Here is a 144,179-nt window from a genome sequence, read left to right on the forward strand (position 1 = left end):
TTGAAAGACTTGTTTTGTATTTGAACTTCGGTCACCAAGAGCACAATGTATTATTACCCTTTAAACAAAAGACCAACCCTAGAAACATGACCAGTAAACACCGACAAATATGGGTCTACATGTGTGTCAACCTTACGGTTCTGCCCTTTAGTGTTTTTCAAGATTAGAAATCTTGAAATTGAAAGAAAAATGTAAAAGCCCTTCAAGGCTGGCCAGAACTCCTCCCTTAGCCTTTCATGTCATTTTCCCCTGCTACTGCCCTTTACAAGATTAAATCTCTTTCTAAGGCCAAGACAGTAATAATCATATAGTCATTTAGTGTGCGTTCTTATTGTTAATACAGTTTCTGGTAAATGTAGGGGACACACATCATGAAGCATGTGATGTCACTGCCAGTATATGCACATATGTGTTTATAAGTTCCCATATTCATATCATGTGACTGGCACGTCTATTTCTTTGAGGTTATCCACAAATGTTAGGGCCTCCGTTTGTTTCTGTGCACTTATATAGGTTTCTGTTGGTGTGTAACTGTGTCAGTCTGTGCGGTATGCTTGTGTCTCTTTTCTGCAGTAGATTCTTGTCCCTTCTAGAAATGTGGTTAAGATGTCTGATTCCGGATACTGGGCCATTTCAGTCCAAGTTTGTGCTTAAGTAATAAACTTTTTAAACTCCTCTGAGACAGCGTGATGGGATTAAAAAAAACTAAAGAAGAGGTACAAATATTTTTTTTATTTAATTTTTCTCTTTCTGTATGTATTCTGGGAAATGAGGACGGTTGATGTGGTTTGTGATCTGTCATGATGTATAATTGTCATAGTCCTGCCTGTTCATTTTTAAACGCCATATTAGTAACCAGACTAAAATGACAATTTAGACATTTTTAGTTGTCGTCAAATTAGATTAGACAAAAAAAGACATTCTGAGTTTCCCCTTGAAATAGAGCAATATTTAAGCCACATTTTACTGTTCAAGCTAATGATGTAAACTGGTTTTACCCCTGTTTATTGAAAGCTAGTGCATTGGATGTACCTGTTTATGAGACATATGCAGAGACTTTGTAAAGTCGATAGAGATGATATAAGCTGAAAGCGAGCATGAAATTGCATTCCTGAAGCTTCATGCATGTGTCAAACCCTGCTTACCCTGTCTGAGCAGCTGGCCAGCTTGCTTGCGAAAGAGGTGCTGCCGAAACCCCCTTTTGTTTTTCTGGCTTTCCCCTTCTTTTTAGTGGGGCACATTAAAACTGTGTATGGCCTTTCTGTGGTCACACAATGTTTGAATTTCCTCCTCTCCTCTCACTGTCCTTTTTCTGCCATCACTTCAAGGAGCCGCCAAATTAGACGTCTGAAGTCAAAGCACTAATCATACTAAAGGTCCACTTTCATTGGGTCAATTGGAAGAGCAGCATAGTTGTTTTTTCTCCAGACAGTTACGGGAAATGTGGATTCATACAGCAACAGGACTGGACTTAATGTCAGGACAAAGTGACAAGTATGATTATGGCTCCTGTCTCAGACATCCAATGTTTACAATAATGAAATTATCAGCAAAGTCTATAATGATGAAAATGATTCATACTGATATCCTTGTTGTTTTGCTAGGTGCACAAAAAAGAATGTCTTTCTTAAGGGCATACTACAAAAAAGCAAATGAGCTGGGTATTCTTACTGTACCCCTTTGTGATTCCTAACACAAACTGTGACACATTATTGTATGGCCAACGTAAAACAATTTTTTTTTGCAATACGGGACCGTATTTTTTAATGCCTTAATTTGATAGGACAGAGGATAGAGAAGGACATTTGGGAGAGACAGAGTCTGGTGAGGAATGGAGCAGGAAAGGAATTGCAGGTCGTACTTGAACCTGGGCCACCCACTTTCAGGTCTACAGCCTCCATACATGGAGCACAACCTAACTGCAAGGCCAGCCAGTGCCCAAGCACATAATTTTACTGGTAATTCCCAATAAATAAGAAAAACACCGGCTTTTTTGGACCTTGTCTGATGGATGATTTACTGGTAAATCTTCATACTCTGGTTTATGAATTAGGTCTTTTAAAATAGCACTAAACTTTCCCAAACATGGTTTTTACAATGTGCAAAAGCCTACCACACCCATGGATAAATCACATTCAGCCAAAAATACAAAAAACATACAACATGTCAATTAGCCAAAGCAATCCCAGGCCTCTGTGATTTAGATGGCGTGAAAACAAACCCATAACATTATATGAAGCTTTGCATGTCAGACAAGAAAAACCCAACAGATTTATTGAAGTTGCAAATGTCTTTAAGCATATGAAATGTGACAGATGGATTCAGCAGGCAGTGTTTCAGCATATACTGTGTGTGTGTGTGTGTGTGTGTGTGTGTGTGTGTGTGTGTGTGTGTGTGTGTGTGTGTGTGTGTGTGTGTGTGTGTGTGTGTTTGGCTGTGACAGGGGAGTTTCCAGACTCCACAGACCCTGATGAATGGGTCACTCTGTGTGTGCGTGTGTGTGTGTGTATGTGTGAGAGAGAGAGTTTGTCAGTGTAACAGCAACATTTGCACACTTTTTCTCATCAATGCAAAATATTCTCCGCCTCAAAATACTGATCCTTTCTCTCATCACACCACCGCAGAACAAACACACACAAACACCTCTACGGGATGTTACACTCTCACTATATCCACTCGCACTTCTTGTGCACTGTGTGATTCACCAGTTTGTTTTTTCACCTGCCAGATGTCCCTGCTCCTATTATACCATGGACCATTGTGAAACCAGGACATCACCAACCATTCATTTGCCTCATTTGGTGACTCACACCCACCTACAAGTGGCAATCTGCTCAGCCTGCAGACACGCGCCCATGACTAAACATCAGCAGGGTTCCAAGCTACTGTGGCTACCCAGATTTACTGTCAAAGACTGGCACAGGCCCTTAAAGCCCAGTCAAATATGATGTATTGGGGCTAAATATTACCACAGTGTGTTCTGCCCTATGTGACTGTCATTGTTCTAAATGTGGACCATGAATCTGTCTTTGATCCTTTCTCTAATGACCAAAGCCAGGGTCAGTTGTTGCATTGGAGGACTTCATTTGTTTCAGTGGTGTGGCCAGAGTTCATTAATCTACTCCAGTTCAAAACATGAAAGTGGTCAGTGAACCATATCTTTTACTTTTTAAGGGTTTAATTGCAACATTAGGGCATTGCTTTATTCCCTTAATAATGAAAACAGTCAAAGATTTATTTTGGTTGCAGTAATAGCAAATTCAATTACTCTTAAAGCTCCCAAAATACAAGACTATAGAGAAAGACACAGAGTATAATATAAATGAAATGAGTAAGGACTCGGAGACAAAGACTTGAAAGTCTTAAAGTACTGTTGTCAGGGGTCTTAATGTTTAAACAAAAAAAAAGTTTCTAAATGACGTGATGTTAAAATAGTTGATCACTCAACTTCATAGCCATGACCACTTTTCTTAAAGACTGGATGGATGGCAAAATTATATGTTAATTGGACCAAAAACAAGTCAGAAACTGAAAGTTTCGATAATAAAATTGCTCAGATTTTCTGCCCAAACTGTTGGTTCTAGAAAACTATATAATTACTTTAAACCCAAGATAACTGCAACACTTTGCACTTAATCTTTGGAAGCTATCGAGTTGGCTGACAAGATTGGTTTATTCTGTCAAGCTGGCACAAATTGAAATCCCTCAGTGTTGTTAGTGCAATTGAGGTTAGAATGAAATGAAATATCAAATCATGATATATAATATGTCATCGAATACCATGCGGGTACACAACATGGACAGCCTTCATTATCAATAAATCCCAGAGTGTTATGTCTGTATCTGACTAAAATAAGCCATAAGTCAGTAAATTAGATGTTATGTTCTCTGTGTTGTTCTCCGATGTGTGGACGCGGCTTCGACCGTGCGTACATTTTTTTATATATATATATTTTATTTTCAAGTCCGCCTGTCTGGTAAACTAAGCACGCTTCATAATTACATAAAGCCATTCATGTGTTGTATTACGACGTTATGTACAAGAGGTAACCGTGCTCAGGTCCAGTTAGTCCTGGAGCAGTGTGAGTGCAGGCCAGCGGGGGAATGAGGAGGGGGATACAATAGTGCTTAAGCACGTTAGCAGTGCACCCTAAAATCGTAATTTAACCTTGGACAAATTAAAACAGGACTCCAGAAACAATTCACACTGACTATGAAATAACATACCCGACAAATAGTAGGAATTACTGCTTATGTTAGAAAGAAGGCATATCTAGCTAGTTAACTAGCAACTTCGAGATACCTATGGACTCATATGGAGTTTTAAAAAGATGTGAGCTTGAGAGGTTTTCCCCAAATGTTAAACATTGTAAAGAGACATAACGCTTACAGGGTTACATAAAGAACACAATATGTTTTTGAAAAATGAAATTGATAACTATTTATCAAAGTTTGAATGCTCTTTACTGCTATAACATCTTGTCCCCAGCAAAACAAAATAAACATAAATTAAACAGAGAAATGTGTACAAAGTCACTAATGTGATTTGAATTTATACTTCCTTATTCCAAAAGTGAAATAAGTTTAAATTTTAAAACTCAATGTTTGACTTTAGGCTTTTCTCCGATGGGTTTTATCCTTCTGTCTTGTCGTTCAATCTGTCCTGTTTATCTTCTTTATTGTTGGAGCTTAGTTCTGTTTGTCCCTGAGCATCCCAGTCACATCTTTAGTGACCTTTCTGCTCTGCTTTGGTGACGTACTGTTTTCTTGCTAACGGTCCCTTTCTCCCAGACAGCCTCACTGTAGTGTTGCCAGCGCTCTGTCTGCTCCTCTCATCAGAACCAGTGAGACCAGAACACAGTGGCTCTCTGTCCTCCTGCTCTGTTTATTTCTCTAACAGGACAGTGACAGATTTAGCCCCTCAGACAAAAAGAGAGGGAGAAGCCGACTGGCAGGGAAGATGAAAAAATATGTTTGACAGGAAAAAAGTAGGGAGATGGTAAAACGATAGAGAAAAAAAGCTGAAGCATAAAAGCTCCTTCGGCTTTATTTTTTTTATTTTCAGTGAAGCATTATGGTCTTTTGTCGACACAAATCATCAAAATAACTGTTATTATAATTATAATATATAATATATAATAACTGCAAGTGTCTGCGTTGTTTGAGCCATAGTGCTGATATCACTAGGTCTCAGAGTCTTTACAAATTGTGATTAAAAATAATTCTACGGGGAAATGACAGAATAAAAAGATAGTGCAGTCTAGAATAAAAATATATAATGTGTTAAATGCAGGACCTGGAAACAAGTTATCTCAATCAGCTTTTGCCTAAAGTGATTAAGTCCACCATAAACACATTTTCAGTAAGACCTGGAACCGTTTTTACTATAGCACAAAACAGAGTTTAGTCCACACTCTTCTCAGTGGTTTGTAGCGGAGTAAAAACAACACGACTTTTAAACTGGAAGTTTATGTTCGGCCTGTAGGTAATACATCGGACCATATTCAATTCTGAGGAGAGCTGCTGCATCCAAATAAAACCTGTTTCAATAGATATGGGATAACAAGCAAGAACGTCTGTGCAAGGTGGTGTCAAAGAGTTATGTCAAAATCCGTAAATGCAATAGTGTGAACTGACAGGCTAAAAGTCTTATAATAGTTTATATTCATTGCATGGTATTTGGCAGAATTTGTTCTTGAAGTATATCACCTTTTAGACACAATGAAGTCAAGATTCAGACATGGGACTCAAATTGCATTTATTGGCCCGCTTGTGACTTGAGACTTGACTTGGACTGAAGATATCAGACTCACATCTGGTGAGTGAGAGGCAACAACCCACAGGTGACCCCATGGCAAACAATACACTTGCAGCTGCTATCGTGCAGGTGCAGTGTGTCACATGTTTTGGCTTCAACAACTTCATGCAAAGCTTTAACAAAAGGTTAAAGGGATGAAAATAAAAGATAATGGATCAACCACTTCAAGGTTTATCAGGCACCTGAAATCGAACCCAGATAGGTCAGTCAAGGCAGCATACATGCTTAGCAGCTGCATTAGCTATCTAATGTTGGCTTGCTACTAACTTAAGCTTTTTTGAAAGGTTAGATGTTAAATGAAGTATAGATTTTTTTTTTAAAACTGAGTGTTTGCATGCAAGTGCTGGATACACTTCGCTATGACTATAAAATACATCCATCCACCATCTGCTGTCTAATGTCGTAAAACAGAGAGAAATGGTGTTATTTGTCAATGTTGGCTAGAGGAATGTTTGGTGTTCAGGGTTTATTGTTAGAGGCTAGAGGGATTTGTTCATTTACAGTATATAAACTGTCATTAGTTTGGGACCCAGTGTAATTATACAGTACAGTCGTATTCTAGCTCTTACCGTTATTATTATTATACCTCAGGATCTGAAGGTCTCTACCTCTTTCCTATGTTTTTTATTTTAATTCATTATAACCATAAGAGACTTGACTTGGACTTGCCCTTCAAAGACCAAACCTGAGACAATCTCTGTCAACTGCTCACAAAAATCAGACTAGGGTGTATGTTCAGCACACAATTTGACAGTGTGATAACTTGATACTGACAGAGATTCTGTTGAAAAGATGATGTCCATGCCTCTATAAGAGTTTGATCAAATTGATTCAAAATCTGATGGCTAGTGGTTAGGATGGTCGTAGAAGATGACTGACAAAACAATCTGATTAAATCACACTAAAATGCACTAAATGAGCTGGGTTATTAAAGCGTTCAACTTCAAAATGAAACTGTTTGTTTTTAGTTTCAAATTATTGAGGACTCGAGGGTGAGGCAACAAATTTCAATTCAATTCAAATTTTTCTCAAACAAACTAGAATAATCATAGTTTGGGAGCAGAATATTAGTATGAAGGACATTCATTTAATCAGATAAAGAAAAGGAAGTTGAATTAGGGGATCAATAAAATATTAATTACGCAGTAAAAATACAAATTCAAAGTGTACTGTACAAGACAGGTGTGTCAGATAGATGACAATTTAAATCTGATCTCTAAAAATATCTGAAAAACATTTTTGTCATTGAATCGAGCTGACTCATTGCCCTCTGTCTTTATCTTTAACATAAAAAAATATCATCAAGGGTCATCACATCAACAAGATACCTCTAGTGTTACAAGCCAGGTGTGTAACGGTTGTAATAATTAACCGTAAATTTCATCTTGACAAAGATACATATTTTTTAACATGTTCAAATCGGTCGGGCCTCAGCTTTCTCGCTAGACCGATTCCTTCTGGTGCTGAGAACTGTCAGCACAGCATGTGACGAAGATTTATGGACAGAAATCACATTACCACATGTTGAGGTGAAACGTAGCTCAAGATGTTTAGGCGTAAAACAGCACACGCCTTTGCACAAAATGTGACACATCCACACAAGAATATGTCTTTAAACTTATAACACACAGCCTTTATCCAATGCAATCGATCTCCAATATAACACAGTTTATGAGCAGCTAATGCACTGTTCTGGATTTCCACTTGAAATGAGTGCCAGAACAATAAGGAAAGCTAGTCACCGATGTGCTGCTTGTGATAATATTATCAGGGATGTATTCTAGTGGTCAATAGATCAGCATCTTAAAAAGACTGCAGTAAAATCTGAAACCAAGAGGCGACAGGACAAATGAACATTTATATGACCGCTCCAATGTTCCATAAAGTCACTCATCCATCCCAATACCCTTTTCTTCTTTCCTGTCTTGCCCCTCCCTTCCTGCTCTTTGCAGTATCATATGTTCCACCAAAGGCCCTGGGGAGAGAGACTATACGCAAACCTTCATCTGTAAGTGACATGTTGTCATCACTTTTTCGGGTGGAGGGACGTGAAGGAATGAAGGACAGAAAGATGGAGAGAGTAACAGTGAGAATCAAGCCAAATGCTGTCACGGATGTCACCTCTATTTAGGAGTGGCTTAAATATGCAGATACAAGGAATGGTATGTTTTGTGGGAAGCTGATCTCAGGCTGGCTCGGGCTGCAGGATTTTCAATTCCTAACTGATGTAAATATTGTATTGGATTACACCTAAAAGGAGAACCTTCACAGATATTCTGTTTTCTTGTCTCAGACTTCTCTCACTGCAGGATGTTTAAATGTTTTGTATATATGTCAGGGTCGGGATGTACAATCTCTGTCAGTCTTATGAAAACTCTCACTGATCTCAAAGGTAGGCTGGTAAAAATAAAACCTGCTGAGTGAGTAATGATTTTCAGTGAGAAAAAATAAGCAGGAACAAGTCTGGATGGGGAAATGTTTGTTTTTCATTCAGAACTGGAGTTGGAGAAGGAGTCTTGTTGTCATTAGTAGTATCAAGGCTAACGATAGCCTGGAGTGCTCACACTCTGTGGTTTCGTCTCCCGGTAGACTCATCTCTCATCCTTCTTAGAAAGTACTGTGGTAACCATTAACATCCTCACATCTCAGAGAAACCTGGGCCAAACAAACAAGGTCCCAAATCAAATTTCTCCTCAAATCTTCTGGAAATGTAAATCTGGTATAATACACTCAAAACTCCTGTAGTCTTAGCCCACCCAACGGGTGTCTCTTTTCTTAGAATGTATAGCTCATAGCTTGATAAATTCTATACATGTATATGATTTGTAACTGGAACTGTACCCACAGGAAAGAAATCCCCATTTTACGTGTCTCACTAGATGAGCGTTTCAACAAATTAGGATTACATTTTGGTGGTTTTAGGTGCCGTTGGGTGGGTGCTTCAGGCTCTGGAAATTTGCGGTCACACAACTTGACATTTTGACATTCTGAAAGCAAGGATGTGCACAAGTCAGTCCAGGAATCTGAAATGTGAGCCAGAAGGCTGATGGAAAGAAGACAGCAAAGAACGGAGATGAGCTGAGCACATCACGATAATTACCCGAGCTGCCTGTGATGACCTACCAAGCCTCATGAAACCTCTGGAGTAGATTCACCACCATGATCCTGAGCCAGAAGAGAGGAATGAAAGCACAACACCCTCGGCTGAAGCTCTGATGAAGACAGCTCATGGTGGCACATTAGCCAGCTGAAGCAGTCTGTAGTGTAGTGGGAACAAGAGGAAAACTATTACAGTATTCATAGTCAAACCATAAATATTCAACATGACAGTTTTGTAATTTCTCCAAAAACAATGTGAAGCCAACTTTAGCTCAACAAACTCATCACAGGCCCAGCAGGCCTTCAACCCCTGGATTTATCATCACACACGTTGCCATTTTCATCTGGCTCAAGTGATAATCGCATATGGGCTTTCCATTTCTCTATGTTCTCTCTCTTTCTCTTATGCTGTACATTAAAAGTAATTCATAATTTAAAGTTATAAATATTCACATACTTAAGATATATTCTTTAGTAACATTGGGATACTTAAATGAACTTCATCATGCAAGTGTGTGATTAAAAAATGTGACCAGCCTTGATTTGTAACACTTTGTAGAAACTATTATAGATTCATGCATATTGATAATTAACAGATATTAAAATGAGATTAAAAAAAATCTTTGAAGTCATAAGTAGTGTTCACAGAGGAAGCAAGAAAGACAGAGGCTGACAGGTGAGACACTGCAAGGCTAATGAAAAAGTTACCTGCTTATTTAGGCTAATAAGTGATTCATAAATCCTTCAAGAACCTCGGAGAAAGCAGCTGAAGAGAGAGAAGCAGAAATACTCACATGAGAATGAGAGATGGTCGTGTAACGTGGTGGAGGTTTTCTTCAATAAACAGCATGGTTTACAGTAAATGTTTTGCCTTGAACATAACATTTTGATTATCGATCGATTATAGTTTGTTAAAGAAAATAGCCTCAATCGCAGGTCAGGCCTTGAAGAACTCTGAAATCGGTGGTGCAGCTTAGTGATAATATCTTTTTTTCAAATGTGACATTGGGGTGAGGCAAAGTTTAAATTACAATCATTTATAGCTCATTTACACAAAAGTATTGCGGCTCAAAAAAGTCCTATAAATGAGCTGATAAAGTACAACACGACACAGTGATGATTTCCACACACACACCAACATGAAAGTTGTTTGTGGCAGCTAGCAAACGTTTTTCACCTGCTTGTCAGAGGCAAGCCAAACTCAAAACAACTTTCCTTAAGGTCGGGGAACACTTTGGTCATGATCAAATCCGACACACTTCAACTAAAAGAAGTACACAGTATTTTTCACAGTAGAGCAAAACTTCTAAGCATGAGTTTGGCACTGAACCGATGTCAGAGTGGAAGGTGAATACAGACTTATACTTTCCATCCCACTATTTAATTGGTAAACTACAGCTGTTGGTTGTGCCTGCTTCACATAATCCCTCAGTGGTCGGGGATAGTTTATTTTTTCGGACTTTTGGTGAAGAAGCTGGCATTTGAATTTTTAGTCAGCCGACAAATTTAATTAAATTTCAGGAGACAAGTCAAAGTAAACATACAGCAGTTATCAAGGCATGGAAACAGAGGGAACGAGACAGAAAAATACACAATCAATTAGTTGATGCTTGTTACATTCATTACATGACGCCAGCATAAAAATATTTACTTTTATTGGTTTTGTCAAGCAGTTAATGTACCGCCACATGTTCAAAGCATGCTGTTATTTTGCTGCAAATTTTAAAGGTTGATTGCAGATGTAAAACATTTGTAGAGCAAAAAAAAAAAACAATAGAGGTGCAGTTGTATTAGTTTTATATTATTATGCCTTCAAATTCACACAGAGTTTGTACACATGGATTCCTGCCTGAGTGCATCTACTGTGAATAAATGTTTCTTGGCTTGTACTTCCGCAAAGCGTTAAGTGCATACTCACATAAATGAGTGTTTGTGAATGGATTCTGACACATGGGTCAACTTAATGCTTATTTATGCTGTTCTTCTCTCCGCAGTCAAGAAAGTGTTTCCCTTCTCACCAGAAAGGAATTCAATGAAAAATAAGGATATAAGCAGAGGACAGAAAAATAAAGTTAAAGGAAGGATGTGCAACATTTTACACATAAATACAGAAGAAATCAGGTATATCCTGTGTAAATGTCTCTGAGTCATGACTGTCTACAATGAGTGAGAAGCAAGAGTCCCACCAGCTGTGTTGTTATCCAACCGTGTTTATATCATGTTTCAGTCAAGGACTAGAGAGAAGAAGAATAACATAGGCTACTCACTGCTTATTTGGATGTCATGTAAGTGTCTTTAGATCAGAGTCATTCTGTGTCAATGTATGTGCAATATGAAGCTATGAGTTAACCAATGTGTGCTGACATTAGCCTGCTAACACAACGGTTCAGGCCTAAGGCAATTGTAGCTCGACCAAAGGACAATTTTGTCGCTTAATTGTGCTAAATTATGGGGTGTTCTAATTCGTAACTCCTTCGTGCTAACGCGAGTGGAGAGGGGTTAGAGGTGTGTCGCTGGAGGAGAGCGGAGGCTTCAGAATGGCGGCGGTGTCGCCAAACAGCAGTTTGTCTTAGTTTAATGCTGGTGCTCAAGGGCGACATCTACTGGATCAAAAAGTCTTCCTTTAAGATAAAGTTTCATTTTGAAAAAACAAAAAGGGGACTAATGTAAAGGAAGATTTATGCTATCTCATTATAAAATAAAAATGCTGTGTGTAGCTCTCTGTCATTCAGAGATAGAAGAACCTTTTAACATCTTTTGGCAATCTTGGAGTTCACATATTTCCTATTTAAATCAAAAAGGTGTCAGAGAAGAGGTGTAAATAAGGACAGGGAATGGGTCACGTGACATTTAACACAACAATGAAAACCCTGTTTTTAAAACTACTTTTACGGTCATATGTCAGAAGGAAATGAGATTGACCAATGTCAGATATTTTGGGGCCCATGCCGTTTTCAGTCACGTATGTAACATGAACAGAGTGCTTAACGACATCATTTCCTTTAATAATTCTCAATCAGAATCGATTCGTTTCAGCCACACACAATCAAGAATTTGCCTCTCCACCCTTCCCCTTGTCATGGTTTAACAAATAAACCTTTCGTAGGTCTTACAGGGTGAATGTGAGACCAAAGAGCAGAGTGGGTCTTTCTTGTAAACTGTCACAGACATGGACCCATATTTCAAGCTGCCTTTAAAACCACACATGCCGGTTTAAACCCATATATCATGATCTCAGCCCACACATCATGTTAAAAACTGTGAAACAGCCGGCTGCTTTTCCCTCGCAAGCGGAGATGGTTGCTTTTCATGCAGCAAACTGAGCCATCAGTGCAGGCGTTAAAAATGTATGCATTCTCTTGTTTTCAAAACAAAAAAGGCAAATAGATTGTACTAGATTTTGTAACTTTGAATCCAAATAGAGAAATCCATACTTGAAACACACAACCACACACACACACAGTTCAGAACACAAATGCATGACTAGCCGTGCCTAAAGCAACACTAGTGGCTCCAACCTCAGCCTTCAAAAGACGCTCCAGCCTTCTGTTGTCATTCCATAAGTCATCCACCACAAATTAAATTTTCTGTGTCAGTGATTTATGCCGTGAAGAAAAAAAGACATAAAAAAAAAGATCTCTGTTTGAGTCCAAGGACTTCTTGTAGTCTCCTCTGGAAGTTTTATTGTTTCATTCTGAGAAATCACAGAACAGCAGAAGTCATTGAACTTCCAGGGATGTATTTGTAAATTCCTGTAATCTTGAGATCTTGTATTTGGGGAAGAAAAAAACTACGTTATGGAAAATAATGTTTTCTTAACTTGCTTCAGTCTTTTAATTTATGACAATTGTGAGATTACTTCATGGCTGGGTCACATCAGGACAAGAGAGATTCATTCATTAGAATAAGGGGAAACATAATAATGAGTAATGCAGTTTTATAATGAGAGTCCATTTTTTGTATATCTCTTTATGACAGACAAGGTTCAATTCAGTTCAAAATTGTGATGCTGTGTCAGGCTCAGAAAAGGACACAATTTGAACTTGATGTGAAGATCTACTCAACATTTGGATTCGTACTGAATGCATTTTACATCGATTGTTGAGAATCATACTGGTTAGTTTATGACTCAAAATCATACTCAACATTTATCATACTTCAATCCAGTTGAAATGCAGAAATGTCCAAACTCACTCAAACAGATTCAAAGTTCCTTTCTTCAACTGTCTTCTATTATTTGGTCATCAGGGCCACTCGACTTTTGGACAACCTGCCTGGGAGATTAGATATGCAGAATCAATGATCTCTTTGTCTTTTCCAGCACTTCTTAAAAGCTCACTTTTATGTAATGTCACCTATTTTTTAGGTAATCACTCTTTTCCTTTATTCGTTTTACTGCTTTAAATCTATTTATCTGTTCCAATTCTATCCTTTATTGCTTTCATTTATGCTTTTATTCTGTTGTTTTTTCATAGATTGGTTTCATTAACTACTTATACATGCCTGTTTTATTACTTTTATCCCTTTTCCTTTTTTTCTGTTTGCACTTTCCAAGCCTTGTAACCAATGTAAATAATGTATTTAGTTTAGCATTTAACTTTGTGCATAATGTCATTGCTTTCTTTCAATTTTCTCCAACATTGTTCTTGTACGCGTTTAAACCTCAAAGAAAAATCTTCTGCTTTTTACCGCTCTTCAGTTATTTTCGCAGCTTTGGTCACTTGTTCCTTTTCATCCATTCAAATAATTAAAACAGGCCTAGGAAACAGATGGTATGGTATGATGTGTTTTAGGTTAGATTACCCGACATTATATCTATTTTCTCTCATTAAAAGACTGCTTACACGGTAATGGTCCAATAACAACAATGATAGTTTTGATCACAATCTTACAGATATATATATATATATATATATATATATATATATTTATCTCCAAGCTCTTTGAAAACTGAACTTAACAGATTCACTTTTCAAGGTAGTACCGAAGGGTAAATTTGATGTGCAGACAGGACTTCAGCGTTTACAGAGATAAATACAACACATTATATAAAAACAATTCAATTTTTGTTGTTCAAACAGTGTGATGTTACTATGAGGGAAAGATATGACGTCCACTTTCACCGCTGCTTTTACAGACTCTTTTTTAGACTCAAAAACAAAAAGGTGAGCCGAGGTCTCCTTGCAGTTTGTTAGTGAGAAGTGGTTTTGTATGTGTGTGTGTGTGTGTGTGTGTGTGTGTGTGTGTGCGTGTGTGTGTGTGTGTGTGTGTGTGTGTGCATGTGTGTGTGTGTGTGTGTGTGTGTGTGTGTGTGTGTGTGTGCATGTGTGCTTGTCAGACAAAACCATGTTGAAAGCAGTCATTCAGTCATCCTTCAAACACTCAGTGTGAGACAAACAGGCTGTGCTGCCAAGACACTGATGTAGAAGACCGGGAAGCTCTTAAACTGCAACAAAAACCACTTTCACAGAGTGTACGAGTGAGCGAGGGGAACTCTCTGAAAGACTGCCTTTCCTCAGTGACACTAGAGTGCCTGGACGGTTTTCCATTAAGTTATTATTCTATTAAACTGCTCACTACTTTGGCTGTGTTTAACTGTTAAAAAACAAACAAAATAACCACAAAATTGAATCAAATAACCAAAAGAACCATCACAATGAATAGGTATTCCCCACAGTAAACAATACCTCTACTTGAGCACAAAACATTTTGACAAGGGTACAAAATTTGCAAAGCTTTAAAATCTGTAGAAGAAAACATTGTCTTAAAGTATATAAAGTGTTGATTTATTAGATAGCCCAGAAGTTGCTTAGGACATGCTCACACAAGACCATCTGACAGGAAGAAGGCAAAGTTTGTTCTTTTAATCTTCTTATCCAACAACCGACAAAGTGATTAGCTTAAAATCTGTCTGTGTCTCTGGCAGCCTGCTTTGTCTGATGTGCACATAAGAGCACTAAATATTAAGTAAACATCAGAGAATAGTATCCCCTATAGGTCACACAATGTCTGCATTTATGCTTTAGGGTTTATATAAAACGATAAATTAGCCATTTGCACCAAATGATAACAGTTATAAAAGTATATATACCACATTACAAATGCAGAAACATTTGGTATATATAATTGACACCTTTCTGTGTTCGATATTGGCATAAATCACAGGGTTGAAATAAGTCTGGTTCCTTGAAATGAGGTCAGACATGTCAGTAAACACATGCCTAATAAACATTATCGAGTCAAGGATCTAATTGCTTTAGCTTGTCTGAACATTAGAGTATTAAATGAGTCGAGGAAACCATTAAGTATAATGGGAAGTGTGCTCAACTTTTGTTGATCCCGCAGTTGTTAGGTGTCCTTCTACAGAGGTATTTCCAAACTTGAAGGTGTAGTTCAGACACACGCAAGAATTTAGGCTTAAGTCAATCATGGACAGCAGGAAGGATGTTTAATATTTAAATGGAACCACAGGTCTGGATGAGGTATACTACAAAAACAGTGTGACATCCAAATCTGTAAGGGCGAGTCGTGAGAAATGCTGAGGACTCTAGGTGGTTTTCTCAACACCCATCTGACTCATATTATTCAATATTCCCTGCTACTTGCACACAGCAATTTGCGGCTTACAGCTCCCTATCTAATCCAGCATTTCATCGAGAGTGAGATAAAGGCGTTTGCAAAACTGGTCTTTACTTGAAATAGTGTCTGAAATGCTGACAGGTTACAATAACCGGGGGTTTGAAATCTGAGTGGGATCAGAACTTTGATTAAAAGAGTTTTAAATATCTTATGAGGATAAATGTGGTAGTAGCTGTGTGTGCTGGTAGTATCGGGCAGTGTTGCCACACTGTTGTCAAGGAGGAGAAAATCACCGGATGCTTTTCGTATGTTACTGGAATACGGTCTTAGCTTTGGCCGTGCCTTCACTTTACACTTACAATAATTATTTGTTGAATTATTAGCATAATTAGTTTTAGAAGCACACACTTGCTGTCTTGACAACACAGTACGAGATGTTTGTCATAATATAAAATATCCACCAATAGGTTGTTTTAAAGCTTTTGTGGTAAGGCTGGTGAAAACAAAGCCAGTCATGTCCATGCCAGGTCTCAAAGCCTAAATGACGTTGGTTTCAAGTATGATTCAGTACTGCACGTGCTCTCTCACTTCTCCATAGTAAGAGTTCATCTCCCACTATGAGCGTCTAGTCTCCAGTGATTATCTGAGTGTCTACCTGGACGTCTGCCTGCCTTCCGGTCTGATTACAACAGAGCATTATTAATCTGTCTAAAAGTAACCTATTCTCTTAGATTAATACAAAGGATTTTTAAAGGATGTTGCTTTTGATCTCCAAAATTTACTTAGTCCATTCATAGGGTTCAGGGAAGCTGATCTTACTTCCTCTGGGGACTTTCACCGGGAAGCTGCATCTCAATGCAAATAAGCGTCGATCAGGCTTCACATCAGTATGGCACGCAACAATGGTTTTAACAACCCTCTCACACATTTGCAGGCATACATGCTGAGGCAATTAGTCAACAGTTACTGCTTTTTGTAGGTTCAAGACTAAGAGCATGCAACCAAACAATAAAAAGGGTTAAAATAGCAAGAGTCGACATCTTGTTTCTGGAATTCATTTATTGAAGTGTTTGGTAAAGACATTAGATGCACTATCTACAATTTTCTCTTGACAGGACAATGCACAGGTATGGTAACACAACTGCTCTTTTTATATTCTTCAAGTTAAATATTTTGTACAGAGGGGGTAGCTTTGTGTTCAGTAACAAGGTTTGATCAAGTGTCACAGAGGAAATAAAGACAGTCAGATGGATGTAAACACATGGTTAAGCCAGCCAAGCTTGCTTTGTGGTTGTGACAGATTGTAGCTAACCCAATAAGCTTTCAGATACAAGTTTATTATTAGAAAACAAATTCAAAATAATCTCTTCTCAATACATTATCCACAGAGAAACTACATTTTCCCCTGTTCTTTTGAGTGGCTAGTCCACATTTTACTACTGTGACAAAGTTGCTGACTTCTGATGTACTGTGGTAGGTATTTTTGGCAGAATCACATAAATTTCATAACATTTGCACAATCTGGAATTCGAACATTTTTTAATGATTACACTGATTTGTCACTAGTTTTCAACCATGTGTCACACACTGTCAATGATAAACAGTTGGGATTGGTATTTCTGCTTAAAAAAAACTTTGGTTAGGCTAGGATTAGGTTAGAGCAACACAATTTAACTGTTTATTTTAAGGGTTTGGAAAAATCAAGAGTCATGGTAAAAACAAAAAAAGGCAATCCTTTTCCTTAAATGTAAAACTTTTCAAAGTGAAACATCCTCGAAGAGTTGGCTAAGGAACAAAAGTCAGCAGGGTATTAGGCAGATGCAAACAGCCATCCATCACCCAAACCACAACACCATGACTCTGTCTACGTCAAACAAATGGCTGATTTTGTTGAAGAAACATGATCTTTTTTAGCCATTCCAGAAATGTAGGTTCAACATACTTGTTTTTTAAGCTATTGTCTCTTACAATATCAGCAGAACAGGCAATCAATAGAGGACATGAAAGCCTGGACCAACATACTTTATGTTTAAATGTGTCAATATAGATTAGTGTCAAAGGGAAACTTAATAATAATAACAATAACTGAATTTATATAGCACCTTTAAAAACACTGGTTTACAAAGTGCTTTGACAACCAGCAAAGGCAAAAACAAGAGCAAACCAAGCCATACCAAACACAGAAGAACATAAACAACAGCAAGAATATAACGAATGCAAAATAAGAGCCATAAGAGCAGTTAAGGGAAAAGAAACAGTAATACAAGATAAAAGCATAAATATAAAGACAGTAAGAATTAAAAGACGATTAAAATTGTTCAACCAGTAAGAAAAGACATTAAGAAGAGGACATCACATAAAAGCAAGTCTCTAAAACTACGTTTTAAGAAGGATATTAAAAGAACTAATGGAATCTGCGAGTCTAATCTCCTCAGGGAGGTCGTTCCAAAGTTGAGGGGTCTGACGGAAAAGGCCCGGTCACCTTTAGTTTTATGTCTCGACTTTTGAACGACCAGGAGGTCCCCACCTGAGGATCTAAGACTGCGGGCTGGCTCATATGGTGTTAGCAGCTCTGTTATATAGCTTGGAGCCAGCCCCATCCGTGCTTTAAAAGTAATAAGTAAAATCTTAAAATCAATTCTAAAACTTACAGGAAGCCAATGTAATGAAGCTAAAATTAGAGTGATGTGATGTCGTCTGTTACAACCAGTAAGAAGCCTAGCTTCTGCATTTTGGACTAGCTGGAGGCGAGACAGTGATTTATTAGTGATTCCAGAAAAGAGGGAGTTACAGTAGTCAAGTCGAGATGATCTTTTCAAGGTCCAGTTGAGTTGAGTATTGTTTTAATATTGGAGATCGTGCGTAGATGGTAGAAGCATGATTGTACAACTGTTTTTATGTGGGATTTGAAGGTGAGATTGCAATCAAATGTTATTCCTAGATTTCTGGCAGTGGGGCTGCTCTTTGAAATATGAGTGGAGTTTGGCGGGCTGAATACAATGATTTCGGATGTAGAATTGTTTAGTTGGAGAAAGTTTTGTGCCATCCAGCAGTTGATATCATTTAGACAGTTTCTGACAGCAGCTAGGCTACTAGGGTCCTCTGGTGTCAAAGGAATGTATATCTGTGTGTCGTCTGCATAGCAGTGAAAGGAGACTTTGTGGCATTCAATTGTTTGGCCAAGTGGCAGCATATAAATGGAGAATAAAATGGGACCTAAAACCGAACCTTGCAGAACACCACAGGTAATGTTAGAGGTAAAGGAGGAGCAGGTGATTATGGTGACCGCAAAGGTTCTTTCTAAAAGATAAAAGTAAAACCAGCTGAGTGCAGCATCCTTTATGCCAACCCAGTTTTTGAGACGATCAATTAAAATTGTGTGATCAACCGTATCAAAAGCTGCACTAAGATCTAAAAGAATTAAAATTGTGCCCTCCCCTCTACCTGCTGCTTAAAGAAGGTCATTAGTTACCTTGAGGAGGGCCGTCTCTGTGCTGTGACATGCTCTAAAACCGGATTGCAATTTCTCAAAGAGGTCATTTTCAGTCATTAAAGATAAACGTTGTGTTGAAACCACCTTTTCTAAAACTTAAGACCTCTGCAACCAAACAAGCCTGTATTTCCTGGTCAAAAAGCCTCGATTTTGGAGTCAATGTGAACAGCCCCATGCAGAAGGGCAGATGGGCAGAGTCCTTCAGAAGAAGAGAAGCTGGAGGTCAACCTGGTGGAAGGGAATATCTTTTGAGGTCACAAGGTCTATTAGGAGGTCTATGCTGAGCAGAAGGCAAAAGGCTTTGATACAGGATTGGGTGCTTGGAGCTGGAAGCTGGTACACTGGCAAGTGAGCTTGTGGATCTATTAACCTAACCTGTTTTAGGATGAGTGGCAGGTAAGCAGGTAGGCATGAAAGATAAAGTTCCTAAAAACAGGTGGGAGAATATCTTGACATGAAGAGTAGGACCCTCAGCAGCTCAGGAGGGAAATGAGGTTTGATTTCAGCAATGCAGTGCTGATTGGAGGAGGAGAGTCTGAAAAGCAAGTCAAGTCTGAGGCCATGTGCTGAACAGAATATAACGGCTTAATAATTCCCAGGCAAGTTAGATAGTGTCTGGAAAGGAGGGACAGCAAAACAAACCCTGAAAGTGAGTTGTTTATGGATCAACTTTGTGCAACAGGCTAAAGTACTTTGGCTGGTTGTCATCAGTGTTTGTTGCGTGCCTCACAGCTTTCCAGAGAAAGGGCATTAACTTCCACAGAAGTGACTTGTCCAATTTATGACAAAAACACTAAGCAGTAAATGTATGTGGTTGAAAGCAGAGGTTAGGTAGGTTACATTTTATATGCTGAAGTTGCTGTTGACTGATTTGTCACTGACACATATGTTGGTATTTTATACAACTTGTACTCTTTAAAACACAAATGGTACTTACAGTGTTGTAAATGGGCTTTTAAGCAGCTGAGAAGGGCTGTGGTGCGGTTACCACTATGGAGTCAACCCTCAATCCACAAGTGTGAATCACATTCTTAATTAGAGAACACAATCCGAACCACATGTAAACAATTAGCCTTCAGGAGAGCATTGAGTGTGTGTGTGTGTGTGTGTGTGTGTGTGTGTGTGTGTGTGTGTGTGTGTGTGTGTGTGTATATTTGAGGTTTAGACAAAGTACAGTGGAAATGCCTCACTTTTCCAAAATTCAACTGAAACATGACACCAGACTGGGGTTGTGGTGGCAGCAGGCATTTGCAAGGTAATCCAGACATCCCTCTCCCTAGCCCTGTTTCCAGGTATTCCTGGAGGATCCTGAGGCGATCTCGAACCAGATGAAATGGATAATCTCTCCAGTGTGTCCTGGTTCTACCCTAAGGTCTCTAACCTGTTTGATGTGCCTGGAAAACTTTCATAGGAAGGTGACCAGGAGATATCCTGGTACCTCAAATGGCTCATTTCAGTACAGGTTATTGGCTATACTATAAAATATTTCATTATGTCTGAGCTTCTTATCCTCTATTTATAACATGTGAAGCCAACCTGAGTGAAAGGGATGAGTTAACCTATTTTAGCCGAGAAGATACCACTCAATAAATGCCATTTTAATTATTATTACCAGATAAGGTCGTGGCCTTTATCAGGCAATCTGCATTACAGTGTTTAATTTTCATTATGTAGGACTTTAAGATAGATAAAGGCATTTGTTTTCAAAGACTGAGAAGAACAACATCATCTGCACACAAACAAACAGAGGAACTGCTTACAGATCATTTTGTTGTCAGACACAGCGGAAACAACTGCATTTCTATTTACAGTGAATAAGATAGGTCCCATAATGCATCGCTGCACTTTTCAATGTAATTCCCAACCAGTACCACTTTCCAAGGTCCATGAGGAAAAAGTTACATGATGCCCTCTACAAATGTTTTAGATCTATCTATGCATAGAAAGGCAGAATTTTGGGGCGCTGGTGGTGCAGTGGTTGGTGCGCGCCCCCCATGTATGGAGGCTATAGTCTTCCAAGCAGGCGGCCCAGGTTCGAATCCAGCCTGTGGCTCCTTTCCCGCCTGTCTGCTCTGCTCTCTCTCCCTGATTTCCAACTATCCACTGTCCTATCTCTCAATTAAAGGCCCAAAAAGCCCAAAAATAAATCTTAAAAAAAAAGAAATGAAGAAAGGCAGAATGTTTTGTTGTTTGTTGTTTTAATCAACAATTCAGTCAAGTTCAGTTAAGTGCAACAACTGATATTTGTTATGATGTTTGTTGAACCATACAGACACAATTTAGACAATAATGCTGATAGAGGATGCCAAAATCTGCATTTGGATTAGTGCAGAGATTTGATGGGATTTTATTAAGACAAATTTTACCTGAAAAATGTGGACTCAAATATAACTCTTAATGAAGGCTAATGTTGCTAATAAAATAGACAGCTGTTTGCCACCAATGGGTTCAAGGCCTAGATTATTGTTAAATTTAACTGCAGCCTTTCTTTCTCCACTTCTTCTTTCTTAAGGCTCAGACAAACAATGAATTGGAAGAATGGCTATGCCCCTCAGTGTTAGCCAACAAGTCATTTTCTCTTTAAAATCCTAGCAACATAAACACATGCTGTTAGTTTTAGTTTAAGTTTTTTCTTATTAAAAAAAAAAGACACAAACAGTAGTAGATGCAAAAAACTGATTTATGTGTAAGCTATGGTTTGAAATGTTCATACAGAGACTGCCTAAAGAGCAAACATCAACAACAGAAGTTGACCCAATACTGGGTGTTATTAACAGGTTTTTTCCACACTTATTACAAACATTGTAACCAGCCAACAATACAGGCAACAAATCATAGAACTCCTTTCCTTACATTGGCTGCTTTTAAAGTGGTGACTGGCTAAATCCGTCCCTCAGGGAGCAATAGACAGGGCCTGATTAAGATGAATCTTGAATCAATATCTTTCGATCAGTCCCTCCCTGTACATCAATGAGCAGATCACACTAAGACCCTGATGATTTGTCTCATTGATGAAGGGCTTAAGACATCCCAGCTCTTGAATAAGGAATGCCTATTAGTGCCAAGACATGTGGCTCTGACTACACTCTCATTCTATTTTCTTATGCCTCATTGTTAGCTCTGTCTCGTGTCTTTTTTTTGTATTCATCCCTAAATTCTTCTCATTTGCTCACCCTATTTGTGTCTTTCTTTGCATCTTTTTCCTGGATCCGGGGCACACACCCTCCTTTCCGTCCTCACTGTCCTTCCAAGCCCATAAAACCGTCTCATCCCTGTATGTTTGCACCACATTTAGACAAACTACAGGCTGCAAAGACGCAAGAATGTGTGTACATGCATAGTGCATCGACCCTTTTGTGTCTCACATGTTTGTTGGCATGTCTATGTGTGCATGAACATAATTAACATCTGTGTGTGTACATGTGTACCTTTCCCTAAACGGTTAGTGGTCTGAAGGGTGGGAGGAAGAACAAAAGACAAGAGGAGTGGAAAAGAGAGGAAACAATTAGGTGGAAAGATTGCTACTCCCTTGTTGTTGTGAAAATATCCCAGCAGCTCCTGACACAGGTATGTCTAAAATTACACAGTTTATCTGTTGTCCAAAATCTTCCATGCATTGTATTTCTCTCCAGATTGGCTCTGTTTGTGTCTGCACACTGGGATAAGGAAACTCCTCCCTGCAGGTTAATATCCAATCACTATGCGCTAAAGTTGGGGGAAGCTGAAAAGACTGATGTCAGATTTTACATATTCCTTTTACATGGCGAGTGGTGAGGAGAGGCAGCATTATGAGGAAACACCGCCGTCTTTTAAATCAGTGTTGTGGGGACATTTTGGTTTCAGCATTGATTATGATGACAAGGAAGTGAAAATGGTAAACAGCAAAATGACTGTTTATAGTGTCGCCTACTCAAATAGAAACAATTACAGAGTTTGTCCAACTTTAAAGCAACAGACTACAGCAGGCTATCATGCAGCCACCAGCTGATCCCTGTATGATGGTCGAGGTGAAAGTGAACGGAGAACACATGAAGTATTTTAAAATATTCCTATTTCTACAGCGAGACTACATGGCAATACTTAAAATGCCAGGAATGTGTACAAATGGAAACAATAAAGAAATAGTTTTAGAATAAAACAGTTTTTTACCCCATTGCTGTTCCTTTATATTACCTAAAACTCCTAAGAATAGAATACCAAAGAAACACTTTAATGGCCCGAGCCGTCACAACCGATGAACCGAACACAAAACAAAAAAAACGGTGTATGTATTGCATGGGCTGAATGTATTGTTGCATCCCTAATATAAAACACAACAAACTATAATAAATCTGCACGCACATAAAGAGAGCTCATGCTATTAAAAGAGAATGTTATGGATCAGAAATGTAAAAGTTCTCTTCAGTTTTTTACAATGCATTCTTAAACATAATGAATATAAATATGTAAATTATACATTGTATTTGTTCTTTACTGCTATTCTCCCATTCATTTCTCAATTCTGTATCAAAATTGAGATAAAAACTGTACAGAACTATTTCAAATACCAAGGGGCGAGATAAACAGGAATGCAGTAATCTGTTAAGTGTTGTTTGACATCATAACAAGTAACTGATAACATTCTATAAACAAGTGTGTGTGTGTGTGTGTGTGTGTGTGTGTGTGTGTGTGTGTGTGTGTGTGTGTGTGTGTGTGTGTGTGTGTGTGTGTGGGTGTGTGACTGAGAGAGAGCATTGAAGCTTATGTTCTATAAACACTAGCACAGCTCTGTTCTCACTCTCTCTGAAGCAAGTTTGCGTATTAGAGCTACATCAAACTTCTGTCTTTTATAGTAAAGACTGTGTGTGGATGTCTATTGGGACTTTACATCTTGGAAATCATAAATCCAGATCTCCTTCAGTGGTCAGTGGTGTTTGGAAGATGATGGGACTTTTGGAACTTTTTGTGCTAGCAGCTGCATTCAACTACGTCTTTGCCTCTACAGAAGTTTGCACCAATGCTCTCCTACCAGGAGCTAAAGGTAGAGTATGTGAGTGTTTGTTCAAAGTTCACTGTAAAGTACCTAAACATGATAATGATAGCAAAAGATGATTGAAGATGTTCTATTTTAAGAGGACTTCACATATACATTCCTACTCTTTGGTTTAGCTTCATTATCATAATCTGCACAATTGTTTGCTCACACTGTTGGAGATAAAGCATGTGAAGTTTATGACCTCACCGATAATGTAAATGAGTTTAACCAAAAAACTCCTCATGATGTAAATGTTGAGACCCTCATTTGTGTCCAATAAAAAAAAGTCTGAGTGGAAAATTCAGAGGGAACACCCTTAATAAGCTTCAGGCTTTACAGAGCTGATGATAAAGGCACCAAGCATGAAATGTCCTGTAGTTTATTATCCTGCAGTCTGCTACCCCATAGTGTTTTGGAGGGAATGCCTCCCTGTGTGTGTTTTCCATTTTATGACATCCAGTAGCTCGCTCCCCTGCTGATTCAGACAGACAGAACTAATAAAAAACACTGTTAAGCTAAGCACCTTTTTCAGCTCCATACTGACAAACACAGCATTCACTTCAGATTGAAATACAGTAAGAGAGATCATTCTTCTTTGTTAGCCATTTAGTTGTATGTAAGCGTCAATCCAACTGACTTTTTCTTAAACTACAGACTGAATGAAATGAAGCACTGGCATGGTTAGAGCAAAAAGGCAGCAGTGACATCATATACGCTCGATAGGATATGAGTGGACATTTTGTCAATGCTCTACTGAATTTCTTATTCTACTAAGAAAGTCCCGTAGTGAGAGTGTGTATTTACACAGCTGCCTCTAAACTGAACTGATTATTTGTACAAGACTCATCCCAGATACAAGTGACCACCGAGTCTGTCTCTGAGTGTGTTTTTTCTCATGTCTGCGTGTTCGAGTGGGTGAAGGACGTGCATTTTTCAATGTTCCTCATCCTTAAAAAAATAAAAACGATCCATTGTTCTAATGTATTTAAACTTTCCCAACATGTTTTATGGCATTTACTGGTACTTTGACATCACCATTTTAAAGTTATTTTCCAGTATTTCGTTTTTTTATTGAGAAGGAAAAATGTGGGACTGGTAAAGTCACCAGAAACACCATTTTCTTCAAACACACAGTTTACTGTAGATGATATTTACCGTAGATATCTCCTGTTGACCTCCCTCCTTTATCTTTCTAGTAAGCCATGTTAATCATTTTACTGTTTGTGGTTTCAGTTCAGAAATGTTAATACTGTTATGCAGGCAGAAACATGTTACACTGCAGTGATTTAGGTTACTTGAAAATGTCATCCTAGTCTGAAAAATAAAAGAAATCACTTTTCCTAATACTCCTCCAGGCTAAATGAGGGGGCTTATTACAATCCTTCATTTCAAAGAACAGTACTTTAAAAGACATGAAGTACTGTTGGCATAAAAGGGGGAAATTATAGCTCTCAGAGACACTCTGAAGACTCTCAAGATTTCTTGCCAAGAGCTCTACTGCAGCGGATCCTTAAAAGATCTAGGGCTATAGAAAATACAATCAGTTTGAATTGGCTTAACGAACATTAACTGAGCATATGAAAAGTGAAATGACAGTGTCAGAACAGAACCGTGCATAAAACTTGTCACATGCTGTAAAATGCATATCATTTTGTATTTAATCAAGTTATCTGTAATACTCGTCTTCGCTGACTTTTCTTTTTTCATCCAGGAGACCAAGGTGAGATTGGAGAGGAGGGAGATCAAGGAAAACTGGGGAAGAATGGACCACCAGGACTTCCAGGTATCTAGCGCCCATCAACTCTGTCATATAAAGAGTCTTTAGAAGGATAAAGGAAGTTGGCTGGCTAGTTACTTAGTCCTCTAGCTACAGTGTAAGGACTGAACGGGAAGAAACAATACAGAACATGTACAGTAGACTCTACCAAATTCACTATATTCCATGTAAGGTTTTGGTACTGACTGCCTTGTACTGAGCTCGTTAAGTTTGAAGTGCAGATTAATTATTGCTTTGTATTTCTTTCTTTATTGGGGGGGGGGGGGGGGGGGCTTTTGTTGTGCTTTTATTATTTTACATGTCTAACTGCTGTTTTCTATATGTGCAAAAATTCCATTGACAATACCGTATCGGTCAAGACACTTAACAGTTTAAAATAGATTCTGTGTTGGAAATATGTATTAATAAAAGTCTTAACAGGTGCTTTATTTACATAATGATAACCGCCCCTCTGTATTTATTACCATGGGTGTGTAACATGGCTGAAGAAAACTCAAACTAATACTGTAGGTGGACTGGCCTACCTTAATATGTTTTCACACAAACATAAATATAATTGTGATTTCACCCTCTGTATGTCATTGACAATGCTGCTGTAAACCTCACAACCAATCATGTCTTAGTCTGTGCTTTGAGCTTTCACATGGACTGCATGACTTTGCTCTGGCAAACTTTTTTCAGACAGACAGAGCTGCACTGCTGTGTGTAGAGGAAGCAGACGTGTAAATTGCTGCTGAGGAACGCAGTGGTGTCCCGCTTCACCATGATGTGTGTCCCAACTGGGCCGACTAGCAGGCCAACCAACCAGCCATATCACACACACTGACACCAAAAAACACACACACACACACACACACACACACACACACACAAGCCATATTTGCACGCAAGATGTGAAATATATAGAAAAGCAGATGTAGACAGACATAAGAACCCACAGTACGTTATTGTACATACACGCACACTCTGGACCCTGGCTGCCCTCTTGCTTTCCGCAAGTGTTTATTTTATTCACACAGAGGTCGTCTCACTCACACGGACACACACTCTTCTCTCATCACACTGTGTGAAAGACAAATGCCAAGACAACTTGAGTCCTTTCCAACAGCGTACAGAAGAGGAAGTGTATATATATTTGACCCTTTCTCAACTTTTCAACTTTGCAGATATTTTTCGGCAGTATAGCGCACCCAGTCATTATGGTTTCTCTGTGTATGCTTACTGTAGGAATGAACGCAGGTTCCTATGATTACTCTGTAAGCATGTCAACAGCTCAGTGGATGACGCATGTATTCCCTGTCTTAATTTAAGCCTTTTACAGGAAACACTTGGTTAATTTTGGAACATTAAAAGGGAATACATGACTGTGAATTCTCCGGAGGGCAACAAACTGTTGCTCCAGGCTTATTGACGTCAACAAACAGTCTCTTAAAAGGGTTGGAGTTCCATTTTTGTTAATTGGGCTTTCCACTCAACTTCAGTGTTACACAAAGAAGAGTTGAGTGTTGTTTACACTCCTTAATTTATTGGTGAACCTGTTGCAATGAACCATACCGCAAATGGAAATTCTGACTCCTTGTAACCAAACCCTTTTTTTTTCTCCGTCCAGAAAGTTTTAAAGCAGAAAAAAATGGTATTCTTATATGCTAATTCTATTAGTCAACAAGTTGCCAGGACTGATCAGATCTAAGGTCTGCTAAGTGCTGTTATACCTTTATTTTCAAATTGCTTAGACTCAAAAACATCTCGTCTGTTAAAGCCAGTAAGAACGTTTTTTACAATAGCTTAGGGTGTTGTGAAAGTGCCTTACTGTGGTCTGTTAGATTAGAATGAAAAATGTGGCCTTCACCCCTTTTATCCTCCAGCAGCTGGAGAATCCAGACGTTAAACCAGTTGGAGGGGTCGGCTATTATAAAGAACAACTGCAGTGATAGGAGGGACTGTTATCTTGACGTCTGGAAAGACAGTTTAACTGGCGAGCTTAAGTGCAGCAAAAACAAGATTAATCTACTTTTATAGACATAGAAGGAGTAACAAGGTAGAGACAGATTCAAGTCTTCACATCGCACAAGCAATCGTTATTGCTGATCACAATCAGTGCTGAGTTCAGTATTGTCAAAATATTAACTTTGACATGACTCTTCTGAGGCATTCATGCTGAAAATTACTGAGAAATTTCACAGACCATTCTGAAACTGTGAAATTTCCCATAATCCAGAGCAGTACAGAGTCTAGCAGACCTCACACAATCCATAAGACCCCACACCTTTTCGCCAGCACTTCTCACAAATCATCAAGTCAAAAATACACATGAGAAAGTGGGAAATAGAAGGGACTAGCTGGCTGTGTGTGTGTATGTAAGTGTGTGTGTGTGTGTGTGTGTGTGTGTGTGTGTGTGTGTGTGTGTGGCAAATCCCTCTAACAGCAATAGGCCTCTCTAGTGCGTCACTTAGTATTTGAAACGCCATCAATTTCCAGTTGAATAGTTTCCTGAGGAAATACTCATTCATGTGCTGGCTGAAAGCCTCAGACTGCTCTGTAGTTTTCCCATACTCTCTCTCACTCACTCTCACACACACACACACACACACACACACACACACACGCATGCGTGCACACACTCTCACTCCCTCTGATATTCTCTGTCCTCCAAACACTCTTTCCAAAACACTCAAGTTTATGCAAAGGAAAATAATTCACAACTTATATTTTGATGACAACAATCAGAAGAGAAATAATAACAAACACAAGAAGCTTAAAAAAATAAAAGAAATTCACACAAAACCTGCTCTGTGAAGCAGAACAGGTCAATCTTGAATCTTTGAACCAAAACTACATCAGTGCCTGCAAAAAAATCAGCATGTGTTCCTTTAATCTATCCACTGGCATAATAATAACAATAACAGCATCGATTTCTGATCCAAACTATGCGATGACTGTAGGAAAACAACCTCAGGGCTTGCAGAGATGATCTCTAACAAGACAGGAGCTTGCAATTACATTGATTCGGCTTGAGAAGACCAGAAATAATCTGGGAACAAATGGTAAATGATGGAGGCCCTGAAAGATGGAGATAGTTGTATGAATGACAGAATGCATGCCTGATTTTACAGTTACATGTGCCACATTCATGTCAAATTGAGTTTGAGGTTCTGGAAAATGTCGCCTGTTGTCTCTGTGTTTATAACGTACACTGGTTTGGATTTGGACGGTATACCCTAAAACTGAGATGATGATTTGTTCTTTGTCGTTTCTCAAATACCTTCAGTCATCGATATCCTCTCCTCAGTCCTCATCCTTCTCCTCCTTTGTCTTTCTTTCTCTTGTCCCAAGGAGTGCCAGGAGAAACTGGGCTTAAAGGAGAGGTGGGCCATGCAGGGAAGACGGGGCCTGAGGGAGACAAAGGTAGAACACAGGAACCACGCTTTAATATTTCAATCATTAGTTCAATAGAAAGTTTGAAACAATGATCTGGCTTATCTCTCCATCACAAATCTCAGCTCTTCTATAATGACACTTAAGCACAATTAGTCTATGCTTGTCATAAGAAATGTGCTATCTAATAAACGTGACTTTTAAATGCAGCTAGTTTGATACAACAGCGTAAAAAATAGGCCTTTTCAGTGTCATTGCTTATTCCAACACACTGCACAGTACTCAAATGAATTAGCTTGACATTTCAATTTTCTGTGTCTCTTAAAAGAAAATCTCCAATATGAGAGAAATTGACAAACTGTATTACTCTGAAGTCTCCCACTTCGACCGTATCACTGAGCAATGAAACATTAAAACTCATCAATAACAATAACAAATTTGCAATGTAGCTTTTTTGCTTCTACAGGACCATAATGTCTTTATAAGTGCCTGAAAGGAGAAATATGGTTTCCTGAGCTCCTCCTTAGCATGGGGAACAGCGCCATTACCACAGACAGAAAATATTTGAATAAGAAGAGTGGACATTTCTACCAGAATCAGGAATCCTAATTAGTCCCAAGGCTATATAAGCCAATTTCAGTTACTCTGAAAAAAGAGCGAGTGTTTTTGCCGTTTCCTTTATTTTTAAAGTTATCACATCCAAAGATCCAAAGATCGAGGAATCACAATAATCAGGTTGATGTCATGCAGTTGCTGTATTTGTATTTTTATGAGCAGTTATGCTCCCCCTGCCCTTTTTTCAGCATTCATTTTTTTTTTAGTATTCATTATATTTAATGCACTTCCAGGAAAGTGGCTGTGCATCAGCCATCTTAGGCAACCGAGTGAGGTCATGGCTTTGGATTCTCCTTGATCCTGAGCGCCAGCAGCTCATAAAACACCTGGAGAGAAAAAAAAACATGCAATTTTATTGCAATGTTGGCTTTAGCAGGATCACAAACAACCACGACTAACTTACTGTTTCATATGATTTGCTTGTGCTACGAGCTCGCTCACAAAAAAAGCTCTTTCCATCCTAAGTAAGCAATTGGTCGTAGTTCAAGACATATTGAAGACTGTTATGATGCATGAGGAGAATGCTTTCTGTCTGCTTTAAGTCTATGCAGATGCTTACCCAGTATCAAAATATTATGTGAAGATAATATACTAAGCTCAGAACAGAAAGAGCAAAAGCTTTTGACTTTAAAGTCATGTGAAATTGGGGCGCTGGTGGCTCAGTGGTTAGTGCGCGCGCCCCATCCTCCAAGCGGGTGGCCCAGGTTTGAAACCAGCCTGTGGCTCCTTTCTCGCATGTAGTTAGCTACTCTCTCTCCCTGATTTCCAGCTCTATCCACTGTCCTGTCTCTCCATTAAAGGCATAAAAAGCCCCCCAAAAAATCAAAATCATGTGAAATTTGTGAATTAAAATGAAAAAAACAACTGCAGTGAGGCTGTATGAGGCAGACTGTACCATAGGCACAAAACATGTAAAGTGCATATCTGATAGCATTTTATTTTAATACTCCACAGAGCCTCTATACTGGAAACAGGATAACACAAGTGAAACATGAACATTTCACTTGTTCATTACAGTTTGAACGTTTCAGTCAACACATACTGTTACTGTGTATTCTGAGTCTGACTCATAACAAACAGTTAGACTGGTCAGAGTGGACAGGTACAAGACGTCACTTCTCTGGCTCTTCCTCACAAAACAACAGCCTGTTGTGATGTTTGTACTGCAGCCCACTTCCCCAAAAGTTGCAACTGTCAGTTCTATTTACGTCGAAAGCATTGGATATCATTAAATATTTATGGTCTGGATTACATTTAGACACAATGAATACAATTTAAATCAACTTTTTCCATATTCAAATAAATATTGAGGTCTATTTGAAAAATCTTTTCTTGGTGAAATTTGTTGAATTGACTTAAGGAAATCTAAACCTGTGTGCAGCCATATTGAAAATATCAAATGTATAATGCAGCCATCTAGTGGTAATACACTATAACTACATAACAAAACCACGATCATAATAAATAACTGCAAGTTCAATTATTTTTGGATTAATTAACTGTGAAACCGATTTCATATTTAAAGAGAATAAAAATCCCTACCATCAAAATTGTATGATGTTTTTTTTACAGCAGATTTGTATTGCAGGTGACAAGGGTGACTTGGGTTTGGAAGGGCCCTGTGGTTTCAAGGGGAAACCAGGTGAGTAAGTTTAATCCTAACTGACAAGGTTTTATTTATTAAAGTCCTGTAGGACAGTAACCCCTGTTCTGCTTCTTTCAGTATTAAACGATGAGGTTACAAAAAATGTACATTTAAAATACACAGACAGTATAGAGGTACAGTATTTTCCTGAAATTTCAACAGTCATTCTTCTAAATGGATCTGAGCTGGTTGAGCAAAGAATTGTCATTTCAGTTATTTTAATAAAGAAAACAAACATCTGTCTGTGGCTGGTTTCACTAAAATGACGAGACATGTTTGGTTATGCTCCCTCCTGCAGAAATACAGCCAAGCAGCCCAAAATACTACTCAGCTGTCAGAGAGTATTAGACATGATGCTTGTCTTTGTTTTGGCTCCAGCACACCAGAGCTGAACTCAAACGACATTCAAGTGCTAAATATCACCCTTTTCAAGTGTGTATTACTTTGACACTTTGAAGATACAGTTCTCAAACTAAATGAAAGTGCACACTCTGCCCTCCATCAATCTGATCAATTCTATCATTTGCCAAATAGAGGCTGACCAAAGGTAGCACTGGGGCAAAAGTGCTGACTAGAAAAAAAATGACTCTGTTCTGATTATATATCTATAAAATGTCTCAAGTTTATTGCATACAATCTGTCCATTGAATCAAATTGACTTGAATACACCCAGGCTATTGTGAAGGAGGTCTTTGTTCTGCAGCAGCAGAGGAGTGATTATAATTCTATTAAAGTATATGGTATGGATGGTCACAGTCATAGCTCAGGAAGCTGAATCTTTCTTAAAAAATCATGTCCCCACTTTTTTGTATGATTCATCTTTCTTAATCCATCAGGTACAACATGCGACTGTGGCAGGTACAGAAAGGTGGTTGGCCAACTGGATGTCAGCATAGGCAAGCTGAGGAATGCTGTCAAGTTTGTGAAGAATGGTGAGTCATTTATCGCATATTATACAAAGCAGTATGAATTTGTTCACCAGAGGATTAAAAAAAAAACATCCTCCTCTTTTATTTACCCCATGACATTGTTGTTTGTTTTATTGTAAATAAAATGTGTAAATATGTTTGCAAAGCATTTCCAGGTTTGTGTGTCAAGGGTTATGCTCAAGATAAATGTAAAAAACAAACAAACTTGTATTTTAGGCCTTTTTTTATGTAATTGATGAATGGTTCATGAACATTTTCAAAAAAATCAAAAAAGTTTGCTGACTTTTCATCTGATTTTAGGTCTGAACAAGTGGTCTGTCATCAGCAGATAGGCTGACATTTAAAATAAATGTTTTCTGTTCATAATGCCATCTGCCCTGACTTTCTATAGTGATTTAAAAGGTTATATGGTGTTGGGTACATGACCACAAACAATACTTGTCCAAACAAAACTTTAATTATATTGCCTTTTTGTTATTTGATGGAAAAAAGGTTAATAACCCAATTGCAACCTTTGACCCCTGTCCTATGCAGTGATCATGGGGCTGAGAGAAACAGAAGAGAGATACTACCTGCTGGTGAAGGAGGCCAAGAAGTTCAGAGATGCTTCAATGAACTGTAAGCTACGAGGAGGCGCCCTGGGAATGCCAAAAACCAACAACACCAACCGCCTCATGGCAGACTATGTCAGTCAGGCCGGACTGACAAGAGTTTATATTGGAGTACAGGCCCAAAGCGTGGACACAGTAAGTGGTCCCCCTCTGACACCCAATATCACAGGTCACATTTTTTAATAACTTTTGAATATCTTTAACAGTTAATCCTGTTTTGTTAACATCAGGGTGGAACTAGTGCTTATGTATATGCAGATACCAGCCCTCTGCAAGGTTTTGCAGCTTGGAGCCAAGAGGTGGAATTAAATTCAAAATTATCTCCCAGCACAAACTCAAGCTGCGTGGAGCTGCTCAGTACGGGAACGTGGGGTCATGTGGAGTGTGAAGCAACCCTGTTCTTCATCTGTGAGTTCCCAAAGAGCAGCAGAAGAGGAGGAGGAGGAGGAGGAGGGGCATCTGTCTCTGTATCATTTTAAGTTGATGTAACACTTAGACTTGCATGCAAGGATCACATGTATGCTTTGATATTTTCTTGTTTATGTTGGAATGGAAAATGTATGCAATTAAAAAATCACCCGGAATTAAATATAAACTGTGCCTGCATAATCATAAACTGTTGCTTTGTTATTTAGGTTAACTATTTAGGTAAATTATCACAGCTTGCGGTGAACAAAATTGGATGGAACTACTTCATTCCAAAGTAACCCCTCCTCTTCAGTTGGATATTATCAACACAGGCTGATGACATGATGTCAAAGTCACATTTAACCAATTATCTCATTTCAGTTAAAAGGCTGTGGGGGGGGGGGGGGGGGGTCCAAAATCTCAACATTAACAAGTTCAAACCAAAATATTATCCTCCCCTGAGCATCACCTTTCATGGATGAAGTGTTAGCTGTGTTATCTATGTATTAGCCAGTATTTTTACCATTTCTTTAAATAAATAGCCTAAATCATTTTGGAAACTACAGATGTAAAAGAGTGGAAACTGGTGAAACATGTTTTTCACTATGACTGCCTACAGTAATAACAGAAATGTTTTTGTTTTTTTCCTAAACAAAAAAAAGAAAGATTAACGCAAATGTGGGAAGTAAAACTGGTTTTGTGAGTTCAACACTGGGAGTTTTTTAAAGTTCAGCAAAGGCTATTACAGGAGGTAAAATATTGCTTTCTAGGCAATAGGGAGGCCGGGGGCTGGATTGTTTGCAAATGATTTTGGTCGCAACACAAATATTAAATCCTTCTAGTACAACAAATCGAGACTCTGTGCTTGTATATAACTGAAATATAAGTAACCTACAATGAAAGCACCAGGGGTCTCATCTGTAACCGATGCATAGACTGTGAATAACAGGGTTCTTTTTACCGTCTATTGCGCTGCTCTGTCACAGACTGCAGACACACGCTGACACACATACAGCGAACTTTCCCCTCTTCCAGTGCTGCTAATCATTAAGTAAATCACACCATCATCCTCCTTTCCCTTTCCGTTTCATAGCGCGACCATGGGTGCACACTTGAGAGCTCTATTCTTTCTTGACTACATTTCTATCAGCCTACTTCATGGTGCGCTACACATGCGCTCAACTGTGTTCCGTTTGTGTGCCAAACAGAGGCGGCTCATCTCCGCACAGTAAATAGGCGGACTTGGCGCGCAATACTGGTCACATGACTTGAGTGATCGAATGAAATGTTTGTGTAGTGACTATGTAATGTCCAAATTTCTTATCTTGCCTTTAGTCACTTGCATAGGTGTATGGAAAGTGCTTGACGCATAAAAAATAAACAAATGTCCAAAATTAAAGTACTTTCTGATGTTCCAGTTTATTGTCACATATGAAGCAGAGACAACCCGTGATGATGATATGATGAGTTGTTATTTCCGAGATTATACTGTTGTCGTTCTTGTGTTATGTTAAATAGCCTACTTGCGTTATCCTGTGTTACGTTCTGTTCTGGTAAGAACCGTATGTTCCCACCACCTATGCCCCCGTTTCCTGTTCACCTGTGACATATAAACACTCAACCAACCACCTGACCAATTAACCCAAATGATCAATTATCACCACGTAGTGTTCAAATTGAGTACATAAATAAACATATAAACTAAAGCCATAGAAATAAAACGCATAAATACACACACACACTAAATTGGCTCCTACAATTTGTCTTCACTGTATCTCCACAGATACGTTTCTGTGATGTTAATTAAAATGTTGATTAAAATGCTTAAATTATTGATGTCAAGGCTACGTGGGTATAGAAAGTTAAAATCCTTTCATTGATAAGAAAATGTGTTTTTGTTTTAAAAGTTATGTCATAACGCCCAGTGGGAGAGGATTCTGGTTTAAAAGGTGACTACTTGATACTTTCAAGCAGTCTAGTTCTGGTTACAGAGAAGGTAACATCTGTTGGAGAGGGTTTTGTTTTTTTGTTTTTTTAAGCTCAAGTTTTGTTTGTCTGCTCATGTGGATTGAAGATAGTATTGAAGATTGTACAATAAAAGATGTATCAACAAATTTCTCCTTTACACAAAAAAAAAGGCATACAGTTGTTAAGTATACACGATACTGCAAATGTAGAATAATCTGCATAATAAACAGTTTGTTCACAGAAATACATGATGTGAAAATGTGTTTGAATACTTCTCTTATGCTTATCTTTTCTTTCTCGAAGATCTGCTTTCCAGTAAGAACAACTCCCACCCAAGAGGTCATTTACCCCTAACCCTACATGCCTTTATATGTATTTGCAGTATCAGCAAATAACAGATCTCAATAAGAACTATCAAATGCAACATCTGAAAGCTCTCTGTAGACTGGAAGGGTGAACAACTGAGAGATGTCTGTGACATTTGATAGCAAATCAGAGGAGATCGGAGGAGCTACTACTCGTCATTTGATGACTATTGAGGATGGATCAAGGAATGGAAGGAGAGCTCGATGTTTAGGTAGGAATACATCTTTACACTTTTTAGATACATGACATGCTACATTATACAGTTATAGAGATGGTAGCTGACACTGTTGCTATTTTAAATCATATTATGTGCGTAATGACGTGCAGATAAAAGGAGATGGGGGGACTCTTAAAAGAAAATGTATGCATTTGCAATGCTTTTTGTAGTTTGATTGCCTCATTGGCTTATCTGTTCTTCAGGGTGGTGGATTGGAGCTGCTGCAGTGTGTGTAGCACTTCTTCTGCTGGCTGTGACCTTGGTGGCCCATAGTGAGTAGACTATTTTTCTGAGCATACCAACACAGAACATCCGTTGTTTATCTAATCACAATTATCAGAGTTCAGTGTGATCTGTAAGAGCTTTCAGAACCATATAACTTGTAAAACTCAGTTTCAACTGTTCAAAATCCTCAGCCCTTAACATCCTTTTGTAACAGTAAGTAAATGTTTAACTCCATTTAGAGTTACACAACAACCAGGCCCCTCAGATCCTCTAACATGGGCCTCCTAGCTGTACCTCACTCTCACTATAAACTTTGAGGTGACCGAGCCTTTGCGGTCAAGGCCCCTCGCTTGTGGAACAGCCTTCCTCCCTCAGTCAGGTCTGCCCCCTATGTGGAATCTTTTAAGTCCCGCCTCAAAACACACCTCTACACGTTGGCCTTTGAGTCCTAGTTAGGTTGCTTATACTTCTTTCAAATGTACTTATTTCAAATGTCTTCTAATATTATTGTCTAATTATATTGTTAGTAGTCTGTGTGCATGTGTGTAGGCAAACATTTATGTGTGAGTTTTGTCTTGTTATTTTTATTTTTGTTTTTTAATCTGTATTGCTTTTGTTTCATGTACAGCACTTTGGTCAGCTGTTGCTGTTTTTAAATGTGCTTTATAAATAAATGTGATTGATTGATTGATTTAGGAGTGCTTCCTTGAAAATATGTGTGGTTTTTCATTGATCCAAACGTATTATTATTTTTTGCAGATATCAGTCTTTTGGACACCAAGTATGAAAAAATGATTTATAACCTGACAAAAGACAGGGACGCTCTAGGAGATGAGCGAGAAGCTCTGAAAGATGAACAAGATCAATTGAAGACTAACTCCAGGAACCTGACTGAAGAAAGAGATGCTCTGAGAGGTGAGCGAGACCTATTCAAGGTTCTATCCAGCAACCTGACTAAAGACAGAGACGCTTTGAGAAATGATCAAGACGCACTGCAAGATAAAATAGATGAACTCAAGACTTACTCCAGCAACCTAAGAAAAGACAGAGACACTTTGAGAGATGAACAAAACCTTCTTAAGGTCCTTTCCCGTAACCTTACTGAAGACATAGATGCTCTGAGAGATGAGCGAGATGCTCTGACAGGTGAACGTGGTACTCTGAAAGATGAGCGAGACCAGCTAGAGATTGTATCCCAAAGCCTGACTAAAGAGAGAAATACTCTGAGAGATGAGCGGAACTCTTTAAGAAATGAGCGAGACCAACTGAAGATTCAATACAGTAACCTGATGAAAAAGATGGAGGCTCTTCAGAGCCAATACAACACTCTGGCTGCAGGGCACAATAATCTTCAAGCGGAGATCAACAGGCTCAAAGGTAAGTAATTAACTTTAGCAAGAAACAGAAAATTGTTAATCTAATTTATATTTGATTCAATACTGTAGAAGGAAATTTGAAATGGTGCTGAAATAAAGGTACATTATCAAATACTAATGTAGTTGGTTGGATGGATTGTAAAATTCTTCAAGAATAATTGAACTACAATACTTTTGAAGATAGAATTGTAATCATAAATATTCTGCACAATTGTTCAGAAATCTTTCAACCAAGTGCAAACTGATTGCCTCCTAGGGAATGGTATCGTTCACTGGGAACAATTCAATTATTGTTTTGAAGACTAAAAACTAGATGACTGCAGACTCATTAGCATGTATCAGCATCTCTAAAGAATCGTCTTTGGTCTTGGGATGATCTGGGGAGTCAGGCATGTCCTCGAAGGACTGGCAATCCCTTGAACCTCTTTTCCAGTGGTTGTAATAAACAAAACTTAAAAATGGAAATCAGTTTCAAAACTTTAAGCTCCCAAAACTCACTGATGTATTTGTATTTTTCTCCAGCAAAAACTTGCCCCAGAGGATGGACCATGTTCAACAACAAGTGCTATTTTTACTCTCCCAGTGGACATGGAAAAACCTGGGAAAACAGCCAACAAGACTGTCAACAGAGAGGAGGGCACCTGGCGATGCCGAAAACAACGACTGAGCTGGATTTTGTCAGCAGAGGTAATATGTATACCTGGATCGGCCTGTCGGACAAGTTGCAAGAAGACAGGTGGAGGTGGGTGGATGGGTCTGAACTGAAGGATTGGAGTTTCTGGAAACAAGGGGAGCCCAACAATGCTAATAATAATGAGGACTGTGTTGAGGTTGCACAAAATGAGGCGAAATGGAATGATGCAGCTTGCAGCACTGAATTTGGATGGGTGTGTGAGGCTTAAGGTCCAGTGTGCAGCAGAGGCCCACTCCTCCTGTTGTTGAATATACTACTTTAAAATAAAACATGACAATAGTTTTTACCATTCTTCATCTTATCCTGCTTTTACCAATAATCATTAGTTCGAAGCCTTGCGTTTTGTACACACAGTTGTATCTTTTATATGTTTTTTCCCCCAACTGATTCTAAAATATACAATAAAAGCTTGAATAAATGGATAATGGATCACTAAGTTCTTTTTTTGTTTTACGATTTAATGACTTAAATATTGCAGACTTAGATAGAAGTCCGCAATATTTAATATATTTGATAGAAGAAGAGACTAGATTTATTTCTGGTACAATGTAATTCCAAAGAATAAACATGCCAAGTGTTTTTCAAGTACAGACAACAAGTAACAGAAATAAGGGTCTTTTACAGATTACATTGATTCTAACTGCCAGTCACACTAAACTATACTGAGACCCTTTCAGGGGTTATAACACCTATGAATCTCATATTTAAAGCCTGAGCTAAACATTAACTATGGCATATCATCACGAACTGCTCTTTAAGATATAAAAAGAATAAACTGTAGCACCTAACAATTGAATTAAGAAAAGCTGTTTGCCCAAGAATACCCCCAACATTTGATGTTTCTTTTCTTTTAGTGCAAATGTGTCAAATGTTGCCAAGTCGAAGACAATAATGGGCAGGTTAAAGCAAACATTAATATCAGTTTTGACTTGAATTTAAAACTGTTCGCTATAAACTGAAGGACATTACTATCTAAAAAAGTGTAAAAAAATATATATTTGAAAAACAAAATATATACATAGGTATAGCATTTATTGTGAAAATGTTTAATGTTTCACTGATTTATGTTTCACAAATGTTCTAAAACAAATTTGATCTACTTCAATTCAATGTAGTTGACTATTTAATATTCTAGTTGTCCTCATATGCCTGAAGGTTTAAATGAAGTTGACTTCATGGAAAGGGGCCAGATTCATCATCATAACCTTAACTGTGAAAATAAATCCTGATTCAAAATGGTTTCACTGAGTTACATGAAACAAATCGCATTGGTATAAAACTTTTGACAACATGTGAAGAAAAATTTGTGTTGTTTTTTTTTTTTAAATTCAAACTGCAACTTCTTTTAGAAATAATATATTTAAATATTAAAGTATGGAAGTAAATAAAGATTACCACTTTAGGGTGGTGTGGTTATGAAACCTTTCTAAGGAAAACAACGTGATTAAATAAAATCACGAGTGTATCAGATGATATGGCAAGTGGACAGAAAGTGAAACTAAATGTAAGCAGGTTAACGGCATCTGAATTGCTAAATAAGCTTTTCTGTTCTGGGGAAAGTGCAGTAGACATTGATAATTCTGATTGGGGTTACTATGGGTTGGCTGGACTCTATATCGCAGGTGATGATGATTTTTTAATGATTTGTGATTAAGCAAGCTATAACAAATTCATACAAAAAAACAAGACACAAACAATATGATGTAAAAAATATAATATAAAAACACTATAGCTTACAGACATTTAATGCAAAGTCCTAACAATGTTTAGGGCTTACATAAAGTAACCATGGAATAACGACTTGTATTTTGTTAGAGGAACAGAGGTTGTTCCCCTATTCCTCTGACGAATCCTTCCTGTTTCATTGCCGTTGCTGTGTCTTGTCTGTGCATGTCGAGTCAGGGCTGAGTGGCTCTTTATTTCTAGGAAAGTGGAATTCATACTTTCATCACAAAACTCAAACATTGTGCAATCCCCTCATTTAAACATTAATATACTTCTCATAATATATCGCTGTATCAAATATCTGTTGTAAACATAAATTGGAATTGGATTAGGCCAACCTAACCTGCTTGATTTCAAGCAAACAGCTTTTCACCTTGCTCCCTCTGGCTGTTGCCGCCTTAATCCAGAGCTTCCCCTTCTCTTTCTTTCTGGTATCCATTTAAAGATTTTTTTTTTCTACCTTTATTGAAGAGATAGAACAGTGGATAGAGTTTGAAATCAGGGGGAGAGAGAGCGGGGAACGACATGCTGGAAAGGACCCACAGGTCGGACCTGAACCTGGGCTGCCCGCCCGGTGGACCATGGCCTCCGTCCATGGGGCGCCACCAACCACTAAGCCACCAGTGCCCCCCTGCTATCTGTTTAGTAGTCACCAGTCAAAAGAGGAGTTTGTTTGGGTAAGATCTGTGTTTAGCACCACCAAGTTGCATTGACCTTCAACCATATTATTCATAATATTGGGGTTTTTTCATCTTTTTGTATCTACTGTACTGTACTGTTTAATATGTTGGTCTTTTCTTTTTCTTTACACAATATATCTATTGAAAAAAATATATATATTGCATGTTAACCTGTCCGAAAGAGGAGGCCTCCTCTTCTGCATGGAGAGTTTTCTATGCTGTATGAATCATTAAGAGCCGTCAGGGATATTTTGGACCGTTTTGGCTAAATAAATACAAATGGCTTGACTTCAGCACTTATACACTTGCTCACATCCTGTTATTGTTCACAGGACGTAAAAGCAGAGAGTTTTGCTGACTGTCCAGTAACTTAGACTGTGTATGGCACCATCCGTAAAGACTCACAGTACTTTTTTTCTAAAACACAAGTGAAATAATGGAAGAAGAAGTGAGGTGACATGAGGTCCAAGACAGAGAAAAAAAAATGACTTGAATTGGAGAACAAAACCCTTAAGTTTTTTATACATAAAAAAGAAATATCAAATTCATATTTGTTTTTATTTTATAAGACAGGGCGTAGGGCTGCAGGGTGGTGCAGTGGATAGAGCTGTTGTATCTGGCAAAAATGTTCCTTGGCCAGAAAGGGCATGTTGTCTGCACGATGTGTGGCTACCTCTCCCACTCCAGAACCATGCTTGTGAGTTTAATTGTCCATGAGTGGCATTGTTTCTCTATATGTCAGCCTTCTTGAGATTAAATGGTGTTCCTTACCTCTCGCTCAATGACAGCTGGGATCTGCTCCAGTCCCCCCTCCCCTGAACTTGACAAGCAGTTACGGTTAGTGATGGATTGACAAACTAACAAACAAACAGTGCAGAAAGGTGTAAATGTAATACTTCAAAGGAAGAAAAGAGCAGAACATTAGGTGATGGTAAGGTTGAATTAATAATATAGGAGGTGAGACCAGATCAAATGAAGAGAGAATAATGAGGGAGGCAAGAAAAAATGCTTCATTTGATCAAATACATCAAATCTGTGCAAGCATTGCTGGTGGACAGAAAGAAAGAAACTAATTCATAGGTTCAAACTCATAACTACTTTTGACTAATAAGGAGCATAAGTCTTTAAAGAAAAATTATGATGATTTGAAAATATCTGCAAATTTGGCATCTTAAATGATATGCAGAAAAGTTTGCAGAAATGCAGAATATCAAAATGGATTTAAAATCTTTCCATAATCTTTAACATCCCCAAATCTTATGTCAAAAGATTTCAGAGATCTGCTTTACAATAAGAAAGACTCCACCCCAACATGTTGTTTTTCCCAACTCATACATGCCCGAACATGAATTTGCAGTCTCAGCAAATTACTGCTCTCAATAAAAACAGTCTTGTGCAACATTTGAAAACTCTTTTAGAGTGAGAGTGGAAGAGTGGAAGACACTCACCAAGATTCTGAAAGATGTCATTTGGAGGAGATTCTCGGTATCTGATGACAATCGATGATGGGGAAAAAAATGAGAGATCTCTAAGTGTAGGTAAGAATATAAACGTCAACAAATTGATTACATTTATTATTTTCCAGCAATAGAAGCTGTAGCTATGAAAATGCTATATACCATGCCATGCAGATAGAAAAAAAGAAAGGGGACTTAATATTGTTTTTTAAACCTTTCAGATCAAGTACACATTTCTATTGTTTGTTGTTCTCATTACATAATTTGCCTTTTAGTGTGGCGGATTGGAGCTGCTGTGGTGTGTCTGGTGCTTCTTCTGCTCACCGTAATCTTGGTGGCTCACAGTAGGTGAAAAACTTTTTCAGCAATAAGAATAAAAACAGCAAAATGCTTCATTGTTAATCTGTAAGAGCTTTCAGAGTAATATCAGTCCTTAAACTCCCAAAAGTCTGATATATCACTCTAATATATTTTGCAACAGTCAATCTCTTAAAAAAGCACTCATTGTAGGAGCTGCATATTGATAATTCTCGTGATTTTTTTAATGATTGTAAATTATTTCCGTTGCAGATACCAGTGCTATTAACGGCTGGGATGCCAAGTATGAAGACCTGATCTATAATCTGACAAAAGACAGGGGCACTAGAGACAAGCAAGACAAGATTGAGTCCAGTAGCCTGACTCAAACGAGGGACATTGCTAGCGGTGAGCAAGATGCTTTAAGAAATGAACGTGAAGCTCTGAAAGAGGAGCGAGGAGCCCTAACAAGTGAAAGAAATCAACTACAGAACTACTCCCGCAGCTTGACTAAAGACAGAGATGCTCTGAAAGATGAGCGAGAAGCTCTGAAAGAGGAACGAGGCCAACTGAAGATTTACTCCAGCAACATGACCACAGAGAGAGATGATCTAAGGGATGAGCGCAAAGCTCTGAGAGATGAGCGAGCTGCTCTGAAAAATGAGCGAGATCAATTTAAGATTCAATCCAGCAACCTGACTGAATACAAAGGTTTTCTCAAAGAAGAGCAAGGTGCCATAAAAGATGAGAGAGATGCTCTGACAATTGAGCGTGCTGCTTTGAAAGTTGAGAGAAACGATCTGAAGGTTCTAATCTTCAACCTGACTAAAGACAGAGATACTCTGATAGATGAGCGAGACGCTTTTAGAATTGAGCGAGACCAGCTGAAGATTAATTCCAGTAAGCTGAACAAAGAGCTGGGGATCCTGCAGGGCAAATACAACACTGTGGCTCAAAGGCGAGATATGCTTCAAGACGACCTCAACAGGCTCAAACTCAACCAAACAGGTATGAAATCTACTTTAACAACCACAGAGTAGGATCTAGGGTTGCCCCCCTTGAAATGTGATTGGCCACCCTTGGAGCCACCCAAAAACTTAAACTATGATTGACTTTTTTGCAATTGTCAGAGGTAGATCTAAACTTTAAATCAAGTCATGAGTATGAGTGAGTTCCTCAGATTGATTGACCTGTAGGACAGGGAGGTTATATTTACTTACTACTACAATGTGCCCGCCTTCCTCTTTAGCAATGCTAAGTTATGAGGCTTGATTATTGATGAGTCTGACAGGTCTAAAGAATCTTCTACTGTTTACTGTTGAATGTTTGACAGAAGTGCATACCTCTGTGGGGCTTTAAGGTTTTTTTTGCTTAACAGTAACACTTGAATACTTTCAATGACTTTAAGTTCCCCGCATGATAGAGAAGTTATGAGTGTTAAACACAGTACAGCTTCATATTGGGCTTTCTAAAAACAATATCTGTTATTTTAACACCACTGGGAAGTAATAAAAACGCAATACTCTGCATAAAGTTGGAAACATATATGTCACCCCTTATAAGTGTCAACATTAAACCAAAGCAACCAAAATGGCTTATATTACAGTGTTTATTTCCATCTAGTCCTAATCCTAGACATGAATCTTAACAACAGTTTTCAGGTTCATATTTCAGATCTTTTTAAAACATCTCAGCTACACCATTTAAAACTGACTCATTCGGTTCAAGAGTGTGTACATGCCTATCTTTGGCTGGTTTTCATTTCAATACATCAGAATTTTCATTTCTTGCAACTAAGGCAGAATCAAAATGAGAAGTCTGCTTTTGTAAAAAAATTTGTTTCAAAGCTTTTTTGACTGATATAAGATCAGGCGTTTATTGGCAGCATGTGCAAGAGGTGTGGCCTCGCCTTTTACCGTTTACCATTTTGACTTGTTGTAATTAACATTAAATAATGATGGACAACATTTTTTAACCTGTATTTAAGATTCCAACTAACTTATTTTTAAACTATATTTTTCTCTAGCTTCTTGTTTCCCTGGATGGAAACTTCATAACAACAAGTGCTACTACTACTCTCCTAAAGGAAAGACTGACACCTGGGAAAAGAGCAGAGCAGACTGTCTAGCGAGAGGAGGGGACCTGGCAATGCCAAAAACAGAATCTGAGCTCGTTTTTGTCAGCAGAGGTAATAGCTACTCCTGGATTGGTTTGTCAGATAACTTGCAAGAAGGCGTGTGGCAGTGGGTGGATGGGACTGACCTGGAAGGTCCGGGATCCTGGAAAGAAGGGGAGCCGAATGATGCTGGAAATGAGGATTGTGTGGAGCTTTCCCGTGATGAGGTGAAATGGAATGATGCACCTTGTAGGAATGCATTTTCATGGACATGTGAGTCCTTAGGTCAAGGGGGTAGCAATTGAAAAATGTCTATAAGTCCCCCTCATCCTGTTATATATCCTACAGTCCCTTTTGTAATATAACAAGCCTTTTTTTATTTTTTTAAGATTTCATGGTTATTATAGAGGTGATATTTCTCATTTTCTCTTTAATTTCTACGGTTTTGTCAGGTTATCATGGAGGTGATATTTCTCTTTTTTTTTCTTTTTTAAAGTTTTATTAGAGCTGATAGATGCGCTTAGTACTAAGCTGTATTCTTATTTTCAATCTTATTCTTGTAACTATTTCTTGTACTTATTGCTTGATATTTTACTTACATTCCTATTTTATTAATATTTTGATTGTATATAACTATATTTCTACCGCTATGTTGTGTTTTAGTGCAATTGTAATGACTGTATCTTTCTTCCACTGTTTATAAAATAAACAATAAACATGTATAAAAGAATGATGGAGTGCCTAGTTTTAAACGCCACATTTACAGTATTGAAAATTGAAGAAAAGTGAAGTCAAGAAGGTGTTATAGGTTCTTCTCTACGCGTATCCTTATAGGGCCTTTTTTCTTCATGATTAAAAGAAATGCTCTGTAAACGATTTACAGTAGCAATGCTGGATTTCATAAACAAAATTATTTCATTATGTGATATGATACATGTTCTTATACAATTAACATTAGTTCTAACCTCCAGCTACTAAACTGAACCAGTTTAGTAGCTGGAGTGCCCTTCAAGAGGTTAAAAAAACATTGTTTCACATAATCCAAGCCCTAGCTAAACATTAATGGCTAACATAACAAACTGCTCTTAAAAACGTAACAACACAGGCTTTTACCATTTGATTCAAAGAACTGGGTTTGCAAAAGGTCACTCCTTAACCATGGATGTTTCACTTCTCATTTTTAGTGCAAATATGTTTGATGTTGCTGAGTGTGTGGAAATCAGTACTCCTCTCTCCTCAACTGTGAAAGTAACACTTAAACCAATATTTACTTTTCAAACTACTTGGCATTTGCACTGGGATGGAGAAGTAGTGCACACACCACTGATTCTTAGCTTCCCATGTCTTTTCTTACAGTGATATCCTTTGGGGTCTGGACATTCACTCCAGTTTTATACTCACCCCTCTCAGTAATCAGGGCTGCTTTTCAAACTATGCTCTTTAACAGACTGACAGAATGATACGCTGCCTTTAGTTGTTGGAAATACTTAAAGTACAAGGTTGGGGCGGCTGGGCATACCACAATAATTGATTGTAGGCTTATCAAGAAATGACAGTTAGGGTGTGGTGAGACTAAAGGCCGTTCACATCCAGAAGAGTAAAGGAGTAACCTGTCAATGGTGTTGCATCATTGTAAACACACCTTGAAGCCCTTTATGAAATACTCAATATTCTCACATGTAATGCAGACTACAGGTTTACTTTACTAGATAATGATTCTGTTATAACTATTAATCTATATATATAATATAAAAGCTATATCGTATAAATTATGTTCGGACTGAATATACGAAATGCATTTGGTTGTTCATTTTATGGAAGATGAGTATTCACTAGCATCCCTCTGTATTTTATTTGACTTGTTGAATATATAAAAAATGTCTTAGATATCCCCATTTTATTGTCTTAAACTTGTTGCTCTCTATTTTTCACAGACTAAATTGTGTTCTATTTGCAAGTAGGCTACTAATCTTTAAGGAAACACAGTCTTAACATGATGGTTATTGGGCTACATCTTCATCAAATGAAATCAACCGTCAAAGCCATTTTAAGTCCAAGAAATGATTTCCCACGCACATATAGGCCTAAGGGTTTACAAAACTGGATATCTGGCATGGGGAGCTTCCGTGATGTCCTTGAATGCACCACACGTTTCCAGGGAGTGGCGCGTACACCTGTCCAACCTGTTTGAGGGATATTAGACTCCCGAGGAATTCCATTCCTCCCCCCCGCTGCTCCCGTCCTTTGTTTACCGGCGTCTCTCGAAGGGTGAGAGGCAGAGGAGAGAGGGGGAGACACAGACGAGAGAGGGGGATATAGAGATGTCGGAACCAGCCACTAATCCCGCTGCCACCTCGTTCCCAGCACCAAATATTTCTCTACCTTTGGGACTGGACGTGCTGAGAACTTATTCTGGATTCCTTGTATGCTTAGAAATAGTAAGTGTTGTTTATCAGAAGGTTAATAATGACGTTTGATGTTTATGTATTGATGAATCCGTGTAGCCTACTATGTGGCTTTTTGGAACAGAAATTGCAGAGTAAATGTTACTGTGTTAATAATTGATGGACTCTCAGTTGAGTGAGACTTTAAACCATCCCTGATGCTCAGTTTCACAGTTGCAAACACGCTGATCGCCACTGAGATTGCCTGAGGCTGGGTATAGTCTTTACGCTTGACAGGCAAATAAAGGGCAAATATGGCCTCAAGCAACGTGGTGTCTCGATTATACACCTGTTGTTTAGATGCAAGGCCTGTAAAATATCAAACATGTATTATGAGCTTGTTATCCTCTCATAATATTGTGTTATAAGTTACAAGTACTAGCCTTCTTTCTCTCGACGTCTTTACAAACTCACTCTTAGTTTAGGATTATTTGCTTACTTATCTGTGGACTATTTGCAGGTGATGGCCTTTTTGTCTCTAACTAGGCCTTCACATAAAATAACCATTTACATGCAGAGTTATTGTCTTAAGCTATGTCCAATGTAGAAGCTTTTCCCCAGTCTTGTTATTGGCCTTTCTGTCAATATCCTCATTGGTCTATAAACACGTGATGTCAGTGGTGTTACCTTAATGCATTCCTTGTCTTTAATCTTCCATTTCAGCTTTTATTTCTTGGGTTGGGTTCACACCGAACTCAACAGTATGTTATCCTTATGGCCTTGCAATGACAAAAAAAAGGTGCAGGACACATGGACAACTCTGGAGATTTAGCAATAAGCTGCTTAAAGCCTGAGAAAAAAAATAATTTGAGAAACCGAGAGCTTTATAAGCAACTTTTGAATGATGCAAATATATGACACAGTTGAGGATACATCAATCAGATATGTTTGCTGGTGATATGATAGTGTCTTTGTCAAAGTCTGCATAAAAGTCACTGACTCTTAACACCGCATCCATTTCCAGTTACTCTACTGATCAAATATTAAATAGAGTTGCACTCAGTGATGCTAACCTTTTGAATTTAGCAAATTAAAAGCTCTGGTATCAGATAAGAAATGTTGCCAGCAGAGTTTAGGTTTTATACATATAGGTTCTAAGAGTAAAAAAAAATCCCCTTGCTAATGTAAATATGTAGAATTGTTGCAAACTATTGAATGCTTTCAAGCCTGTAATTATACAAATCTGACCACGGACACACAATAAATTATTAAATGGATTAAAGGAGTTTCATGATGCTGAGTTTAATTTCAGCATAATAAAAAGGACCAACAGGGACCCCGTGCACAAGCAACCCAGGTCCTCGGGTGCCGATAGGTTGCAGGAACATAAGTAAAAAAAAACAAAAAAAAAAAAACGTTGCACATTGAAAACTATTCAACTGTCACTTTATTGAGAGCGAACAATGCATTACACCTGTAGCTTCCTCGGGTTCACCCAGCATTCATTTCAGCATATCAAATTAAATAACAGCTTGTATATATCTCCAGATATTTGGTGGTCTGGTATGGATCCTGGTGGCCTCCTCCAACGTGCCCGTGCCCTTGCTGCAGGGCTGGGTGATGTTTGTCTCCGTCACCTCCTTCTTCCTCTCCTCCGCTTACCTCACACTCCTTGTCACTGGCTTGGCGGATCGCATCAACACTGACTGGAACTTTTTGGTATGTTCTACTGTAGATAAATGCGGATCATATCACTCGTGCCCATCTGTATATCTGTCTATCTTTCTATTCATTCTTTCATTCTTCCATTTCTCTGTTGAGCTGACTACTTCACAGCTGTCTACAAACATAACAAGCTGTATAAAGAGAAGTATCTTTCGAAAAATCAGCCTCATAGTGCTTCTAGAGGTCTGTAAGGTTATACTTAAAAGATGTTTGGGGGTGGGGTTTAGATTTATTAGAAGCGTGGGATGACCAATATTTACAGTCTACGGGTATGACATGCAGCAAACAGCAGAGGTCAGATTAGAACCCATGGCCGCTGGGACAAGGACTATAGCCTCTATACATGGGGAATGTGACATAACCGCTATGCTATCTGCACCACAACATAAGATGTTTGATAATGTTCTCATGAAAATAACAGATGTTGCTGGGTGCCTGAATAGTCCAAAATGGTTCAGTAACATGTGTAAACTTCATGCTCGAACTATTTAAGTTGTAAGTCGGTTGACTCATTTATACCAAAACACATTCACATGATAGAGAAATCTAATATCATGGCTGGAATTGCTTTCTCTTTGGATGTTTGAACATATTGCATTTTTTTTCTTTTAATGATGAGAAGTAAATGTTCTTTTTGCCAATGGGATTTCTGGAAATGTAACATAATATAAAAACTAGTGATAGAGTCGACTTACGTAATTCCACTATAAGGGACAAACATTAACTCGTGACATTACCCACAAAAACATTCCACTTCTCCAAGTATGGAAACACATTTGAGGGTATTGTGTCATTATCTGACTCAGTGGTATGTGTGAAATCTTAGATTTCTTACATAATGCATCACTTCTTTAATCCAACATTTAAAAACTTTTTATAAAACCCATAAGAAGAGCATGTCACTGTAGTTTACTGAAAAGCATGTTAAATATTATATCTTATCTGCATTTGTAAATCCATATGTTGATCTGGGGTTTGATTTGAAACCGTTGGTGACTAAAGTGCTCTTTAGAGAACAAAGGCAACAAAGTGAGGCAGGTTATTTATTCATTCACCATCTTGTACAGTCGCACAAAGCTTTATGCCAATTATAGAAAGATAATGCTCAGATGAAACTCAATCGTTTTAGCAATGTAATCTTAACCATAATGTGTACAGGCAAAGTCTATTACAGTGTTCTGACTGACAGGTAGTCAGTGTAGACCACAGGTAAGGACATGTAGGTGACCGTGAAATACAGAAAGTACTGTTAGAAGATAGCTTTAAACACTTTCCATAACACAAGCTTCAGAAATGTGTTATCACACAGCAGGTTTATCTTCACTTCTTCAGGTACTGCCTTTTGTCGACTCAAACCAAAAGTTCCTCACATGAGCTTTAATGCAAAAAAAACAAAAGTTTTTCCTTGTCCTTGTCTTATACCTTGGAAGTTATGATAGCTGGTATGTTCGGTTCATTGACTAACTGAGCTGACTAAGATGAAAATTAATCAATGATGAAAGTTAGTGTTAGCTGAAATGTAAAATGGCTTTTTCTGTAACTTCTGCACAGTACAGTATTTAGCTTAATGCATTATGGATGAAGATGCCACATATTAGCACTGTTGTTGAGGTCATTTGTAGGGGTGGGAGTCACAGGGTAACCAACCATACCATACCCATGCAATATGTCATATGTGGCCCAAGACATTGATAATATCCCGATACAGCAAATTTGTGATCATCTATATTTTGTAAGATAATCATATAATGATTTATGTCCATATCTGATTAGCTGAAGGCCATAAAATGCCCACAAAAAGGTCAAGTGGAGGATTAATGTATTAATTCAATGCAATCTGAAGTCACTTTCACCCCTTATCTCATGGGTGTCTGACATTAGCCCACTGTCTTCTTCGTCTTTGTCCAATTTACTTCAGTTCACTTTAGGCTCATGCATGTCAAAACCACCACTTTGAGGGATTTAAAGTGGTGACGCAATGATTCAAAGTTGCAGTGAAATCTGTTTAGAGCGACTTTATTTGAAGTAATAAAAAAATTCAATATTTGGCAGCAGGGATTCCATAAATCTATCACGAGTCAGGATGGCGATATATTGCTGTAACAGTATTTCTTCCCACCCATAGTAATTTGTATCTTAGTGAAAATCAACAACTGTTGCGTTGTTTTCATGTAAATACATCAAATAAATTGATGCGAACCTACATGTTGTTTTATATAACATGAAATAACTGTTAAAGACATTCTCTCACAATGAACTATGATCAACAGAAGTTCAATAAAAGAAAAAGTGCGACCCTGTTCCATGTTCTTGTGTTGTGCTGTGTCTTTGTTTTGAACTGTTAAAGTCTGGGCTCTCAGACAGGGCCGTCTTGCCTCAGCCTCTTGATTCTGCTCCCAGGAGTAGCCAGGCTTGGTGGGTTGTTTGTGTCCAGCCGAACAATGAATGACATGTATGATGAGCTCACACCAATGTGCAACAAAGGCCTGCCTGTAGTCCGGCCAGGCTCACACAGTCGACAACACAAACTCTCATTAACCTTCTTCACTATCAAAGACGCACTCTCTCTCTCTCTCTCTCTCTCTCTGTGTTTCTTAAATCCTTCTATCTTTCTTTGCTTTCATTCTTTCTATAATGAATTCATTAATATTACATGTTTCCACTCATCTACTTTTTTTCTGTTTAATTCTTTTATTTGTCATGTTTGTTGCTTCAACCATTTTATACTATACAATTGTTGTAAAATGTTGATGTTTTGACAGCCTGCCTCTCTTACCAGTACACTTTGTTTAGTGTTGTGTAAACTGGAAGTTGTTCTGCAGGTTTACAGGGGGAAAAAAACACGTTTTAACTTTGTTAATGTCTGCACTTGTTTGCCTGTTCACTAAGCAGCCATAGTCTCTTGAACTTGTATTTGTCTTTTGTAATGCTTTCTTTCTGTATTTTCTCAGGACGTGTTTTACCATTTTTTGGCTCTGCTTTTCTACTTTGCTGCCTTTGTGTTGGAGGCAGCAACTACAGCAGCTAATCGAGGAGCTCACATCATCCAAGTGAACGGCACTGGAAAAGTCATGTGTACAGCCAGCACACAGGGCACGATATTCACAGTCCTGAGTGAACACCAATACAGTATGAATGTAGCAGCCACGGTGAGTGCTGAAGATTTCAGTAAAGCAATTTCAGCATAAATCACTCACAGTACAATGTGAATGAAGATAAGCTCATTGTTTGTTCACTTTGGAGAGAAGTAGGTAAAAGTGTCATAAAGATAAAACTAAGAAATGCATTCTGCACTATTTGATGACATGAAAGAGTGTCAATGTAGTCAGAGGCAATTCTAAAGTCTGTTGGGGCCCTAGTCAAAAATCAATTCAGCAGGGCAACGAGAGTGAGTGCTGTCAGATGGGGCCCCCATAGGGAGGTTTCCTACTGTCATTCCAAATTTTGCACATATTGGGCCGCTGCCTTGCCTGTTGACAAGCAGCACCTCTGCATGTAGTCTTGAATAATCAGAAAGCTGTAAACAGTTAAGTAAGGTCTTATTTTGATTAAAGTGAAATACACCCTAACTAATGTGCCGTCAACAATTTTAAAACGAAAACAACATCAGTAAGACACATCTTCTGTGCCTGGTTTTTGTGCTCTGTACATTATATCTGTGAAAGAAGAGTTCAGTTTGAAAGAGATTCTCAGCGGTCTCTCTGTCAGCTCTCGAGTCAAATGACAGGACTTTTTTTGTATCAATGTAGGGGCGATAAAAACAATATAAAAATGTATGAATAAACATCGTGATACTTTTCTGTATTCTTTTTTGGGGGAACAGCCCGATTGGTGGTTTATCTGACTCAGTTTTTCTCTTCTTCTTTTCTCTCCTTTTCATGCTCCAGATATTTGCGTTCGCGGTGACACTATTCTATGGCTGCAGTTTGGCGATGGGTTTCAAGAGATGGAGGATGTAACCAAGAAAACCAGCACACACTAGCTCCTGTAACTGCAGTATAACATGTATAAAACCATCAGCCTCACCATCCAGAGCTCCGTAAAGACCACTGCTCTTTAGTTCAGTGGGAAATGATAGATGACAACATTTCAGGTCCAATCATGGCCTTTGAAGATGTTTTGATAACAGGGTATATAACTAAACTTTAACTATAGGTGTATCTAACTCCAGATACGCTATCCTTTACCCCAAAGAAAAGTCTTTGTGGAAGGAGAAAAGTTATAATAAGGCCATACAGGGTACTTTTGAAAGATGTATGCAACAGTTACAGTTTTGTTAAGGCAGGTTTGCTGATCATAAAAAACTTGCCCAATTTCTTGAGTAACATCCTCATTGGAGGGAATATTTCCCATTTCCAAAACCACAAAAACATCCCTACTGGCATGCTACTAATGAGAAACATGTTGATGGTGCAATGTTTTTACTGTCCTCTGGTTACCTTTGTGCCAAAGAGCTGTAAACTCACTCTGCATTTAACATGTCTGCTGTAACTTTTTTAATGTGGTCATTCTATAAAATGTGGATCTAGTGCTTGAATGTTTAGAGTTTGCGATTTTTGCTGTTGAGCACTTTTTTGTCCGATTTTCTCTGTGTATCACAACATTTTAACATTTTAGCTCTTAGTCCTCATCCGGTTCTAATAACTGAGACTGTTTGAAGGTGCACTATGTAGTTTTGGAAGAGAAATGTGAAAGTTGGAGAAATGTACAGATTCTGTGTTGTGTTCATAATTCGATACACAAACTGTCCTCAGAGGAAAATTTGGTCCCTGGAACACTGTTTGAAGATAAGATGCTATGCGAGAAGTTGTGGTGGGGGGTCTGAAACAGTGAAACCGTAATTCTCTTGGTAGCTTCTTAGCTCCAAACAGTGACCCAGGGACCCATTTTACCTTTGAATAAAGTTTGTGTATTTAGTTCAGAAAATATAGTATGGAATTGTTTCACTTCTCCAACTTTCAAATTTCACTACCAAATCTACATAGTGCACCTTTAAACGTTCTGAGTAGTCCATATGGTTAACTAATGTGACTATTTGATAAATATAAAATTTTATGATTTACCCAATATCTTGCTTGAACACATCGGTCGCTCTGAGTTCTAAATGCTAAACTTTAAAAACAGATTCAATGAAAAAGAATGTTGTATTTTGTTACTTTATTTCTCATGTGAGACATGATTAATTATTCATATTTACTGTATTTAACTTTTTATGCACTATGCCAATGAAGTGATATTAATTAAAAATAGTTTGAATGTATGATTTAGAAACCTGCTGCTTTGATGTAATTAATGTAGCCTATATTAGAACTACAGAAATAAAAGTTTTGAAGAATAACATCATGTCTGCATCATTGAACAACGTACTGTAATCAGCTGTCTTTTCTCATGCTACCACTATGTGTCGCCAAAGTAAAGTAAAAAAAAAAAGAAATGTTTTAACATCTACAGCAAATATTCAATTTTACTTTACACACACTACTACGACTTCACATTTCCTGGTGTACAGTAATATAGTTTAAAGCATAGGAATATTTTATTGTTGGAAAGTCTAAAATGATATTATGACTTTCTTTAAACATGGATTGGTTCAAGGAAAAGTTGACCTGAAATCATAAATTCCCAAATGCACTAAAGATGTGTTTTATAGGAATGGATACATTGATGTAAGTTTTTACTTCTGTAATTGCATGACAAACTTAATATGAAATTGCTGTTTTACATTTGAACTTCCTACTGGGATTTTGTGTTGTAACTTTTTATGTCTACCACTAGATGCCACCAGTAACCAACAACAACTCAACTTTTCCACATTGAGCCATTGATATCAAAACTTTGGCATCAACAAAATATGCTTTAAATTGTTGTGCTTGTATAATTCACTCTACACACTCACAAGGCAAAAACATACTCAGAATGTTTTAATATTTCAACGTGTAGGGTACTTATAAAAACAATATCTAATATTATTAACTATTATCTATTGTGTTTAAGTGCAGTTTGAACGATAATCAGGATGTTACCATCACCTTAAAACTGGAATAGTTTTCAGTTAATTTCCTTATTTTAAAACTAAAAATGATAAATCATCTCACCTAATTTTAGAAACCTTGTGTAAAAAAAAAATATGGCCTCTTCTTAAGTTTGGGTAGTCAGTCCTACTTTTCCCTATTACTACACCCATGTAGGTAATGTGACCACATAAAAGTAATCGAAAGACTTTTGCATTCACTGTTCACCTTTTTGCATGTCCCATTAAAACAGAGTCAAGTAGAACAGAATAATACATACCGGAAGTAGAATTTCACACGAAACATTGTGTTTTAAATCATATGAAATAAATCTATATGTATAAACACACGTGTTGCTCACTACAGTCAAGTGTTGCTTTTTATTTACAGTAATCTCAAAACCATTCTTTGTGGACGAGTTTAAAACTTTAAAAAAAAGATTTGTTTTGAAAAAACTATGAACCGGAAGTGCGTGTTGTCTTGATTGAGGCGGGCTTGTCGGATGTTTCTCTTGTAGGTTTTTCTTGCCCTCAGTCAGTGTTGAGAAAGCAGCGAGAGCAACTGCGAGTGTTGGTGTTTACCTGACAGGATACATACACATTTTTCCTGCCTGAACGCCGTGGATTATATCCAGTTTCGACTATTAATCTGCAAAAGGTTGTCTTCAGGGTCCAGCCATGGGTATGAGCGGGACGGCGTGGAGAGGAGAGGGGGATTTAAATTTCTCTTTCGTCCCAAACAGCCTCTTTTGATTTGAAGTAAACGGTGCACCGCAGCAGGATCCAGCTGTGCTTCCTTTCGCGTTTGGCTCAGACTAAAGCAGTTCTTCGTCGATTCCAGAGCAGAAAACACTACACTTGAAAGTTTTTTTCGTTTTTTTTTTTGGACGGAGTTTTTTGGGCTTTCTTAGAGAGCGGAGGTGACCTGAAAGCGGCTCACGGAGTCGGCACTGCCCGCTGGAGTCTCCTGAAAATGGAGGCTGTCGAGAAGGAATGCAGCGCACTCGGAGGACTCTTCCAAACTCTTATCGGAGACATGAAAGTAAGACAAATTAACTTTACAAAACATTATGTATTATCAGAAAGACATTTGACTAGGCAGAAAAACTAACTTTCCCTTCTAGACAACTTCCAAAAGACTAATGATAAACAGTTTGTATTTAATGGTCCGACTCCTGTTTAGGTTTTTTACTGTCGATATCAACATTGAGCATAATAAATATATAAAAACAATAACTTTTAGGCTAGATATAATGAAGTAATTTAAGATTTTCTGAATTTTCTGTATAATAAGCAACGTTACTTTGGTTTGGGGGTAGCTATAGCCAAGTGCAATATTGTTTATATTGTTTATAGGTGCTTTAAATTACACATATATTTTTTTTTATCCCTGCACGGGTTATTTACATTTCTTGTATAAATCTATTTGTAATTGCACAGTTTAAGTTTGTTTCATCTAGGGCTATTCTTTAAATCTTTTTTCAGGTTAATATATATGTATGGGAGGGGGGGTCGGATTTGTGGTTTAATTTGTAACAAATGTTTCATGTCATGTGTGTCTTTGTAACCTGCTACTGGATGCTTTGAATTTCCCTCGGGATCAATAAAGTATCTATCTATCTATCTATTCTTTTCTATTGGAAAAATACATCAAGGTCTATATATTCATTTGTACAAGTTAAGTGAGTGGTCGTTTAATGTGGACTAAATAGGGCTAGTTAGTCTAAAAACGTGTCTTATTTTAGAGTTATTTTTACATCTTGGATGGGACAATTAGGAGATTTCTCAGCTGTTGTACTTGGCTGGAGGAATGTAGAGAATGTAGCTGTCAGGGTAGAAAATTACCCTCAGCGTCTGAAGGATTTGACATGTGTAGGTCAAATGACCGGCCATCGGGTCTACTGGAGTCAGATAGTTTGTTATGAATACTGCTCAGACATTCAACACTCCTCAGGGCCCCTTGTCTCACTTCATTGGGTAGTTCCCCCTGTCTCTGTGTGTATATGATTTGTCTTAGCATATAGGCTATATGGGAAGTTCACATCCCTACAGGAGCATGTTCTTTTACAGTGCCGCAGATAAGGCTGTGTACCCTACAAATGAGTGTAGTTGAAACTTAGCAAGTGTAGAAGCTTGATCCGTCAACAAGAGGAGTAATATTTGATAGGAATAATGCAACAACCAAAAAGGGGGGAAAAAGCCATCCATGTTGTGCTGTAGTGTTTGATTTTTAAATATAAGCAGGCAGAGCTGCTGGTGGTGACCTCTTAAAAGAAACTTGATTTTAAGAGACCTGTAGAGAAAGAAATGATTTAAAGGAACCAAAGTGGTGTAAGGGAGATTGGGCGACAGGGAGGGAAAAGAGAGGTCCTTTAGGGTTGACTTGATTGTTGGGTGTAATGTTTGACAGTATACCATGACATTCCTCAGACCCCTGACAGTAGAAGCACATCGGTGACAAACATATGCTCAAGCTATATGTTACTCAGCAGTGCACTTTTTTTTTTTTTTAAATGGCATCAATAAAGTATTATCCTTTCCTATACCTCGTATGTGATAAAAGTGTGGTTTTGTGAACTAAATGAATGTTTTCTGTATGAATTGGGATTCCTAAATGCTTCTGGGTTGAACAAATACAACCAGGCACTATGTAATGTCTTACAACCATCATGTTATCTTCCTCTCTTTGATGCAAAATGCCACTTGTTCTCTGTGTTAGAGCTATGATAAAAGCCCCTTTAACTATTTTCAGCCAAGGACCTGAATTAGGTAAATTTAGAGTCCCATCGGGAGCCAGGCTCATTATACCATAGTACTAGTGCGCTAGAGGCCTGCGACCCATTTTCTAACCTAACACAAGCAGGATATGAGTATCTGCTCTCCCATTAACAGGTAACAAATAACTTTAAAAAGTTGAACACAATTGTGTTAACAAAGCACACTGTTTGAAAAAAGTGATGTACAGTATTATTCCTGTTCATTGCATTAAGTTTAAAGGCTCATAGAGCAAATATCGTCTTGTATTTTCCCTTCCAAGTTTATGGAAAAACATGTGTTATGTTGTGACATAACTGAGTGACATGCATGGGAAAGCTTTGGCCTGAGTTCTTTTTAGCCCTGCAGGTGAGGCGGGGCACCAGGTGGCCTCATGATGGCTTAACAGTTGGGTAATCGTGAGAATAGTGAAATCTGTTCTGAAAATGAATCATTCATGTTTGTCTCTCTCTCTTTTTTTATGCACAGAGCAGCTACCCTATCTGGGAGGACTTTACCACCAAGGCTGGCAAACTGCAGTCACAGCTCAGGTGAGAACCTGTTGGTGCACACACAACAGATTTTATTCATATTTTTTCTGTTTTAACATTTCCTTTTAAAGTACATTATTTCATGGCACCCTCTTCTTTTGCAATGATTTGATGGCATCCAACTGGACATTTGGCCTCACAATCTGTTTTGTGTGGTCAACTCAAATTTTACTCATGTTTTCATTTTGTAAAAATGTGTGTAAAAACCTGTGCTAAATTTCTACATTTTAAATGTACACACCAAAATACATATCCCCCCACTGATCATGTACTTTATTTTGGCCTTTACATAGTCAGTGACTATTCCCTTGACCACATGTCCTCAGACTGACAAGCAATGACAGTTTACACAAAAGCCTAATCTTCTGACAATACTGTCTGGGTTTCATTATGTGTACTTTACTCTCATTGAGTGATCTTTAAGCCTGATTTAATTTTTACGTCTAATGCTGTAAATTTACACACCTCCTGCCAAAAGTCTTCTGCTGACAATGGATGCCAATCCCAGCCACCTCTCCTAGTTGGTTTTAAGTGGACACGTGTCAGAAGACAAACAGCCCATGACAGCTGAAATAAAAGCTCATTGTCCAGCAAGTACTGTAAATATGGATGTCCTGTGGTCTAAATTATTCTTTGATTAACTTAGCATGGCAGTTCTCTAGCCATTTAAGTGTCCACGTGTCCTGGGACAGAATCATACTGACAGTTTTATAAAGGCTCAGGGACTTAACAATACTTCCCAGGGGCCAATCAGTGTCCCATTTGTCCATTTTCTCAGTATTAAGGCTAAATAATGGTGATATGTTATTCAAGTGTCTCCATCATTCAGAGGTTAAATATGTGACCCTGCCATGTTAACACTCCGGGGAGTATTGGTGGCCGTCTTGCTAATGACTGGAGGTTTGGCACTGGAGATCTCTGTGTCTGGATTATGGGGCAAAGAACAGATCTACGTATATAAATATACAAGTGAACAAATAGTGAACTTCAGTATTTCATTCCAGGGCTCGACATTATAACTGGCCTGCTGGCCCGGATGACTGATTGACAGAGTCCTCAGCTGGCCTGCTCGGGCCAGTTAAATACTGCCTGAAAAAAAAATAGACAGTTACACATTCTGAATTTCACAGCGCTTTCCTGTCATACCGGTGTTTTGTCAGTAATATTTTTTAAATGTTGCGCTAATAACTGCAACAGCATCAACGTATCATATAAGTGCTCGTGCGCGTCACATTTGAAAGGCAGCCGACGGCTTCACTGCTTTCACTCCCGCGAGCGCGCTCGCTACTCTCGAATTGTACACTCACACACAGATCTTAGCGCAGGTTTTCTCTGATAAAAAACATGTTTGGTAAAACGGTTTTAAAACCATCAGATACAGACAAAACCTGATCTTAAATCAGCATTCAAAGGAAAAAGACACACAGCATGCAAATACCATAGATCAGAGCGGCCAGGAACTCCACTGGTCAATGGCGCTGTGCAGGCGAACAGTATGCTCCCACAAGACAACTGTGAAGGTTTGTGGAACAACATCACCAGCATAACCCGAACAATTCAATGGTTCATTTGCAGCAGGAGAAACATTGACCAGAGCATGCGCCAGAAGGCAGAGAAAAATCTGCAACAGGAGATCAACAGGAGACTCCAGTGTGAAGAGGAGAACATGAGGCTCAGAGAACTTGAATCCGTTCTTAAGCGCACCACAGGACTTGTCAAACTTTATGAACAAGACCAAAGAGGAGCTCTTAGCAGTTGTGGCAGCTCAAAACAGCCAGCTGCAGGCCGAAAAGTTTGGGGCTGATTCTACAACTACAATTCTACAATTCACTTAGCAGACGCTTTTATCCAAAGCTGATGCACTCAGAAAACAACTGGAGCATCAGCCAGAGATCCCCCAGCTTGTTGAGAAGGTCAAAGCTGAAAAAGATGCACTTGAAGAGGAGGCCCGACACAGAGACAAGGTTAACGTCGTGCAGCTGGAGGACCTCAAAAAGCAGCTTCAGAAAAAAAAACGAGCTGCAGCTTTGAGCTGGCCTTGACAGAGGGGGAGGCTTGTCAGGTTACGCAGGAGGAGGTTGAAGAACTCCCAAAAGATATGGAGCTCCATACATGTGAGCCAATTGTAGAGCTGTCCCACCAGCTAAAAAAAACATCCATGTCACAGATGAGGCTGACCCACGAGTCAAAGAAACCACTGAGATGGTCAAGGAAACATCTGAAACAGATCAGGAAATACAAGAGACGGTCCAAGAAACGGCAGAGACAGCCCAGGATACTGCTGAACTGATCCATGAAACAGCGGAGAAAGAGCGAACACCTGAGACGTACCAAGAAGCATCAGTGGTCGAGCATGTCTCTTGGTGGAGGAAATTCAAAAAGGCATGCACTCTAAAACATCTTCGCAAATATAAGCACCTGCAAATGGTGCAGAAGCGGGAGCGACCAACCCCCCCATCCCGACACCACACACTGGGTTTTTCTCCGGGATGCTCCGGTTTCTCCCACACATAAATAAATTAAAACAATTGGATTTACAATAAAAAGTAAAAAATGTGTATATATAAGTCTGAGGTTCAATTTAATCAATTCTTGAAATAATTACCGTACATATTTTCTGTGGAGTTGGATTTCTGTAGGGTTTTGTTAAATGTTCTTCATGCTTTGTTCAAAGTAAGAGTATTATATTATGATATGTCCATTGATGCCCCCAGAAAAGATCAGTTTCTCCTATTCAGGATGACTGAAGTGCCATTCATTGACAAACTATTTTTAAAAAAAACCTGTTTTAGCATTTATGAGTTGCTGTTACCCAACGAAGCCTGGCCTACGCCCTGCTTCAGGCTACAGTGGTTGTGGCATATGGCTGCATATGGATTGCCCATGCTGCTGCAGAGCTAATAAGAAGTAATATCAAAGTATGCTAATGGTGACCTACAAGTGAGGCTTTTTCCGCTACTTTAAAACCGGTCTCCAGCGACTACAAATTTGGCAGAACTAGCCCTTTCGTCCCCACCCCCCCACCCAATGACCTCTGTAATCTGTTTAGGGACTGAGCTAGACAGAAGGGTACACACACACAAACTCACAGTAAAACACAAACACACCCACCTTCCCTCCTTGGCTTGGATAAGCGACTAGCCAGCAATGGAAGCAGGCATATGTCTGTGTGTGTGTAATGACGTCCTAAGGCATCCTGCTCTGTAATTTAAACCCTCTGTTCGCCCTTTACAAAGCAATGAGGAATCAACCAATTACAGTGTTGGGGTTGTCCTGTCATTTTTGGACCAAATATGGTGTTTTTTTCCCTCCTAGTTCTGGTTTTAAGAACTAACACACACACATGTACATGCATGCACACAGAACAGAGCTTTGAAGAAGGGCAGTGCAGAATATAGGCTAGATGATTTCTAATCAAGGCCCTTTTTAACTTGTCAATGTTTGGTCTGTTTGGTGCGGCATGGTTGATGCAGCTGTGACAGGGCCAGGATTACACTCAGACGTCCCTCATTCTGGTTTTAAATTCAAAGACAACCTCAAAACTCTTAATTTAGATTATGAACTTGGTGGTTATTCAACTTGTTTGAGCTCAAAAGGAGTTACAAAATTGTTGGACTGTTGTTGAAAAGTGTAATCACAAGAACACAAACGGATGCAGTACACATAACACTTACACAACTTCTTGAAACACCCTCAATGTACTCCGTGTGTCACAGTGCTTGGTATGTTGTGTCTGAAACAAGTTAAACACAACCTCTTTTAATGCAGATTTACTATAGCCTCACTCTAGCTTCTGTTGCACTAAGAATAGATGAGGGCAGCACTGCTGAATGTATTATTCTAAGAAAAAGCACACCACTGTACTACATCTGGGTCCATTGGGAGTTAAGATTGGCTTGGCCAAGGCCTTGCAGAATAGATATGTTAAAGTCGTTCGTCTTGACCCCAGGACAGGGGCATTTGCAGATTTAAAAGCCAATAGTAGCAGTCAGGTCATTTTTGGAGAACTGTGCAAAACTGAAGGCTTACCTTCTTGAAAGTATTGAGGATTCAAATGTGATTATCCGCCTTTGCAAATCTGTAATCATTTATTTGTTGAGAATTGGCATACTTCACTGTGGAATGTGCCAGAATACTTCTCAAGTTTTTAAAGGTAATTTCTCTCAATGCTGCTAATTTAGAAATGTACATGTACATGAAATGTGTATATCTAGGCTGTACAGATAGGTCTTGAAAGTGTAGTGAATGGACTAAACAAGTTTAATAGTTGGACATTTCTCTTGTTAAAACATGGAACAGTTAACAGCAGGTGATCATGCCGAGTAGTTGTAAACTGCTGCACATTGTAGGTCAGTGTGCTGAAGCCTCTGGTTCTGAAGCAGGCTTCATTTACAACCACTTCCCACGTAAACCTGTTTTGCATTAATAAATCAAACCTTCGTGAACAAGACTTAGCTGCAAGTAGAATCTGATAGACCAAAGTGTTCATGGTATAAATTAGTGGGAGCAGATATGAGTTGGAGGTTACTCTGGTGCCTGCACTGGGCTTTAAATAGAAAGGAATCTGTGTGTGCCTGAGCGTATGTTTCTTTTTCCATTTGCAAGACACACCCTTGGATCTTCTAGTGAGCCCTATATCAACACTGCACTTATTAGTCATTAAGATTTTAGATGATAAAGAAAATGAATGCCAGATCATTGACTGATGCTAAGACTTGGCTTTTACTTGAATGAAGCAGAGTATTAGGCCCTGAGTTATATATTTGCTGTTTATCAGTAGAACATCTATGTATTCCCTTTCTGCTAACCTTGTGGGAGTCAGACAGGTAAACTGTAACTGGTATTTAAACTACCAAGAACCGTCTTTAAACAGTTGAAGGATGACCTTTTAAAAATAATGTAAAACTCAGCATTAACCTTCTGTCTTTAAAAAATCTTCTGAGGAGTTTTTAAAGAATATAACATAGTGGTTCTGTTGATAGCATTGACCCATATTGGGTTGGAATTCAAGGGTGCTACAGTGTGTCCCCACCTATAAGGTTGCATTAAAAGACTGGACTAAAAATTGAGCACTTACATAGTACTGACACTAGAAAAAAAATACCCCCATCAAAATAGATGCAGCGTATCTAGAGATTCCACCTTTTTTGAAGTCCTGAGCCCCACCTGATTTTTCCTCAGCTACTCATTTATGCATAGTACTCGTATACCAGTTAACATTAACAATCTTTAATGTGTAAAACTAACACACTTCCCCTTTTAATATTTCCCAATGCACGAGTATTCCCCCAAACTGCTTTACAGCTTTTAGATACATAAAGTAGAAAAAAAAAACATTAGTCTCCACCATCCTGAACTCATCTATTGTTTTGCCCAGTTATGAGAGCCACCTGTCTGGACTGTTTATGGAAACTCCCAGGTTGTGTTGTGGTGGTTTTCTGTTGGCCAGTGGACGATAACAAGGGTTTACAAATGAAGGAGCTCCTTGTTAGAACAAGCATGTTTTTGGGGCTGACTGTGCTGTGGAAAATTTCCCGCATTGTGCTTCTTCTTTTTTTTTATCATGCATTAGGCAGTCTTGTCTTTGTTGTGGAAATCAGATATCACATAAATGCACGTGCACCAGGAGCCTTTCATCTTCTGTGATGTTAATCATGTGAGGGCTGTTGATGCAGCAAAGTAACAAGTCAGTAAGACAGCCAGAAAGGCAGTCAATGTGGGTGTTACCACATTTTGCATGCAATTGAAATACTTTGTAAGCTTTACAAGGTTACCAAAAGGCACGTTGAAGTTGTGAACCACAGGCACAAGCCCCTTTTCCATTTTAGAACTGATCATAGTAGTTCTCCCATTGATCCTTTCTTCAACCTGCAAGTGTGGCAAACTTAGCTCCAGAGCGGCTCTGCTGAGCCAGACAGATTCCATCGCTCTCTAAGTAATCACATAGACATTCCTCACACAGTAGGGCACGTTTGAGTTTACACACATGCCAAGCACTTCGAATATATCTTACACACTTCAATTTCAGACGTCAGGGGCTGATTAAAGGTTCTTAATCTGAAATGTCACACACAAGCATGCATGAATGCACATGCTAAGTCTCTTTACTTTTTTGTCTGCTTTTTCAAGCAAATGAAGAGTTTTCTTTATCAGATCATTTGTCTCTGCCTGCCAACACTTGTATGTAAGATGATCAGCCACCTGAGCTGCCATGACATTTTTCGTTGATATGGAGTTTTTTTTTCTCCTAGGGCGACTGTAGTTGCTGTGGCTGCTTTCCTGGATGCCTTTCAGAAAGTGGCCGACCTGGCTACCAACTCACGAGGTACGTAGATACTGTATATGTTCACAGATTTAGAGGCTTTAGTGCCTGAGCAGTTGTCTGTACACCTAACCCATTCCCCATTTTAGTTTCCTATTTAGCACAGTGCTTACTGGGATAAATCAGTTACTTCACTGTTTAACAGCCTGTTTCTGGGCACCTATGTGTTAGTGTGTTTGTCTGTGTAGCCCCACTGAGCAAGTCCATTTTTTGGGCCGACTGTGCTGAGAAGTTCTATGGGTTGTTTGCTTTATCGTATAGGTAGTAAATCCCTCACTATGCTGTTTGAAGCTCTGTGGCTGGCTTTGTCTTCGACCTCTACCCCCCTTCCCCTGCTTTCTGCCCCGACGTCACCCCCGCCAACACCGCCTCTGCTACATCTGGACACTCTGCTAGAGTCTGCTTCCACTCTGTATGTGTATGAGAAAGAAAGAGAGAGAGTGAGAGATCACACCTCTCCCGAGCGTTGACACCTCCAGTCCTGCTCTTTACTATTAATAGGAACTGAGACAGACACACACATTCATCACCTCAGTCACTGCAGAGAGAAAGAGAGGGGGAATAGAGCTAGGAGAGATAAAGAGAGAGAGATGGGGAGTACTGGAAGTCATTACACCCTATTTGTCTCACTCACCCCCTTGTAAATGTTTGCAAAAGAGTTAGGTTCACTCAGCTGAGGAGCATTGCATCATCCTTCATCTGCTCTTCCATCACTTTCTTCACCTTGTCCCTCTACTTATTGTGTTGTAGGTTTGCTATATCGCATGACAAGGCTGTCATTTATGTGCTTTGTAACTCAGGTTTCACTGCACACCTGGGCACTGAAACATAGAGGAAATCATAAATAATGATTTATATATCGCTTGTTAGATTATCTGTCTGAATCAGAATAAGGATCATTGTCAAGCATCCAAGAAATTTGACTTGGTGTTAGGGTGTAAAAACAACTAACAGATATAGAATGAAGAGCGACATGCAATATTAAATAAAATATCAAAACACAAAATGGACGGAAGGTTCACACACACACACACACACACACACACACACACACAATGAAGCAGCTGTACAGTTGTGCATAATTAAGGGTGAGTGCAAATATCTTTAAGTAGAAAGTTACACAAACACCTTAGGATATTTTCAACTATTTTAAGATCATACAGTATCTTCCTCTTATTAGTGCTTCACCTATGCAGTGACTCAAATAATTGGAGAAAATTAGAGGTACTGTTGTAATGGCAACTTTAAATAAATAAAATGTTCCTCTCTCACACACGAGGACACACACAACTTAAACAAAGATTTCCTGACTGCAGATAGGTTTGTCAGACTATTTAAAGTGATGTAAGACTTCAAGCTTTGTACATACGCTATAGAGATGGGCTATCGATGCTCAATTTTTGTTAAGAGAGAGCAAATGATTATTAAGTCAATATTTCATGTTTGTATTTGTTTGCCTATTCTTGAAGAATTAATGTATGAGCAAATTTTGGGGCATGTGAAGCTATTACAAAGCAAATAAAAAGATGCTGCAGGACAGAAGGGTAACTGTGGTAGAAAGCTTTTCTCATTATACCTCAAAACTAAAGTGTACTTATTTTCAGGATATGAGCAATATTGTTACATGGCTAACTATGGTGTTTGGTTGCTGAGAGGCATGTTGTAATTCCTAATGTACTGAGGGCTCATTTGTAACCAAGCCAAACTGCTCTGTTGGAATATAAAACTATGAAACAGTTGTTATGTACATGTCATGACTCTCAAAGTGCCTGGAGTAGTGATCTTTCTACTCAGGCAACATATCAGCTTACTGTATTGTTCACCTTCAGAGTAAAAGAGCAGAATATATTTCCCTCCCAGCCTTTGTGTTTCTGTTCATGTGTGTCTGCAGCTTTGATGTTGAAGAGCATCTTCATGGTTTTGTGACTAGATCAGATAAAGTGCAGACTGGTAGACAAGCCATTTTCTGTTTGCTCATCATACAGCCAGAGGCTTCTGAGGCCACAAAAGATGATGGCCGTTCTTTTGGTTCACCCTCTCTGTTTCCCTCTGTTTCTTGTCACCCTTGGCATAAAAAATGACAGTGCATGTACTGAATGTTGTTTAGTCTCATAATCAGAAGAACAAGACTGTCTGCCGCCTTTGTAAATGGTCATATTAATGGATAGCCCTCAGATATTGGCCAGAGCGGTTGCTCATAAAATTCAAGGGTTGATCAGTGGACTCAGAAGACTTTGATGTGTGGCAGGGATTGTGTTTATAGGTGCTGAGATGAAAGTTACTCCTTGATGCTTTTATCAGTGTTATCTCTGAGGCAGCATTTAGCAGAAACATATTTTTTCCTTTCAATTATTAAACCAATGTACAATATTTGGTCCTCCATGTGCCAAGCAGCTTTTTTTGATCGCTTTGTGCAAAATAAAATGTATAACAAGAAATGTCTTTAACCTAAGGCCTATTCAAAATGGAAGATTCTTCTGAGTTAACTTAATGACCCCAATAAGCCTTTGTGGCAAGCGATTTAATCATATCTATTGTAGTTTAGTGTAAAACAAGGATTTCTTCCAATCAATCTTCCAGTTTTGACGTCAGTAAATGAAATGCTCATGAGCTGATCATTGTGGTAAAAATTGTTTACGTTAGTTCTGGCAGTGGTCCAATGAGAGGCTGGAGCTTCATTTAATAATCAGCTGTGGCATGCTGTTTTTGTTTCTGTATTTGTTTAAATGATTTGTTTTTACTGATCTATGAGAACCAGATGTTTTCATAAGATGAACAGAGGAGATTAAACCTGCAAACTGAGGGTACTTGGCCAGTTTTGCATTAGATGGACCTGGCTAAGAACACCCAGTTAGAGAAGAGTGAGGGTTAGAAAAGATTGGAGGATTACAATATAAGATTTAATCCGCATTACAGAATCAACTCACAATAAGAGACATGCATTTGCTTCTTTTCATTGATGAGAATAGTAAAGGTAAAGCCCAGCTTAGAAGTTTACAGTTGAGTGAAATCAAATAACTGGAATGCCAAGTGGAGAAAGTTTGAATAGAAGAAAGAAGGACTTAAGAATCCCGACAAAGGCTTTTCTTTCCTTTTTGTCTCTTATTATGTAGTGTACTGTAGCTGACAGTGGACACACACACACAAGCACACGCATATCACAGATTGAAAAAAACTTGCTTTGGTAGAACATGCAAACACACTGTACATAAGTGTAAATATGGGCAGTTTGTGACACCCAACTGCAAAGAATCCAACACGGGTGCTCACACACCTGTTTAAATGTGTTCATTACAAGACATCTAAATTCACAGACACTCACACACACAGAGACACACACACACACACACACACACACAGGATTAGCAGAGACCACTTGTTTCTTGGGACTTTCTCCATGCACAAAGGGGCTAACTTTGCCTCACTCTGATGCAGAACATTGGAGTGTGCATTGGCAGGACTTCTTTGCTTTTCGTTTCTGCTTGTTTTTATAGCTGCATTTGCACTTCTGATCATTGTGTGTGTTTTCTTTCTACTTTTGTTGACTGAGAAAGCATTTTAAGGTTCTAAATCAAATGGGGTTTTTTTCCGAAATTGAAGTGTTGTTTCTCCTGAACTTCTCAATCATATCCCCATAACAGTTTTGTTTTATCCCAATATTTGTTTTCTGCCTTACCCTTTTGTTGTTGCAGCTTTGTTTGTTTGAGCAAGAGGTGCTAGTGTGGGTAGCTCAGGTTTTCCCTCCTCTCTGCATTGTCAAAATGGATATGATTTTGACTGGTCACTTAATTAAAAGTAAGCTAACACTGAGTCTGAGTAATGTTTGTGCTGTCAAGTTGAGCTACAAATGTATGGAAATCGTTGTGTAAAAACATTCTTGACAATTTTTTTAGAGAAATGCTTATTGTTGAGTCTCATATCAACAACAGTGATTTTCTAATTCAAATGTTCTAAATATGTATCCTTGACAGGGTTTTATATTATAATCAACGTGTTGTTTTTGTTTTTCCTATAGCATTTTTACAAAAACAGGTTAAACTAACATCCTTAAGTAGTTGAATTTTGTTTGTTTGCCTTTTTACGCTAATCCACTGACTCATCAACTGAAGTTTACACTCTCACTTCCTTCTTGCACTTATTTGATGTCATTTTTTGCAGCCATCTCTCTCTCTCTCTCTCTCTCTCTCTCTCTCTCTATTGCCTTTTTTGGCCATATTAGCTTTCTTTCCCTGTTAAGTCCTTTCTATCGTTTAACCTTGAATCTGCCCAATAAAGTGACAACATAACATGCAGCGATTTGCCTGTATCCTTGAACTGTTAGCAAAACAAACATTTGGGCACCCACAGAGTGTCTCCTGGTAGGAACAGTGTGACCATGTTTGTTCTAATAGAGTAAATGGTTCCATTGTTTGAACTCATGATATCAAATGTAAATGATTCAATGTTTTGGGTCTGACCACGGGGATCAGGCCACATGCAACAATGTCCAAGGAGACTGACAAACAATCTGTTACGACAATGTGTGTTGCTAAAGAAGAAAATGTGACAATTTTGACAAATAGGAAACATGGATAGAAGAAGAGAAGGCGGAGGAATAATAATTTCTCTTTCCATGTAGATCCCCTCTAACACCCCCCCCCCCCCTCCCCCTCTCTGTTTAGTATTAAATAATGCTTTCATCATAGTTTCAGTTTCATTGTATATTGGGCTATTAGATGTGTCTGTTTCTGTGTGTCTGTGTGTCTATTTTTAGCTTGTCTGCGTATGTTCATAGCGCTGTATACAAGTGATACCTTTTTGTGGTATGTTCCATTCATTGAGTGTCAGAGTGACGGAGTGGCTGAGTAGTAAGAGTCAGACACGGGGAAACTGCTGATGGCAGACTTGCTAAATTTAGGGATGAAGTCAAATCATACAACAGGCCAGACGAGGACAGCATGCGATAATTTATATCAAGGCTGTAAACTTTGATTAAGTCTGTAATTTTGCTTTTTACTTACTTAGCTACAGTCAAGGTCTATAGTCAGTAACTTGCTTTACATCTCTGCCTGCTTAGCATCATAACGGACACATTAGGTTCACAAAGCACTAGTTCTACCAGTTTAAGACATTATTATTGCTTTTTCAAGTCTTTTTCATTAATCTATCTTAAAATATCTGTGTCTGAAACCACTACCTTAGAATAAAAACTCATACATGACTCGAGAAGTTACATAAGATTGTACTGTGAATTGTCATCCAAATTGCCAGACATTCAAAATGTGTGAAATATATATGACAAATTTAAAAGGATTGGCAGATCATAAATATTGGTCTCCTCTTGCTTATTGCATGTTACAAAACAATTTCCACAGACAAACACACAACATAGAATTTCTCGCACCAGTTGTAGCATTTAGTGTGTTCACAGTTTTAAAAATAACCAGCCTGTAGTAAGCAGCTGTCAGGTCACTGTCTCTAAGCTGAGCCCTTGTGTGTGTACATTGTGTGTGTGTGTGTGTGTGTGTGTGTGTGTGCGCGCGTGTGTGTGTGTGTATGCGCGTGTGTGTGTGTATATATATATATATATATGTTAATCCCAGTGGCTCTGTCAGCATCTCCAGTGTTGAGTCTGTTTAGACATGTCTGACTCTGTAAAGATGAAATGGACACCTGGCACAAAGCAAGCATGTAGAAGCCTGCCAGACTCATTAGACATAAAAAGATTATTAAGTTGTACAAACATGATCTTAGAGCTGATAATTACTTGGATCCTACAGTCAGCTATCTGATAATTCAGGTTATTTTGAACAAGAATAATTACTTATTCACATAACATTGGGCAAGAATTTAAAGAGTAAGAAAATTGCCTTTCAATTGAAGTTAGCCTTTAATAAAGTTCAGGTTTTCCCTGACAATTGTATATCACCAAAGATGAAAAAATTAAAGATTCTTTAAACAATTACCTATTTCAGCACATCCATAATGTTAAGAGATAACTATATTTGATGGAAATTGATTCTGAGATGGACCTCTGTTTTCCCTACCTACCAAAGGTCATGGTCAAGTCATGCTTCTTCTTATTTTTGATTGAGGTATTGTTGTGCATTTTTTATAAACCAGTTCCGACACATGTCGTGTCCGTATGCCAGCTATTGTTGTCTCGATTGCAGTTCCGATGCCATTACAATTGTCTGTTATCTAAGCCATACCTCTTTATTACATCAGTGTTTATCCTACTCACCTGACTGCACCTACAGTATGATTAACATTAATTCATTACAGAGGCACAACAACAGTCTAATTTTTCCCACTTGTGCCATTTGGAAAAAACAAAACTGTATGTTGAGGTAGCCCAGTGGGTCTGAGTAAGCTGCAGCCTTTTTGAAGCTTAATGATTTTTGATCCCTTGGTAGTCATAGAGAGGGAAAGGATGGGGCTTCTGAAATTAAGGAGCTTATGTGTGCTGAATTAGTGTGGGTGTGATACAAAATCCCACATCAAAACCCAACATATGCATTTTCTGTATTTCAGAATATCTGGGTTTAACAAAAAAGGAAAATAATCGATGAGGTATTGCTACATTTAAACCTACTTGTGTAGCTGTTTAGAAGCCTTCTCACTGACCTCTATCCATGCCTAGCTTCAGCCCATTGTATAACCTCTCCCATTAACATCAATGCCGCCCCTCCTTATGGAATTGCTTAGTTCCACTGAGCCCATATGTGCCAACAATGAGTTCAGCTCCTGAAAATAACTTCCAATCCAGAGATTTGTCTTCTTCCCTTTGAACTATCTGCACTGCACCTTTAGTATGTTTCAAATTAAATGTCAATTTAACAAAAAATGGACTCCGAAACTTGAAAACCGCACAACACAACACATATTGTACAAATTGTTCATGCTATATTGCTGTGTGTGGTAAATAGTCAGCGCAACACGGGGCTGTAAAACCCAGATGTCTCTGAGAATTTACCTTACTGTTTGTAGTCATCTGGTAATGCACTTGGTGCGTGTGTTAATCCCAGTCACAACTGTTACCTGTTATCTATGCCTGTCATTGTAAAAGGCACGGATAACATACTCACATATTGTCAGTGTTCTAACTACTACTTCTCAGTCATGGTGGTTGATAGTTTTAGAACGATTAACAGCTGAGTTAAATGTACAACATGCATGGTAATAATTTGAGTTGAGTATGTCCATGAAGCTGACAATTGACTAAATATGGAAGTGAAACAACAGGGTTGATGAAGTCTAAATGGGTGATAGAGGGTTAGTTATGTGTGCATACATGAATTAGATACTGAATGAGACTGTGCTGCTGCTGCTGCACATTAACAATGATGTGTGCCTGTGTGTGTGAGTGCTGAGTTGGTGGATACAGAGGAAAGCACATACATATTTGTTCTTGTGTGTGTTGGTGTGTGCATATGCATGCCCTGGTTATTTCTCAATCAGGCCTCTGTTCCCTGACCCTCATCCCTTTTTACTGAGTGACGCTGGGCCATATAATTACTCTGAACCAGCACACACTCTGTCTATTTAGACTCAAATAAAGGAGTGATCCAGTTGAGGAGTTTAAAATGAGTAGACAGTCAGGTTCTATCTTGCCTTTTTCCATTTGAGCTGTGCACAGTAACTCTATAATCCAGAAAGGTTTACCTGAATGCAGATGTTCTTTGACTTCACATGTTTCAAGACAAAAGTGACATTTTCCATTGTGAATGATCATGACACGGAGGCTTTCCAAACCAACCATGGAATGCACTGAACTTGAGACTTTTGTGGAACATTAGTTTGATTCTGCCTGTATTTTCCCATTTCTCTAAGCATGCTCTGTGTGCTCCGCTATGGACAGAGCCCCATACAGCTCAAGAAGAAAAAAATTAGGCCCTTTCCTCTTTGCCCCTCTCAGTTCATGGCTTGGCCTTTTGTTACAGAGCAGCTTTAGATCCTGAACTAGCCCACTGTCTCAATGCCCTCTCTGAAAGGGCTCTGTCCTCTTTCCAATTTCAGTCCAAGACCAGCCTGGCCGTATACATTTCCTGTCCGCTGTCCGGCCCAGACCTAGATCCCATCCTCAGACGTGTTGCCTGCCTCTCAATTCTCCCTCTGTTCTCCTCTGTTCTCCCTGACCTCATCCTGGGAATCCTACAGATCACTGGAACCAGCAATTAAACCACTTAATGGGTCGAATAAACAAAACAAAAGCATAGATTCAATGACTAGTCCAAGAAGAATAGGCACAGAGATGCATGCAAAGCATAAGTAGAGATTCAATCATATAGACTAAAATACTCTGTCTCATGGACAATATATTCTCAAGAAGGATTTAGAGCTGGTTGTCCTTTTTTCTGTCTAAAAATGTATAGGTCATACACTCAAACTCTTGTCATTTCTTATGGTAGACTCACTTTATTTGCCTTTTAGTTTGCACGATAAAACACATTAACATCAATAATACAGGGAAATGTCTTGAAAAGATTTACCCTCCATCATTTGCTTTAACACCCACATATGTCCATGGACACCACTAATTCAGAGTTAGGCTTCAAAATGCCCTGGTGAAGGAGTGAAGTGACGCAAATAAGTGGGTGTATGTTCGTCTCTGAATGTGTGCAGCAAAACCTGTTTGACACATTCCTCTTAAGGTGTATATTATTTAGAATGAGATCAGAGTAAGCTAAACACCTCTGAGTGTGTTTTACCTGGAAAAGCAGCAGAGAATCAGAGAATCATCCATGCACTTGACTTCGCGTGCATGCAGTGTGTGTCCACTAAAGAGGTTGTGTGTGTTAGCGCTGTTTGCTCTGTTTTTGTTTAAACATAAACCCTGTTAGACCGGTGAGCTTTAGATTTGAAACATCTGACATGCATGCAAAGCAAAAACACTCTGCAGACTTTCTGAGGTGACTTGATAAGAATTGATAAGCTATTTTCCCAATTGAAACTACTTTCTTATTGCAAAGATGTTTCTATATATTCACTAATAACATAAAAGGCAGGTATAATCTACCTGCTTACGTGTTTGTGTTCCTGGAAAACTGAGGGCAACCAAGCTGGCCTGCTCTGTCTACAGGAGTTTCCTCTACACAACAGTGTTGTTTGTGTGTATGTAACTGTATCTGCCGAGTGTATGTGTGTATATCTGTTTAAAGCACTTGCGTACGAGGGCCTTGCTCAAGGGTGTCTGTGTTGTGGCGGTGTGTGCTAATTTTAGGTTTCTCTCTTAACACTTAACGCAAGACCACATCCCAGCAGCCAGGCGGTGACCCAACACAGTGTGCTTTTGTTCTATACGGCCATGCACACACTTACAGTCTCACACTGGGTTTCACAGGGATGTTAAGGCTTACTCACACTGCTGCTCTTTTACTTCTCACTTTAAGATTTTGATTTTGATTTTGATAAAAATAAAAAAGTCACAGATTTTTATTTTAACAGAGAAAGCCACAAAATAGAAATTAAACAAAATAACCATTAGAGACAAGAAAGTAACAAGTCATCTTATGAACTTGTTTCCTGTTATCCTTAATATTAAAATACTTTCCCAAGAAGCAAATTCATTTAAGGTTGCTTGTCCGGATGTGTCCCTTCCTTCTCTCAGCATATTCTATTTTTTTTCCCCACACTTAATATCTCGTTGTCCTCCCTTCCTATGTACAGTCTTACCTCCTGCCTGTGCCCAGGCTGTCGAGGCCAGGTGTAAACACAGCCGGTCTTTGACAGCAGTACCCAACCCTTTTCTGTTAGTCACCTAGAACTTCCTGCTCTGTTAAAACTTCCCCCAAGGACAAAAAGTAGTTTAAATGATGGAAGGGGTCAGACACAGAGAAGACCTTTGTTAGAATGGGGAGAATAAACACTTTGTAAATGTGCTCAGATTGTCAAGTGTCTATGTGTCAGGCTTACAAATAGAGTGCAACAGCTACACATTTGCATGAACACTTATGGATGCACAGGTGTAAATAGCACAGCAGGATACCTTCATCAGCTTGTTGCTGTATGACTTGTCAGGTGAGCTTTCTGCTGCAGCATGAGTAGAAAGGTGATCTTGGAGGATGTGTAACATCTCTCAGTCCATCCCAGTCACATTCAAGTAAGTTAAGGTGACATTACATTATGAAACAAATGTGTCTCATTATGGCCACATAAAATAATATTAGGCTTAATGTTTTGTTTAATTCTGGATGACATGTCACATGCCGTCCTTTAGATTGATATATTAGGTATTTATAATTGAGTGTGTGAGATAATACAGCCATTGTGTTGGTTGATACATGGGTAAATAATGGTTAAATTCAGTCCATTCAAGTTACTCAGTCAGCAGGTTGACTCAGTGAGAATTCAGTGTCTGGATTGTTCCCCATCGTCCCAGAGACACTTCATAAAACACTCTGAATGAATGATGTGTGTGTGTGGGTCTCTGTGTGTCTCTAAGTGTGCGCGTGTGTGTGTGTGTATATAGTGAAAGTGGGTAGACTTTTGGGTGGTGAATGTCTGCTCACTAACTCTTTGACAAGCTAGAGAGCCCTTACACACACACACACACATGTAGACTCAAAGGCTATGACACACACATAGTAGATATAATCTGGTGGAGCCAGTGTTGCAAACAAGGCAAGTGTTGTGTTGTTCTGACAAACAGTTCAGTCTCTTTCGTGTCGGCCTGGTTTGAATTATCACCAGTATCCCCAGGACTAAAGGCCTCTCAGTTTCTCTCCCTGCAGGGGAAGTGGAGGTCACAGGCACATTCATATATGGTAGTAAGAGCAGAGGGTGAGAAGCCAAACCTGTAGATTTGTTTCTATGCCTTGCATGACTTCGAGTTAGTGGCAAGTTAGACTCAAACCTGATCACCTTTGTGATCTGTACATTTTTACAACGGTTGTCTATTATCCAACTTCGTTAGAAAAAGCTTTTGAGTCTGAGGGCGTACTGACATTAGCCAAAGTCCAGTTAATTTGACTAGTGTGAGTGCTCTGTACCGTGCTCAAGCACAGTACACTTCCTTGGCCTTAGCACCGTTGGAAGAGGTGAGCTTCAGAACAGTTGTTCATGAATGAGGACAAACACGGGTTTAAAGCGTGGACATGATGTATAGACTGTTCCTCTCAAAAATCATTTAAACAATAGCGGCAAAGGGTTCACATTGGTCCAATGCAGACGTCGAAAGTTTACTCAAAATGTGTTGTCTTCCATGTATTTATGGAAGTTAGGCTGTTTCTTTTCTAACCTCTTTATATCTAGGCTGTATTTGATCATTATATTGTAACAAATTAAAAGCACATCAGGTTTTTGACTGAACCTTAACTTTTTGTAGACCAAAACAAATATTGACACTTGTCCTCTTTCTGAATGATGTAACTTTTATCTCATCCTCCTGACTTGTCTTTTCCAAATGCTTTTACAACAAGCCTACACATTGTTTTAATTTAATTATTGATTACAATATTGTATGTGTGTTTTTGTTTTGGCAGACAGGAACTTGCATATAATGCATAATTAGATGCACGTTGTCTATACGTGTAAATGTATACCAACATTTCGATGCAAGTTTGCTAATAAAGTTTTAAAATATTGCTATAGGTGTAAAACAAAGACTGACTGATATCAGATACATTTTAAATACATATATCCTTGAAGGAATCATTTCCCACTTTTCCTTGTGCTTATACCAAGGAAAATATAATACAGACTCATGTTGTTTCTTGTGCACACTCATATGAAAACGGCATGATGGCTTCTGTTCAAATATCTGCAAAAATCAACAGTAGCTTCCAAGTTAATCTCTTTCATAAGTCCTTTTTGACAGTTTTGACTAAACAAACTCTTCTCCAGGCCTTTTTGAAGAGCTTTTCTATGGGCATGTACGCACAGGATCTTAACTCTGTCTCTGAATAAATCTTCTCCAACCTTATTACTTGAATTACCTGCTTTCCTCTTTGATTTAAATACATTCATGTTGTTACAAAGATTTTTCTGGGGTAGTGTAGGTGATACGTTCACCTCAGAACTAGCTGGAATGTCTCTGCCATGTTCACTGTTTAAATGAATACAAAATTGCATTTGAAGCTAAATGTGAGATTTATAATGGTGACTTTTGCTGCGTCGTTAGTCATGCATAAAAGACGAACATGACTCAGACCTTAGGTGGTTTTGTTGTTGCGTCAAATATGACCCTCTGTCCTCTTCATAGTAAATGATTAACTGGGACACCAGACTTTATGCACGTCTTCCTGACCATACTGTCATTTTATTTTACCCATGGTCACCAAGAAGGGCATTTTTATTGTCCAATAAATCTGCTGAAAGGATGAGGTTAATGATTTTTACAAATCTCTATTTCTGCCATTAGCCCCTGAAACACATTTCCAAAAGACTCTAAAATGTTTTTAAGCAGTGTGAATGCTAAGTGTGAATGTTGCAAAAAATGATTTGTTTCAGAAGGTATGTACTGTCACTTCAGCTGTCCATACCACAAACAAAAAAGGCAGTACTCAACCTAAAAGCACTAAACTGAGTCCATGGGTAGAGGTCCCAATAAATCCTTTCAGTCTATCTGTCTGTGGAATGTGTGTCAGACCAGAAAGGGAGATTAGAGCAAAAGTGGGACACCAGAGCCCAGAAAGAGCAGCAGTGGGCTCTAGGGTAATCTAGTATATCTCTTGTTCTCTCTCAATCGCTCGCTTGCTCTCTCTCTCTCTCGTTCTCTCGCTCTTTCTCTCTCCCTGGTTGTCTTATGATTAGACCCTCTCTTTGGGGGCTTGAATTGTTAGAGGTTGGGAGCATTCTCATGGCTGCTGTTAAGCTGTGATATACTCTGTAGAACAATATGAATGGTAATGGTTATTGCCTAAAGCTCTGTATTTCAGCTATTTTACCAAAAATAATTATATTTTTGTGTTTAAGCTTTTACAGGGAATGTGTTTGCCCTTTATACAATGCCTTTAATGAGAAGGAAAAATATAATGGTTCTTGTGGTTATTTATAATGTCCAAAAATCCATTCGTCCATTTCTGTCTTGTCAAAAATCCAAAAGCCAAAAGGGAAAAGTTTTTTATTTACTGTTTTATAAAATGCCTGTCTTTAATTCAAATCAAGTCTAAGTATATTATTTAAATACAAAGTTGTGAAACATAGCTCAGTATACAGTCAATAAAGATTACAACAAGAATTCTCCAAAATGCTTTATTTCTACTATGAGACTCCTATCAACATTTATTTTTACCTTGAAGTTGACCGCTTATTGAACTGGCTGACTGTTAACTGACCGGATTAACTCAGGAACTGTGTTAACACAATGGTACTACATTCACGGTGACATCAGAGACAAGTTGTGGGACCAGAAGACTCAAACTCGAACAGAAAAAGCAACAAAACTTAGCAGAGCGCAGAAAGTTTCAGGGAGCAATAGAGAACTAGATCAGAGTGAGAGAAGCTTAAAAGAGAAAAATCAAAGGAATACAGTAGAATAAAAGGGGGGGAGGAGATGAAAGTCCTCCGTGACCTACATTTGTATTCAAATCTGCAACTGAAGCCAACATATTCAGTTATGGCGTAGAAGTGTAAGACTACAGCTATCCAGTTATCATAAATTAGCATGTCAAGTCGGTCTGGAGACTTTTTGCCAGCCTTGGATTTCTATCTGGAGACCACCCTCATACTTTTCTCTTGTACTCTTCTTGTATATGTAAATTGGCTTACTTCTGCTATTATTGAAAGTATTTTTCCCTGAGGCTTTTATTGAAGCCCTCATTTACTGCTTGTTTTTTGGGGGGTTTCTGCAATCACTGTGGTCTTCAGCAAGTGAAACACCTGCTCAGATAGACTGAGGTCAGGGCACTGACCAGGCCACTCAAGAAAATCTTACTGTTTGGCCACAAAACTCTCAATTTTGCATACACTGTGTGTCCAGGATGAGTGTTTTTCTGCATTGTCCTCTGGTTAATAATAAATTAAAGGGCTTATAGGCCTTATGGTGTGTATGGGATGTGCAGCAAGTGTGAAAGGAGAAGGAATAACTCACACAGAACACAAACGCATTAGGGAAAAGGATGGTGGCATTTTGTAGACAACAGTAATGAACTCTTGTCATTGTATTTGGTTTCCATTCATTGCCTTAGTATTACTTCAAATGACAGTGCAGAGAGACAGAAATGGTTAGAGAACAGATGATAACAAGAATGGAGAAGTAAGGGAGAAATACTGATTCCCCTTACGCCGCCAAATAAGAGAGAGACACACAGAGAGCAATGTATACATTTATCAGCTATACTTACTCGTTTATCTCTGGCCTCAAGACTGGATGTAACATGCTGTCCCTTTAAAATCACTCCCACTATTACAATACACTATATAGCTGGTCCAATGCCAATGACGACTGTTGTCAATAAGCTACACACCCAGCAGTCATTCACTATACCTGCGTGACTACATGCAGATGTCAGCCTGCAGTTGTTCTGGTGCGTCATTTGACTATGATGCAAACCATTTACAAACAAATGATCAGCCCTTCCCTTTGACGTATCTTCTCTCCTGTCAGTGTTCAGTGAAGATGATGATGATGATGATGATGATGCTTTGTCTCAAGAGTTAAAGGCCTGTTAAATTAAGTTGATTTATAGTTTCCGTTACTCATCATTTACTTTTCTTTCAACAACTCTGCTCATCCTCTCCTCCTCTCCCCTCTGCCCATCATTTTTCTCCTCCTGTCTGTGAGTGACAGCTGCTGTGAGATGTAGTCAGACGGTCCAGAGTTTTATGTGTGTCAGCAGTGGTCACACTGCAGCAGGTGCGTGTGTGTTTGCTCGCCCACACATTGCATGTGTTGGTGCCCCATAGAGACTAGACCTGCTGTGTGTGTGTGTGTGTGTGTGTGTGTGTGTGTGTGTGTGTGTGTGTGTGTGTGTGTGTGTGTGTGTGTGTGTGTGTGTGTGTGTGTGTGTGTGTGTGTGTGTGTGTGTGTGTGTGTGTGTGTGTGTGTGTGTGTGTGTGTGTGTGTGTGTGTGTGTGTGTGTGTGTGTGTGTGTGTGTGTGTGTGTGTGTGTGTGTTTGCGTGTGTGTGTTTGCGTGTGTGTGTGTGTGTGTGTGTGCGCGTGCGTGCGTGAGACATGGTGCCTTTCTGTCAACAGCTATTGGTGATTAAAGAGATGGGCCTGGTTCCCATGGTGGCCAAGCCGTCTATTAGAGCAAACTATTATAAGCCCTTGACCTCTTAAACTTTGAAGATTGCTATCGGGACATCTTTCCTTAATTAACCCCTTTTCATAGTTTATATATTGACTGTAAAGCGAAACAAATTTTTGTTCAATCATTTTACTTCTCTTTTTTCCTACAGTCAGTCATTCTTTTAGCTCACTCTGAGTAAAAAACAACAACAACACAAATAGCCAATTGGTTTAGTTATAAGAAATAACTGTAGAGTTACTGTACAGACTACCAGACTGGCAGAGCAGGATATAAATCAATGAATGAAATACTAGCCTTGGTCTGTGCTCTGTGGGTGGCTCCATCTGGGCATGCCAACTGCTCAACTCAGTGTGTGTGCTAATGCACGTGCATGTGTGTGTGATTCAGGGTCTTCTTTTTTTTTAACAATACAATTTACAAGTTGTATGCCTTTAACCCTGAACAGAAGAACTGTTGTTTTGTTACAATTTGTTGACAAAAACACTTGTGACTATTTTACAATTACCATTATGAGTTAAAAAATCAAGTAAATATCCTTGTTGCCTTCTGAGAGGCTTACTTGCCGCTTATGGAGTACTCTAGGAGATTATTCTTTGTTTTTCAACTTCAAAAACATAGTAATTCTACAATTCACTTAGCAGACGATTTTATCCAAAGCGACGTACATTAGAGAGTAAGTACAACACTAATCCATTCATACACCACCACCGAAGCAGCAGGAGCAATGTGGGGTTAGTTGTCTTGCCCAAGGACACATCAGACATGTTGCTCAGCTGGGGATCGATCCCTCGAACCTTCCGGTTGAGAGGTGACGACGACTCTACCAACTGAGCCACAGCTGCCCTAACGGCTCTAATAGTTCTTCCTTTTTAAGTACATCATCATAGCTTCTTCTAAAAACAAAGGCTGAGACGTAAACATGAATACCAGTACATCTTTGTGGTATTATTTCTTTTATTAGTCACAGGCAACAATGAGTTTTTTGAAGGTTATTGCTTCATGGCACAGAGTAAAGCAAGTTCAACCAACATATTGAAGATCATTTTTTGGTTTGAAGAGATACGGCTTTGTTCGTTTCAAGCCCAACATGAAGAAGAGTAATTTTAGCCAGTTTAGTGTGGATGCAGCCTTGGTGTTTTACCCAGGCTCTCTAATTAGCCAGTGAACACCTCCCTTACCTCTGTCCAGCTGGTTTTGTGTGTGTGTGTGTGTGTGTGTGTGTGTGTGTGTGTGTGTGTGTGTGTGTGTGTGTGTGTGTGTGTGTGTGTGTGTGTGTGTGTGTGTGTGTGTGTGTGTGTGTGTGTGTGTGTGTGTGTGTGTGTGTGTGTGTGTGTGTGTGTGTGTGTGTGTGTGTGTGTGTGTGTGTGTGTGTGTGTGTAGTATGGTTTCAAGTCTCTTATCAGTGTAACCACTGGCCTATATTTAATAGCAACCATCTGGTGTCCATACTGAGTTGGTTTTAGCTAGCAAGCCTCTTTGGTTTTCATGTGAAAAAACTCTGCAGCCCAATAACTCTCTCTTTTTCTCCACTTCTCCGTCTCCCCTTTTTTCGTTTTTGGATTAATCCTCCTTCTCTCTCACTTCATATCAGCTTTCCCTCCATCCCCTAATGACAAGCTGAGATCTGTGTTATGAAATCGGCCTGGCTTTGTTTTTTACCACATGCTATTAAGTGGGTTTACCAGAAATATACCATGGACCCTTTTTTTTTTCAAAAACGGCTTCCTATAGAATCTATTTGTGCATTTGAACCTTTTAGTGTGGATTGTTTGGTCCACATTGATCATCTCAGAAGAAGTAGAGACTTAATCAAATCACCATAGAAATATCATAATCCACCTTTTCATTTACACCAACACAGACCGGAAACTTTTGGTAATACATTCTCAAGCAGCATGACACAAAATCAGTTAGCTTTGGGAAGCTACTTTACCCTTTACCCTTTAAGTGAAGTTGCATTGCCCTCTGCCTTTGGGGACATTTTTCTTCAACCTCATAATACATGAGACTTTAATGCGAGGTTGGTGAGAACTAGAGCCGCCCGTCACCCACAGAATTCTTTGGCAATGCACTGTTATGTATAGAGGCTCCATGTCATTTTAAAAGCTAATATTGAAACCACTTAAATTGAGTGCCTTTTAAATCGGTATATATCAATACATTAATACATTCCTATATAATCTATGGGCTTTTAAAATGCTTTCTTTCTAATACTCTCTTACAGAGTGCTTTCACACGGAGACAGACACACTTCTTTGTCAGCACAGTGTGACATTCCAAGGAACAATCTGGAGGGGGTTGATGACACACCAGACTTGGCAGCTTGACTTCAAATTGCCATACTAGCTCTCTCAGTCCAGTGCACACACACGCACACACACACACTAACACACACGAACAAACACTGTGGAAACCATCACCTCTGCTCTGTCACATATCCTTTTAGACTGTGGAATACACTGGTTCCAAATGAAAACAAAGCTATTTTTATAGTAATGTACAAGAAGTAGCTGCTTTATAGCATTACAAACTGGAACACATGTATCCAGGAATATTTTTTTGTATTTAAAATAATCTATCACTTAGATTATTAAGACAGGTTAAACAATTTAAAAACATCAAGAAGGTATAGTAAGGCAGATAAAGCCAAGGCCGTAAATGAATTAAGTTACCTTGTCATTCATGCTGTAGCACATGGTGTTGCTTTAAGTCCTGTACCTTTTTTTTTTTGCCAGTGCTACTTGCTCATCTGTTTGAAGAGTGTTGTTGGTGCATAGATAATTACAATTCTCTAGAAGCTATCTACTGACAGCCAGCTATGCCACTTCGCACAGAAACACCCCACGCGCACACACACACATGCAAGCACACACGCGCACTCGCACACGCACACAAAAACACACACACACACACACACACACACAAAAACACACACATGCAAGCACACTCTCTCACACACACAAGAGCAGTTCAGTGAGGCAATTGAAGCTGTGTGTGTGTGTGTGTGTGTGTGTGTGTGTGTGTGTGTGTGTGTGTGTGTGTGTGTGTGTGTGTGTGTGTGTGTGTGTGTGTGTGTGTGTGTGTGTGTGTGTGTGTGTGTGTGTGTGTGTGTGTGTGTGTGTGTGTGTGTGTGTGTGTGTGTGTGTGTGTGTGTGTGTGTGTGTGTGTGTGTGTGGTAGACAACTGGAGAGCCAAAGTAGCTACTTCTATCACGGGGTCACTTGGTGCCAGACAGGGTCGATGATATGTGTTAGCAGCCACTTTATCCTGAGAGCAACAAAATTAGTCTTTCCAAAAAAAGCAGGTTTGCCTGATATCATCCTTGGGCTGGCATGCTTACTTTTAACTCTTCTTCTTATTCCATGTACGATAATATGTGAGCTTATAATGAGTGATATTCCAGAGAAATTTGCAGCATTGGCTCCAGCCATATTGATTCCCAACCTGCTGTGCACATTGAGTACGAAGTATTTTTGAATTATTGGAATGAAACACATTTTTAAAATTATATGTTGTTATGATGTGAACACTATTACCGGTAGTTGCAAGACTTAGCTAGCTTGATCAGGGTTTTTTTTCTTCCCCCTTTTGGCTCTGTGGCCTCGCTGTGGCGGTGAGGCATCCATCAGCCACACCCTCTACAACAACAAGCAATCATAGTAAGGGAGAGTAAAGCAGACGAATGGATGGATTGGATGACAACAAGTCAACACAAGAATGAATGAACATTATGGTGTTTGTTTTACAGCATGTTGTAGCCACACCCTCTGCCATTACAAGTGCACACAGTAAAACAGGAAAGGATAGATGAATGGATAGAGGGAGAATTTTGAAGTCATGATGGCCTCACTGAGACTGACATTCAATTCTGTATCACTGAATGGTAGGTTTCATCTAGAATATCTTAGTTGACTGCATCCCTCTATTTCACTGTGTTACAGTTATTCTGCTTTTTCCACTGCTCACTGAGCAGTGAAGAAGAAGGTGCTATTTTGAATAAATAGCACCAAAAGCTTATTCAAGTATTAAAGAAGAGCTGGATAGATGCTGGTTGTCTCAAAAACCAGTTCTTAGACAACTGTCTGTTCATAATCAAAGTCAAGTGTTTTAGGTCAGTGTGGCATTTAAACAGCTCAGTGAAAGAGACAGAAGCAAAGGAAATTAAACAATGAAAGTATCTACTTTGCATGTTTTGCAACACTGGTACCAAATATTGTAAATGTAAAAAAAAATCTATATATTGATCACAATCTCTTTATCTGCATATTTCACTGAGAATATTACAAAACCAAAATTTCAATTAAAATGTTTGAATGTATTAATTCCTCTTGTGTTATGTAAGGAAGAATTGCTTGTTGCATTTGTTTTGTCCAGTTTAGAAGACTGACAAACTGTGTGTGTGTGTGTGTGTGTGTGTGTGTGTGTGTGTGTGTGTGTGTGTGTGTGTGTGTGTGTGTGTGTGTGTGTGTGTGTGTGTGTGTGTGTGTGTGTGTGTGTGTGTGTGTGTGTGTGTGTGTGTGTGTGTGTGTGTGTGTGTGTGTGCAAATCTGATTGTGAGTTGGTGTGAGTGAGTGACAGTTCTGTTTGTGTGTCTCTGCATGCATCAAGGACTGTGATGACTACAGAATGGCTTGCTCTGTTGGAAGGGATTCACACTTCAAATCAGATCATCACACACACACACACACACACACACACACACACACACAGAGTGAGTCTCCCTCTGTGAGTGATGCAATGAACAGAATGTCATAAGAGCCCCACATAGTTTCATACACGATCTCTGTGCCCCCACCTTTCCTTTTTATCTCTAAAGAACTTTCACATACACTCACACTGTAGTGCCTAAACCCCACGGAGAAACCAACTAGTCCTACTGAGCATCCAGACAATAGTTCTGTCAATCACTGTCAGTTCCCTGCTTAGCTGTCAGCCTGAGGCCTTCAGTGGACAGATAGTTAGCCTGTGAAGGAAACCCACATTTAGCCTCAAGCACAATTACTTGACTCCAACTACAACTCCCCATCACTTCTCCTGACCTGAATATATGTGCAATTCGTATGTCAGTGTTTCCCACTGATTCTCACAGTTCTCATCCACAATGAAGGGACAGTGGGGTCAGTGAGTGTTACAACTACAACTTTTTCCAAAGCCTGCTGCTTGACCCTACCCTTTTACCAATACGTTTTAGTGATTAATATTTGAGGTTTGGCTATCGTTAATGATCACAATAAAAGCACATGTTGTAATTTTATTTTAAACCTTTTGTCTTTCAGGTGGGACCAGGGACATTGGATCAGCGTTGACCAGAATGTGTATGAGACATCGCAGCATAGAGGCTAAACTCAAACAGTTCTCCATGTAAGCAACGTTATACATTTGACCTTCTCTACTTTCCTGCTTTACAGACTGTCAACATTTGTAAACATACAGGATCTGATATGATATATCCTTCATGCAATTTTGCTGAATGCTTGGCGGGGATGTAAATGGGGTTGGGTAAGAGCAGGGTTTTCTTTCCCTATAAATTTAATCAAAGTGGTTTGGCTGAGCTAAATAGGGACAGTTAATCAGGAGTTTATGTGTTTAAAAAAACGTCCCCTCCTCACACATTTCAATTCTGACAATTTCAAGTGATAAAAGTTTTGCTTTTTTTTTTTTTTTCACTTCTGACAAAAATATCAGCACTATAATGATAAATGTTCAAAGGTAACTTTCTAGTATGGTTAGAGTTAATTTCTTATTACAGTGTTCTCCATATTAGTAGGTCACAGTTAGCATACTTTCACCATTGAATAGTGTATATAAATAAAGTTTTATTTTACCGTTTCTAGACATTCAGTGTGTGTGTGGGTGAGAATGCCTCTGGTTGTGAAATGCTGGGAAAGAGACGATTTGTCTGGCAACACAAGCATCAGTAATGTTTCAGTGTAGTCCACACACCACAGCTCTTCCTCTCTCTTTCCATCACACACACACACACACACATTATGCAGACAAGGGGCGCTCTAATTTTGGGTGGCATTTCAGTACAGATTCCACTTGGATCTCCATAGCAAGGGCTGGACACAGGGGGGCTGTGGTCACCACCCACCCACCCACTGACACACACACTTGAGAAATGTCTGCAAGAGGGAGAGGTCTAATTTTAGTTGTGTGCATTAAGCCTTCAGCTCCCTACTCCTCATACCCAGCCTCTTTAACACTCACAAATACAAGACGGGCACTGTTAGGTAATGATTGACAGACAAGACTGCACCAGTTTCTTACTTCCTCCTGTGACACTCAGTCAGACATCAGCAATCTCTTCTCTTCTCTCAGTTACGGTTTTTCTCCCTTTCTCTCACCTTGTAAATGATTGACAAAAAAGGCCATACAGTGTTAGACAGAAATTCCAGACTTAATGATTTTTATGTCTGATGGTTTGTCTGCTAGTTTATAAACAGGTGACAGACTGACAAACCGTGCTCAGCATGCCGTAAAACATGGAAACAAAGTTTCTGGATGGTAAACATATACCGGTATGCTTCATGTGTAGTATTGTTATTTGTTTATTTAAAATAAGATAGTTTATCCATGTATCACTCAATGAGTTTTTCATTTTGTTTTTAAACATATTTTTTTGACTTTTTGCCTTTAATGGATCGGACAGATATAGAGTGACAGAGAATGTGGGGAGAGAGAATGGGGGATGAAATGTACCAAATGCCGACAGAACCAGGTTTCGAACCTGCGACCACATTTTTTTTTACTGTAAATATAATTGGTTTACAGAATCAAACTGACCGCAGATTAAATAACAATATTTTGCTGTTAATCACAGGGTCTTCCTTGAGGGTCTGATCAACCCTCTACAAGAACAGGTGGAGGATTGGAAGAGAGGAGTCAACACTTTGGACAAGGACCATGCTAAAGGTAGGATACACAAATTAACTTCATCTTTTCATATATCAGACGACATCTTCAACAACTTAAAGCAATGCAAGGAACACTTTTTCAGTAATAATGTTATTTCAGCAGCTTACTAGTTATTATCGAATTATGACCACGAGAATAGGTTAGGAATGGGAAATTTTCTTCTGGGAAGATAGACTTGTGATAAAACTAAACTGTCTGGTGCAGTAAAAATGTGGGGGGATGATATCAGTGCTACAAAGCAAGAGATATTCCAAAAAAAAGGGCTTTGTCATACCCTTCTGCCCAAAGGGTTCTAATTCTTCAACACCCAGAATGCACAGGGCTCGTTGCCTTCCAATGCCACTCCCAGGCCCTTCCCAAATGGATAGGCTTTAAAGGTGCTTCTAATGGGTGTTTAAATGAAAGTACAAAAGTTTCCGCTTGCTGACCTGTCAGAGAACAAAATAGTGCGTAGACAACGCATGTTTTTTTAAATTGCAAGGTGAAATTCACTGCAGTATAAAGATTTTCATCGGTACACAGTTACTACAGCACCACCAGCTGTCCCGGCTCAAGCTGGCCATTTCTTTCTCTCCTTACCTGCTGGGGTTGCTTCACCCTCCACGGCATCTAGCTCCTCTACACACAGTAATTCCACCACACTGTATTCTGCTGTGTGCATAAGTAGCCCCAAATGTCTGACTCCAACTTTACAATAGTAAGATCGTTTCCTCCATATCTAAAATAAGACTGCTTCCTGCCATTCAACCTGGGTTCTCACCAGCTCTCGGACGTGATGTTAAATTTCCGGTGCTGCCTCTCTTAGAGGCATCTATCCGCAAAAAAAAAGTACAGGTTGTAGTACAAAAAGGCATATGAAAACTCTGCCAGGTGACGTTTTGCTGGTACATGGGAGCTTTCCTTGCAGTTAACACTGAGGGGAGTAAAACATTGTTCATTTACATATAATATCAATATACACGTAGCTGGTGGAAAATCAGCACATTTCCCCTTGAAGGGTGTCATACTTTTCTTTTGTCCCACAGAATAATACCAAGTGTATGAAAAACTGCACGTTTATACTAAGTTTTCACTAATAATACACTTTTCACCTTGTCCTCCTGAACCAGAGTATAAAAGAGCCCGACAGGAAATAAAGAAGAAGTCCTCAGACACCCTGAAACTTCAAAAGAAAGCAAAGAAAGGTAAAAGTTGAATGCAATTTATTTTCTTAATTAAAAAAATAGCTGATGTGAATTTACTAAATATTACTGCTATTGGCAGTTAATCTGTTAATGATGGAGAACAATGTTCTGCTGACACTCTTTGCTTAAGATTGGACCGTTAAATTATCAGTTTAGAGCAAGACATCGTGTTGGAGTCACACAACACAATATACACTAGCGTCTTAATGATGAAGTGAATGCATGAAAACTAGACATTGTTTGGGGGGGGGGGGGGGTCACATATTAATTACAAACTGATGCTAGAGAAAGATATCCACCTCATATGTCCTAAAACTTGTATCCATGTAGAATGCTTTTGTTGTCCCCTGCTACTTTTGATGCTTAATCAGAAAGCATGGCACTTGAATCTTTTACTCCCCCATGCTAAAAGATTAGCTCAATATTCAAAAGAGCTTTACCCGTACATGCTTTGTGTCTGTCATAACCTGCCAGACCTACGTGTAGCAAAGATGAGCTTTAAATTTGCCTCTCTGATAGCCTGGTCATTATCTGTCTCATAGTTGCTACACCAGGAGATAAGAAAAAATGAATCTACGGGTGAATGACTTGTAATGCTATTATTCGTTTTACTTGAACAAGATGTACCTGGGCTTTGGTGGTAATTTGATGAATGCTGTACATGACTGAAGATCTCTATCAGCAAAAAGTCAGCATTACAGAATTAAGAGAAGTCATAAACACGACCAGGCAAAGAAACAGCTTGTGAAATAAAATGCTATCTTTTATTTTAAATGAGAAAATGTCCTAACATTATAAACAACATTTTCATTAGACAGAAGTAATGTGTATGGAAGGAGTTTGCCCTTGCTGAGATTAGACTTATACAAATCTAGAGAGGATAAACATTACCTTACTTGGTAAACACTGCGAGAGTGAAGGAGCTTTCTCATACTGCATGTCTTTTGGCTCAGGTTCTACTTACACACTCGCCCACCTGGGTAAAAAATGATCCACACATAAAAGGAACTGGGAAAATATGTTTCCACAGTAAGTTTTGAGATGTTGATGTGTTCAGGTTTAAATAAGTGGTTGTTTTATATTCCTAAAGTCAACAGAGGTTGAGGGGAAACATGGAACTTTCTCTTACTTTGCAGTGGATCTAACAGCATAGAACTTAAACAGTACAGTGATCATTACTAGTATGGCAACAAGAGACTTGTGTCTTTCCCCTGCAGCATTCTGCGACACTGATAATTAAATACAAGGTAAAATCACCAATAGATTATCAACCCAGCAATAAAAGAAACAATAACCATAGCAACATTTTGCAACAATTTTCATCTGTTTGTTGTGTAGGTGCAGCAGAATATCAGTATACTGTCAGTATTTGATTATGTCAGCTTTAAAATTTAAAACTGCCAACATTTGGATTTTTTTTCAGTCATGTGGCGATCAATGCAGTGATTAATAGAAAGTATTAATAGAATCAAATTATCTGGTTTGTCTTAACTGGTGATGTTCTTACATTACAGAAGCATTTTACAAAGCTTTGCTTGTTGTGGTCAGCTAAGCTTGCCTGTAATGTACTATTAATTAAAGCACTATTTAAGTACTGTGTGATACTGGGCGACTTAATGATGTTACTTCCTTCTGAAGCATATTGAAGGCATTGTGTTGGTTTCTTATTACAATGATAGCAGGCATCCAAAGACAAAAGACTGCACCCTAAGGTGATGGATTAGTGTTTAGTGGTGACACTGTTTCAGTTGACTTGGATCTCTTCCCTCTCACTGTCCCCATGTGTTTCGGATACATCCTTCTCCTTATGCTGCACTGCAGCTGATAATCTAGGTAAGTCTGTCTGTGGCTAGACACACTATCCAAGTTTTAGTCCAGGCTGTAATGTCTAACCAAGCACCTTGGATGCATTTAGAGAAAGTCATTTTTTCACCATAATTTTCTCGGACATTGTCTTCAAGACTATAGTTGTCACATCACACATGGGAATCTGTTGTTACTTTGGGTTTTGACTTCAAGGTAAAGAAACTAATGTGTTTCTTTTCAGTGTGCCACCTAGTGACACAAATTACACTTTTTTTCAATGCTTATAATTCATACAATTTTTTTCTTTTGACAACAACAATATTTATTATAAATATATAAAACATATGATTTCGTTATAACATAGCATTTACCAGTAGCTCATTCCCCCTGCTGGTATTAGCCTAGTGATTAGAGCTAGGAAAATGTATCTTAATTTACCCCACTACATCTGGTCCATGGGAAATGTCTGTAAACTCATGGCCATGTCACAGAAACAAAAAAAATAATAATTATTAAGTCTAGGAGTGAGCTGATTCTTTCAGTAATTGAACTTTAAAAAGAGCATGCTTTTTACACACAGAACTTATACATCTTCTGTCAGCTTGTGTTTATCTGATGCTTGATGTGTCTCGTGAGGGTGTTTTTCTGACCTGAGACCTCAGCCTTGCTAAGAAACAGCCTGTGACTGAAACCTAATGTAATCATTGGTCATGTGAAAGCTCAGATAATCTCATTTCTGTGTGTATGCACAATGTATCTTCATGTGTGCAGACCATGTAAACCACCTCCAGATTAGCCTCGGCTTAGTTACTGGATTTCTGGCAAGTTGAGTTTGGTAAAAACAAGTGCATCATACCCGTGGGATTTCTGACACTTTGTGTCGATTTCATGTCCCAAATGTTCTGATACATAAAAGACTATACAATCCAGCAACGTGCACAGCAAAGCTTTATTTTCATTTTCACTAACACATACAAGAACTACTCTTTCTGTCCTCAGCTATTTGAAGTGGAAAGCTAAGTAGTTAACTCGTCATGAACTTAAACTCAAAGGGCATCGCCATTGTATCGTTACGTAGTTACTCTGAGGGTGTAACATAGAGACACTCAGTAGTCAGTGTGAAACCAAATAGTTTGTCTACTGTATATAGCCCAATCTCTAATTGTCTCTTATGAAACACTGAAACAGCTTGGGAAATATGCTTCAGGGTGGATTTGTTTACTATGCAGTCAGTGACCACTGAACTTCCGTGAACCTCAGTGTATGTCTGTGGTTGAAGGGAAGCAGGAAGTAGCAATCAGGACCTTGTCATTCACATAGTTGCACAAGTCATGGTACTGAACCCAGGAATGTGAACAAACCAAGGAACGACCCATTGTAGAGACAATTTCGAAACATAACAGAATCCTATGTTCGGCACTCATTACCTGTCTCCTGATTACAAGTGGAAATCTCTTGCAAGGATATGACGGCATAGGTGTGTTCCTGTGAGTTTTTCCAATCCCCTCCATCCGTGCAATTCTGCTTTTTCCATCTATGCTAATGTCCGTCTCCAGCTTGTTGAGTAATAACAACTGATTTTGGTTGATCAATTATTTTTCAGTTCGCCTTATGGAAATTAGTTTATATATCTTCTATCTATCTATAGCTTATTTTTCTTGAAATTCAAACGTTCTCATATTAGTTAGTGTGTAAAATGATAAGTTGCTTCTTCTTGATAGTACTACCTTTAACAAAAGTACATGTAGAAGTTATATGACACTGATTGTGACAATGTTAAGCTCGGCTAGTCAAGATTCTCATGGGCCCTACCAAAACAGCAACAAAGAAAATCTTTTGCTTTTTTTTAAGACACAGTACCTCAACTTACTGTAGCGTCTATCCAAAACCACTGTGGCCAGAATGCAGGAACCTTCATTATACAGCATGCCAAAGAGACACCACAGCATCTCTGGCTTTGGGAATTTCACTTTTCTACAGTAAGGCCAACTAAGGCTTGGAGCTTAAAATGTTTTTATCACACTTAAAAGAGAGTTACAGATCCTGGGAGAAACTCTTGATTTGTGTGGATTTTGGCGTCCCCTGTTGAAAAAGCAGCACCTCGTATATTTCAAAGTGTTAGTCCTGTTTTCTGAATAAAAATCTCCTCCTTCCATCTTGTAATAGTCAATCATATCCCTCACTGAATCTTTGAAGTGGAAAATTTTAACAGAGGCTGTTTCTGTGACATGCTGCTTTAACTCACTTCATTTGACACTTACTTCAAAGCAGTGGGAACAAGCATAAAAAAAATTACATTATAAATCTTGTCGCTGATGGTCTTGTCTGCAGATGCATCAGTACTGGTTTCAGTCTTTTTTCAAGACCAGCTAAAAAAAACTCCTCACATGTTTTCAAAAGAAAACGAGATGTGACGTATATTTTGGTTTATGTCACCTTAATGACTGTTCTTTGTAGCAAGTATTAAGTAAGCATTCTGCAAAACGGAGTTGAAACAATTGAATTAATTGATTAAGGTTTTAATTCAACTAAATTATAAAAGCCCAGCTGTTTACAACTCTTGATTAAAGCATTGTTCACATTTTCCTTGGCAACAGCATTGATATAGAGTCATATTGCCTGAAGGGTTATGAATAATACAGACATTGGTCCGGCAGTGGAAACCAGACTAATGAGTGAGGCCTGTCTAGCCACCTTGTACAATGTAATTGAATACTTATTTGTTCAAAAAGTGCCCCTTTGAAAATATAAACTACAATTTGAACTTTCCATTCTATTTACTCATCAGTATGGTCCCCAAAGTGTAATATAGTGGGAATTGCCATAAGCACTCGCATAACTCACATTCCTCTCAGTGTGACAGACACTAAACAAAGCTTGGTTATTGGATATCTTATATATGGAAACTTTTGAACGATCTTGAACTCAGTTAATAACAGCAAGAGTTTCCAATGTGTGCTTTTCCATTTAAAGCAGCCATTGTTTATTGTCCCTTTAATTGTGGTCTAGTTGTCAACCGATGGTAAGACAAAGCAGCTGAACCAGAGCTTCCCAAATGATTTATAATGTATAGATTGTACTGCCATATCAGAGAGAAAAGAGCTAAAGCTTTGTCTTCGACATTATACACACATCCTTTTGTTTTACATTTAACGTGAAGATAATTCGCCCCTGGAACTCTATCAGTGTTTCCTTCATACTAATTTGCATTATATAGGGCCTCTCAGGAATCGTCAATGTCGGGCACCAGTTTGTTATCTTTGCTTAGACACAAGAGCAGACAGACAGACTACAGTGCTGCTTACTGTGGGTTTGACCTTGATGTACCAAAGTCAAGAGTGTGTATGTGTATAGCTTTTTTGAGGACGAGTAGTTTGAGTGGTTAGATAATGCTTTTGAGGCCCACAATAAGTCCACTTGCACAGTCTCCAGCCTTCCTGCCTCCATAGGGAATTCAAGAGGGCTTGAGCTGGCTTCAGGGTGTCCTCTCAATCACCCAGACCAACACGCATACACTCTCACAGAAACATGCACAAATGTATGCAGACACACACACCTTTACACACTCAACACAAGGTTTTACTTTTAGCTATCCGCTCACAGCAGATTGAAGTTTTTGAGGATAAGCAACAGATGACTTTAAAGTTGGTAACCTTCTGACTACCTCTGAGCAAACAATAGGAAACACTTCCATGACATGAGTGGCCCTTCATGTGGAGGTGATAGCCAAAACGTAGTAGGGACATTCAAATGCACAGTGAGAAGATAACATTCAGAGCTGTAGTAACACTTGGAGCCAACTCCAGGCAGAAGTAATGAAAACTCATCATACTTTCATGGCTTTGTATTCATATTGTTTGTAAATATTCATGCATGTTACAGTAGCAAAACTCTGTTCTTTGTAGTGTTTGTGTTGTAGTGAAAAGGCTTTGTGTTCCAACGTACCATAGTAACTAGATCTGTAAACATTGTGTAGTAGTAGTAAATAAACCAGTCATGTGTTTCCTCGTGAGTTGGTAATCTCATTATACCTGTGATGTATTTTATTTTTTTCATGTGTTTGTTTATATTTCCATTTCGTTTCCAAGGTCGAGGTGATATCCAGCCCCAGTTGGACAGCGCCATGCAGGATGTCAGTGATAAATACATCCTGCTGGAAGAGACGGAGAAACAGGCCCTGAGGAAGGCTCTTATAGAGGACAGGCAGAGATTCTGCTGTTTTGTAGCCATGCTGCAGCCCGTAGTGGTGAGTACAGTAATGTGTAAAAGAAGGACTAAAGCCTTTAGAAAGTCCAATCTTCAACCTGTCTCTGCATTTTGTTTTACTGACTGTGAAGGTGATTTTCAATTCATTATTTTTATTGAATTGCTTTACTTGTACGTACCTTTATGCACTTTGTCCATCACCCACCATTCCAGATCTTCTTGTTTCACTCAAAGAGGACTTTTTCTATATTGTGTAAGCTCTTGATATATACTTCATTCTCTGCCATTTATTCTTCTAGGATGAGGAGATTTCTATGTTGGGAGAGGTCACCCACCTCCAGACCATATCTGATGACCTCAAAGCCTTGACTTCTGACCCACACAAGCTTCCTCCTGCCAGTGAACAGGTGAGAAAACTATCAAAGATGACAGCCCATGGACAGTTAACTTAAACTGAAACAACTGACCTGAGGTCAAGTTATTTGGATTAGTTTAGTGCCTTTCACCTTGACAGGTGCAACTAAGAAGTATGACTACTATTTATCTTCCTCTCAGGTGATTATGGACCTGAAGGGCTCAGACTATGGTTGGTCTTACCAAACGCCACCCTCATCTCCCAGCACCACCATGTCCAGGAAGTCCAGCATGTGCAGGTAGGCTCCCACATCCAATCACAAGACTCACAGCCACAAAGTAGTTTACCTAATGGACAGACACATCTGGGTTTTTTATTTCAGAATGACACTAAATATAAAATAAAATGTCTACAGTTTTTTGAACTGAAATATGAGGAACAAATATTTTTAAACATTCAATTTAGAGGTTTAATCATAGCATGTAATGTATGCACAAAGGATCCCAAACCCTCTCAATGGCTGTGAATTATATTTGGAGACATCTTAGAAAATCAAAACTTTTGTGTTGCCCAATCTATGTCTGCCACCCAGTGGTCAATTTAAGCTGGAGTAGTTAGCATATCCTTCATCTTCATTTCTGTATTTGTGCTTCATCTGCATTGGTAGTCAATAGCCCCATTCAGACTGCTGTTTTTAGGGTGCGAAGGCGCTGTTGCGAAATTGTTCTCTGAAAAGGGCTTATGATTCACCTAAGCAGGTTACACTTGAATTTAACTACATTTTAAAGGAATGGCACAAGGACAATGTTTGATATATAATGTGGTAGGTTAGACTTGATTAGTTGTAGCTCTTCAGACCATGTCCTCTACACTCTCTCCTCTCTTCTTTTTTGTTTGTAATTTTTCTTGAACTTTTCTGGTTTGAATAAAGAAATGTGTTTTTGCCTGGGTTGGGTATTGCTTTGCATTTCTCATGTTAAAGCTTTGGGATATTAATTTTGAAGACAATGGATTTCATCAAAAGCTTAAATGCCTTCCAGTCTGTTGAAACACTATAAAAGAGCAATTTAAGTGTTTCACCCCAAAACAAGACTTTTTGTTGTTGTGCTTTCAACCAATCGTTCATGAAATGACTAAATCATTGAGACAGCTGCTTTCTTGGTTTTGATGCTTTGTAATTATAATTTTCACAGACTTTGAAGTAAAGCTTGAATAAGAGAGTTTTGCTTTTTTTGCATTGTATGTTTTCTTTCTACATAATTTACTTATTTTGATGCATATTTCATTTGACAGGGTTTTCAATCTATCACTTCTGTATTGCTTTAAGGTTTTAATTTACACAGTAACTAGTCCTCAATAATTCCACTACTGTAGTGTAATTAGCTCAGCGTAATCTCTGTGTAAAAACTCTCAAACAGCTGTTTCAAGGCATGAAATCTTTTGATTTCCAGCCTCTAATTATTGTCATTATGATATCATGCCTCTTATGTTGTTTTGTTTTGTTGACTGGATCGGCCACAGTCACTGCCTGCTGCATCTTGGTGTGCTGTGTTAATTGTTTCCCACCCTGTCTCCTCCACATTCCCCCCAATCCATTCTCTCCTTGTTATTCCTGTTGTCCAACCATCCTCCTTCAATCCATGTCTATGGGTGCACTTTGATTCCCCCCCCCCCGCTTGTCACTGCCAAACTTCTCCTTCCTCTGGTCCTTCCCTCATCCCTCGCCCTTTCCCCCTTCACAGTAGTCTGAACAGCGTTAACAGTAGTGACTCCAGGGGATCCAGTGGCTCCCACTCTCATTCTCCTTCCTCCTCTTCTTCCTCCTCTTCCTCACACCACCTCTTCCACCACCATCCCCCTCGCCATCGGTACCGCAGCTCTACCCTACCCCAGCAGACCCCAGCTCGGCTCTCTAGCATCTCCTCCCACGACTCAGGCTTCATTTCGTCATCACAGGACCAATACACATCGTGCAAATCATCATTGCCAATGCCAGCTGAAACAAAGGTAAGAAATAAACGGCAGGGACCCACATGTAACCGTCATCGTAGCTTAAAGTAGCTTAAAGTTCAACGCTGTAAAACCAAGAAATGCTTTATGTTTTATAGGTTATTGTATTCAGAAACAAAGAGAGAAACCCCAAATCAGCAATCGACAATAGTCTTTTCTCACACATTTCCCCAGCCACTATGGGAGGCAGTTAGCTGGCAGCAGAGAGTGTATGTGATCATGGTGAAGTCATTTCACTACTATTATTATAACATAAATGTACAGGAAATTAGTCTGCTTCCATTCTAGCCCAGGGCAAAACAGGTCAGCCCTATCCTGCTATTAAAGAGTCGACTGCTGTGACAGACTGCGGTTTGGTTAAACTTGCAGGGGCCTGATCATGCTGTTTGATGTATTATCATTAAATGTATCAAAGTAAAATTATATATTTCAGCGTCAATAGTATGCTTTCCACTCGCTGAGGGCATGTTTCTATCAGCAGGTCTCATTGTGTCACTTTTATTGCACCATCTGACATGGACTTTTTGGGTAATTATCGATGTAATAGTCAGGGGGATTGTCTGTGTCGGATTTTGTGGTTTGAGATCAACCATGAGAGCGGCTGGCTGCATTAGATGGCGTTTTGTAAGGTGCCAGCAACCAGAGTTCCCCTATCCAGGACACAGTGGTGGAGTTAGACTCCAAGATTTTATGATGCAGTGAGAGAGTGGTTTGGCAAATTCATTCGTGACCTGTTTACAGTACAGTCTCAAGGATTAGCCCTCTCAATGCCTTATTCTAAGGTTACCGTAGTTGATGTTGGAAAAAGTTTTCATGGCTAAATAGGATTTACCGGGGTTACTCCTTAACCCTTGACTGGTAAGGCCAAAGATTCTAGTCAATGTGGATTTCTTTCATTTACATACATTTTTAATAACGGTGTGGTTGGTGCTCTGCAGCTGAACCCAACCTCTAATCTGCTTCTGAAGGACCACAAGCAAAACAACTATTTCCCTTTATAGGCATGAATTAAGTATGAATTACAAACACGGGTGTTAATTGCTAATATTTCCCTGATAAAATGTTTAACACGTGTTTGTGAGAGTACTTTCAACATCCTAAAGACAACTTATCCTGTGCATTATTTAACAATGCTACAGTACTGCTGATGTCAAAGCAATTAATGCTGGTATGACTCCCAGTGCACCTTCTCTGCCACCTTTATGGTCACTTGTCTGTACTCCTCACTAACTGCTGAGGACTGTGGAAAAATTGCAGCTGCTCTCTAACAAAGTGCTTCTCTCTGCTTCTCTCTGTCTACCTGCTGACATGTCTGTCTTTGCGTTTTTTTGCCCCTCTGCACATGTCTATCTGTCTCAATTTCTTCCACCACCACCACCCCCCCCCCTCACTAACCTCTTCTCTCCCTCTGGTCTCATCTCACTGGCTTCTTGCTGCTGCCCCTTTGCTTTTCCAGCCTTGTCCCAGTTCCAGGTCCTCTGAGGTGTCAGAGACTGGGCAGCCTCACAGTGACTGCAGCTCCCCCTCTCCTCTAGCTGCTGCTACTGCACCTCAGCACGCTACTGACCAGGTGAAACACGCTTAACCCTCTTTCACATACATGTCTGTACTGTACAACTACTACATGCACTACAGCTTTCTTGTACCTAACTTCAAACTTGGCTGTACATTACATCAACTTAAGTTCATCACCTGCTACTCCCAGGCATGCACATCAAGTTCTCCAGTTATGATTTTGATCATCATTTATGACAGTTTCCTTTGTTCTGTTTTATTCCTCTGGATCCATGTTTCTTTTTGTACTGTTTAATTATTTCACTTCAGTGATGTGGTCATTTTTTTGTTGTCATTTTCCTTTGTATATCATTTAATTAATGTATCCCCTTGTATTTTGTTGTTTTCTGTTAATATCCTGCACACACATCCAGCTGTCCAATGGTTTTGACCACTACAGTCCGGCAAACTCCCCTTACCTGCATAGCAATGGGGGGAGTTTGGGCTCAGGATCAGGCACCGCCTTCCCTTTTTTCCCACCTTCCTCCTCCTCATCCTCCACCTCCACCTCCTGCCCCACTCGCTCATGGTCACGTCCCGCCTCAGCTTTACTGCCAGACTACCCTCAATACGGCACAATGGGCTCCCCCATGGTGCCTTCATCAAGGGTCCCCAGTTGGAAGGTTTGTTCATCACCTTGGTCTTGATGATCATCTTGCTCCCATCCTCCTTTTTAAACAGTTTGTTCAACATATGTCATTTACATTATTTTTAAATCAACTGTTTGCCTATTTTATACTTTTGATGTGTGTAGAGATGAATAAGAGGACAGAAGCAAAGTAATGTGATATTTACACCTTGACCTCTCTTTTCTTATAGGACTGGGCGAAGCCAGGCCCCTATGATCAGCCAATGGTTAACACACTGAGGAGGAAGAAAGACAAGGAGGCCCCAGCTGTAGTAGACAGTAATGGTGGTATGAGTAATGGTAACATCCCAGGGTCTACAGTACCAGCCTCAGCGGCTCTTCAAACGTCTGCATCAGTGGAGGAGAAGAACAGGATCATGGCTGCACCTATCAAGGTCAGATCATTCAAACTGTTTGTGTTTTCCACTTCTGATATAAAAAGTCTGCCGTCATTCAGCATTTTTTCTGTATTTAGGTCCTCATTACACAATGTTTTTGTTATTCATAGCACATAATCCATTTTAGATCAGACTTCTTCATTTCCTTTTTTAGAAATCTAAAAGAGAACTGAATAGAGAATAATTGTTTATACATCTGATCTATACTTTTTGCAAGTTTATGTTAAATTAAGAGAAGCTCAAAATGACTGTAGACATTTTTCCCCCTTTATGCCTCTTAACTTTCAACTTTGTGCTTGAAAACATTTGTAGTTTTCTATGGCAGATGGCAATTTGCCACGATAAACAAGAATTACTGGGTGATTAAATTACTTCTTATCTTTACACGTACTGGACGGAGCACACAGACTTAGGTCAGTGTACACTTAATGCCATCTGTGTTTCTTTAGTTTAAGGCAAACTCACAATGAACTCCCAGCAGGCCAATGTTTTCACAGTCGTGGCATTTAGACCACATGAATAAGCCTCTCACCACTAATGTTCCCATTTAGTGACATCAATTGTACCTAATAATTGTAATGAGTTAAATGAATTGTACCTGGCTGTGTCCAGACAGTCAGACCATCAGACCCCATTACAGAATGTTGATTTCACTGCTTGATTGCTCCAGGCTGGGGATATTGACGCCCATGAGGAACTGGCTCTGGCTTTAACCAGAGGTTTGGAGTTGGACACTCAGAGATCCAGTAGAGACTCCATCCAGTGTTCAAGTGGCTACAGTACACAGACCAACACACCCTGCTGCTCAGAGGACACAATACCTTCACAAGGTAACACAATGTCTATCATATAGTCCTCAATTGTTTAGTAAACTGTCACCTGTTTTTTTACTCTTGTTTCATACAATATCTTGCTGGTGTCAATGCATCGTTTACCCCTCTCTTTGTGCTTTCTAGTATCAGACTATGACTACTTCTCCATGGCGGGGGATCAGGAGCCTGAGCAGCAGCAGTCAGACTTTGACAAGTCCTCCACCATCCCCAGAAACAGTGACATCAGTCAGTCTTACAGACTAATGTTTCAGAGCAAACGGCCGGCCTCCACAGCCGGCCTGCCCAGCACGCAGGCTCCTTACCCAGGTCAGGGAGCCTACCCTGCAGGGCCCTATCCATCCACACCCATCCACGGCGGGCATTATCCTTCTACCCCTACAGGTACAGACTACACAGATATTGTCACAATTGGATATAATTCTCTAAAATCTTGAAAAAATAATCTATGTTTGTGCTCTCTCATGGCAGGCTCAAATTCAGGTCAGGCATTTTATTCTGGATCCCACAATGCCCCTGGCTCCTATTCTTCAGGCCATGGTCCAGTGATTGTCACTCCTGGAGTTGCCACAATCCGCCGTACCCCCTCCTCAAAACCCTCCGCCCGCCGCTCAGGTTCAATTGTGGGCACTGGCCCCATCCATATTCGTACTCCTGTTATCCCAGTAAAAATCCCCACAGTGCCCGACTTGCCTGGAGTGGTAAATGGGAGCAGGAGTGCGGAGGAGACCAGAGGTGGAGATGAAAGCCCAGATTCTCCAACATATGCAGGAGGTGGGGATGCCAGCACGCTGCCTATGATGTCCTGGAGTGGTCAGGCTACCACCAATCCTCCCAACGTACCCCAGCACCTGCAGAGAGAGCCAGGGCAGGACGGAGGAGAAGAGGACCACCAGGGAGGAGAAGGCTCAGAGGGCAACATGCTAGTGGCCATCCGCAAGGGGGTCAAGCTTAAAAGAACCCTCACCAACGACCGCTCAGCACCACGTATCCCATGATCACATGACACAAGAAACATGTGATCTTGCGTCAAAGAGGAGTGCGGCTCTCCCTTTGGGTCAAAGGCTTTAGACAAAATGCTGCTGATAGAAATGTGTTGTACAGAATCAAAAAAAGTCTTTATGCTAGTAAGAGAAATCAAACACATTCGTTATACATAAAGCATAATCTCCTTCTGTTTGAATTCCCCATCTTTAATGATTCAGAAGAAAGATGCATACAGAAAGTCTCTTGTTCTGGTTCAGGTATCGTTTGGGTTTTAATGATGTAGAAAATGTGTAAAGCGAGGTTGTTAAACATACAGCTTTGGACCTGAAGTGGATCACACGCCTTTACAATCTCAAGGCCTAAGCCTAAGGTGGTGATGCAAATCCGAGCCCACAGGTGTGTTATGAAATACAAACGGATGCTTTTTTGTTTGCAAATAACCAGAAGAGGAACAAAATCAGCATTACACTCGAGGACAGGAAAGATTAAGTTCACACATTTTGTTTCCAGTGTTTTCCTTGAAGCAGAGGGTTGGACCGTGTCAATGCCTCTTCTCAGTGTAAATAAACAGTGTGTATTATATGTAAACACTCATTGCGTAGGGAGTGCAGTGTACTACCGTGGGACAAAAAAGCATTCCATCTGCCAAGTGGCTTGGCAGAAGGGGTGCAACGAGAAATTCAAGTACCACGCAGTGCCGAGAGAGCAATAATAAGGTGCACTATAAAGTACTGGCTCCAATGTCTTTGCATTGCACCGTTTGGCATCCCCTCAGCAGTATGGACTGCTCACTCCGAGGGACGCCCCGAAGGCTGCAGGAGGGTGCTGTGTTGTCAAAGCCGTCTTCCACTAACAGTTCAAATATGTAAGATTTCCACAGAGCCAATCTTAACACAGAAAGCTCCTCACTAAGCTACCGACGGTAACAACGGGACTTTGTGTTAAAGTCAAGGTGTGCGAGACAACAGTGTGACCTGAACGTCACATTGTCGATGCCCTGACATTCAGACACTTTAATTTGCGTCCTGTTTTGTTGAAGTTGTTTTAAGTATTTACATGATTTGTAAATAATTTTGCATGTCAAGGATTGTGTTTGTGCTTCTCACTTTCTGTGTCTATGCTGTTTATCTCTCTTCTCCACAGTCACAATCATTTAGTCTCACATCTTGAAGCAAGATTTTATAGAATCATCATCAAAGCCCTTTGCCAGAATTTGGTTTTAATGTTGCATGTTTTCCCAGTGTTTATTTTATTAAATCCGCAATATCTACTGGCTGAGCTTTGTAGAACTCCTCAGTAGTTTGTGTTTCTATATAAGCCCTTATATATATCCCCTTTTTGTGTAGCAGCATTTATTAGCCATACTGCAAACTGCTGTGCGATCATAACGAATATGATTACTAATGAATGTCAAAGTACAGACGCGCATATCAAAACTCAACATTTAATATACTAATATTAATTAAGGTTATATAAAACTTCATGAGTCAAATATTTTTTGCCGGATTTGAACCTCATCAGTAGGGTGCTATGATTTGTTATATGACATACTGTTTTTCTTACTGTTATGTGACATGTTAGCCTGCATGCTCAGCCCTTTTGATTCATTTGGTTTTAACGTGTCATCTACAATTTTCTTCAACACTACACATATTAAAATCTTTATTACAATTAAGTAAAAAACATCAACATATGTACATATGAATGTATTCCGTTATATTTCGGATGATATGGCTTTAAGAGGACCTTTCCCTCAAACTGCAGCATTTTAAGACAAAAGCATTTAGTGTCCATGAGATATATTTTCATTTCTGTTCAGGCACTGTGAGAACACAGCTACTACAACAACAACAACAACAACAACAACAACAACATATATAAAAACTGTAAATGTTACATAGCTGTATAAGTTTATCCAGAAAGTCACACTTTTTTTTAATTTATTTTCTTCTTCTCATTCTTAAAATCTCTTTTTAGTTCTTAACCTGTCTATTTTTTATACTTGTATGAAGTATCAGAGTAATTAGTTGTTTTATCTATCAGTGCATGTGAAGTGAAATGTTCTTCGCTTTGGAGAGACTTCATTATGTCCATTATTTCAAACACACATATAGTGCATACACTGCATTGTTGTAATCAAGTTAAGTAGGTTTATTCCTTTGACTGCCAGGTCAAAGTTAGGTTATATAACGGAGAGGTTTGCATCAGTATTATGAGTTCAGATTTGGGGGGAAATGGTATACGAGTCCAGAATGGTTTCACTTTCGTTAACACAGTGCAATCTCTACACAATAGGTATTCTTGAATCAGATTGTTATTGTTGGTTTCAGTGAATACTTTTGTGTGTTTGGTGTGTTTTGGATCAACTGAGTGGAAAGATGACTGACAGCATGCCTCGCTATGATTCTTGATGGAACAGACTGCAATCTTTTCCTGGGGATGATTAGAACTTAAATGTTTGTATCTCAGTTATTTACATCTGGTAAATAAGGTACATTGTTGGTCAACAGTTCTTTTAGTAGGCCTCTTGTTCAATTAGATTCAAACAAATAGCACGCTGGTCTTTTGGTCAAATCTGACCTGAGTTTCCCACAGACGTCAACTTATTTTCTACATCTTTATCAGGTTTCTTATGTATTAAACGTAATGGAAAAGTACAATAGACGGCAAAAAAGAGGATGACTCAACTCTTTGTCTGAATTAAACCCAGACTGTAAAGTGGGGGCAGTCAAATCGAACCAATTGCATACAGATACTCCGTACTGTGTAATGTAAACTGTGCTAAATCATATAACGATACGGATGTTTGGGAAACTTGGCTTTCAGTTTGGGATATTGTTAGTAATGTTAATTTTATGTATTTTGTTTTTGTTTTCTGGCCGTCCTCATGTCTAAAACCTGTAATGTAAACTTGTAAGGTCCGTATTTAAATTGCTAGCATAAATATATATTATATCAGAGTTGCCAAATGTCAGTATATCCTAAAATAAGAAGTTTATAGATTGTGAGGGTTTCAAAGTAAACTTTGGCCTGGTTTAGTTATTTTTTTTCCCCCGTAGAGAACATTTTAGTTGTTCTTTTAGAGGAGAGTTGACCTCTCTGTCTGTCCGTGTACAGTTCAAAAGCCTATGATGCAGTTTGTTTCAGCAGGTAAAGATTGTTATTTTTTGTGTAATGACAGCTTTCGCAATATAATAAAAAAATATAAATTTTACTTTGACTCTCTGAGTTTTTGAATGTGCAAATTTGCAACCTTTCTGAGTTATCAGTATGAAATAAAATAAAAATAAAAAAAAACGCCCCGTGTAGTATTAAGTGTCGGGCCTCAAACATCTTAAATCAGTCTTCTTTCCCATTTGTTACATTTCAGGTAATTATTGGATATGTTCCAATAATGGAGAATACACAAGTTAAAATGTTCCTGAATAAATAAATCCATTGTCCCCTACTTGGATGAATAATATATCATTCTTTAAGTCAATGTAAACAGATGAGCTTCTTGTTTTTGGCCACTAGGGGGCGCCCCTGTCTCGACTTTACGTTACTCCTAAACCTAGTTTATAGCTTCTTTGGTAATGTATCACTCCTGTCGTCATCAGAGGCTGAAAACACATGTCTAATCAATAAATGTAAACCCACAACGATGAATCTGCCACTCCCCCCCACACACACACACACACACACACACACACACACACACACAGCCTTGGATTAAATCCCAAACTGCGTGAAGTATATGAGAAGTGAAACACCCACTTTTGCCTCATTTGCCTCAAGTCCAGGCTTCCTCCTCGAAACTAATAACTTCCACATGGTGTCATATTTTCACTGGGTGTGGACTGACTGTACTCTGGCTGAATAGCTCAAATGCCCCACGTGTACATCAGCAAAGGGAGGGATGGAAACACACCCAGCACATAAACACTCCCTTTACAGAGATGATGAGCCTGTGATGTTTACTAGCCTATATGAAAACTCATCATTTTTTCATCTTTCCCGATGTCCCAAGTCATTCTTTTTAGATCTTTATGCAATATAGGATTACATATTTAAGCTGACGCCTTTTTTTATTGTAGGCTATTTAAAATGAACACAAATCCACGACATAAATCACAGATAATGCATCCAATGAAACATGTTATACCCGTAAGACTACAGACAGAATGACATTCGTCTTTTCATCGTTATAGCAGCAGTAATAATGCACACATCTCCACTGTGCACACTGCTCCGTCTGTTAACGTACGTGAGGCGCTGCCGTCAGAGTTACGCACGGAGCGAAGCAGCGCTCCTATTGGAAAGTATTTCCAGGGCTGCTGATCCCCTCCCATCCGCCTCACACACCATCCTGTCAAACAGAGGTTACGCCAGCTGGGATTAGGCTAGCAAAAATGTGATTTTGTACAAATCTTACAGCCATTCAGGTGTTAGAGGCAGAGTGTGCGCTACTACTACGACAGCCAGTGAAGAAGAGGGGCCGTGTGCGCCGGAGCTGCTGCTGTGTTTTCAAGGTTTCCTGTGGAGGTTGTTGGACGGGACAGAGGAGCATCGACTGAGGTACGTCCGAGAAGACAAGTTGCAGTTTGATTTTTTGACACATCGACTTGCTAAATGTGAACCAGTAGGCGCGTAAAATGCTGCTTGAACCAGTGTATTCATAAATAATGTGCATGTGTTGTTGCCATAAATAACCCAGGCTGCCTCCAGATGGAGGATGTGTGGGATTTTTTCATGCAACCGTTCCAGCAATGTCTTCGATTTATTACATAAAGAAGCATTGTCAGTTGTTTTGAAGTGTGGACCTGGCCTGTTCAATCATCATCCACTGTCCTCCATCAGTGTCCCCGGTTCGTTGCCATACCTCCATCCCAGAGATGCTGCCCTGCCTGCGGAAATCGCTGCGGCCCGCCCTCGCTCTGAGAGCCGGGGCTGGGTTAACCACAGCCGGACTCAGCAGCCACCAAACCCCCGGCGTAGCGTCACCGCCCCGGTTCTGTTCAGAGCCGCCCCTCTTCATGCTGATGCAGCGGTGTCACCTGGGCACACACCCGGAGCCCGTGGAGCCCCTCAACTCCCCCCGAGGAGCCAAGGAGTTTATTTATAGCCTTCATCCGACTGAACGCACCTGTCTGCTGCGAGAACTGCACAGGTTCGAGTCCATAGCTATTGCTCAAGGTAGGTGGTGATATACAGAATACAGCATTGATGTACATTTACAGTTTAAGGTGCATACTGCAGTTGAATCAATATAAATATAGTTCTTTCAGACTTCAAAATTAAGTCTTTACAAAACATGATTGCTCTTTAGCATACAAGCATGAGGGAAACTCATTACTGAAATAATCAATAATGAATGACAATGATTTGTTATAGTAAGCATCATAAAGTCCTACTTGTGTTTATTTTCTTTACTGTAGCACCATATTAGCTATAGTTCTTGGTTACAGAATTTAACAACAGTCTTTCCTGTGGACTACTGTTGTCTTTGTATCATTTAGGCTTTGGTTTGATCTCCTAAACTGTAATGGGAGTCTGATATAGTCACTCTAGGTTCACTCGTTAAAGCCCTGTTTTTCCAATAGACCATGCCGTAGTTTAGTGGAAATTGGGAGCCAATTCCCATAGTGCTGTTCTCCAGCTGACCCAGACCTCTGACCTCTGTGAGCAAAGACAAGAGAATGGACTGTCAGGGATCAATAATATATGTGACTGTCACTGTAATCATTGCACAGTATTTCTTTAGGGAGGAAAAAACAATAGTATAAATCAGTAGCTAAGTCTGACTGTTGCTTTCAGATGAATTCAACAGACACTCATGTTTAAAAAAAAAAAAAAAATCTCCAGATGTGTGTTTATCCTTTGGAAATGGATGTTGGATTCATGTTATCACCTTACGGTGCTGCACGCAGGCTTCGGTCTCACATTTTTCATCAAAAGACATGTTAGTCAGGTGATGCTTGAAGCTGTAAATATCAGTGTTGTTGCCTGTCATTTCATCCTGTGGAGAAATGGTGGTGTGTCACATGGTAAACACCCAGATTCTCTTTTTAAATCCAGAAGTCATTATACTGTTAGGAACGAGAGCTGTCATTTTCCATTACAAAACAAATCATCATGCCAAAGTACTAGAGACTAAGGCTGTCACACTTTACGGTCAATCTGTCTCCAATTCTTATCAAATTGCTTTTAACGATCAGTCCTGCTTTTCTGTTTACCCAGTACATTTTAGATTCCTCCCAGTACTGCATAACATGCACTTTTTGCAGTTGTTTTTATTTCAGTCTGCTGTGTGAGTGCAGGGCCGCTGAGGCAATGGTCTAGTTTCTTGGAATATAAGAACAGGGGTACAAGAGGAGGAAGAGAAGCAGGTTGGAAGAAGGAAGTGGGTCGATCAATATGGAAACAGAGGAGAGGTGGAGGGAGGGACAGAGGAGAGACATGAGTAATGATGGAGAGGCTCTACAGTACACAAGGTTCTCTCTGGGAGTCTGCTTGCTGCTGTCGCCCTCTGAAATGAACACCAGCAGTAAAATGCACACACTTATTGAAAAATGATTTATAATGGTTTACATCCCCACAAAAATGTTGAATATTGGATTTAAATGTACAAGCCTGAAGTCACTGAAAAATAGTTTTATGAAGGAAACACTTTTATTGATAAAAACATCAGATCCATCATACTGGATTAAGGATTAGGGGTTGAAACTACAGGAAAGTTTTCAATAGAGCCTTGTTGACTGTAGTGTCTTCTGTAAATAAATATCATCTTAGGGAACACCCCACAGGTGAGCTTCAAATATCTCTGATCCAAGAATCTTTGAAGTCAAAACAATCCTTACAATCTCTAAATTCCCACTCAGGATACCATACAGCACCAGCCTGCTGAATGTTGAACATTCATCTAGTTGGCTGTGTATATAGTGGCGTGTTTGCATTGACAGCTCTAAATAAGAAGTGACAGCAACATGTGCAAATCACAGCCCAGACTGTCAGTGTTCAGTTTCTCATGAAACCAGTAACAGAGTGCTATTTTTATTGATTACTTACATGTTTCCATTAAACATGAGAAGCTAAAGAGGGGCCTGCAGATATTGATTGACGGAAGCCAATAGTTATGAGTTTGACAGTGTTCATACATCAACACTAGGCGTGTAATGTATATAAAATATGGAGAAGTCGTTCAGTATTGAAAAAAAAAAAAAAGTGCAGGTAAGCTATAATGCACAGTATGTTTGTCCTATTGCTGTTCTTTGTGTTTTCTACACTACTGGTGTTTACAACATTTTCTCCTGAATGAATTTAAGCACATCTCTGACATTGGGGCTAGTTGTTTGGTTTCTAATGTATATAGGCAGATTAGAAAATACTATGGGTATGATAGTTCACTCTCTATATGACCCTGCATCCTGCTGCAAGCTGACAGTATGTGAGATGGCATCAAAGAATCGTTCACTTTCCTCCATGTACGCTTTTTCAGTCCAGTAATTCTTCTGCTGACTGATAGCATCTTAAGCAGATTGAGGAGTCATTTTTGCCATAATAATAAAAACTAAACATTTTAATTACAGCTTCACAGTGTCATCGAACTGATATTGTGCTAAACGTTTGTTTTAGTGACTTGTTTGTGATTGTGGGTGTTAATTATTTCAAAATTAAATCCTTTTTAAATTACGGCAGGGTCCATCCAAGAAGTGAACTATTTCCCTCACGGCACAGAGGAAATGAATTATTATTATTTTAATTAAAAAATCAGTTTGTCTCTTTCCCTACCTTCCTCTTTCCCCGTCTGTGGTGGTCAGACTGTGGGGGAATTGCTAGCAGAGCCATCATGATGAGGCGTTTCATTGAGATCCTCCATGCCCACCGATCCTGATAGTACATCATTATATTGTGTCGGATGTGGCTGATTGCATCCGGACCACATGATGCGCATCTTCTCCTGTTAGCCACAATATCAACACTGAATGAGCTAAATCCCTCATGTGTCCCTTGGTAGAGGCTTTATCACACACTGAGACTGTAAAATAAATAATTGATTCCATCTATTTCTTCATTATTTCAGGCTTTAATAACATTGTTGCCAAAATCAGAGGATCACTTTTAAAAGTGGGTCGTGTGGAATGACAGTGTAGAGATGTTAAGGTCTTTTATTTGCCACACTCAGTCATATTCTCTCCTAGGTTTGAGGTTTTGTTTGGCATTTCTGGGTTGATATGAAGCTCAAATATTAGAGGATAATGTGAGCAAGTGTGCTGATGTGACTATTCTGAGAGGACAGATACAGCCCTGATGTTCTCACCTCCGGGGCCTGCCTGCCTGGAGCTGGCTCACATCTTCACCTTCACGCTATAAAAACCCTCAGGGATTGTCTTACCTACTGTACGTGTGTGCTGCAGATGAGCTGAATCAGTGATTGTTGGACTGGCAGACATTCTCTCTCTCTCTCTCTCTCTTTCTCTCTCTGACATGATGGCTGACAGATTGATTTTTTTCTTACAGTCTTATCAACATCCATCATCTTTCTACCCTGAGGTTTCATGACCCCTGAAGCTAAACCCTTATTTTCATAATGTTTGTGCTGGTTTGCTGAATGGGGAGGAAGCTGGATAGCTCTGCTGGCACTCCTTTATACTGGATGGCCTCACGTTTTCTTGCAGTGTGTCCATGCTGGTTGTTGCCATGTTTACTGACTGTTTACCCTATCATCATAGATATGTGCCCAATATTTTAAATTACAGATTCCACCCCCCTCAAATTGACCACTTCCGGTCAGCGCCACAAGCACAACATAATCAACTTACATTATAAAATTATATATTTAGGCAAGTAACTAAGACATTTTGCACAAAGACTATGTGCTATTTGTGATGTGTATACACCATATGGCTTAGTGTGCATCCATACAGAGTTGATTTTAAGGTCACTTGCCGATATATCCAAAAGTCTTAAGACCGATTTGGTAAATGTTGGAAGAAATGTTGTTCTATGACTGAGACCTGCAGCACAGTTACAGACTGAATGTTGATGATCATCTGAGTAGTTGTCACAGTCACTGTTAAAATAAACATGAATGTAGTGATTATAATGCAGTCATTGCATGGCAAACTGAATGCTGACTGGGCTAAGATGTCAATATTTGAAATGAGTAACTATCTAAAAGTAAAACTGAAGTATACAAAATGATGACTGATTAAGACTATGAGGATATTGTCGTTAGTTACAGCCAATTAAGCCCATTTTCTTCAAATAACATTTATTTTCTCAGCATAGAAAGCCAAAGCTATAATTCGTACTTCTTAATTCTTAATTGTTAAAACTGCAATGTATAAATGCTGAAGTTTGAGTTTTAGATTGACTTTAGCAGTAAGTTGTAAGATAGCACCTAAACCTACCACCTGAACACACTGCAGATTTAACTGAGGATGAAAAAGACATCAATGACATGTGGAGAAGTGCTGAACACGGTTCTGTTCACAAAGGATATGTACAAACTTTTGAAAGAACATTTTACACAATATTTATGCAGTGAAAAGTTCATGAACAATGACAAGGATACACTTCTTGACTTGAGCTTGCATTTGTATCGAGCACTGCCGGGAGTTGACACAGATCTATGCACCACTTCCAGGGGTTATTCTGTATATTTGCATATAAAGTAACCTTCTCACCTTACAAAATGCAGGATGTCACTGTTCAGCTCTTCTTAGATGAGGCAGCTAAATGAATGAATAAGCCACCAGAGATCGTGCTGTGCCATCTGGGCCTCTTTGATCTCCAGCGTCCAGGTACAAAGTGAACCTGGACTCATGCAGTCCTCCAGGGGAGAAATGAAAAAGTGAGATGTGTGATGACATTGAAGCAATTTCCCTTCATGGCTCAGAGGATGAAGAAGTTCTGCAGAAGGGAACGCTAATGTGAGATGGAACAAAGGGACAGAAATCAGCAATCAGAAGAAAGACGTGCATTGTTTTGTCTGTATGACCTTTAAGTGTCCTTTGGGGCTGCAAAAATAAATTGAGGAGGCATCAACAAACACATCAAATCAAACCAGAAAAAAGTTATTCTTCATAATCTAACTCTCTTTTCAAACCATGAAATAATTCAGGGGTTGAATAAACCCAGGAGGATCAAAGCTTTCATCCTCTTTCCTCAGGTTTGTCTATTTCATATACAGGCTTATATTTTCTACTCCCCGTTTTGTCTTCATGGTTGTTTGTTATACAGTATTGGACTACACCTTTTTTTATTGACTACAGGGTTCAATCTCCTTAAATCACGTTTCCAGTATCGAACCTCCTCCCTGAAAAAAAGGACAAAGCAGACCACCTTTTTCATTTCACCATCCTCCCTGGGCTCCAACAGTCCTATTGTCATGCTAATACACCCACAGCTGCATAACGTCAGTCCTTGGTGATGTTAGCCCTGCTGTTCCACAAACACAGGCAGTAGTGGCTCCTGCAAGTCTACTGAAAACAACAGAGGACCATTTGCAGATCTCTGTAATGATGCTGATAATTGACTCTAGAAATCAACAGTTCATATCATTGCCAGGCAGTAGGTTGTGTTGCTGTCCTGTGGGCGTTGTTGACATTTTACTGTTGATTTGTGTACAGAAAGAAACACACAGACAGGAATAACACACCATGTGTATTCATCAAGAGCAGTTTGCTTCCAGCGACAGAGCTGCAGCCAATAATAGCTGAACAGTACACAGACAGAATATTGCCGAGGAGATTTTGGACTTTTGTCAATCGAGTGGGTTATTAACTTATTCTGCCTGTGACCCCCCCCTCAAAAAAAAAAATTGTGTGATACAATCCACTACCTCAATGTTGAAAACAATTTAAAGAGTACAGAGATATCTCACAAACGCAAAAAAAAAAATCCTGCCATATAAAGGATACCTTTTATGATAAGTTATTGATAAAAAATAAATTAGTTATCCACACACCGTGTCCCAGCCTCTCTAATTTTAACTTCTCAAAGTTTATGAAACAGTTTCAACCTAGAAATTAAAAAAGAAGGATGCCAATTTTTATAAAGAAGCTGCTTTTCCAGCTGAAAGTCCAAACCTGACAAAGGAAAGAACACATTTTATTCGCTGTTACTTGCAAAGTAAGCTAAGTAAGTTTTGCAGGTCATGTTAACTTTGCAGCCTGCAAAGTTAACTCTCCATACATATTAACGCTTCACACTATACAACAATAGGTCAGACTTTTGTCTTGAGTTTCCAGTTTAGTTTTGTATTTTTACTAATCTGATATCACTTCCTGTTTTATTTGGTCTTTTCCTTCTCTTGTGTTTGTTGTTACAGTTATATTCCTTTTAGTTCTATCTGCAAGTGGGTCCTCATCCGTGTTTTTCTGCAACCATGAGAGCTTTATAAGGTGAAGAGAAAATTATTCTTAGATGAAGCCTGTGTTGTATTTGCCCTTTTTTCAGGTCAAAGGACAATTCTAATGCTAATGTTAGCCTTGGTTCCATCCAGGACTCAACAGCATGCGTGGGAAATACTACAACACGGAAGCACTGGACTATGTATTGCAAACAGTTTTTTTGTAACATGTAACACAACAATATGTTGGAGATGCTGCCCAATCTATGATGTATGTAGATTTATTGCTAGTAATGAAATTAGCAAGTTAGCCAGGCATTATGTTAGTGCAGAATACCCTACAGGTCCCATTTCTGTAACCACTGGTTGTTGATTTTTCTGGATTTAGAAAGGCATGATAATAAGGCCCAACCTTTCAATTGATAAATGTGAAAGCTGTAATAGGGACTTAACACCACTAAAAGTTAAAGTCCCAAAGTTAAGATTGTTAAAAGAAAAATGAATCCAGAGGGTATGAAAGTGAGCAGGAAAACTACGTATGCTTCTTCTTTCTCAGACAGATGGATCCAGGCATGAATCACATTACACAGGCACAACAGACGGCCATGATAATATTATGCACAGTGGGATGTTTGATATTCAAGGTGGGGTTTGTATGTGTGAGCCCGTCCAGTTTGTCATGAGGTCATGACCTTTAGAATAATCATGAGACAGGGATTGATGATTTTCTTTTTTTTCTATTTTTCTTTTCTCATATGACCTTTGATGAAAACACACACTCACTTTTTTGTCACCTCTTTTTTTACATGATTCTTCTGCTCTGTTGTGTCATATTTGTCACATGTATTGTTTCTATGTTTATCTATCCCACTCTTACTCTGTCTCCAACCCCCTCCACACATACAGTATATTTGATTTACCTCAACATACTAAATGTCATTCCTCCCAGTTTTCTCCTTGGTTTTATGTCCCTCAGAGGCTTCTGTAGCTGACTTTGCTGCACAGTCATGATGGCAGCTGATTTCACTGCAGACCCACATGACCAAAGTCAGCACTCTGTGGTTGATGTTAAGGTTAAAAACATTCTGCAGACATGTTTTTACTGCAGTGTTTGTCCTCTAGGTCTCATGTGGTTAAATACTTGATAAGCTGCTTAGTTGAATAACTTTCCTAAAATAAATATATCCTGGCTTATTTTGTATCAGTTCGGCTTCCAATATTCAAATTAGGAGAAAGAATCCAGCTAATTGCAAATCAATGGCTTGTCTGAATGGTATGCAACCTGCCGCCAGTATGGTCTACATCTTTTATAATGCCAGAACCTTCTGGAAATTGTACTGCATTGACCCTGAAAACATCCGCAAATATTTAGCAGATCCTTCCTCTCTGCATGCTGCTCATATTAGCTGAGGTCAGTTTGTGGCACTGCCACACTATTACAGCATTTTTTCACTGCCTGTGCTGTTGTGTACAGTTACATGCAGTATACCTGAATTTGTGCAACAATAAACAAAGGCAAACGTTTGAATATGTTCTGTCCTCACCCCAAACAGGGCTTTAAATAGGTGAATCAGTGAAAACACATGTGTTTCTGTGTGTTCCACTGGTGAGGTGGGGTTTCTAATCAATGACTAATTGATATTAAGGAGGCCAGGTGTGAGTAATTAACTCGGATTACCTCAGAAAGAATAGAAAACAACTCACTGTAGTTATCAAGGCATGGCACCTAAATTGTGTAGAGAATTTACTATACTATAAATAGTTTTTTGTAAAATATATAAAATGTCATGTTGTTATTGGTCTTAGCCATTAATGCACAATTTACAGTAGCCAACGGGATTATATCTTTTTATAGTGTTACATGCAGGGGTAGTCATTATAAACCATCCAGCTATTTCTTGCAGCCCACTACTTCATTAAAAATACTTCCCTTGTCTTCCTTGCATGGTCCTTTGTTTCTGTTGGCCGATAGACTTAAAGGAAACAGAGAGCGATGCTTTCTTCTTTCCTTCTGTTCTCTTGTGGTTCGTCATTAGTCAGGAGGATATTTAAAGGTTTTGTGTTTTCAGTCTGTTTCTGGGTTTAGTTTCAAGCTCTCCACAGCTGCCTTAATTGGCACTGGAGGAATATACTGGTGTATATGTCTACCTGTCATATCCTGCCAAGTTTCTTTAAACCCCACAGGGAGGAACTTCCTTGCTGAAATTTAACTACACTGTTACGCTTCAGTTTATGTGGTGTCATGCCCCAGTACTTTGTTTTTTCTTCTTGTTCTGTCTAGTTAGTTATGCATTTCCAAAGAAAGAGCTACTCATTATTTTCCCTGAGGGAAGAAAACGTATTTTGAGTTGTGACTTGACATTTAGAAGCCCTCCAGTAGGCATGTTATTGAAATATTGAAGAAAAAAGTTTCCCTTCAAAAACACTTTTATATGCAAATCATTCGCTTTTAGTTAACTTTCCCAAGTTGTATCGATGTACAGACTCAAAGAATGAAGAAAACTGGATGCAGAAATACTTAACTGACTATTAATTGCTTTTTATTGAATTGTTCTTTTTCAATTAATTTAATTAACTTAATTAAGTTTTCTTTCCGAACTCAATCACCCTAAGACAAAATCATTCAACTGTGCGTTTTCAAAAACTTGCTGCTACAAAAAAAGACTGTGTCCCACTTTCTGTGTGCAGTCTAATGTCCTCTTTGTGTCATAAATCATAAAATACCAAGGTGTTGCACACTAGATAAATGACTATAGCCCTCTATTTTTTCCCTGCAGATGAACTCTATTGATCTCACACACCAGCACACGTGCCTGCTCAATCTGAAGACACAAAATGTGTCTGTATATGAGTACACAGATTCCTACAGATTAGCATATTATTAGACATATATACAGGCTGCCTACCCTTAACACAACAGTCGTATGAAAGCACATTGCAAAAATGAGAATCTCTTTCTGTGTGAAGAGATGTGTCACTCAGAAATCAATGGAGTCCTGTGGGAAAGAAACAAGGATGTTTCTTGGTTTACATTTGCTGTATAAAGCCCAAGAGAGAGAGAGACACACACACACACACACACACACACACACACACACACACACACACACACACACACACACACACACACACACAGAGAGAAACCGTAATGCACTGCTGCATGGTCCTGCGATAAAAGTGCCCCCACATCTTTTTGAGGTTTGCGCCCCTGTAAAACAAAAACAGCTGAATCAGCAGAAAATCTCATGGCTTCTATAAATCATTCTATTAAGAAGACTGACAGATATTATTCATCATAACTTAGTTAAGCTGAGCAAAAACTTTACTTTTGGGTTCCTTCCTCCTCATCTCAGATTTTCAAATTCTGTGTTTAATCATCGATTTCATGCTGGCCCAGAAACAAGAAGCAGAAAGTTGAACAAGCCATTAATCACAGTAAACAAAGACAACATGATCCCTTTTTCAACCATGGCCACAACAAGAGGGATTTTATGTTTAAATGTTGCCTCATAAAACAAGCAATGTCAGAGCAGCAAACGCCTGAGACGCCAAATGATACTTGATCAAACACACATTCATAAATGTTCAGGCTGCTAAGATAGCTCTAACCACAGCGAGGAAGTTCCTGTTTTGAATCCCCATCGGACCGGGCCTCTCTGTGTGGAGTCTGTGTGTTCTCCTTGTTCAATGCGTGGATTCTTTCCAGGTGTTCAGGCTTCTTCCCACAGTCCAAAGACTTGCTCATTAGGGCCATTGGTGACTGGCCGCAGGTGTGAGTGTGTCTGATTGTCTGTCTCTACAGTATATGTCAACCCTGAAATGGACCGGGTAACAGTTCAAGGTGTACCCTGCCTCTCGCCCAATGGCAGCCGGGATCGGCTCCAGCCCCCTGCGACCCCTAATGGGAAAGCCGTATAGATGATGGATCGATGGCTGGAACAATATAACTGTGCTGAACCAGACTGTTAACTTGGCTTGGGTCAAAATGCTGCCAACATTCAGCATGGTTTGTCTGTTTTTCTTGCAACTATCAGCTTTTTTAAATGACATTTGATCCACAGTATTTTGTAAGTGTTTTGGCGGTTTGCTTCAGAGAATTGGCGTCGCTGACTCTGCAGTAACTATTCAAGATCTGTGCCCAAAATGTGGACATATTGGTTTTTGTGTTTATCTGTAAACTCAGTCTTAGTTAAATGCCAGAACTTGCTGTACTGGTGTTTCTGCAGTAGAAGGACACAAAATAAAGGAAGGCTTTAGAGGAATGAAACATGACTGCTTTGGTATGTAATCATGCTCGTGGCTAGGTACTTATCTAAGCCCATTACATGTTATCCCCACTCCTGTCTGTTTGAAATTGAATTCTCTGGAGACTGCAGCTCTGGGAGATTTTGGGTTGCCATGCAATCAATACTTTCTCTCTCAGGAGTTCTGGGGCCAATAGGAAGCCATGTCAGCTATAACAGCTCTAATGAATGGCTACACAAACCCCTCTGGTTTGGGAATGAAAAATCTTCAAGGCATTCTGTTTCTCATAATTAGTTTTTTTTTTTTATTTCATTTGATTTTGGATGAGCTGCATTTTTGCTTTGCCACATCACTTTTTAAGTGATAGGAGAATGCAGCAGTGCAGGCTTCTGATTTTGGCCACAATGATGTATTTCATTGTTTCTATCATATCCAAATGGAACAGATTTGTGTTTTAATTATTTCAGATGGATTACAGGCCTGTATTGTAGTATTGTTTGCATTATCTGCAGTGTAAGGGAACGTTTTTGAGACAAAAAATTCTATAAAAAAGAATGATCCGTCCTTTTAATTGTTTTTAACTATGCAGACATAAAAATATATATATATTATAACAGCCATCAGTTTTAGAAGAAGCACAGTTGGAGCAATTCATAGCTTTAATCTTAAATGTGACCTCTTAATAAAACCAGTATTAATATACAGCCCTGAAGTTAAGACAATATGTTGTCACTTGATGTAATATAACATTAACCCTTTCAGTTTCATAGAAGGCTGTAAGTATGCCTGTTTTACTTCCTATTAAACAACCTGATACTATTCCAATGATGTATTTCAGTTTTTTTTGCCTGGATGTTGGATGTTTTCCTGTTGATCCATGAAAAGGCTTGTAAGGATAAAAAAAACTTGAGTGACAATGATAAATCCAGGAGCAACTTGGATCATGATTCAATGGAAAAGAGCAGGAGGTTTTTTTTTCATACTTTCGCCAAAGTTAACAGGAATAGTTTTTTAATTTATCCTGGTTAATTTGTACTGCTCACCAGCGTCTTTGCCCTCCATTCCCTATATTATTCCATCTCTTTAAGGTTGTGATTGCACAACATAGCCATAGAGTGGCAAGAGTAGCAAATGGATTCATGTGCTGCAACAATTTTGATAAAAATAAAACTAACATGTATATGTTTGTTGAACCATGGCATACTGGTTAGTGACATATAACTGTCATGTTATCTTGCAGAGTATTTGTTTCAATGGAAGATGAGATTAACTCAGCATCAGCTGTTTGAAGTGAGGTTTATAGAGGAAAGTCATGTGGTTGGTGCAGTAGTTTACTTCGCTCACAGAGCAGCACAGGAGAATCATTGAAAGCTCTTTAATTAAAGCCTTAACCGCTCCTGAATGGGTGATAAACAGAAAGCACTGTGTTCCTGTATTAAATTACTCACACCACCCATCTTGTGTGGGAGCATTTTCATGTCTGCCAGCTTGTTCTTGTCTTATAGTTTGATATTTTTTGTCTCTTTAGCTGAGAGGATTTTTAATACCTGTGAAATGAGATAAATGTATACAAGGTGCTGCAGTGACTGGAGTCAATGACAGGCCTGTGTGAGAACTAATGATAAACAAACAGTAATGTTGCTGTGCGTGCATCCCTGTGAATGTGTCAGCAGTGGGGGTTTTTCTGGTGCACTGATGAAAGGAATAGAATTGAGGGGAACAATTGTCTGTTGCGGTTTTGTCCGCAACATGAGATGCTGGTTGAACTGCGGACTGGAGTAATGAGCTTGAAACATGACACCGAGTCCTGAAAGAAAAGGAGGAAGTGAGGGATGGAAATTGGTGGGGAGAGCCAACAGGATGGAAAAAGATGGCATATTTTCTGCTTTGGGTTTCTTCTTCTTTTGAATTTTGTGATATTACATTTTGAATCTAGCATTATAAAGTGAAAAGGTTTGCCAAATAACAATGTTTAAGTTTATGTAAAGCAATAGCAGTGTATTTAAGATAAAAAAAATAAAGCATGTCATTTTAAAAAGCTGGTTAATTTCCAGAGTCTGAACTTGGCAGAAATAGCTTTTCTCCCACAAACCATATTAGGATTTTGGCATTTTATTTCATATAAAGCAAGCTTATTGGGAGTTGTGGGGGCGGGAGTTTCACATTTTTGTTTGTAGGCATCTTTGTATGAATGCATGTGTGCCTGGGGGTTGGTAGAACTGACTGTACATGGAGATGGATGACACATCTCCACCTCCACTTGTTGTACAAAAGTGAAGCCAAAATACCCCCTTGACTGTCTCAGTATTGAAGTTCTGCCCCTTCAGGTAACAAAAACACACATTTCATCCTCCAGGTCCTCACAGTCTTCAGAAGCAGACCCTCCTGGTTTTGAAAAGTTAAATAATTCTTGTGTTAGTGTTTGTTAAGTTTTCTCTCGCTTTGCCCCGTTTTCTGCTAATCCTGCGCATACAACAGGGGCTGCATTTGTCAAGATAGATGTCAATCATTGCATTAGATTTTCTAGTTTGACCGATGTCCTATCTGTTAACATGGAGGAGGTGGACATCATGAGCTTTACTGCAGTCAGTCAGTCAGTCAGTAGGAGGAGCTCAGAATGTTTTGGCTTCCCTTTAGGGGAGCTGTCATGTTGTCCTTTTTACTTCTTTGGTTGGTAACGATGAAGACAGACCCTGCTTGGATTGACTACAACTTCCTCATCAGCATGCACAATCTGTTTCAGCCTGGTTAAGCGTGCAGTGCTGCATTAACACCTGTAACTGATGGAGCAGTGGTCTAACATTTTTATTGACCTCAGTAAAACAAGTCTAATTTCACACTTCTTGCAAAGGAAACGATCGTGACTTCTGTCCTTAAAATCAAAGTATATTACTTCTTTTTTTTTCACCAAGTCCCTGATTAAATCAGTGATATAGTGAGTGTTGCTTTAATGTGGCACATCCAGGCTGACACGTATTCTTTCCACCACCGTTCATTGCAGGAAAATGTCATAGCCCCTTAACTTCATAGATGACCCTTAACTCAAGTGAGAAATGGGGAAAAGTTATTAAGAAATCTCAGTGAAGTCACTTTATTTTCATCACTGATATGTCAAATGATTTTATCACTTTAAGTGTGGGGATAGAAAATAAATGTCACACACACACACACACACACACACACACACACACACACACACACACTGCAGGCCTCCTCTGCAGCCTAACTGGCAGCAGACTTATCATTTGCGTCACTTTTGTCCTCACCTCTGTTTCGCTCAGGGGAGGTTCCACCAGGGGAGAAAATCTTTCCTCCTCTCTCTGACACCTCCTCATCACTCATGACACATTGCTGAAATGTTTTCTATCTCTCTCTCTCACTCCCTTCTTTTCTCTCTCTTCTCTCTGTATTTAAAAGGTCGTGACTGATGGGCTGTGCCATTTAAGAGCCGTCTGACATTTATTGTGACTTTTAGCCTCCATTGAAAAGCAGACCGTAGGAGATGAAGATTTTTTATAATGTTTGGTTTTCTCTTCTTTTTTTTTAGGGCAGCTGGAGATTGCACCGCCCACTGCAGCACAGTTAAGATATGGTAAGAGGTCAAATGTTTGGTAATCTTGGTTGATATAATGTAATAAGTCTGTTTTCATGTGTATTTTATTGCTTTTGTTTGGAGGCTTGGTTCAGAGGAGAACAAATTAGCAAGACATTGTGGCTTATTGATGCCTTAGTTTCCATAGTGTCCCGAAAGGAAAAGAAAAAGTCTCACATATGAGCCTGACTGTTACATTTTCCATGAGCAGATATGTTGCATAAGCTTTTCCCCCTAAAGTCTCAAGTTGGTTGCCAAAGATGGAAGTAGCTATTTATGATGCAAGACAAGGTTTGTGGATTATATACAGGCAGAAATTAGTGATGATAAGCTGTTAAAAGCCACTCTATGATACAAAACACACAATATTTCACCTTTATATTATGTTCCAGGTTATGCTTCAGAGTCAATAGCAGCAAGCAGAACATAAGACACATCCATACAGGCAGGCAGTCATTTAAGTGCTAAGGGGGTTAAGGATATGATACACCAGCATGCACTGTCTCTGCAGCTACTTTGAACCTATTCATATTCACATATTAGCAGTTTTATTGTTTAGTACTTATGTTTGATATGACTCATTAGCTTACACTGATGAACTTCATGTATATTGTCTTGGGGCAAAAGAATATCTAGAACTGATTTGGGTCATGGTTTTTAAACATCAAGATGTAAAAATGACAACAACAAAAACATTAGCATAGTGAATGTAGAATGCAGAAGTGGAACTGCAAATGATCACAACAGTTGGTTTAAGAAATACTGAATAAGCACACAAAGCAAAGAGGGAAAAACTGTGATATTTACTTTCAGACATGTTTGAAAATGTATTCCACATGAAGTTTGTTGCTCTTTTCTTTTCATGTGAGTTAGGAATGAGAATTCATTTATTTCATTTCTATTTTTAAAGGGGTCATGTATAATATTCCAATCATGAAACAGTGTTTTGCAGCTCATTTCTCAGTCCCAATGAAAGCTCATGCCCTCACACATGTGTCATCCACCTGCACACACTCAGCTAAAAGTGAATGCAGGTGTACTTCACCCTGCAGAGATCTTTTTACTGACCTGACCTCAGATTTTTGTCCTCCTCTCTCCTACTGAGAGGTTGGAAAGACTGCTGCTGAACCCAAAATTGTTCAGGATACTTGTGTTTTCACTCTCTTTGTTTTCTCAGCATAAATTTAAACAGAGACGTCTTTATGAAAATGAACAACTACAAGGACAATATCTCTCTGAAGCTCAGTGTTACCTTGTTGTGATGAAATGCAGTCTTTCTTGCTTTTCACTTAAGAAAACATTGCCGAGTGAAACCTAACCAGCACTTAAGATTTTTCTCATGACAGAATTGTCTCAGTGTTGGATGTACTTTTTTCTTTCCTTTTCTCCTTCTCAGTGTTCAGTGGATGATAGTTACTGCAAAAAACATTTCTTCACACCACTATATAAGCTTAAAAACTAATTAAATGCTTCAAGCTCTTTCTTTATGTATACTGGAGCTGAAGTTTACAGAATAAATGTCTCAACCCTGCTCTTATTTGCTCAGCTCAATCAAAGGAAAATACTGTTAATGATTTCAATTCAATCTGTGGAGCACTGAATGTGTATTTCCATTAATGCGGATAAAGTAGTTAAAATGTGACGTGAGCAAAATGTTAAATTAAAAATCTGCAAAGTTCTCTGTACAGAATCGCTGCAGTGTAAAACAAAGAAGCAACGTTTGTCCTCATGTTGATAAAATGAGTCTGAAGATAAAAGTAAAGTGATAAGATCATAATGAAATGTACCCACTTTAACTAAACACATCCTCCAAACAGCTCTACAATGACTATTGTATTCAGAATGTACAAAAATGAAGAAATAAAAGCCAGAGAAGCCGTTTTTGATTTTCTTCCTTCTTATGTTGGATAAGAACACTGAAAGACATTTTGTCCTCGAGGGTTTTAATGTGTTAGGCAGGTTAATGTGGTTTTAAACAGCCGAGAGTGCCGAAGGAGTGATGATTGGGAAATTAAAAATTGGGGTTCTTGGTAATCCCTGTTGTGAAAGTCGATAAAAACTATGCTGGACGTGAAGACAAAGAGTCACATAGTCAGTCGTCACTCAATTGCACTTGTCAATGATGCTCTCAGTGAGAAAACACTCGAGACACTGGAGGCAAACAGTATAATAAAATGTATATTCTTCTGATCTGAAGCAGAGTTGATACTTTTCACTCTTGTGTGATAGATTGTGTTTTCTGCTGTGAAATATCCAAAACAAACCTCAGGATTTGGTTGTACAGCAGGTGTGATTGCTATGAGATGGAGTTTTCTTCACAGTTCAGTCAGAGCGGCTCCTGAAGAAATTAAAGTCTGTGCTGAAGACACGAGTGAGTGCTTTGTGTGCTGAGGCTCAAACAGCAAGATCGAACTATGAATCTGTACTGTCGGAGAGCAGAAGAAGAAGAGGAGGAGCTCCAGAGAAGAAATGACATCTTACTTTTTTTTCCAGTTGTGCTTTGAGCAAACACTTTAAATGACTTGAACTAGACTGAACTTCACTTGAACTTCTACTAGAAAAAACATTATCCCCGGGGCAGTGGTGGGCGACATTTAAAATACTGTTTTAAAAATCACAATATCGAGTCGACAAACATTGCATCTATTTATGCATTCAAAGTGACACATTCATTACTGTGTGGAGAAATAGATACAGTCGTAGGGCGTTTTACTGGTTGGAGCTGCTTGATATTTGATTTCTGCAAAAGGCCAATATTTAACCTAAACCTTTTTCAAATAAACTAGACAAACCCCAGTTTAGGGAAAGACATGTTTTGCAGATGGCCTTGACTGGGCTTCAGAAACAACACATCAACAAGTTGTTAGTATGTACTGATACGTTACAAATTCATCAGTCTGTAAATCTTTGCTTCATCCTCTTAACAAAGGTGGAAACAAAGTAAATCATTACACAACTGAGACAAGATAATGCTTTAAATACACCAGAGAATACAAACGGTTAACTCAGCATGGCTAACATTTCATAAAAGTGGAGACTGAGATTGGAATATATTGTTAAATGTATCCTCTTTAACATTAATCTAGCAAAGCTTTCCTTCTTTCTGGTGTTTGGGATTATTTTGCTTTCAGATTCACTCTTGTTTGCTCTGTCGCTTCAGTTGCTGATGTTCTTATCTTTATAGCAGTATTTAAAAAAGCACGCATGAATAGAAAAGTTATAATCCTCTTTTTATTTATATCAGCATCCCCCGACAGCAGCCTCACTGTATCAGTTTACCTTTGAGCTGACACCTGTTTTAAAACCTTATATTGTATCTTCTGTTTATTCTGTTACACTTCTGCTTCACCAGGCTCATATGATCATTCTGCGTGCGTTCCTCATATATTGTTTCATTTGTTATTTCACAGTTCTGCTGCACAACGCACTCCCTTTCGTTGGATTTGGATTCCTGGACAACTGCATCATGATCCTCGCTGTAAGTGTGTCGACTTCACACAGTTCAGACTCACAGAATTAGTCCGTGTAAAGATAATATAATGTTTGTACCCATGGTGCTGTATGGTGGAAGCAACATGGCAGAAAGAGCGAGATTCATCTTACTGTTTAAGTCAGTCAGTTCACACCAGCTCTACATCAATGTTTAAAGACTGTTTCTGAGAGTCCTTCTTCTTTTTCTCTTTTGTCTTTAACATCTCGTACAGTTGTAATCATTTGCTTGCCGCTGGCATACCACGCTCTTTGTGGAGGCGCTGTGAAGTATTCCACATACTCAAATTAAAAGCCAGTGGAAGAGCATGCAACTATTAGCATAATTCAAAGAGTGCTTGCAAAGCAGTGTCATTTTTAACGCAGAGATGATGAATTCTTTTGGACCTCTACAAGAATCGTGGTATAGAGTGAGAAAAAATACACTGAACAAACAAACAAGAGGGAGTAAAGCTAAATAAGACGTAATTTTAAAAGGGGAAAAAAAGGTTGAAGCGAGTGCTGCACAGGGTTAAATAATGTAGAGGAGTGCTCAGGTGCTCTTCAAGAACAGGGGGCAGAAGTCAAATAGCTAATAAATAGTTGACTGTCCTGGTAACAAACAAAGTTTGTTGTGTGGAAAGGAAAGTGTTCGTCAGGAAAATATTTCGAAAAGCTTTCCCCAATAAACAATACAACAGAAGTAAGAATGAACAGATATTTTGCAAGATCAATTGATGCTTTTGATGTATAAAAAACAGATTCTTCAAAGGTATGCAAATCAAAAACTTCTCACACTTTGAGGATGAATTTCTCTCTGAACAGCTCTTGCTTTTTCTGAAGTAGTATTTCTAACAGTCAGTGACTGCAACAGTCTGACTGGACTCGCACATTCAGAGCGTTTCCTTTTTTTAATTCAGTCTACAAAGAGAATCGAATGCTTCCTTCCCGAAGATCTCACGCTGCTCTCCATTTTGTAGCAGATAAAAGGTCCCCGACTAAAGCGGGGAAACCGTCAGCTGAAAGTCCTGAAGCTTCTAGTAACTCTTCTGAATCTTTAATGTGACGTGTGACTTTGATTGGAAGCTACCACGGACCAATTTGTTGGTTGTGATTTGGTCTTTGTTTTTTATGTGCTGCAGAACAGGAATCTGCTGTAAACCAGCTTTAACTGAGTCAGCCCTGTTTGTAACTTGTGTAATGTTACTTTTAATCTTTTCTTGTATAATAAATGAAAATCAAGTTTTGTCCTGGTTCGTGTACGAAGCCTTACTGCAGCATTTTGGATTCAAAGAGATGTGCTTTTTCAATGCAATGTTATTGCATCATGAACCGTCTATTTATAGTCCAGAATAAGTCGCTTGAAAACACAAAAATTGATGAAAGGTCACAGTTGGAAAAAAGACATTTCTGTATTATGCCCTTAAGTATATCGAGAAAGAACACATATATATTTCATACCTCATAGCCCCAAACACTACACTAGCTGCCAGTGATGTTTCGTCTTATTGAAGGACTCAGTGATTCCTGTAATGTGTGTGTGTGTGTGTGTGTGTGTGTGTGTGTGTGTGTGTGTGTGTGTGTGTGTGTGTGTGTGTGTGTGTGTGTGTGTGTGTGTGTGTGTGTGTGTGTGTATATGTGTGTTTTCCAGGGCACACAGATCGAGTTATCTATTGGAGTGATCCTCGGTATTTCAACTATGGCAGGTAAGAGCATCTCACAGTTACTGTATTATTTATAAGGGAAGGATAAACAGTTATGACAGAGATGATGCGATCTGATGTTCTTTTCTTTTTTGTTTATCTTATTGATATAAATCTACTTATAATTATATCTTATGCATAGAATTGCATTTTCTGTAATGGATGTTTTTCATGATGTAAATGATGACACAATGCTGCTGATATCTGCACAGCACTGTTAACATCCTCAATACTTTCTGCAGGCATAATTCAGACAAATCTCTTTACAAACGTCTGTACCTGTCTGTTCTCAGATATGTTTAAATCATGTGCCTCTTTTTTTTCTTTTTTCTTTTTTTACATAAACTTTAAAAAAGACTTCAGAGACTTAGTTTAGATTCAAAACTCTGTCGGTCTGACTCTCTGTCTTTTTCTAATTAGAGTGATCATTTTCTAAAGTCACAGAGGACTCCCAACTCTTTAAAAAGATACAGAAAGAGGCATTCTCAATATCAGTGTCAGCTGGATAAATTATCTCATCATGAAGTTTTAATGATAAACTCACAACCTGACCCCTGCAGTGACACTGATTAGAAAAAACCGACACAGTGAAATAACATCAGAGAAAGTAAACAGAGAGAGAGTGACACAGGGTCGCCTTGATAATGATAATTTCATAAATATGATAATGAAGTTCTCAAGCAGATGAAATTAGTTTGGTAATATTATCTTAGCTCAAAGAGGCACATTTGCATGTTGATATTATCATCCGCTCATGTTGAGTGTACTTGTTAAAAACACTTACGTTACAGTTTATTACAAATGACAAAGAAGAGGATCACACTAAGGTGAAAATTATACTTTGTCCCTTTCTACATATTTAACATTGGTAAAAACAACTAAAAGGTCAATTTTTCTGAATATATGTATCTTTAGTCAAATTCAAAGTCCATCTTTACCACTGTCAGTGGGAACAATGCAACATGTTTAAGTGAAATCCAGTTTATTCAGCTGTGTCTTTTTACTTTGCTTTTTGAAGTGGTGTCCAGTAAAATGAGATGATTTTAAGTCTCTTCTGTTTCTTTGTTGTTTCTGGTGGTGATAGCAGGGTGTTTTTTGTCGTTTTAGCGAGCATCATAAACTGATATCACTAGTTGGAGTCTGAGCTAATGCTGCAGCAGACCTGAGGCGTTTTTCTATTCTGTGTGAAGAACTGGAGAAATGTGGAAAAAATTGACCCGCTATATATGGAAGTGATCTTTCAGGGATAAAGTGTGGATAGGCATTTAAAACCTAACCTGACTATCTTTGTGTCAAACACGCTTTGACTTGATCCTAGTCTTAGATTTACAATTTAAATTATCATTTTCTCTTTCAAAATATACATTTCACCTTGTTTTTCTATTCAGGCTTTTACAATAAGTGAAAAATTTGAATTTGATTAAGCCTAAGGAGATACAATATGTCAGGCCTGCTGGGATTTATAGACAAGAAGGTTATAAGGTTCCTGGTGGATCACTTTTAGTTTGACTCAGCTTGTTATCTCCGAGTGGTATGATGAGATATCCAAACCCTCGTCTGTCAGCTAACCCTAGCTGTAGAAATCCCCCTGAAGTTAGAGATCACAAACAGAAAGAGATTCAGTTCTTTCTTCGAGCACAGCTTCAACCCACTATCCATCACTTTTACTCACAGCACTTGTTTTGTTTCTTATTCCTGTGACAGTGGGAACACTTGGAGGTCTGTAAATCAAGAGGCTGCATGTATCTAACCCCGGCCACACTGATTTAGCACCATTGTCAAGTCTGCAGTCAAGTCCACCAATCACAGATTTTCTAGAGGGCAAACGTGGCTCAGCTGGCTCAGAGACGATTGAGGCTGTACTGTTCAAAGGGTCTCCAGCTGAGTTAGGCCATTAATACAATGTAAACCAAGGTAATGATGTGAAATCTCCAAATAGGATTAAATCCATTATAAGTTGATTCTAAAGTGATTAACTCACCAAACCGCCATGCTTTGCTGAGAGTTTCCTTCAAAGACAAGAGCTTTTCCTAAATCTGCACATTTTTAACATTTTAACTCTATTCATAGAATCATGTGGCAGAAATATATCTATGAAACAGCTCTCTTAACTTTTATAAAATTGAACCCTGTAAGCTGAATAAATCCTGCCTGGTTGCTTTTCTTCATTTCTTTCTCTCTAATCTCAGGGTTACTGTTTTGTGACCAAAACCAGTTTCCACACCTACCTTCTATACATAAAGCCTTTTGTCAGCTACATTACAATCACATACAGACACACATGGAGGCACACATACTGTAAACACACACCCAGGGTAACACCTGTGTGTGGGGCAGCTACACATGTGTTGTACTTGTGTGTGTAGTTGTTGTTGTCGAAACACTCCAGGTACTGTAAAGCTCTCTTCTCATACACGCCCATCAGTATGATGTATAGCTGGCGAGCGTGCCTTGCAGACAAGAACAAGAAATGATGTTAAAAGGTTTTTCCCCATTTTCTTATTCCACATAGTTTCACGGCTCATTTATCCCCCAGTAGACGATTCCAGATAAAACACATGCAGACGGTATCTCTGCATTAGCTGCAGGACTAGAAAGTTTGTGAAAGTTTGCTATGAAAGACAGAGACGTCTATCATAGAGTTATCATGGGGAAAAAAGGAACTGAAGACATTTAAATGGCTCTGTGTTGGCGGCGGATTGGTTCATTTATTTTTGTGACCAGGAAGTGAAAAATATCTTAAACTTTCTCTCTCACCTTCCCTGAAAAGACCCAGCTTACTCATCCTCACCTTTTTTTAAGGAATTATTTATTTTATCATATTTGAAATGATAGTTTAGGGACTATGGGTATAATATGAGGAACTGAATCACTTAGTGTTAATGGGAGAGTGATTGCACCTCACCAACCTGTGGAGGTGGACTGCATCAGCAGAGGGCAGTGAGTTTAATACAGACTGCTGACCTTGTCTTGCTATACATTTGAGCAGCTTGACCACATAATTGAGTCTGATAGGCTCTCCATTACATCTGCGTCCTTGAGGGCCTGTTCAAAGCTATGATGTATAATGACAGCACATGATCTAATTACTTTTAATCATCTTTACTTTGTTACCTTTTTTTTTTTCTTTCAAACATCCTTCAATCTTTGCCCCGGAGACAATTTTCAATCAAGTAAGAGGAATAGTTTTGTTAGGAATTTCAAAAAAAGGAAAATGTTTGCTTATAATATCAGGTAATCCCAAATGTTTGTTTGACTGGGTTGGTCATCTGGTGCTCGGTCTTACTGGTATACAGATGTGGCATGTAGTATGTGTGCACACACACATGTCTCACATGTCTTAAAGCATTTGTTTACCTTTTCTGCCCCCATTTGTGGCATCTACTTCAACTTATTGAGTGACACATGCAAGGTAGTTCAGAGTGATTTCACACTTGACATGCGTAATCCTCCACATTTATCTGAGAGACACATCTTCCAAATTTGGCGGTCTATTTAAAATGCAAGAATTCCAGTCTCTCCCTCTGCTCTGCCGATGCCTCCGCTTCCCTGCAACATTGCTGCGCTCTTACTTTCAAACCCACCTCTTCCCCAGTGTCCACCCACAGGCTCCGCCCAGGGGGGGTTTGAGATATTATCTCATCACTCCTCCATTATCTGCATATAAATTAAATCTGCACGGAGTGAAAGGCCTTGACACCAAAACACAAACGATGTTCTGCTGCGGCAATAAACATTTAAAACCATTACTAACGTGGAAAGTCTGACTGACTCATATAGTCGTTTCATTCCAGGTTATTCTATTTAAAATATAACTCACTAGAGTTCCACCATACAAATCTTCCATGTTTAGTTCTTCATACAAAAGGTGATGTATTGACTCCAAACAAAATGGTCAACAAGGTTTGACACAAAAGCGGTCTGTTGCTACATAGCTTAGGTTCAGTTGGTTGATTTGAATGAAATAAATATGTTGACAATTTAAACATGTGTAAAAACTGACACACAAAAATACATGTTCTGTGAGGGGCAGCCTGACAATTCTGAAGTTTCAAGTTCCAGTGCAAACAATCCTTTTGGTTAAAAATACCGGAATAATTTCCTTATTCAGCTCAGACCTACTTTTGTGTACTTTGGCTCTGACTAATTGGCAAAAGAATTAGAAACTTGCAAACGCTCTGCCTCTCTCTGACATCATGAAAAGGTCAACTACAGAGCTTTTCACAGAGCAGCAAACTAAAATGTCTTATAAGGAGCCAAATATGGACAAACCAGCAGCTTATTAACATTGATGATTTGTGTCAGAAGGCAGGCCAGTCTCTGGATAACAAGGTTAGGGTGAAAGACACTCTGAAAACAACACTTCCTGGCACACTCAGACTTCTGTTATTATACTGCAAAGCTTGAGTATTATCTGAAATCCTCTGTGTTTATTAATGTAGGTGCAGGTCATGTGGGACTGTTCACATGCTTCACCAGGGATTGTCAGTAGGCAGAAACTGTAATTTCAACTATATTGCTACAGTAGCAGGAAGTCAGCTGGGTTGTTTTGCACCAAAGACCTCACAGAGTGTGATGGAGGTTGTGTGTTAGCAGAGATGGCACACTGCTTCTTTGTGTTACCCTGAGGGAGCCTGGGCCACTGCAGCAGCTCAGTAACACTCTGAACTCAGGGTCATGGACAAGAGAAGGAGGTAATGCACAGTCATTCTTCCCTTTAGGAGAAAAGAGTAAAATCAGATTCCGCAATGCTCTATTTCCTTACTCCCCCTCCTGCAGAATTGCTCCATGTAATATCAGAATAATATTCAGGGATTGTAACACACGAGGTCTGACCCTTGCTCTTGTTTTGATCTTGTTATGTCTACTTCTCTGATGAGCCCATTGCAATCAGAGAGCAAGTCATCATGAAAGAGAACTTTAACTGTGCATCTGCATCCTTAATAATGCCAGAATGCAAAAGCCAACTTGGTAAAGAATAACCTCTGTGTGTATTTTATTTTAATTAGGAGAGATTGCTGGCCAGTCTCGTAACATACAGCATGGTGCTGTAATATCTTAAAGTAGGGATCAGAGGAAGGCATGTGAAGAAAATTGAAATGCATGCTTCTCTCCAGCTTTCTTGTTTAACAGGTACAGATACGTGCTTTAAGAAAGTCAAACCTCTGTAGCCTGTGAAGGACACAAGAGATTTCAAGTGACATATAGGAGCGCACCATCACCTCTAATGTCTTTGATGTACAAGTGCTGCGCCTACACTGCACCTTATTCAGTCCTCCTGTAAAGTCACTTCCTATGTAGCTCATGTTGTTTTTCTGCATTTTAATTGTTCTTGTCCTCATAGCTTAGCTTGTATTTATAAATAATGAGGGAGATTCATTTGATACCCTATAAATAAGGAGCACACCGAGATTAACTTGCCTCCCAGAGGAACATGGAAAACTGTCATATATTGTGTTTCACATGATGAAAAATGTCGCAGTTTCCGCTCGAACCAATCTGTGCTCTGTGCCTTCTGGCTGTCCTCGACACAAACCTCAATTTCCAAACTCATTTTCTAATCATGTCTCTCCCTCTCCTCACAATTTTTTTTGCAGCTGCTGCCCTTGGCAACCTGGTGTCTGATCTGGCAGGACTAGGGTAAGAAGTCCACACACACGCACTTATACAGACACGCATAATTTTCCATAAGGTTTCTGCAGATCAAGGCAGTTTGTAGGAGGATGGAAACAGGTCAAGTGATGTAGTGTTGAGGACGACCATTTCAATACCATAATTTATCTCCCATGATCTAGATAATTACAACAATAGTGTTCCACAGCCAAATACACTGTTTTTTAATGACTTCTTAAATATGAAGGTTTACCGTCCTTTTGCATTCATTTCCTTTTCTTAAATGAAGGCCAAGTCATTAAATTAGTCGTTACTGAATTAGGCACAGTGGACGATAAGCATGAGCAGCCACTAAAGGTTTGTGTCCTGTAGAGAGGAGACTGTGGACGTGCAAAGCATAAAAAGGGACGTTACCGTGGAAAAGAAAAACTAACTTAAATGTATGAATGTGGTTTGATTAAATCAAATCACAAAGTGTTCCTAAGTGAGCCGGATCTGCAGCCTGACTCCAACAGACTGTTTTTCAAGTGACTCAAGTGGAATTTGTAAACATATATTTATGAATCAAATCTCAGTGTCAAACGTGTTAGACGCCTATTTTCGAGGATATATTTGTCTTCTGTGTGATCACATTGTGTTTTGATTGTTATTTTAGATGTGTAAATATTATTCTTTTACTGTTCAAAATTACTTCAATACACCCATGAGGAATTGTTAATTAGGTAAATTTGAATAGTTGACTGATTCAGATGAAGAACATTTTCTGTGTACTCTGTTCTAATTTATATTATCAAAATCATAGTGGGAATATATTAGATTTTGTCGGTCAGGGAGTTTGTGTGGTAAATTGTTCATGAAACACCATGCACATAGTATGTTCCATATTTTGGTAATAAAGGCATTAAAGCTGTCTTTAATAACCTCATAAAAACCAACCAGAATTCAAGTGTATTGTCTTGAATTTTCTCCTCCTCCACCTTTCCTCATTTTTGTTTGTTACCACTGAATAAATGAAATTAATAAGAGGCTGCTTCTCTTTCCGTCTTCCAACATTATGACTCAAACCAGAATCAGAACAATGACCACCATGTCTGCTCACATGTGTCACAACGCTAGCCTGCAGCTGCTCTGATCAATAACAGCACAATGACCCACGAGAAGTGGAAGCTTATTTCCTATTCAGTCTGAAAAAAAAACATTGATGTTTCTCGGTTCGTTTCTAATGATTTCAGTGTGTTATGCGGTTCAGTCAGCTGATTCATGACTGCTATCCACTCCAGAGCCCCCCAGTGCCTTTAGGGACAATAACCAGCTTCATAGGCTGCTTCATAAAAGTTAAAGTCATAGAGGAAGATGCCGACCTTCTGCTACCAGCAGGCTGTTGATTTCATTTTAGTGAAATTCAGTGACTCAATTAGTTATTACTTTTATTCTAAATTTAAATGCATTCAGCTTCAGAAGAACTGATATAAGGTAATAAATAGATGAAGGTGTAAAAATTACAGAAATCACTCTGGTGCCATTTTACCTTGTTAGAGTGATGGATTAGCGGAGCTGTTCTGGCTGTTGTAAATGCTCTCAGTGGAGACGCACAGGTTTGGCTCTGTGTGTGATTGTGTGTCGGTGTTTGCCACTCAATCATAATTGGATAGTGTGGCCCCTGTGACCAGTATGTCAAGGTGAGACTGGATTAGACCAGACAAGAGAGGATGGGTTTTTATTTTTATTTTGATGGATGTACACTTGTGAGTATGAAGGCTGTTTCTCATGCTGCAGAGTCTCTCAGGTGTTTTTCACAGCAACAAATGTGTTGTTATGCCCGTTTCAAAGTGGAGAGGCTTTAATGCAAACATGCACAAGTTGTTTTCTTTAAATCTCTCTTGCAGACAGAAGGAGGCTCAGTAGACTGACTGCTAAGGCTGTTCATGAAATCTTTCACTTGAGGAGATCCCAAAAGTGTCTTTACTGTACTATTGTTGCAGAATCAGTGTTGGGTAGCTTGGGTCCACACTGCCCCAATCGGAAGTAAAGTAGCTTTTTGGATCGATTTTCACTCCTCTGGGTTAGAGAAAGTCGCTGGTATGGCTGAGTCAATAAATGTCTTATTACTGTGCTTTAAAGTTTTGATAAGCACCAGTTTCTTTCATTTTTGTTGAGGTGAAAGAAAGGCACTTCCTTTTTTGAAAGATTTGCCTATAATAATAATTTCACAAAACTTTATGCGTTTTCAGAGTGGTTGTTATCCAGTGTTCAGCATGTACTCTTTGCTGTCCTTTCCTCATTAAAACCAGCAATTTAAAATACCTGAATTATTATCCTGTTCCTTTACCCAAACATTGATGTGTTTTGCTGGATGTTTCCCGTAGTTGGCACGTAGATCGGCAGTCTGAGTACTGATGTTCATTTTTAATGGTTCCCTCCTGCCTTAATGAGCAAAATTAAAAGCTCGAGGGAGTGATTAAAATGCTGCTAACATCCCCACTAGAAAGCTTTTCAGTTTACAATTGCTGGAATGTTTTTTTTTTTGTCAGCCAGAGAAATTTGAGGGAGAGCAGCCCAGTGTGAACAGTTGTGATAGAGAAACACTCTAAACAAGCAGCAGTATTGTGCTTTTTGCAATTAGAGGAGAAGCTTTAAATACAAATCTGATGCACCATTCTTCAAAATCATCTTGTAGAGCAGATATACAGATCATTGTAGCTTTTTTCAAAACTCTTGCATTTCAACAGGTGACTTTTTCTTTAGATTTGGTATTGGTATTTTACTACAAAAAAAACAAACTGGCCTTCCAGCAGTCCTGACTTGTCACCAATTAAAAATGATTGGAGTACTTTGAACCGTACAATAAGACCCTGAACCGTTGAAAATCTGAAATGTTACATTAAGCAAGAATGGTAAAACATCCCACTTTCACATTTAGAGAAAATAGACCCCTAACACTTTGTAAGATTCTTGTTCCTAAAACCCTCACAGAGTTTTATTAAAAGAAAAAGAGATGCATCAGAGGGGTAAACAGGACCCTTTCCCAACTCTTTTTAAAAGTGTTGCAGGCATCAAATTCAAAATGGGCATATCATTTTCCATAAACACTGACATTTCTCAGTTTAGATATGTCATTTGTTGTTTTTCTTCTATTTTCAATTCAATTTTGGCTTTCAATGTTTTGCAAACTATCACATTCTTTTTTATTTACATTTCATTCAACGTTCTAATTGTTTAGGAATTAGGGTTGTGTCCTAAAAACTGGAACATGTCAATCAGTTACTATTTTGAGATTGCTATAGATAATTTGTGGTCCTGAAAAAGATTACAATCATAGTATAAGCTTGTTAATCCACAAGAACTGCAGAGAAGCTGGTACCTCAAGGGAAGTCTTGTTTCCTCAGACATGTAATCGAACAGCACAAATAGATGTAGCTGTCACTGGAGCATGCTCCTCCAGAGTCTCTTTGGTCAATATTGTAGTGATAATGTCACGCTGATTGTTTACAAATCCTCCCACTGCACGCCCGTTTTCCTCCACTTAAAGACAGTGACTGAACTGTGCTGCCATGACTCACATACACAACATTTCCCATGTGAGTGTGTGGTGGGTTTTTTTTTTCTCTGTCCGGATATACTCATCTGAGTCAGTGTGTGTATATTTCGTGTGTAAGGATTCATGCTTGGGTGAATGTGCAAGATTTTCCTCTGAGTGTTTTGACAGATGAAGGGAAGCAGATTATCCTCTGTGGAGTCCGTAATTTAGTTCCTGAGTCATTCTGACCGTTCAGCCTGCTGGTACTGCTTTTTAGTCTGTTCTGTCATTTATATTCCTTCTAGACTCAAAGCTTCAGTAGCTTTCTATCTAGAAATATAGGACAAAAAGTTCGAGAATCAAATAAGTGAGCTCTAAGGGATGAAAATGGCATCCCAGATTTCCTTTTAGACAAAACTTTGTATGTAACCCTGTGATGTCATGTCTGCATTTCTACCTGACACATGCTTTATTGCATGCTGGAAGAAGTGAAACAGAATAAGAAGTGAAACATATTGTACGACCTTGTATTCTTAAAGCAGATCAGGGAAAAAGATGACTGATAGTTCCAGTTTTTCATATTTTCCAGTAAGAGTTTCAGGACTAAACAATAGGGAGACTTTTATTGAACCCCTCAGGGGACATCTAGTTTGGCTTGGCTTCCTCTAAGCAGGTTCAAAGCTCAGTGTCTGTAACAAAGAATAGAGGGGAGTCAGTGTTTTGCCAAAGGAAACCTCAGTAAGGTGGATACTTGTTATAATGGTGGCATAATCCTACTTTATCCTGCCAAGATATATTTTTTATAATAACACTCTAACCGCCTAATTTCAGACACTGTTTTTACCATCTGCTTCAGCTTACTTGCCATTTTAGCATTTGTTTTCCTTTCATGGCTAATCTTTCCCTCTAGGTTCTGCATCACAGAGTCCTTGATTTCACCACTAATAAGAGATCAGCTATGGCTTTTCACTTTTTAACCCCCATGTAACACATTGTTTTAGCCAAAACGTTGATAATGCGAGATAATAATAAGAGACTTGTTTATTTTCTCCAAGAAACAAACTTAATATATGATTTTTCATGGGTTTAGCTTCATAATATGCATATTTCCAGATGGATTTTGTGGATTGAGTTTTGCTTGCATCAGGTGTCGTTCTGTAGCCTTCAGCCTGCTTCACACAGTCAGTCTCTTCAGTTTAGTCCAGTGAGTTGAGAAGGTATCGTGGGCCTCTCGCTGCTTTCAGTAAATTTCATCATGTCAGTGTACTATTCCTGCAGGTACTTTATGTTTCGATGCTGCAGACAGGATTTCTGCTGTTGCAAGTTTGTGAAATGGGATGAATGTGACGTGCTGTTGTATGGAGCAGGAAAATCAAACAAAACAAAACAATGTACTTAAATGTATCTCAATTTGATTTTAATTTAATAAGCAGAGCAGCAATAGTGTGCTCCAATCATCAAACATGAAACTCACTTCTGCCCCCTGTTGCCTTAAATGTGAGTAAACAGAATAGTTCTAGGCTGTGCAACAATAAGGATTTGCCGTGTTGTGTGTATGGGCCTAATGTTCATTTTGTATTTAGTTTAATTATTTTTTTTTTAAAGATAAAAATGATTTAAACATTTCCAGAAAGTTTATTTTCATAGAAATGTTCAACTTTAGCTTTATCTGCTTCAACATGATGAAATCCTTATTGGCACACACACACACACACACACACACACACACACACACACACACACACACTTGCTTCCTCTGCTTCTCTCCTTATCTTTCTCTACTTACGTCTTATCTCTCCCCTGACTCGACAGCTCCAGCTGCAGCTCATTTGTGTGTGCAGTGAACTGAGGATCCATTAGTGCCACCGGCTGAACCCCACCTGAGAAAAAAAAAATATTGACCTGAATTTCTTTTACGCACACTGAAACTCCTTGACTGTATGACACTGTAATTTATTTTTGCTCACGTTACAGTCAGGTGCGGTAGCTGTTTTCTCAGTTTCAGTCACTATCATGGTCATGACACTGGACCAGCATTTGTGACTGCAAGAAGTTCTATTTTTACATAATTGATGGATTACAGACAAACAACCTCAGGAGCCTCAAGAACCCAGATTGGTTGTGTTAAATAGTTGTTGTTTTTTTATTTCAATTCATTATTAACTTTTTATTATTTTTTTAATTACAAGGACCAACAACAACATACTGACACATTACAACAAAACAAACAAAGATTAACAACAGCATTTTTTGAGACTATATTTCTCGATGCAGGGACACATGGGTTTGAATCCAACCTTGGCCCTTTGCTGTATGTCGACTAGGACTCTCTCCTCCCTTTCTATCTCTCTTCAGCTGTCTTATATAGAAATTAAAAATATACTGTTGTACACATTCATTAAGTCCTAATTCCTCTTATAATCAAATCAGACACATTTAACTACAAATATGACAAAGTTATTCGTTATTTTTTTGCCATTTTTCTCTTTGCCAATTTCCCACTAACTTAAAGCGCTCTGGTTTAGTTTTGTAATTGAACACTAATAAACAGTCTCTAATCATAGCTTATTTATTAATCTACTAGATCCACATAAGCCTTTGTCTAGCTCTATAAATGCGGGTGATGGGAGATGATGCCCACAGCTTTAGTACTGAAGAAAACAAACACGTTTTTGTTACTGATGAGTACATCTTTCTATCATCTCTCTATCAATCATAACTCTGTAGCAGTCTGTTTTTGCTCTGCCATCTGTGTAAATCACACAAAGGGTCCTGAATAGAATTTAATTAAGTAATTTACACGCACTTTTCTCTCTCTCTCTCTCTCTCTCTCTCTCTCTCTCTCTCTCTCTCTCTGTGTTTTATTAGTGCTGATATTTGACATCCTGCTGGTCCATGACAGATGGCAGGAACATGGAAACAGACTCTCATCTGCTGATTTGTTTTGTTTTTGTTTTCTATTACTTTGATCGTTTACATTGTCTCACCGACTGTTTTTCTAGTCGGTTGTTAAATGAATCATGACTTGTGATGCTGGGAAACATTTATAGGACCATTATGAGAGAAAAGGGGAACAAAACAAACATGAATAAGTTATTCTAAATTCAATCTATATACAAATTACAAGCCAAAGCTTTGACAAACACATTTTTATTATGCCTCTGAGTGTTTGAACAACTTTTGTTTCAGAGATTTATTTCTTTTTTTTATCTTAATTGAACAAAATCTCAAGTTCATTGTCTACATTGTTTGTATTTTTCATTCTAAACCTACATGACCTTTACTCACATATCAAGTCTTTTCTGTCTTTGACTGATTCAACTGTCAATGTTTCTGACCTTTATGACTACTTAAATTTAGACTGCCGCCGCACTCCTTTAACTGGATTCAACTTTGTGAAAGGTCATAAGCAAAGCAAAAGAAAAAATGGTTTACTTCAAAAAGTCAAGGGATGCTTCATCTTCTGTTTCTCAAAAAGAACCTTTAAAGGTAGCAGTTTTTAATCATTGCAGCTCTATAACAGTCTATGTCTTTTTTTTCTGCTTGTCTACTCTTCTCTTTAGGCTGGCAGGTTACGTGGAGGCTTTGGCATCTCGGCTGGGAATGCAGATTCCGGACTTAAGCCCGAAACAGGCTGACATGTGGCAGACCAGAGTCAGCTGTCACTCGGTTGGTGGCATCTCATGAAACGCACTGAATCACACTAAAACCCACAAATCTCAACCAAAGCTCAACTCTTAATTGTCCGTGTCACTCGTCCTGTGTTTGAGAACCTTGACCCTTGTGTCTATGCCCAGCAGTGCACGCAAAGATAGAAATAAAATCTCTCCAATACATATACAATTAAATACACCTGTATCAGAGAGCATCTGAGGGATCGTGTGTGATGCATCATAAACATGAAGCCAGGCCTCAGAAAAAAATATCTGTGAGATGTGCCCTTCCCATAAAAGTCATAGTGAAGGAAAATTAGACCTGACTGATTTGTTAATACTCTCTGACTGCTCAAGTGTGAAATGTAATTACCTGTAATCAGGCTGAGTTGTGAGTCCAGTATTGTAAGGCTCTTGGGTGATGGTGAAGGGCCATGCCAACTGTTCAGGTGTGTCAGGGAATACCTGTTTTTCCTTTCTCGCAAACACACATACAGAAAAAATGTGAGCTTTACAAGAAATCAATATCTGGAGTCAACTGTTGCCTGTTCAATCTTCCATTGATGAAGCATCCTTGTTTTTATTTTTAGTGAATTTGCCCAAAACTGGTTTTAATACTCAAGATAAACCTAGAAAGCTTACAATTGTCCACTCAACTACCAGAGGATTTTTAGCAGGAATCAGGGCTGACATTCTGTTTTTTTTCTTTTAGTATGGATTATTCAAAACAATGGATCTATCTTTTTTGTCACTCGTGTTTACTTCCCTTTCCTTCTGTTTAGGGTAAAGCCATCGGTGTTGGCATTGGTTGTATCCTGGGCATGTTCCCTCTTCTGTTCTTCAAGGACGATGACGAGAAGAAAAAGGCCAAGAAGGAGGCGAAGGAGAAAACAGAAACACCAGCTGCTCCAACAGAGAGCAGCCAAAACTGAAGCTAACCATCTCACCTGAGACAAGTACTATTTTCACTCCCTTAGAATACTTTTAACTGAGACTGATTTGGCACGTGTCTGGTAGACTGGAGCATACAGTATGGAAATGTCACTGAACCTTCGAAGGTATTCTGACCGAGATTTTAGATATTATCTGATTGTAGACTTTGAAATGAAGCACAGGGACCTGAAAGTCTCATGAAGAAACAAGAGACGGCTGACTCACTGGACTGCTGCTACTCTACTCTAACTATTGCACCGTAACCTCACTTCGTTTCAACTGACTGACAACGGCTGAAAGTGATGTATCTAAAACACTTTGCAGTGGCCACTGTCTCTCCTCTGCTCCCAGTCTGTACGTTATACATACATATATATCACACATATAGGTAAGTGATGATTTAAGGGCTCCCTGAAATGTCACAACAAACTTTGCAGCCAATGCAAGAAAAACAATCTACATTTTTAAAGAACAAAATCTGCACACTTACTCACATGGCATTTTTATGGTTTCTTTCCATTGTCATTAGTTCTTATAGATGTCATTAATGAAGACTGAATGGAGAGGCATGCTAACGGCTTGCTTCATCAGTGTTTAACCCTGTTTAAAAACCTTGTTTCCTTATCGTTTTTTTGCATAGAAAGGTGAACGCATGCCTGCATTTTGATGATGTCAGAGTCTTAAAAGTCTTGCAAGCCTGCCTAACGTACACTCTATGACAAGCATTCAGTATCTTTCATTTTAAAATGCACGCTGTTACAGTACATTTGTTACACCTGCTAGCTGCCTCTTTTTTTTTTTTTTTGTTATTTTTATGTGGTTTTAATTGAATTATTGACTGTTTGTGATCAAGTTTGCTTTTGTAAAAAAATACCCAAAGTAGTAAAAATGTCTCCCAAGTGTACTGGATGTAGCCAGCTAGGGGCAAAAATCAACCTCAGTGTGTTGCTTTCCAAGAATTGAGCAGTGAGGGAGAGATCCATGTAGAGGCAGAGGGAGAAGGGACAGAGAGAGAGAGAGAGAGAAAAGAAAGAGGGGGACAGAAACAGAAAGAGAGAATGAGAGACAAGCAGAGAAGAAAGAGAGGCACAGAAAAAGACACAAGAAAGAAAGAGAGAGAGAGAAAGTATGGCAGCTCGGAAGCACTGTCACTAAACCAACGCCCTCTCTAGCTCCAATTTGATGTGATCATTCTCCTCTAGTCCTGCACAAACGAAGCTTCAGCTGAACTACAACACATGCCTTCCTCATGAGTAGTTAGAACCTGTAGATTAGTCTGGAAATACTCACAACCACGCACAAGAGAGGCAGAACTTAACCAGGTGCTGAATAACATTTTTGTTAGCATACTTTCAATTCTGTTCAAAAACCTATTTCTGCATTTTAATACTTTCACACAGCTTAATTACACATTCCTATTTAAACACTCTATATAATATCCTCTCTGCTCTACTGCCCTCTGCTGGCAGACATTCAGAGAACTGTGGCAGCTTCTACCTTCTAATTTATTTTTGCCTATTAACATTCAAACCCCCTTGCTGCCTGGCTGCTAATCTTCTTTAATTCCTTATTTGATGATTGTTCTTGAAATCATTTTTCTTCTGCAGCATCTGCTAGCAATGAATCAAAAACCCAGAGAGGATTTTTTTTTGGTTGATTACCCTACCATCAATCCCCGTCTTAACTCAGCTTCTCTTAATATGTTTAGTTATTCTTGAAGTTGTTGTGTTTGTTACCTCTTTGGCTGAGTTATCTCATCTCAATAGCTCAATTAACATATTATTTTAAATCTGTTTAGAAGTTGAAATGAAAGAGAGAGGTCATGTGTTGCTCGCTGAAATGTCCTCACAGAAAATGTATTTATTCCTGTTTTAATGTTCACACTTATATTTATGTATTCTCTCACTTTCTTTATCTCAAAGAACAATGTCCAACACATACATATTTGTCAGCACAAAAGACTTATGTGTGTACATTTTTAACATTGTTTTCAACATGAATGACATTTGAGACTAAAAGTAAACTCACTCAACCTGCTCTCCAAACTTGAAACTATATAAAGACTTACCTGTATGAGATCGATATAATGTGGATACCAGTGACCCTGAAGTGAGATACAATTTAGACACTGTACAAAGAGATGGACATAGTTATGTAGAAAGGATTTCTGATCTGATTGCTTGATTCCCTGCATGCACTGCAAATAAAACAAATGTTATTGTACATGTTTACTTTGTAAGGCTAACAAAAAAAAAAAAAAACTTGAGTATGTTCTGAATAATGCATTGAAGGATAACATGAATCCCTGCAGGTTACAACACATGAGTTAAAATGTAAAAGATTATTGAAATAAAAAAATCTATTTTATGGCTGAGTTATCCATAACAAAGCACAAAGAATCGTATGTTTCCTTTATTCACAGCCAGTGATTGACTTAAATGACTCCAGGTAGGATTTGTCTGTTTTCTTGAAGCCTTGCAGACAGTAACAGAGCCCCCTGCTGGAATGTGAACTGGCTGTGATCCAGTGTGAAGATTTCAATAGTTTGTGTGGTGGAGGCTTCAAAGAAGAATGAATGAAGAAACTCTGCTTGATGGGCATAGTGTGATGATTTCTTGTTATAGTAAATATTTCTGCACATTAGTTTCTTTTTGGGTTGTATTATCTGTATAAGACTAATAGTAATAAGTCCATTACTGGAGCCTGGAGGACTGTTTTCTTCTTACTGATCTGAAGGGAAACATACTCCAGCTTGTTTCTTTGTCCCATTCCCTTTGTTCCCGCTGGTTGCCATTAGTTGTCTGCACACACAAACACAAACATGTCGTGGTTTATTAGTGTCTGCGGGGAACAGACAGGTGACAGAGAGGCAGTCACTTTGAGATTATCATCAGAGATTAAACATCTTGGGACGGGAGTCGCCCAGAGAGAGTTTGTGAAACTGAGAGGGAGAGTCAAGTGTAACACAAAAACACAGGAAACAAACAATTCACTGGCATCTGTTGGTCTAAATAAAAGTTTATACTTATACATTATTATTATTATTCCTTATATTACAAAATAAGTGATAATAAAAACCAACATTTGAAAAAATCCAAATGTATTTCACAAAAGCTTTATTTGTCACTCAAATAGTTTTGTATGACACATTCATTCCTCCAAACAAAACAATTGTTAAATTGAGCAATAACATGACACGCATACACACACACACATACACACAGTCTGTACTTTTATAACACATATAGCTGCAAAGACAAAACAAGCACAGAGTATCAGTTTTAAGTTATTCAACGAGCTGCTCAATCTGACATTTGACTTAATATGAGCCTTTCATCACTTACTCCCCTGCACCAAACACATTAGCAAAATGCAGACAGACATTTTAGAACTGCCAGTTGAATTTCCTCTTGCAAAGAAATGAGTCTACAGGTCCCCAGAGCCCTCATTACTGATGCTTCATTAACTGTAAGAGAGGTCCTTACTTACTTTAGTTAAATATCAAAATCTTCAACATCATGTAAAACCCTTGTCTGAGAACTGGAGCCCTGTTACTACAAAGCTAAAATAGTATAGAAAAATAAAAACGTGTTAGTGGCATTACATTTTTTTCTCCTTGTATACACATGCAGTACTGTATGGTTTTTAGAATTAGTCGATGTATAAAATGGGCCAGGGCAATCAAACCCAAAATACATCCTGTTGTGAAAAAGTTATTAAATTCTTAAGCAGCTAATTCAATTCATTTAGTTTTAGAATGAAATAAACATCCTGGAAAGAAATTGCATTTTCCTTGGGCAAGCCACATAATGATGAAGAAGACAAGTCATTATTTTATTCACCAGTCATTGTTATAGAACCAAAAACATTTTCTAGTGTTGGAAAGTATTAGCATTGTTAGCAAACCTTATTAAAACCAAATTGCAGATAAAGCTAAAAGCCTTAAGGAGATCTCATTAACGACTAATCTACTGTGCCCCGTTTCAAACTATTAACGCTCCAAATCCTTTGAGTGATTCATTCTTGATAAGAGAAAAACGTTTCTCATTTTAAAATAGAATTGATCTTTTTGTGTTCATCGTGCATCGCTCATCCCTGACCGTATAGCATCCCCCTCTGATTCAACAACTTTGATTGTGCAAAAGTGAAAGCTATTACAGAGAAGTTCTGAAATTGTAATAAGAGTGTAAAAATAGACTTTCTGTTTGTGGTTGGTTATGAGGTTGAAGAGGAATTTTCTGCAGTGTTGCAGGTTTCAGTCAGTCCCAACTTGCCTACCTTCATAACTAAATTCAGCAGAGTTCAGACAGTACAGACAACCAGCAGATGTCTCTGTTACGTCAACCTGCAGCTACTGTCAAGCTGGTAAATCAGGACTTTTCACATGTGTGCTTTGCTTAGAAGGACCACAGAAAGAACACAGCACCGTGCTCCCAAAGAGAGGAAACACATTTGATAAATTCCTATATTTTTAATCATATTTCCCAGTATTTGAGTGTGCAGCGGTCTCCTCCCAAAAAGAGCAACTCCAGTTTCATTGCAGTTTTTGTTCAGTGACCTTACACCATGATAACAGGTATCCAGCACCGTTCTCATGGTAAGTATTAATACATTAAAACTAAGTCAGCATTAAATCAGCTCACGCTTCTGCACTGTGAGAAGTGGAACGACTACAGTCTTTAAATCATCAACAAGCATCAAGTCTTAGCATCAATGTGTGCTCATACCGCACCATTTCATCACTTCTTACATTTGTAATATAGAAAAAGAAAAAGCCAAAGCTTGTAATATTTTACTGTTAATTATTTTTTTTAAGTGTCTTGGCCTTTCCTTTATATCAACGTGGTGTAGCTAAAGTTAAATAAATAGATAGTTAAATAAAGCGTTAACTCGTTCTACAAAACAGTAGAGCCTCCTCACCTGGAGGAGAAGCTATTCTGCATTACACCGGAGAGTTTGAGAGCTGCATGGTCTACGTGATATGTCAAGTGACTTTCAAAATGGTCGGAACAAACTCATAATTGTATAAAATGTCGAGAAGCTCCTCAGTTTTTATGACACAGTCCACACACACTCAGTGACATAAGATAGTGGGCCTTAAGACGGGGTAAACCATCACCCTCACACACATCATATGAACCCGGGCTCTCTCTCCTCTTGGCCCGCTCTTTTGTTGTGGCCACACAAGAGCTGCCTTTGTATGCCATCATACTGTGACCAAGTACGAGCGTGCCTAAGAGAGAGAGTATGTGCATATTTGTTTCCCCAGTGTCTTTCAGTTCATGCATGAGTTTGTGTGAGCCCGTGTGTGTCCTGGTATTTGTGCCGCTGTTCATGAGCTCCCCCGCTCGCCCACTGTGCTGGCAAAGACCCGGCCAGTTGGTAAAACGGCGCAGATAAAGGACAAGAAAGAAAGTGAGCCTCCTTTTTCTCTCTTCACACTGTTGCATTGTTGTTGGAGCAGGCAGGCAGGCTGGTGGTGGGATGGGTGGGGAGGGAGGGAGGGAGGGAGGGAGGGAGGGAGCGGGAAAGTTGAGTGAGGCCAACGTCCTGATGGTGGTTCCAAAGATGTGCCTGCTTGTTGAGCTTATGTTTGATGTAATGTCTTAATCCTACAGTCAGCAGCAAAGGTTCATATCCTGAATCCTACTCTAAGTTCTTTTTGTCCTAACTTCACACTTTAAATGGTCCCGACAAAATAAATAACAGAATATTTTCCTGTTTTCAGTTGGCAGGATGCTCTTACAGGATCAACACCGTGGACTCAGAGTCAGCAGCAGAACGTGGAATGGAGATTCTTAGTCTACTTTGTTGTTGTTGATGGAATGAACAGGCTGGCA

At 38.9% G+C, this 144,179-nt stretch overlaps 6 protein-coding genes across 10 annotated transcripts in view; 5 read left to right on the forward strand and 1 right to left on the reverse strand.

The window, feature by feature from the left end:
- Window positions 1-23,713: 23,713 nt before the first annotated feature.
- On the forward strand, window positions 23,714-34,765 carry colec10 (collectin sub-family member 10 (C-type lectin)). Its single transcript, XM_061050979.1, has 7 exons — window positions 23,714-24,009; window positions 25,715-25,786; window positions 29,114-29,185; window positions 31,359-31,412; window positions 32,252-32,347; window positions 32,879-33,090; window positions 33,186-34,765. The coding sequence occupies exons 1-7, from the start codon at window positions 23,838-23,840 to the stop codon at window positions 33,432-33,434; spliced, it is 927 nt and encodes a 308-aa protein (XP_060906962.1). The 5' UTR covers window positions 23,714-23,837; the 3' UTR covers window positions 33,435-34,765.
- A 2,139-nt stretch (window positions 34,766-36,904) lies between these two features.
- On the forward strand, window positions 36,905-45,214 carry LOC132983197 (CD209 antigen-like). The gene is made up of 7 exons (XM_061049430.1): window positions 36,905-37,089; window positions 37,174-37,516; window positions 38,038-38,414; window positions 42,077-42,152; window positions 42,347-42,415; window positions 42,642-43,376; window positions 44,395-45,214. Exons 1-7 carry the CDS (start codon window positions 36,931-36,933, stop codon window positions 44,787-44,789), a joined length of 2,154 nt encoding a protein of 717 aa, XP_060905413.1. The 5' UTR covers window positions 36,905-36,930; the 3' UTR covers window positions 44,790-45,214.
- A 1,442-nt stretch (window positions 45,215-46,656) lies between these two features.
- On the forward strand, window positions 46,657-53,931 carry mal2 (mal, T cell differentiation protein 2). The gene is made up of 4 exons (XM_061050983.1): window positions 46,657-46,922; window positions 48,417-48,587; window positions 51,545-51,742; window positions 52,481-53,931. Exons 1-4 carry the CDS (start codon window positions 46,806-46,808, stop codon window positions 52,550-52,552), a joined length of 558 nt encoding a protein of 185 aa, XP_060906966.1. The 5' UTR covers window positions 46,657-46,805; the 3' UTR covers window positions 52,553-53,931.
- Window positions 53,932-55,139: 1,208 nt separating this feature from the next.
- Window positions 55,140-100,728, forward strand: LOC132984232 (protein MTSS 1-like). 5 transcript variants are annotated; one of them, XM_061050971.1, is made up of 16 exons: window positions 55,140-55,645; window positions 57,847-57,908; window positions 64,160-64,233; window positions 84,681-84,765; window positions 86,228-86,319; window positions 87,432-87,506; window positions 93,401-93,558; window positions 93,818-93,925; window positions 94,074-94,171; window positions 95,616-95,880; window positions 97,340-97,453; window positions 97,812-98,060; window positions 98,257-98,460; window positions 99,134-99,293; window positions 99,420-99,677; window positions 99,765-100,728. In XM_061050971.1, the coding sequence occupies exons 1-16, from the start codon at window positions 55,577-55,579 to the stop codon at window positions 100,289-100,291; spliced, it is 2,598 nt and encodes an 865-aa protein (XP_060906954.1). In that variant the 5' UTR covers window positions 55,140-55,576; the 3' UTR covers window positions 100,292-100,728. The 5 variants fall into 5 exon arrangements, with proteins under 5 accessions (XP_060906954.1, XP_060906957.1, XP_060906958.1 ...); XM_061050974.1 differs by having other exon boundaries at window positions 95,751-95,880; XM_061050975.1 differs by lacking the exon at window positions 97,812-98,060.
- Window positions 100,729-104,588: 3,860 nt separating this feature from the next.
- LOC132984238 (transmembrane protein 65-like) lies at window positions 104,589-139,957 on the forward strand. Its single transcript, XM_061050982.1, has 8 exons — window positions 104,589-104,837; window positions 105,120-105,455; window positions 119,408-119,452; window positions 122,863-122,930; window positions 124,572-124,626; window positions 130,221-130,263; window positions 137,317-137,422; window positions 138,189-139,957. The coding sequence occupies exons 2-8, from the start codon at window positions 105,155-105,157 to the stop codon at window positions 138,336-138,338; spliced, it is 768 nt and encodes a 255-aa protein (XP_060906965.1). The 5' UTR covers window positions 104,589-104,837; window positions 105,120-105,154; the 3' UTR covers window positions 138,339-139,957.
- Window positions 139,958-141,440: 1,483 nt separating this feature from the next.
- Window positions 141,441-144,179, reverse strand: part of mboat1 (membrane bound O-acyltransferase domain containing 1) — a 13,214-nt gene continuing 10,475 nt past the window's right edge. Inside the window, exon 13 of the mRNA XM_061050978.1 lies at window positions 141,441-144,179. This exon is cut by the window's right edge and continues 154 nt beyond it. Coding sequence (XP_060906961.1) covers window positions 144,138-144,179 — 42 coding nt within the window. The 3' untranslated portion in view covers window positions 141,441-144,137.

This window comes from Labrus mixtus, chromosome 11 (genome assembly GCF_963584025.1).
Source record: "Labrus mixtus chromosome 11, fLabMix1.1, whole genome shotgun sequence".
In the NCBI taxonomy this organism is placed as follows: domain Eukaryota; kingdom Metazoa; phylum Chordata; class Actinopteri; order Labriformes; family Labridae; genus Labrus; species Labrus mixtus.

Bases quoted from the DNA above. Each gene is read 5' to 3' on its own strand.
- colec10 (XM_061050979.1), top strand. From the start codon at position 23,838: ATGTCTATTGGGACTTTACATCTTGGAAATCATAAATCCAGATCTCCT. The intron at 32,348-32,878 runs GTGAGTCATTTA...TGTCCTATGCAG, and splicing joins TGTCAAGTTTGTGAAGAATG to TGATCATGGGGCTGAGAGAA. The intron at 33,091-33,185 runs GTAAGTGGTCCC...TGTTAACATCAG, and splicing joins AGGCCCAAAGCGTGGACACA to GGTGGAACTAGTGCTTATGT.
- LOC132983197 (XM_061049430.1), top strand. From the start codon at position 36,931: ATGATTTATAACCTGACAAAAGACAGGGACGCTCTAGGAGATGAGCGA. The intron at 42,153-42,346 runs GTAAGAATATAA...TTTGCCTTTTAG, and splicing joins TGAGAGATCTCTAAGTGTAG to TGTGGCGGATTGGAGCTGCT. The intron at 42,416-42,641 runs GTAGGTGAAAAA...TTTCCGTTGCAG, and splicing joins CGTAATCTTGGTGGCTCACA to ATACCAGTGCTATTAACGGC.
- mal2 (XM_061050983.1), top strand. From the start codon at position 46,806: ATGTCGGAACCAGCCACTAATCCCGCTGCCACCTCGTTCCCAGCACCA. The intron at 46,923-48,416 runs GTAAGTGTTGTT...ATATATCTCCAG, and splicing joins TCCTTGTATGCTTAGAAATA to ATATTTGGTGGTCTGGTATG. The intron at 48,588-51,544 runs GTATGTTCTACT...GTATTTTCTCAG, and splicing joins ACACTGACTGGAACTTTTTG to GACGTGTTTTACCATTTTTT.
- LOC132984232 (XM_061050971.1), top strand. From the start codon at position 55,577: ATGGAGGCTGTCGAGAAGGAATGCAGCGCACTCGGAGGACTCTTCCAA. The intron at 57,909-64,159 runs GTGAGAACCTGT...TTTTTCTCCTAG, and splicing joins AAACTGCAGTCACAGCTCAG to GGCGACTGTAGTTGCTGTGG. The intron at 93,926-94,073 runs GTGAGAAAACTA...TCTTCCTCTCAG, and splicing joins TTCCTCCTGCCAGTGAACAG to GTGATTATGGACCTGAAGGG.
- LOC132984238 (XM_061050982.1), top strand. From the start codon at position 105,155: ATGCTGCCCTGCCTGCGGAAATCGCTGCGGCCCGCCCTCGCTCTGAGA. The intron at 122,931-124,571 runs GTAAGTGTGTCG...TGTGTTTTCCAG, and splicing joins ACTGCATCATGATCCTCGCT to GGCACACAGATCGAGTTATC. The intron at 124,627-130,220 runs GTAAGAGCATCT...TTTTTTTTGCAG, and splicing joins CGGTATTTCAACTATGGCAG to CTGCTGCCCTTGGCAACCTG.